This window comes from Amia ocellicauda, chromosome 10 (assembly GCF_036373705.1).
Source record: "Amia ocellicauda isolate fAmiCal2 chromosome 10, fAmiCal2.hap1, whole genome shotgun sequence".
NCBI classification, from domain to species: domain Eukaryota; kingdom Metazoa; phylum Chordata; class Actinopteri; order Amiiformes; family Amiidae; genus Amia; species Amia ocellicauda.
The window spans coordinates 14,792,107-14,934,058 of NC_089859.1; the positions used below are offsets into that span (position 1 = coordinate 14,792,107).

Consider the following 141,952-nt stretch of genomic DNA (forward strand, 5'->3'; position numbering starts at 1 on the left):
TTTCAATCATTTGTTTAAAGTTTCTACTTATAAATTAAATCAGAGTTTTAAAACCCTGGTTTACTCACAGCAGTGCATTGATAGAGTTATCAGTCCACAGTGAACTAGGACTGCTCTCTTGCGCCAACCTGTGGGAATAAATGGTACTTCAGTCAGCGTACTCTGAAGAATCTAGTTCCATACAGATTCTCAATCGACTTGAATTAAAAACCTAGAATATAGTTATGTGTGTGTATTTTCACTGCTATAATTGTTTTCAGATTAAAATGTAAGTGGTTCATGTTACAAGACTGAGAAAAAGACAGTAAAAGTTTTTCAGCTCCTGTCTTTGTGAAAGTTGAATGCACACACCAGTATTACTTGCATTCAGTTTTTTCTGTCAGACTTAAAGTTGCCCGGTGTAAAAAGGGAGAAGGTTTCCCATATGTGGTTGTCCTTCATCATTTTCAAAGGCTAATCCCACAATGCAGTGTCCTTTTGCTGTAGAGGCCCCAGCCTTGCCCTCCCGGCTGATGCTGCGGGTTGACAGTGTAGCCTACTATAAGCTTTTGCTTATGTTGTTGACGTCAGCCTGTGCGGAAGATCGCCGGAAAAAAATCCTTGCTTCTATTGTTGAAACGGAAATTTAAAGAGAAATTCGGAACAGCCTTTTAAAACTGCATTGTTCCCCTGACGACAGGTTTTATTGATAACTGGGTAATTACATGTAAGCGATAGTACTGCCTATTGGCACTGCCAGATAGCTAGTCTTACCTGGCTCCTTCTAATACAGATCAGGTTTTTCAAAACTGGGGCAAACACGCCTCTGTTTAACACCTTCAATGGCTCCAAAGTTACCTGTACTTTCTCACACCTACCTGAGAGACACCGTTGTTAAACCCCCATAAAATGTTAGTTTTCCCATGCTAATAGTGAAGTCTGCAATACCACAGGGGGAGCCTGTCTGAGTGAATGCCTGGGGATATCTTATCAGCCATGGGAATGAATGGTGACGTGCAGTAAAGTGTGGTAAGAACATTGTTGAATTATTTTACATGTAGTGTAGTAAAATGTTCACAAGCAAATTAAACATAATACAAAAAAGTTATGTATAGCACTTGTTAGATTGAAGAGGCAAAAACAGCTTAACAGTTTGAACTAATGACAGTGCATAAAATTGCTCAGAATTATTTAAATGTTTTTTTCTCACACAATTGTACAAAGGCACATACACACACACACACACACACACACACACACAAAATACACACACACTAACTTTCAAGGGCAACTATTTGCAAATATCTTGCATCCAGGGCAGACTCAATTCATGCAGTAGGCCTACATAACGTGGATTTGCTTTGTGTAGGTGACCCACTTCTAAAACTTCTACAAAGTCCCCTGGAAGGTATCTTTTATTTGTTGTTATCAATGTTTTTTCTCTCTCTTACTATAGTTTTATTTTCATATCTTTAATAAATTGTTTTTGTGTCATATTTAAAGAATAGAAAATATGTTTTTTCCAGAATTTCCAATGACTGGTTAAATTTCATATGAAACTAGAGTAGCATTTTTTCCTTTTTTCTTTCTGCACATTAGGCTACTGGGTGTGTATCCATTCATATAATCGTTTATTTTTTGTTGGAGTGTAATCTAAGACGTTATTTTTTCAGATTGGTGATTTCTCTGGACGCACACAATAAACCAGCAAAACAACGTGTCAGTGAGTGCCTGAATATTTGGTTACCGGTGCATTTCTATTGAATTGTCATTGCAAGTGGAGTAAATGATACCACCACAGGTATTATACAGTCACCCAGACCCTGTTATTCCCATTAACTGGACCACACCCTACGGAGGCAACATGAAATATAAGACTGGGATTTGCTGTGGCAGTTTGGACCAGACGCACTATGAAAGCTGGGCCCCATTTTTAGTATTGGCTTGGCATTTGGCGAGGGGACGGTGTGCGTAATGCGGGAATTAATATTAAACGTATTTAAATATCTTCATTTGTTATTAATCTGAACCGAAGGCTGCCTTTAGGCTAATGGACATCCTTTTCAAGTGTTTGACTAACCGCTGGGGTGTTGAAAGGACAGTAATTTCTCCTGATGTAATGTGCGAGATAAAAATCTTTTGTGAGGCGCGTTATAAATTAGCGCCGAAATGTGAGCGCATCGGGAGGAGAGAAAAAAGTGGTGCTGCTTGAATCCCAGTGTTGTTCGAGCTTCATACCTTTCAGCTTCATTAAACCAATTTCACGCTGAGGTGAACTAAGAGAGGAAGCACGGAGGCTCGGCAGTGGCAACAATGGCTTATTGAAGGGGACGGGGCGAAAGTAAATTAGGTACCACTTCAGAAATGGCAAATTAAAATCGGAAAGTTAGAAATGAAAAGTTCCGAGGAGATGATTATGTCATTATTGTGTTCCCTCTCGCACTTAAGGAAACTTCCCACTTTTTTTTTTCTTCCCTCTCCCCCTGTGTCCCCCCTCACCCTCCCCTCAAAAACCAATCCTCTCAAAAAAAAAAAAATCTATTTAAAGAGTGGTAATTGGTTTTCAAGATGCTCTTACAAATAACCACAGATTAAAAACGGCAAAAGCTACCCTTCATCCGCTCTAGTAATGATAAACTGCTCTCAGCTATTAAATCAAACAAACTGCTACCGCCACTCTTCAAGTTGATTTCTTGTGCTGCCAACTTTGTTTTCTGTTGTTGTTGTTGTTGTTGTTTGTTTTTGTCTGTTTGAAATCTGTTTTAAATAGACCTTATTGATAACACAGTGGTCAGCTTTTGAAAACTTTCAAAAGCATATTCCTTATTAATAGAGATACTTTATGTAAAAACGCATTTGCACTGAATGTGTTGGATTAAGTCTTATAGGAGGAAAAAACATTAATCATGTGAGCTTCCCTTTCAGTTTTACTGCATTATGTGAAGAATGCACAGACATTTCAGGTTATCTTGCAGTAGGGCAAATTTGGATTGTTTTTTTTGTTGTTTTTAAGTCTGTGCACCTGCAATCTGTATCTTATTTTTGGCCCTCTAAAATAAACTATAGTGTGACAGTTAAATATGTATTGTCTTGTGTTTTTGTGTGAAGTTTACAGTAAAAGTAACCAAAATCAAACCCTGAAGACAAGACCATCCTTTCCCTGTCTGCTGTGAATCGTGGTTAGAAAGTGAAGTCTGTGATGGAATTGAGGAACTGCGCAGTGAGAGAGAGGACTGTATTGGTGTAGCAGAGGCGTGGGATTGTGTGTGTGCAGCTTCCTTGCTTTCTGGCTAGCTGGGCCGCAGTGCACAACACCGGGGCATGCCAAGTGCACTGCCAGATGCTTGTGTTGATCTCCACTCCAAACTGCTCTGTGGGGGGTAGATGGATGGATCACCATAAACAGGGGGATCCTCAAGGGCTGCAGGGCCTTCTGGTTTTCATCCCACCCGAGCCCTAAATGACTTTAATGAACTCACTATTAGGTCACTTGGACTAGTGTAGCCCTACTATTCCCAGGTCTTAAACAGGTGGTGATTTGAAGGGAACCTGCACATCTAGTGTGGCTCTCAAAGCACCAAAGTTTAGGATTCTTGCCTTTAACAAATTTGCATAAACACAGAGGAGGTCAAACTCAGATGGGACCTCACCAATAGGTGGCACTGTGGAGGCTCCCATGATTAATGAACTGTGAGCTACTGGTAACCAGGGGCTCATACCAGGAATTCAAGGATACTTCAGCTGATGTCCTGGAAAAAGTTGATACCCATATGGGGGAGTCAGGATTTCCACAGGCATCCCTCTGTTCCTTTCTGTTGGGGGGAAAAAAAAGCAATCACTGTGATTGAAAGGGGATTGGGTATGGGAGGCAGGCAGTATTGAAAGCAGAGGGGTCGAGGACGGTACTGTAACAGAGCAACTGCAAAAGCATGGCAGTTCACAAGCAGGCTGGGGAGAGTTGATGAATAGAGGGGTTTTGAGCAGGTCCACACTGGGGCGTGCTGTAATGCCGGCAGCAGGCTCTGCCACTTGTTGCTCAGGGAGCTGCAGGCAGCAGCAGAACGGAAGTCCTGGCCTGACGGTGTGACAGATGTGTGCTGAATCTTCACTCCCCACTGTCAGCGCATCTGCCTGTAGCTCCTGGGGATTTGCATGACTCCCAGCAGTGTGAAGAAAAATTAATTATTGATTAATGAGTAGCACATATGCATATCCAGGAATTGCTTTATTTTTAAGAGTGAGGAATGACAATGGCCATTAAAACGCACCATTATAACCATAACAATATTAGTGTACAGATCTATCAAAACAAACATGCACTATACACACACCTAGCCTATAGATATAATATCATAATTATTAAAATGAGTTTCTGAATACACTAACTATTGAATGTCACTTACACTTATGTTGTTGTGTCCTTTTCCCACACACACACACACTCAAACACACACACACAATATCCAGTTATTTGCTTTTGGTGGATATTTGTTTAGTACTTTATATTTGCTTTATGTTTCAATGCCAATTTTACCCTACTTTTCTTTAATGAGGAAACATGTTGCTATTTTAATTCCCCAAAAAATTACACTGAACTAAAATAATGAACCTGTACATTATCCGTGTACAGCAGAGACATACCAGCTACACCAGCTAAGTTTTTTTTTCTTTTTATTTTTTTCCCTTGGATTGTAAATATGAAACTATGGGACCCTGTCTCTCCTACTCTCAATCTCTTCAAGCGAGATGGTTTATTTTAATTGAAAATTAGCAAAACAAAACAAGGGCAAGGAGATCCCTGAATGGGGCCCCTTTCTCCGTGCTCCTGTGCCGTTGAATAATGCATGTGGGAGAAAGTAAACAGCAGCAGCGGGTCTGAGCAGGGAACAATGGACGGCACACAGCTCGGCGAGGGCGCGTTATTTTATTACCGGGCTGTCAATCCCCGAGGCCTGGGAATCGTGGGACAGAGGCCAGGCGGCAGCTGCTGACCGCTCACACTGACCCGATGCCCCCCACCCCCTCTGCTCCCCAAGCCACTGGAATAACTCCAACACCCACTGCATCGCGGGGGCTACACATACCTTCACAGAGAACAGGCCACCACTTCCACCACTGGGATTTGCGATTCCCTCTTATATAATAATAATATAAGTTATGTAGCCTTTGTATAAAAATAAATAAATCTACAGGATATATATATATATATATATATATATATATATATATGTTTTTTGACAATAAGCAATAGTTAAGACTTCAAACCTTAAATCGGTTCTTTACTACCAGACTTGATGATCATGATTGAAAACTTTTTGTACTATTATGTGTAGCCTAATTTGAACAATTACTTATTTGTTCTTTTTAATTCTTCTTTTTCCATTTTTTTTCTTCTTTTCTTTCTTCTTAGAGTTCACACACTGAGATGCAGGTCTTCCTAAGGCCTACAACCTGTTCTGGTTGCCATGCCGACCAGTAAATTGGCTAGTGAAATGAGTGATGATGTGATTTTCCTGTAAGGTCCCCAACAAAGACCTTATTACAGTTGCCTCTTTTCATAACACACTATTGTAGTGAAGTGCTCCAGATATTAACCTGCTTCTATCGGAACATCATCCTGCCGCAGACAATGCCGTGAACAGATTGGCGCTGTTTCAGAGTGTTTCAGCGCGCCACGGAGAATCTGCAAAACCAAAGGCAGGGGGAACCTCACACTATCAGTAAAGAGAAAGGAGGCACTGTAAGTCTAGATTACCGCTAAACCTTCCAAGCTGTTTTCCCCTGGGAAAGCAAGATAGCCCCACTGTCTTAGATGATCACAGTTTTTGCCATTGTTTTTTTTTGTTTTCTTTTCTTTTAAAAGTAAAAGGCACAACCTTGTTTGAAGGAAACCAACAAATGTTTAATTTCCTCAAAATACAATGCATTCATTGTACTCAGTAATATGCATTTCTGCTTTTTTTTCTCTCTCTCTTTCTCTCCCTCTCTCCCTCTCTCCCCATTTTCCTTTTTCTGCATCTTGGAACATTGTTCTTGTTAATATCTGTTCAAAATGTTTTTGACCTTATGCTGACGCCAGGTAAGCAGATGTGAACTTGTATAAACCTGGCACAAAGAGCCCGGTTCAAGTACGCCACTTCAGAAGTCCTAATTAGGGGGAATAGGAGAGCAAGTATCTGCTGCAGACCGAGAAGTCTCTCCCATCTGCCGTTCTGCCTCGGCCCTGAGCGATCCTTTCCCCTCCGAGCTGATAAAGAAGGTGGAGGGGAGCAGGCTTGTGGGCCCCCTTGGCAAAGTGTGAAAACAGAGGCAGCAATAAAAACGAAAAAAACAAAAAAAAAAAAACAGCCTGCGTCTCCGTACTGAGTGACACTACAGGATGTTTGAATGTTTAATTTACTTTAACAACATCCTCTGCGCTGACACTGAGCGTGTAGATGTGGGAGAGATAGGAAACGCCAATGATCCTGTTCTTCACCTCTCCATTGTTCCTCTTATCTCCTCTCAGGCCTATCCAGTAAAGCCAGGGCTAATTGAGGAGAGATGGGGCTTCTGGTGGCCATCGATAATAAACCTCTTGTTTAATTGCAGGGCTGTGCAGTAATACTTGTAATTGGTAATCACACAGACACAGGGACACTGGTGATGGTGTAACTGAGATGACCATTTCTGCTATTCATGTCCAGTCACCTGTCACTGACCCCCTACCCCCACCCCCCATGCCCTTTGACCCATGAAAGCTCATCAATAACAGAATGTCTTCATGTAAATGTGTTTTTAGTATCAAAAAGACTTGGGATGGTCCTTCTAGCGTCTAAGTTCTGAAAGTGATAGAAGTGCTAACAATACATAAGTAATTATGTTTATTTTACTATTATAAATGATTTTTAGTATAGCTGAGATAGGTGTATTCCCACAGTCAAATAAATAGGACTGATTAATGTGGTCACAAATGGATATAAAATAATAGGGCTCCTTTTTCAAGTATACATGGATTTACTGTGGATTTTCTCCTCCTTGTCCTCTGGTCCAGGGTCCTGTTTCAAGCGTAGGCAGAGTGTCCTAGACTGTCCTGTGTTTCCCAGACTGGGGGGGCAGTGTGTCTCCTCTCAGGCTGTGGGAGAAGTCCCTTCTCTGTGCCACGTGGGTTATCTGTGCACCATCTCCCTGCTGTCCCCGGGGGGGGCAGCTCAGATCAGTGCTGGGAACTGCATTCATCACATGCATGGCACTGCTTTTCATCCCAGCTCAGGTAACGGGGAGGAGGGAGTGGAGTGGCGGGGGGGGGATCCGTTCAGGGGCTGCTCCCTGACAGAGGCTAGGCCTAGGGGGACAAAGCAGAGGAAGGAGGGGCAGGAGGAGAGTACCCCTGACCCCCAGAGAGAGGAGTGAAAGGTGAGCCACACTGCAGAACGAGAGCAACCCAATGCCACTCATGTCCCCAATGGAAACCGCAGGAATGTATCCCAAAGGGGTTTCTAGTCCATGAGCACTTCTTCCTGAGTTTTTAGGAGGAGAAAAAGCATTCAGAAGTCTTGAACATTGGGTTTGGATCAGAACCTTACTCCAACACCTACTGTCCATTGTGAACCCTCCTCTAGCTACCAAAGTATATCCCCTTTGGCACAGACTATAACTGCTATATCTGATTGTGCTTTAGACTGATAAATTGATAGGGTTATAGACTTCTGTGGAAATGTATCATTCTAATATTGAATTGGTGGGACAGGGCTTTAGGGGGTTTCCAGGATGATGTCACTATACAGCCTTGTATAAACCTGACATCCGGCACAGTGTTGGGTCTGGGTCATAAAGATGATAAAGTCTCTTTCTTCATTGCTGCTCCTGCTGCTCCTGCAGTAAAACTTTCCATTGTGCGCTGAAAGATGGTGTCCATTAAACCAGGGTGTTGTGTGTCTCTCTGGGGATGCTGCAGTCTTTGTGAGAGGGTTATCTCCCTCTAGGAGACGAGTGATGACCGTGTTATCACCAAGAAATCCCTTCCCAGTGACAAAGTCCGCTGTTAACGCAGGTCAAACTGGGAGTTGTGTTCACTGAGCAAATTTGTTAATCAGACGACCTGAACTACAGATCTCCATGTTAAAACACACCCAAGTGAAGCGATCGCAGTCTTTGTGATTAAGACAAGTGTTGACCTCTCACACTTGTCCTGGAAAAGAAACACCTCTGCTATCAGATCGCTAAATATAATTGATTTCAGTTTTCCCTCCGACACACAAAATCACAGTTGAGTAACTAATCAGGAACAATATACGCCCTCACTGAATAATATTTTCAGGAGTTCATGAGGAGTTCATGTAACAGCACAAAAAGTGATTTAATTTTTTTAATATTGTTTCTCAATCTAAAACAATACAGCTATACCAATACAAGTGCTAATAAGTAGTTAGAATTAAGATTGAAAAAGAGGATGTTCTGATACAGGTAAAAAAAAATAATACATGTCATGTGTTTGACTGCATTTGAGCCTTGTGGATACCTGTGGGGGTCACAGGGTCGTGTTTACCTGCGACAGGTATTTCCTCTGTGGGCTGATAAGGCTGAGGCAAGGAAGTGCTCGGTTCCAGGTGAGTGGAGAGAGCTCAGGAAATAGAGCAGCACAAAACACGGAGGGCCCAGGGCAGCTCACCCCCACAGCCCCAGCTCCCACACACCACGCAGCGAGAGGCTCCTCCACGACAGCTGAGCAGCGGGCCAAGCCTACACCGGAGAGCCCAGAGTTCAGTCCCTGTGGACCACTATGCCACAGGTATCTGTTTCACCCTGACTTCTGAAGTACACCTATACCCCGATATAATGCAATCCGATATAATGCGAATTCTGATATAACGCGGTAAAGCAAAGATGGTTTGGAAAGTCGAAACACAAAGCGGAGCTCATTTACAGCATTTTAAAACTTTCACTCCGATCTTTATTGCATAAGAAAGTCTTGTCTGCAAGTCTTTATTAAAGTTATAATGTTTACAGTTTAAATCCAATAATTACTTTACCTTTTTTAGCTTCATTTGAATATTTTCTAAAACTCCCATCTCCAAAATGTGTTCAAACTATTTCATAGTTAACAGTTCATATTACTCAACAATCTACTTATTTCATAGTTAGCAAAGTGACAAAGTGGCCCATGCTGCTATTTGCTATAATGTCAAAATTATTTTATACAACAATTTGTAAGGTTGTGCAATTAAAAGCGTTTTCTAATATTTTGCATTTTCCTAAGCATTAGCAACCGATTGATGTATGAAACCTGGCCCACATGGTTGCATTTTGAGTTTAGTACTGTACCTGTCTTGTTTATACACTGTATGGTTTAAGTAAGTTCATAAAATATGTGTTTTAACAAAAGAAAGGAGAAACTGTTGTGGAGCAGATTTATTTTATTGCATACAGTGTATTAGAGCTATCAAAAAATGTTTGCTTGAGGCCAAAGAGAGTTTGACATTACACGATTTCACTTGTAATGTGGTTAGATTGTTTTGGCTCATGAGGACCGCATTATATCGGGGTAGAGGTGTACTTAATTTAACTCATAATTAATTGATAACTGATCACAGTGGTCCAGCTTCACTCTCCATGCCAGGTGGTGGATTAAAAACATCCCCTGCTTTGTAGGATCAGTGCAGAGTCTGTTTTAATTGATCTTCTAGTTAACTGCATTAAATTGCAGCTTCTTCTCCTTTACTGAAGTATAATTATGAGGTATAATTAACTGTTGCTTTGATTTTGTTTTTCTTTTCTAAATGATATAGATCCATTGGGCAAAGCGGATACAAGAGTTTTAGATCCACTGCTGGAGCTGAAGGTGTGTATAGATTATTTCCACACAGGCAACTCTTTCTTCTTCAATTCATAAATGAGGTTTTGTTTAGAAGCTCCTGCAAGAAGAAATGATTTTCAAAGACAGTTTATTGACTTAATGGTGGACAGCAGCATCACATTTGGGATGTCATGGAGTAATGAATCATTTGAATTTGAAATGTGGACTAAGATTTAGGCTTATACTTGCATTTGTATTCAAATTCTCAATAAACCCAGACTTTGATGGTGTTAAGGTCACATTTTAAATGTTCTTTTGGTGTGGATTAATGTGTGCCATGAGTTTAAATTGTGCATGGGCTGAGGTTGGGGTTGAGTTGGTTATTTTGTGTAATGATGGGGTGGAGCTAAGTTTTTGATTGGTCTCTGTCATTATATTTCCTAACAGTTGACAATACTGTTCAGTTTAAGCAGGAATTATGGATGTAACGGCATTTAAAATGGTGCTGCAAAAAACAACAACAACAACACACAGTGTAGAACTAAACGTCAATTGTTTTAAGACATTTTCACATTAGGAAGGGGCTTGTTATTGTCCCCAAATAACAAACACATAAACCCCTGAGCATAGAGCACATTTGTGACAAGCAAGGCTTTCTTTAGGGAGGCCTAATGAAGAGTTTCTCATTATTTATTTTGTTCAGGAACACTCCCTGCAGGCTGGGCCCCCCCGCAGGCCCATGCAGCTGATGTTCCCTGTCCCAGCTTGTCGCTCCTCTGGGGGGAGCAGCACTCTCAGACCCACCACAGGAAGGGCCTCCAACCGGCCCCGTTGTTTGTTTTCACTCATCCTTCCTGTTCCTCGGGAGCCGGGACAACACAGTTTCCCTTTGGAAGCTGCGTGAGGAATCAATGAGCTAGAACATGTTAACAAGCTGTCCTGAAAACCAGCGTGCTGAAAGACACATAGACACACCGGAGAGGGCTGACAATGAGAGCGCACAAAGAATAACATGACTAAAAAGGGTCTGATTTGAGTACATAGGCAGTAGATTTATTAACAGATGGCCCTGTTTTGTTTTGGGGAGGGTGGGGGGGCTAAACTCTTCCTGTCAGTTGTGATCACTCAGGTGGGGTTTGGGCACTGCTTTGGGATCCGTGTTTCTTCGGCAGGCCATCCTCGCTCAGAGAGGGCAGGTGCAGTGGGCAGGGCACCTAAGGAGGCCAAGCGCCAGAAAACAAAGTTCCTGGTGAGTTCAGTATAGAACAGTCCTAGCTCTAAACCATTTTGTATTATTTTCCAGTTTTCTCTAAAACACTGAAGAAGAGAGAAATGGATATAAAAATAAGATTCGGGTTTTAGAGTTGGCACTAAAACTGACAATCAAGTTTATTGTTAATGTGGACACACAATAATGATAGGCTAGTAATAAGACTTTTTTTTTAATTAACACAATTTTCTAAATTTGAAACATGTTTTGAAAGCAGCGGCAAGTGCAGAGGGTGTTCGCAGACATTTTGGACAGGCATTATGATGGCTTACCTATTTTCTGTTTCACACTGTTTACCAGAAACAAAACATACTATCATCACAAACTGTAAGTATGTTTAACAAGCTCAGTGTCAGAAACTGAATTTATAGCTGTTTACTTTGGCTTTTTACCATGGAACTTTATTTATGGTTTGCATGCAATGTTGATCTGATTGTAAACATTCGTACCTCATACAGTCATATTTGGGAATTTACAGTTGTTTGGTGGGTGTGTTTGTCTCTTACAATGCCTCAGTCTTTAAATGCTACAGATTGCAGGATAAAAATACATTAATTTCATTTGGTGATTGTTAACTCTACTACCACCTAAATAAATCAACAGACCATTTAACTTTTGTCCCCCCCAACACATAAACATGCACACAAATATTTTATTTTCCCCAACATTATGAAGTAATGCAATAACACAAGACCATCTTCAAAAGCCATCTCCAAATTTCCTCACCAACTCTTATTTGACATGTGTCCATTACAATTACCAAACTATAAATCTGGGATATTTTCTGAGGGCACATTTCAGACAACAGAGGAGTCCATGAGCAGGAGACTTTGTGTAAAAGGGTGTGTATAGCAGTACGGGATTGTGTATCTGTGTGTGTGTGTGTGTGTGTATGTATGAGTGTGTGATTACGTACCAGTGTGTACAAGAGGATGTCAGAGTGTTTCCAGGGGAAGTTCTCCTCCTCCTCCTGCACAGAAAGGCCCATTATCCCAGAGCTGCCGAGGTACCACATGCCTTGCTTTGTGACCAATCCAAACACGAGCCCTTTTAATAAGAAGGAAATGCAGCACTACTTCAACTTAAAATCCCATTTCAGGGCCTGCAGCTGCCTGCTCCGCAAGAGCACTTAGCCATGTCATTCTATCCGGCTCTCCAGCCCGCCAAACAGGCCTGGTTTTGTGTAGCGCCGTCTCTGATATGACTCCAGGAATGGAAATGAGGCCATATATCTTCATTACGAGAGGCAGGTGTCCATAGAGCCAGCACAGGTGAAGGAGCGGGGAAGGCTGCTGTGACTCGTGGGCTAGCCACAGGCTCCAAACAGGGGGCTCTCGAATCCCCCCAGCACTCAATTGCCCATGTAATGAGCTGCTGCTAAATGGGATTACTTCTATGAAGCCACTCAAGAATCCTGTGCATTAGTCAACCTTCCTGCAATTTTAATCTCTTGGGAACACACATGAGTTGTCGCCTGTTTACTATACTGTCCATGTCCCTTCCTAATTGGCTACGATTGAATAATAATTAAAAAAACTTTTCCTTTTTCTTCGCTTTGGCTCTAATTGGTTCTTAAATAGTCTGTAATGCTTTTAAACCTGCAGACCAGATAAAGGCTTTTGCGATCCAAGAGAAGGACCAAAAAAAATGAAGCTTTGTAAATATTGACTGCATCTCTGTCTCTAGGAACACCTGTTTTCCCATGTCTCGCTTTGTGTCATCTTGACAGTTTGTCATTTGGTCACTATCCTCATAGTGACATGTATGATGTAAGTAACATTTTTTGCAAATGTTGAATGTTGTAAAGTACAGTGTAGAATTGATGGGGTTCGTCAAGGGATAGAATGGTTTTGTTAGACCCATGCGTTGTTGTTGTCATCGAATATCAGTGATGTTACGACAGTCACACATCTGAATATGAAGTTAATTAAATAGTGGGAAGGTGGAGGTTAGATGGAGACAGTGTATATTTGTGGAGAATGGGAGTACAGGGGTGGACTGGGTCCAATTTTACTAATGGATATTTGTAAATTCCCTTTTGTGCTATGGTTTCCCACACAAATATATTCACAGCCTTACAATTTTGAAAGCTGGGTAAGCCACCCTTCTCACGCTGTTTGCAGTAAAATATTAGCCCCCACAATCCCTCTGTGGGGTGGCTGACAAATAGCCCGTTGTTGTCTTCCTCTCTCTCAGGGCCGAGGTTAATGATTAGTGGTTCGGGAGGTTAATTCCAAGAGATAGCGCTTTCTTTAGCCTCAACAGATGTTGGTGGGACTTTAATGTGGTTATCAAACCTGCCTGCCCCCTGAGCCCTGCACTCCTATTGTCTAGGCCTGCATTCCTGGCCTTGCGCTATGGAGATGGACATGCCGAGGCACTGTTGGGCTGCTGTGGGGGTCACGGAGGCTCACTGAGACCGTGGTTGAGGAGGCAGCCTGCCTTCCTCTCATATGGACGCTGCAGCTGGGTAGAGGAGCTGAACCTACTTCTGAGTTGAAGCTGTGTGCGTCCGTTTGTTTGTTTTTGCTCCATGTCTGTTCAACGTAATCACACAAAGCTATTGAAATTGGTCTGTGGCTTTAAAGTCAACAAGTTGTTCAGGTTTCAAGGTTTGAGCTTCACTTTTAAGAATCTGCACAATGAAAATCATCAGTTTTCATTGGAGGAGGCCCATGGGCAACACAGTTGGGGCAACAGCAGTGAGTGGGAGTTCAAAGCCCTACAGGTGCTGGGTTGTGTTTTCAACAAGGTGGTTGATGAATACATACATTTACATCAAACCACAAAACATGTATGAGCAAGTCTAAAAGGCAGAACGCACGGGGTGGTGTGGGGAAGCAGTGACATTAGAAATCAAAACGGTTAGTGAGATCTGAGCATTAGAGGATGCCTGCTTACCATATTGATCTCATTTCCATTGATGTGCCAGGTACTTTTCTCTGTGAATGAGACTTCATTGTTGAAAGAAATGGCCCTTTCTCTATGAGATTACAGTACAGACCACCGCTTTTGAATACGACCCCCCGACTGAGGGTTCCCCTGTGTGTAGGGAGCAGTGAATGGGCAGTTAAGCCAGGCAAACATGGGGGAAAAACAAGTTGACTATCTGTCCCATATACCTGAGCCCGGGGATATCCTTTGCTGGGTGTCTGTGTGGCTGAACGCCCCGAGCCAGTATCACAGAGCTCGGGCCTGTGCATGTCTTTCTGATAGTTTCTTGTTTGCTTGTTGGTTTTGCAAAAGGTCTTGATGTTTTTGTTTGTTTCCTCCTCTGGTGTTTAATGTGATTAAGTGGTATCAGGTTGCTTTGCGTTTCTGAAAGCACTGCGAGTGAGAGAGCGAGAGAGAGACGGTTTCACTCTGAGCAGCAGTAAAGCCACCCCTTTCATTCTTTTGTCAAACCGCAGACAAGACTAATGCCTTTGCATTGGGATGGGAAAAGCTTTTAAACAACAGTGCTTAAAAACATTTAAGGGAGGGGAAACATAAAGCATGCAGCTGGACAGCCAGGGTTGTAGCAGAACCAAGAGGAACTGGGTGTATAAGAGCTTGTTTAACCAGTAGCTTTACACTCAGCTCTCATCTCTGGGACGCACAAACTCCCAGTCTTCAATTTATTTCAGTGACTTGAACTTCTGCAATCACATTGTTTCTCAGTCTTTTTAACATTTTTCTATTCTTCGATGAAGCAAAATATTATAACACACTTTCCAAATAATAAATAAACATATTTATTTTGATGTCCCATGCCTAAGGGTCTATATTCAATGCACGTTCATTTTAGTCCGGCAGTTTAAAGCCTCTTAAATGCAAGTGCTACTGTCTTCTCTGTGAACTGTGTTGTCCACCCCTCCCCCGGCTCTCCATCACTAAACTCAATCTTAAAGCCACACTGCCCCCTCAGGTCTCTGCTAGGCTTCAGCTTCAAGCAGAATTAAATAAATGCATACACAAAATAAAAACTGATTTATCAAACTTAACTTGACAGATGTATTGCTACAGTATTCTTCTTGCCTTTGTGATGTTTTATTTTTTGTTTTAAGTATTAATGGTGAATTTTGTTCGGTTTAGTTAAGTTTCATTTATTTATTTTAACCCTGATTATTCATATGCCAACATCAAGACACTTCAATGTGGTTCTAAAGCATTACAGACTGCACAACTTCTATGTATTTGTGGACAGACTTTTGCTACAGCATGTTACTGCCGGAACTGTCTAAAAATGTACTTTTTTACTTTCTTTGTTTTGATTCCCCTGCAGTACCAACAATTTAATCTGAGTTTCTTTTATTTAGAAGAGAAATATGTGGTCAGGTCTCAGGTTAGGAGAAAGCCAAATGTTGTGCTGTAATTAAAGTATTTTGTAACCCAGAGAAGTCTGGTGCCTCCAGCAAAGTAGTTACTCATTCCACTGCTGTAGTTGTTTGAAACTATATCCTTAAACCAGGCAAACACTGCAGTGAGAGAGTTCAGTTTTCTTGACTTTACATCAGTGATATCGAGGCCTGATACTTGTTTAATTTGGCAAACTGCTTCAAAGTCTTAAAAAATGTCAGAAAAAAAACAGGATAGAAGTATTTGAGGGGGGGGGGCAAGAATGAAATGGAATAAATTAGCAAGACTAATGCTCAAAGCTTTCTGATTCCCATTCATAGACATTGAGGTGAAAAATTCATTAAAAGCACGATTTTTGTCAAAGTCCTTTATTCACTGCGCAGTACAAAGAAGATGGATTGCTGACAATTAAATCCATTAAAAATCTCTGAGGGTGTAATTTATTCAAAATTAAAGATCACTAAAAAAATACGATTAATTACTGTGTTCCCCTATCTTCACAGAAGCACACCAAGAGATGCACAATATATCAGGGGGCTGAATTCCTACTGTGTTGAGTTATATTACAATTACATATTAACATCTTAAAGATATATTTTCGTGACTTCGCAATTAAATCATTTTGAAATTAACTGGCTGTCTTAAGAACTACCTGTGCATTATTGAGATATTTTCATTGCAAACATATATGTTTTTTTTAAATATCCTATTATAAATGGAGTCAAATTATCTGCGTTTATCAATTAAGTTCAGGCGCTTTGGAACCAATGCAATTATAAATGCAATTCGGAACACTTTGTTAAGTATTTTCAACAATTAAATAAGTTAGGTTAATTGTTCTATCAACTAACTTGGATTTACAATTGAAATGATCCAGTCTTGGATTTGTCATTGGAATTGTACTTTATTTTCTGTATTAGATTAATTTTTAGGAATTATGCCTGGGGGGACAGCCCTTTGATCTCTTCAGATTCACTTTCTAATCAACAAGTTTGCTATTCTCCACTTCATTCTACACAGTGGCCACCTTAAACAAATATTGTATTATCTTATATTATAAGTAGAATACAATATTTAATTTATAATTTACTTGTCGCATATCTTCGTAATATTTACTTTACTAAATAATGTTCTTCCATTGACGGTCTGTGTATGTCCCATTAGGCTATATGGAAGGTGCAGATTATTGTGCTGTTGCTCAAATAGTCGATAACCTGACTGCCACATAATTTGGAGGTAAATCCCGCACCCCTTTTTACGATTCCAAACCCCCTCTTGTCCCCTGCAGTTCTCTGCTCCGTTGCCGGGCAGTGTATCCGCACCTCTCGCACAATGGGGGCCTACAATAGAAGTGCTCAATTAACTGTATAACACTGTCATCAATTAGGCAATCATTTAGAAAGTTGATTGATGAGGCCAAATGATCCAATTCATTTTAGCCATCGAGCGGAAGAACAATCACACCATCAATATAGAAACCAGTTGATGAATGTTTTAAATATCTCGGAAATCTTTCGGTCTCATTAAAAGTGGGTTTTCACTTTCTTTATATAAGGGGAGCTTCTGTTACGCAATTGTTGTTGTGTGTGTTTGTGTGTGTTTTATTTATTTTTAATAAAATGCAGCAGAATATTTAATATCTACTTGTTGTTTGTTTTATTGTAGTAATTGTATTAATTGTATTGTTTTATTTTTACATTTGCGGTGTAGCTCTATAAACTGTGATGAATGGATACACTTTTGGTGTCTGTTATTGCCACTTTATAATAGCCAAGGTGCTTACTGTCCTTCTGTGATATTGTGTAAAAACACATGAAGAACATACAGGCATTTTAGCTAACTTAATTTTAATAGGAAAAGGACATTTAAAAAAAAATCTTCAGTATATTCAGATAAAACGATTCTGAATATATATAATAGGTCATTATAGCATAATACGATTTCATATAATAGATTCTATTTAAAATAATAGTCATCTTAATTGGGTATTTTTTCCTTGTCACTGAAAAGTGCACACATTTGAATTTAATGTAACCAGTTCTCAGTCACCTACAGCTACTTATCGAATATTATGAGTGTTTCTAATAATCCAGTTATTTTCACTCTTCTGAGTTAAATGTAGCAGATTTTTAATTAGCACGGTTAAATGTTTTCAGTAAACGTTTTTTTTTTTTTTTTTAATTAAGGGCAAGAGTAACGTTTAATTTACAGTCTGCATTATCGTCTGTAAAAATAAATTAGCAAGATTTTAATTAAATGTTTTTTCTTTCTTCCATATACTGCACCAAAACCTTGTATTTCTCAAAAAGGAGCCGTCCAGGTAGAATAGTTTTTAAATAGAAGTTATAGAAAAGCAGTGTCAAAGTAAGAAATCGTGCACTGACATTAGTTATGAATGTGACAAATTAGTACTAAAAAATGCCACTTAACAAATACTCATAATAATAATAATAATAATAATAATAATAATAATAAGCAATGAGAAAATACTGCGTGAACGTGCTTTACACATAGACGAAAAGCTCACTTTATTTCTCATTGATCTATTTCGAATAGGACTATTAGGCTTTAAGTCCCAGTAATATATCAACACTCAAACATTCACCTCCAAAACAGCAGAATTGTAAATGAAATGTGAAAATTGGAGTAGTGTCAGTCTGATCCACCTGCGTGTACCTAGGGCAGCCACTGTTTATCCTCACTTGACTGATATAGCCTACCTACTGTACAGTTAATTCTCGCCCCCGAACTTGCATGTCCCAACTTGTATACTGAAAAACATACTCCATCGCAGAGCACCAGAACAAGGCAAGCACCTGACAAGGCTTATTAAAAAAGAAAGAAAAGAAAAGAAAAAAGAGAATTAAAAAAGCAAAAAACAGGAAGGGAAAAAAAATGAAAAGAAGAAAAAGACGCTAAACAAACCACATCAAACTCATCTTTATATTTTAACTAATAATTGAGGATTTCACACCAAAGTTCCCTGTGAAAGTTATTTGCTGCTGTTTTATCTGCGGCCTGTGTCTTCTCTGGAGCTCTGTTTTGCTTAGCCTTTGGGGTTGGAAAGAGAAAGGCTCTGCGATTAAAACAGCCCAATAACCCTGTAATCATAGCCACTATTTTCCCTAAAAAGCCCATTTGTTCCAAATATCAGGTGCTCCTTCTATTCTTTACACTTTAAAGGGAATTAGTTTAAGTGCATTTGACAATCTCACAAACCAAGGTCCCATAATTAGATTTCATCCAATAACTTAATTGCTGCTGGGTATTTAATGCTCTCTTACTCTACCCATCAAAGTTGTGCCAGAATTACATCAATTCTTTACTTTTTTCCCATCAACAATTTGACAAATATCCCCCTCTCTCTCTCCTTTTTTTTAACACCCCTCATTTCATTCTGCCTGACTTTCCCCCTACTTTGAATTCAGTTATTGATTGCCTGTCTTGCTTCGGTTGGAAAAGGTTGATAAAAGGAGGTTTTCACTTTCTCAATTCGATGTGACAGCTCCCCGACATGAATAATGGAAACCTTCCATTCACAGGCAAATCAACCTAATTCAGCGTACCCCACCACTTTCAATGGAGAAGTCACAGTCCTTCCCAGCTCATTCCATCACAGTCTCCTCGCTTTAGAATCCTTCAAAGTTAGAAGAACACTTTCAAGAAACAAAAAGGCTCTTTGTCAGCCGTTTGCTTGAGATGGACAAATAAATAAATACATTCAGACAAACATACATGCTTACATCCTAGCATAAATATAAACACGAACATACATACATATACATGCATACATAAAAAAGGAAACTAAACTGTTTGTGGACTGTGAGTTTAGTGTTAGTTATAAGACCTGGGATGAATTTGTCTCTCTCCTCTGTCTAGCTGTGTAGGTGAATATGAGGTGTGATTCATTTTAAGAGTTACTGTTTCCTTTCCAATATGTGACTGCCCACTACCCTGCTAAGTTACTTGTCAGTGAAATATACTTATTTGATGAGTTATTATCTTTTCAGTCTGTTGAACGCCAATTTAGCCTGGAAACAAAATTAAAGATTAAATTTGACTTTTTTGAGTTCATGTGGGGATGTATACGTTTTTGCCTGCCCCTGCCATTGATTTTGTTGGTGGCCAAAGTGGGCACTATTCCAGAGTGTCTGATTATTTCAAGTCACCAGAAATGATCCCACTCAGGTGCCAAAATAAACTCAGGCAGCCTCACATGGTCTTTCTAGTCTGATAGGTTTAGCCCTGTTAACAATCACATGCATAAAACAAGCATTACTGATTAAAGCTGGTCTTTTAATATACACTTAATTTGCTTGTAAAAACTACACCTCCTACTAATGTAAAAGTTATTACATTCACACAGGGGTTTCATAGGAGAATATAATCTAATGCTATGGTATACAAAGTTCTTTCTAGGTATTCTCACGTACAGAAACACACTTAAGTTAAATGACTGTTTCTTATTATTTATTTTTACTAAATCTTCTAACTGAAAATGTTGGAAACGGCTTTCTGTTTAACGGAAGTGAATCTTTGTATGTCGGTTTTGCATGCCTCAGTGGCTTGGTGCTAAAGCTGTCCAATTCATGCCTAATGATGTTGGCTTTTCAGTAGTAATCCAGGACAGAGGTGGAGCTAAACCAGGTGGTTTTATGGTGCTAGAGGTCTAAAGTTTAGGTGTCTTGTTCTTTTCCAGCCAGGTGTTCCAACAGCTGTTCATGAGAGGTGAAAACAACCCTGTCTTAGTGATCAAATATGCAATGTAGAACGCTTTCTGTCAAGGGATTAAGGTATTAAAGGATGTACAGTCCTAATGCTGCAGCTTCCTTTAGGCATGTTCTAGGGAGGGCATTTCATCCTACCACTTTCATTGTTTGGTATTAGAAAAATATATGGGAAGGGATTTAACTTTTTTTGATCTTAACATTCGCTGTAAGTATCTGTTTAAACACAACAGGTTGCTTTTATGTTCTTGCAAATGGTGCCAGATCGACCGCTAGTACATCCTCCAGCTATCCCGGTACAGGTTAATTACTGATAATATATTCCCCCCAAAGTCCCACATATACTTTTCAACTCTGGACTAGATATAATGCAAGGTTTAGTGGATTACTTTAGTCTCCTCAAGGCAAGGCAATGACGGGTAAAGGTGGACATCTGTGAAGGAATGCCGTGTTTTACCCTAGAGATCGCAATCATGGAGGAGAGCATTTCCAATTCGGCCGTGTCTTATAAGCATGAGGAGAGAGCAGTCAGTTGATGACAGGGGATGCATTCAGAGTGGCTTTGGGACATAGCGGCCCTGTATTGAGTCTGTGATCACAAACAGAGACAGACAGACAGACAGCATTGATCTTGCATGGTCTTGCCCCTCTGAATCAGAATGAATGGCCAGGGGTTTTACTCTCTGGCATTTTCGCGAATCCTGTTTCACACAGACATTGATATTGCGTGATGTTTTTTTTTAATATTCCACTTTATAAGACTCCTACCCCCCCACCCCCTTCTCTCCCCTTCCCTCCATATCCTCTTCTGAATGTGCACTTGTTCCCGGTCCCTATTCACTATTCAGCCCCTACTAAGAGGACAAGTCCCCATCACAATATTGTCAAGGCTCTGTTGGTTTTCTGGTTCAAATCCTTGTTCACGCTGTTTGCTGAGTACTTATCCGCTGTGACAGCCTTCAGCTAAACAGAGAGCCCTGAAAGAGGTCTTCCAAAACCAGATCTTTCCTGCTGGGCAGCGGCTGAAATAGCCCTTTCAAACTCCGTCAAGTGAGCCCCGGCTATTGATCCGGCCCCGCGGACAACCTCACTGAGCCAGGCTCTGGTCCAGCACCGCTCTCCTCTGGTCTGGACCCCAAGAGCGTTCTCACAGGATACCTGCCTCCCAGATGCTGTGGAAGCGAGCATGAGGCAGGAGCCTTCAACAGGTTTGCATGGAGAGAGATGTGCGCCATAAACGAGGGTGACTCTTGTGTATGGATTCTGGTCTATCTACTGCTTAGCTGACCTGCTCTATTTTACACCAAGTGCCTGTTTAAAATATGGATGTCCAAAGTGTAGTATGAGTGAAGTAACTCCTACTATATATAAACCCTGGTAAGTGTTTTCCTGGTCATGCCTCAAAGTTGCTCCCAGTGATGAATGCTGATACTGAAACTCTCATCCCCCAGGTCTCTATATCAGTGGCTCTGCAGCAGAAGCAAAGTGACATCTTCAATTGTGAAGGGGAATCAGTGTAGCTGCTCTGTCTCTGAGCCAGTTTTTTTTTTCTTCTTTGCAGTACTTTCTTTTCTAAATCTCCATTGCACGCTGTGGAGAAATGGCAGCAATTAATCAGCATTCATGAACCGCTTACTTGAGCACTCTTTTGTTTGCTGTGTGGTTTAATCCAGACTGAGGAAGAGTTGTCCTTGGCACCAAAGAGCGCCTCTGTAGCCCATTGTGGGTGTAGTATCAACTAGTGCTCAGAGAGCATCTTCACGCAGCCTCTCTCTTCCTTTAGCCTTGTACACGGGCCTCGAGCAGGAAGAGACGTCTGTTAGGAGAGGAAATGGAACTTCGCTATTTTAATCGAAATCAGCGAAGAAGTGAGTAATCCCAAGATGTATGAAGACATCTGTTTTTTTATTTTTTTGATATCAAAGTCTATTTTGGTGCAAATGATCCCACCAAAGAGGCTCTTTTTTCCCCTTCTTCTGCTTCTTTTTTTCGGGGGATATCGTGACACAAGGCGTCTTCAGAATTTAGGCCTGATTCTCGATGCAAAAAAAAGAAGTGACTTTAATTGAGAACTGCATTTAGAGCCGTTCTGGTGCAATTATACAATTACGGGGTAATTGAGTTTCTGCGAGCTCCACCGTTTGCACCAATTTACTGCACTTTCACAGCAGTCAAACTCCAGTTGCCTTTCATCGGATGCAAATTTCTCTTATTTCATAAAAAATTAAATGTAATTACTCATATTCAACCATGCCGTTTTCAACAGGAGGTTCACGCTAGTTAGCTCACATTAAAACCTGAGATATTTTTTTTTTCATGTAAACCCATTTAAATACATGTGACAGCTGTACTATTACATGAAAGATGATTGATGCAGAACCAGCCTGCATGACTCGGGAACAACTATCTCTCAGTAGAAGTTTCTGTTTTTTATAGTGGATCAGTCCTGCCCATTGGTCTGTTGGCATACTGTCCAGTGGCTAAGGTGTGTGATTTGTGCAGACACTTGTTTGCTTCCAGTCGTGCTAACGTGGCAGTCCCTTTTGGGAAACTCATATGTATGAAACAACCCAGACTCATGAGGAAACTGACACACAGAGAATATCGTATTAGGTGTTCAAAGTCTAGCCTCAAGTTAGCTATAACACCTCAAAGACTTGAAGACAATTTGCCAACATAAATTGACCAAATTTCTCAGCGTTTTGCTACATCAAATCTTTTGCTTTATGACATCATAACGGGGGGAAGATCAATTCAGTTGATCTTTGTAAATGCAGAACTTTTTTTTTTACCAGACTCTTGCAGTGTCTTCACGGTACCAGGACCACGTCACCGGCACATCATTTTTATATCTTTCATTGGCCTGTAAATGATACGCATGCATTGTATGAAGAATACTTTTTCAGTCAGTCAATTCTACACTAACTCTGCTCCGCTGTGAGCCATTTCAAAGCAGAAGAGAGGGGCCAACGTGTAACCTTGCCGTTTGATCATCGGCATATCTAAGTTTCCCCCCCTTCTCTTCTGTAATGCAGAAAGCTGTAGAAGAGCTCATTACTGAACAGGCCTTTTCAGGGTGTGTGTCTGTAGTGTCTGAAGTGGGGGCCTGTGCCCAAAACAAACAATAGATTACAAGTTACTGTTTAAATTCATATCCGTTTTAGGGGGAAAACACTGCAAAACTTTTGCCTAGTGCTGCTTACAATTAAGAGCAACACGGCAGCCAGCACTACGAACTACAGCCCTTAAACAGGCTCTCCCTGACCCTGAACCATTGAATACAAAATAATACGGGAAAACAGAGGGAGAGAGCGACAGGGAGAGAGAGAGAGATTTTAAGCTACAGATAAGTAGTTGGAGACCTTTATAGAGTATGGCGCTATTATCTTAGCTGAATAAAAATAGGATTTAGTGGTTTTTCCACTTAATTTAAATCAAAAGAATCACCACCTTACATATTGCGGCGGTAATGTAATGGAGAGAAAATCACAAAAAAGGCTTTGTGGGGCTGACACCTCCTATAGTGGGGCTGTGTTGTCCTGCGAGCAAAAGGGAGAGAAAAGTTTTTTTCTTTTCCTCGCTATCTGCTAACACATTCTAATTGATGCCTTTGCATTCCTGTGCTCAGTGCATTCAAAGAATAACGAGCCCGGAGTTGAATGCCCATGAATTGGTGCCTTCCAAGCGAAGCAGTAAAATACTCCCCCCCCCCCCATCCCAGTCCCCCTACGCACCCCCCAACCACCACCAGCACAACTTTCCTCCCATCACTCCTTCCCCTAAGCCCCACTCTAGCTTACTGCACATTAATTCAGGACCATTGTGTAGAAATTCAGCCCACAAAAGCTGTCAATCCCTACAGCCCCTCTAACGCCTGGACTCACACAGGCTGGAGTGACAGCCTAAACCCCCCCTGGACCCCCCTTGCCAAACCAACCCCCTCTCCACACACCCCCTCTTGCCTCAGTGCACAAAGCATCAATCTGTCTTTCTGCAGAGGACCCCGAGTCCTTTGTCCCGGCTGCAGGTGCCCATCAAAGCACCCACGGCTGCCCCAACCCCTCCACATGCCACACCCAGGACCAGGGGAGGAACTGCTGACAAAGGGGCAGTGTGGGAAGGGGGCGGCACAAGGAGGGAGGGGGGCGGACAGATGGCTGGGGGAAGAGTTTTCCAACTTCACCAGGGCTGTTCCACACTCCAGGGGCACGGGGGGGTGGGGGGGCATGCCGCATCCTCAGAGACACAAAATACATTTTAAAAAGAACAGGGAAAAGAAATTAAGGAATGTGTCTCTAGTTCATCGATGAAATGAAGTGCAGCAGGAAAAATGCAAATCACCCCCTAGGCCGAACAACAGTCCCAAGTGTTTGTCATTTCTCCGTTTCTCAATGGAGCACAAGTTTGAGGGCTAACAATTGAGATCATGGAAACCTCTGGAGTTAATAAGCTAATTGCTTCCAAATATGTGTGCCTATTTATGTGCATCATAAGCACAATACACCCTTATGAAACTGAGAATTATTCCCCTGCTGCAATAAGGTCTTGACCGTTTGCTCCAACACAGCAGTCATTCTTTTGTACTCCATTCAACTCAGGCCTCGGTGACAACAATTGCATTGGGAAAAAACAAGTCCTTCAACAACAAGGGACATTTTTATTTTAATCGCACTATAGTGTGCTGTTCTACAGGGCACTTTTTAATGAAGGGGGAGTGCAATGTCAAGAAAATCATGGAACAAAACCAAACAAAGTTAAACAAAACAAACAGACAAACCACATGCCAGATAACCGGCCTGCATTTCTATGTTTACCTCCTCATAACTGTGTGCTCATTCATTTTATATTGTACCTTTACCAATTTTGTAATCCAAGTTGTAAAACAGGTACAGCCTGGTACCCTGCTCTCAGGTATAACAGCACACTAGTTGTCGAAATACAGCATAGTTGACCTTTGATGACCCAGTGCATTTGGTTTACACTGCCTTACCACAGAAGAGGAGCTCAGGTATGGACCCAGACCCTATCATTACCTACTGCCTGTGTGGCTCCATTATCTTAGGATTAGGACCTCCATCTGTTTAACGGAAAGTGCTCTTATTACTCTGTGTGGATCTGCAGTCCGCAGCTGAAAGCCCCCTCACTGCAGGTACTCTCAAACATAATTGCTGGTTTGGCTAAGCAGGGAAAAAATCGAAAGGACATTTTAGGCAATCGAGTTGAAGATACTTCCCAATTTTAGGAATCCACTGTCAGCTCATCATTGTGAAGAACTAAACCTGGAGGCAAGTTGTTTGCAAGTGTTCAAGACATCCACCACAAATAAATAGTTAATGGCATTGTGGCACAGAGGACAACAAAAATGGTTTTCATGAGGATTATTATTATTATTGCCAGCTTACTGGAAAGCAATCCGTTGCAATTGTATTTATCCATTATTGCGCTTGTATGTTGACTCCCTATCTTGAGTTCCTTCTGCTTCACCTTGTTTCATAAAACAGTAACGTTTTCAAATTGATCTGGTTTATTTTATTTCCCCTCATACAGCGGAGTTAAGCACTGCCTGCTGACAGCTGTGGTCGTGAAACCTTTCTGTCAGTAACATTTGCCCGTTTAGTTCTGCTATTTGGACAAGACAAAACCAAAACAAACTTTCTTCCAAACACTTGCTAATGTAATATTTGTAGTTTTGCTGCCACCTTCTGGAAATTATATGAATTACAGAACCTACGCGTCTATTTTTTATAGAGGGATATACACTCACCTAAAGGATTATTAGGAACACCTGTTCAATTTCTCATTAATGCAATTATCTAACCAACCAATCACATGGCAGTTGCTTCAATGCATTTAGGGGTGTGGTCCTGGTCAAGACAATCTCCTGAACTCCAAACTGAATGTCTGAATGGGAAAGAAAGGTGATTTAAGCAATTTTGAGCGTGGCATGGTTGTTGGTGCCAGACGGGCCGGTCTGAGTATTTCACAATCTGCTCAGTTACTGGGATTTTCACGCACAACCATTTCTAGGGTTTACAAAGAATGGTGTGAAAAGGGAAAAACATCCAGTATGCGCCAGTCCTGTGGGCGAAAATGCCTTGTTGATGCTAGAGGTCAGAGGAGAATGGGCCGACTGATTCAAGCTGATAGAAGAGCAACTTTGACTGAAATAACCACTCGTTACAACCAAGGTATGCAGCAAAGCATTTGTGAAGCCACAACACGTACAACCTTGAGGTGGATGGGCTACAACAGCAGAAGACCCCACCGGGTACCACTCATCTCCACTACAAATAGGAAAAAGAGGCTACAATTTGCACAAGCTCACCAAAATCGGACAGTTGAAGACTGGAAAAATGTTGCCTGGTCTGATGAGTCTCGATTTCTGTTGAGACATTCAGATGGTAGAGTCAGAATTTGGCGTAAACAGAATGAGAACATGGATCCATCATGCCTTGTTACCACTGTGCAGGCTGGTGGTGGTGGTGTAATGGTGTGGGGGATGTTTTCTTGGCACACTTTAGGCCCCTTAGTGCCAATTGGGCATCGTTTAAATGCCACGGCCTACCTGAGCATTGTTTCTGACCATGTCCATCCCTTTATGACCACCATGTACCCATCCTCTGATGGCTACTTCCAGCAGGATAATGCACCATGTCACAAAGGTCGAATCATTTCAAATTGGTTTCTTGAACATGACAATGAGTTCACTGTACTAAACTGGCCCCCACAGTCACCAGATCTCAACCCAATAGAGCATCTTTGGGATGTGGTGGAACGGGAGCTTCGTGCCCTGGATGTGCATCCCACAAATCTCCATCGACTGCAAGATGCTATCCTATCAGTATGGGCCAACATTTCTAAAGAATGCTTTCAGCACCTTGTTGAATCAATGCCATGTAGAATTAAGGCAGTTCTGAAGGCGAAAGGGGGTCAAACACAGTATTAGTATGGTGTTCCTAATAATCCTTTAGGTGAGTGTATTTGTCCATCAAGATAAAATAACCTTAAATATTTTATAATTGAGTTGTTTAGATGCAGTTTGTATTATTTAGCTTTTTTCTCCAGAAAAGCTGTGACTTCAATGGAGTGTCAGTCAAAATGTGACACAATGCTGTCTTCTCAGTTCAGTTAAGTGAAATCAAACATTTTCAAGAGCAGAGCTGGTAGTGAACTTTCCAGTTTATATATTTAAAATAATGTGCACAAATGCATAACGAATGAATGCACATATGCCACAGGATTAACACAGGAAAACCACTGGAATAATTATACAATGTCATAAAATGTATTGTTTATGATACCTAATATTATTATTGATAATATGAATATATAAGTCCAAAAAGAAAAGAAAGATGAAGAAAAAGAGTGTGGTATAAGGCAGACAAAAGGAGTCATATAGGGAGCAACAAATGTCATAAAGGATCAAAAAGTGTCATACAGGAGCAAAGAAAACTGCAGCAAAACATAACATGTGAGAACACAAATTGTCATATGGGAGCATACACCGATCAGCCATAACATTATGACCACCTGCCTAATATTGTGTAGGTCCCCCTTTTGCCGCCAAAACAGCCCTGACCCGTCGAGGCATGGACTCCACTAGACCTCTGAAGGTGTGCTGTGGTATCTGGCACCAAGACGTTAGCAGCAGATCCTTTAAGTCCTGTAAGTTGCGAGGTGGGGCCTCCATGGATCGGACTTGTTTGTCCAGCACATCCCACAGATGCTCGATTGGACTGAGATCTGGAGAATTTGGAGGCCAAGTCAACACCTTGAACTCGTGATTCATCAGACCAGGCCACCTTCTTCCATTGCTCCGTGGTCCAGTTCTGATGCTGACGTGCCCATTGTAGGCGCTTTCGGCAGTGGACAGGGGTCAGCATGGGCACCCTGACTGGTCTGCGGCTACGCAGCCCCATACGCAACAAACTGTGATGCACTGTGTGTTCTGACACCTTTCTATCAGAACCAGCATTTACTTTTTCAGCAATTTGAGCTACAGTAGCTCGTCTGTTGGATCGGACCACACGGGCCAGCCTTCGCTCCCCATGTGCATCATTGAGCCTTGGCCGCCATGACCGTGTCGCCGGTTCACCGCTTTTCCTTCCTTGGACCACTTTTGATAGGTACTGACCACTGCAGACCGGGAACACCCCACAAGAGCTGCAGTTTTGGAGATGCTCTGACCCAGTCGTCTAGCCATCACAATTTGGCCCTTGTCAAAGTCGCTCAGATCCTTACGCTTGCCCATTTTTCCTGCTTCTAACACATCGACTTTGAGGACAAAATGTTCACTTGCTGCCTAATATATCCCACCCACTGACAGGTGCCATGATAACGAGATTATCAGTGTAATTCACTTCACCTGTCAGTGGTCATAATGTCACGGCTGATCGGTGTATATTAGAATAACGGCAACATAAATTACAGCCTCTATGAACTAGGCATCTACCTTGTGTTCCTGCTGACCACGCTCAGTCATAGTACATTGTTAACCCCTAGACCAGTTCTATCACTAGTTGTTACCATGATTCAAGTGAAAATGCACAAGTCTGGTTAGGTTGTGCATCAGTGACAGTATATGACAATGCAGTCATAGGGTATTAGTAATAGAGTGTGTTCAGACATTACACATTCAGATATTAAAGTGTAGTAGAGGGCAATGGGGTGTTGTAGAGGACCAAAGTAATGCAGCTGTATCTTTGGCCCATATTGTCACACTGTCACTGAGGCATATACCACAACTCCTAACCTGAATGTTTTGACATTAATCACGGCAACAAGTAGCGACAGAACTGGCCCAGAGGTTGACAACTGGCTTCAACTGGACGTGGACAGCAAGAATACAGAGCCCATGCCTGTTTTACATATGTTGTAATATATGTTGCTGTTATTGTGTGACATTTCTTTGTCGCGAATGACACGTTTCAGTTGCATATTACACTTTTTGGCTACCTTGTACCAAACCATGTGTCTTTTCCTTATTGGACTGGCCTGGTAGGATATTTGCATATTATAAAGGGGTTGTGATGTAAAAACAGCTTAACAATAATAATAATAATAATAATAATAATTATTATTATTATTATTATTATTATTATTATTATTATTATGCTACATATACTAATTTACATAGTATCATAAACATGTATATACTTTATATGATACTAAAGCTAAGCTACTAGCCAACATACTTTTGCATAGTATTACTGATGCATAATACTCCTAATTTAATTATATTACTACGATTACAAACCACTGCATATTGCATGCACATATCATATCGAATAATATGTAGTCAGGTACAGACAAAGTATCTTCTGAAACTTTAATTATTTTTATTATTATTATTACGTTCGGACAATCACTGCTCCAACAATTTTTGCGATAGATATACGACATTTCGTACAGTAATTCTGCTTATTACACAATATTGCATTGCACCCAAACCCCCTACACACGTCCTGCAGTACCGAAAACAACCACATGTAGGCAGCATACGCAAAACCTACGTCATTGTAAATAGTTTGTGCGTATCGTTAGTTTTGCAAGGGAAGGTGAGAAATTAAAAGCCAGGTGAGTAAAAGCTAACATTTAAGCCATAGTTTTGCGTAACTCTTGACATGTGTGTATTTATCTACAGATTGGAAAACACTCAATAGTTATTTATATATATATGGACAATGTATCAGAAATTATGTTGAAAAGCTGCGTTATGTATGTATGCATGTATGTATTTTTAATTACATTTATTTTACTCTTATCTGTGGTATGTTACAAGCTACTGTGAGTGGATTACACGTCGCGTTCGTGTAGCGCAGATTTCCGCAGGTCTGCGCTGGTCTGCGCTGCTCCTCCAATGGGATCTGTGGGATTCTGCAGATCTGTGCAGAGCTGCGGCAATCTGCGCAACAAGAACCGACCACAGTTATCTGAAAGTGAGGCCATGTCAGGAGTGATGAAGATATAATACCACTAGATGGAGATAGAGCCGCACAGCAGAGACAATTGTAAAATGTATTAAAATGGAAGAAAAATGATAATTAAAGTTCCATGAATAGTGCTGTTCTACTGTGGGAAAGAGAATGACCAATTGTGTTATTGGATTAAACAGTTATGTAAATGTACCCAAGACGTTTGACCAAAGCATTCAGATTGCACATACCACTGAAAGACTGAAGGGTGTGCCAATGCCCGGCCTAGCCTAGCCTATACTATACAAACAGAGCCTGCGAGCTGCAGCCTGCTTCCTGAAGCACTGGAGAGCGTTGGATTTTCCCATTGCAGTGCTCTGCTTGTAAAACACCCAGGCTCTCCAAAAGCTCCACTGCTTGATTTGGTTACAGTCCTTTTTATATGTGTTCTGTAATTTATTTTGTCTCGTTTTTGCATTCTGATTAATTAACCACAGCTTGGTATGACGCTGAAGTAGATTAGGGCCTCATTTTGACGAAGCCCAGGGTAAACAAAAAACAACATCATATGTTGTGTTTGTGCTTTTCTTTGCTGCTTTCCTTCTGAGGTTGTTGTGAAAATCCACTGTTAGAGCCTTGAAAGGTGGTAGATATGTACTAATAAAATGGTGCTTTGCTTCAAATGTGAGTTCCACAGTTCAGAATATAGATTTTGAGTATTATTTAATTGTTAGGTTAATTAATTTGTATCCCTATATGAAGTGAAGTGATTTTGATGTTTAATGTAGGTTGGTAACTTATTGATGCAATAAAATGACAATAAATCATGCCTACTTGACATAAAACTACAACCTTTGTTGAATTATGCCAGGAACTTAACTAATTTAAATAAATTATATGTTTAATCAATATTCCTCTAAGGTTGTAATGTGTGAATTCCATGAATTCTGTGGCACACCTGCTCACATTCGATGGCACACTGGTGGGGAAACACTGCAGAGTAAATCTTCAGTTCCCATGATGCCCAGACCGTTCTTGGGGGCGGTTGTAGAGACAGTGGAAGTGGTTGCATTTGGGGGAGAGAGTAATAACATTGTTTGGGGTTTGAGGTTCATTCATTTGTATCCCTCTATATGAAGTGAAGTGATTTCAATGTTTAGTGTAGGCCAGTAATGTATTGATGCAATAAAATGGCAAAAGGCACACACACTTGACAACCTTTGTTTAACTATGACAGTAACTAATTTAAATAAATGATACGTTTAATCAATATCACTATTGTTCTAAAGCTGGGGTGGCCAACCCTGCAGGTTCTCCAGGTCTCTCTAAATCACCAATCACTGCATGTCTTGAACACAGGGACATTTTGCCTAATTAAGACGGCTCAATTAAGCAGTTAACGATCTGGATAGAACAAAAAACTGTAGGCCCCGTGGCTCCCCAGGACCAGTGTTGGCCACCCCCCTCTCTCTAATGTGCCACTTCTGATGGATTTGATGGCACACTGGTGGGGGCAACACTTCACAGTAAAACTACAGTTCCCATGATGCCCAGCGCGCACCTTCTCTGGGCGGGTCTAGAGAAAGTGGAAGTGGTTGCGTTTGGGGAAGAGAGAGAGAGGGAGTGATAAGATTGTTTGACAGGGAGAGAGGGGAGGAGGGGGAGGCGGCGGCGGCGGTGGTTGATGACCTGTATTGGACTCTCATTTGTGCAACTTACTTTTTAATGATTGTCCTTTTCAGCCGGCTGCTATGCCTGCGACTCTGATGCGGTGTGATGAGTCGCGCTGGAGCAGCAACAGGGCACAGCCGGAGGCGCCGCCGAGCCGAGTTTGACAGCCTGTGTGTCGGGAGAGCAGGACTGGCTAGTCCGCCACGCCAGCGCGGAAAATCCCAGTAATCACAAGGGTTAGGAGTCGGAATTCAAATATGATTATGGAAACAGTGTAGCACCGCTGCGGCATTGCAGTCACTGGGACAGCAGGGCAGGAGACCCAGTCAAACAGGAACAGAAGGACGCACTCACGATCAGAGACAAAGAAACTGCAGATTAGTGTCTTCATACCTAAAAACCCGAAGAGAGAGAGAGAGAACCTGCAATATGTTGCGAAGGAGGCTGAACCGATGGGTACGTATGAAAAACAGTACGCTGGCTGAAACGGCACTCCGGTCAGACTGCGGTGTGTCGGTTGAGTAACGCGGGCTGTGTTGCAATCAACCCCCCGAGGTGATCAGGATGGTTACTGTGTTGCTTTTGCGTTGGAATGTCGAATGTCCGAGTCGAATGTCCGAATCTGGCCGCAGAATCCCCAGTTCTCGGTCTCGGGATATTTTTGTATTTACGTAAACGATTCGCCCTTTTTTATGTATTATTAATGGAACTTCCTAGATCTGGAATCAGCCGTTAAGTCACACGTGTTGTGTTTCCTTAACGTGTCAGAGGGGCATTTCTGGTTGAGGTGCCGTAGCATGTGGACGTGGGCTGCGCATGTGATGACAGCAGAGGCATGCCAGTCGGGTGTGAAGTGTGCCAGGATCAGTGGGACCCCCTCTGCAATGAAACGCTGCCTCGTGATTGTGTCCGGGTTCAATATTCAATCAGCTAATGCCTATGAAGTTCAATTCACTCAGTATTGAATTGTCATTTGGGTTCATCATGCCCAATGCCGTTTGTGTCTTGTCTCCGTTGAAGCAATTGACTTGATTAATGCGTGCAGCCCCACGCTGAGTGGACTATTGGGTGTCTGTGCTTGTGCAGGGAGAGTGGCTGTTCATTTTCAGTGTCTGTTAATGAAGCGTCTGTGTATGTACCTTTTTCTTCTATAAGTAGCTACATTAAGCTCGTTTTAGCTGCTGCCAGTAAGTCAGTAATCCGGAAACAATCCGAGGCCATCGGTCAGACTAGCTCTTGCAGATCAGAAGTGTTCAGAGTTAGCTACCACACTAGTATAGCAACAAATCAGTGAGCAATTTATATTTTCACTTCAATACTGCATACTGACTCACTCATTTCTTTCTACAAGGATCTAATCTAATCTGCTGGGGTTTTGTTATTCCTAAACCATATTGTGGGTAACTGTATTAATTGATTAACTGATTTATTATGAGCCATGATCTAAACTGGGCACACACGCTATGGCAGTTTTCAGATCTCAAAAGCTGGGAAATTTAGTTGCCTATGATTAGATCTAAAAACCTCCAGTTTCACTTTCTTGAAATCTATCCCTGGTAATTAAATATTTGTCAGCACATTTTTATAGTGGGTTCCTAGGAAGATTGTTTCCCTGCAATGGTCTTCCTGCTTCAGTATTCCACATATCAGATCGCATGCATGATATTCAACTGTGAGAGAGAGAAAGAGAAAAAGGAGAAACAAACAAATCTTAATCTCACAGGCCCTTCCAGGTATTTTCCACTGCCTTTATATAACAACTCCCTTCTGAAAGTGCAGTTTTTAGAACCAACATTTTCTTTTTAAAGCCAGCAACACATGCTTTGTAAAGTTGCACCATATTTAAGTTTGTATTTATTTATGATTAAAGTCACCCATTGAAAGCAGTGAATAATCCCTTCATAAAAGAGCCCAGTTAAGCTGTGCTGCATATAAAAACATTGCAGAGTTTTGTGGCAATCTATTATAAATATTTGCTTTACTTACAAACATGTGCATTCCCTTAGGTTTAATTAAAGTTACTTTTATTACAAAAATATCTAGGATTAATGAACGTAATCCGCTTTGGTAGCAGATTTCCCAGGACTGTTGACGCAAAAGGCATAGTTTATTATGACTGCGGTAATATATTGATAGTTTGGTATGTTGTGGGCAGTTAAATGTTTTGTTGTGTTCCAACTCTACTAAAAGCAGTTTTCAGTAGGGAGTCATGACACCTTAACTGGCCCCAGGAATGATTTTGTGCTGCCGGCCCCTGAACGGTAGGACCCACAAACTGTACTGCAGAATTTGGGTCAGTTTATTTTGTTCACTTCCAATCCCATCTCAATATAATGTGGTTAACTCAAAACCTACCCATACATTTTTACCCATTCTACCCATTCCATTTAATCAGTCCTAATTCAGTACAATTTCTGAGACTTTTTGTTAAATATTACCTCTTTTCTTCTTAATTTATACATAATGTATAGAAGTATTTTTCTATATGTCTATAATATCTATATGTAATATATCCAATAATTATTTGGAAAAAAAAAACTCCAGATGTATAGAAGAATATTATGTGATGCCTAAAATTGTGAAAATGTCCAGGTCAGATTTACCTAAACTTTTTATAATTGAAATGAGTCCTTGAAAAATCATTATTAGTAGTCTTGGGGGAGACTTGCTTTCTATATGATTTCGTAAGGTCGTAAAAATAATCAAATAAAGCTCTCTAATAATTATGCAGCATAACTCTCTTGGTTTTTTTTAATGCACGGTCATCTTTTTTCAAGTCTTCCAGAGCTCGTGCTTCTATAAATTTCATAAGTCATAAATAACATTTCGGATGCGGTGGATTTGCTGTCGTCAGTAGAGTATATTATTATCATCTGAAATACACCTTGTGCCTCTTATTCACCACCTCGGCTTGCCAGCTGTGCTTGAAGGTGTAATGTTACATAGTGCCAAGTCAGGTGCATCCAGGCAACCATCTTAAAAGGGCGAAACTTTCACCATGTGATGAACCTTGCGGTGAGTTTCTGCAAGGAAAGTCATCGAAAGACTTTAAAACGGAGCAAGCTTGCAATTACTGCACCAAGTACATTACTGCAGAAAGGAAGGCTGTCTCTCTTTGTTTGCATTTATGTTCTTCTTATCAAAGCTTTAATCTTCTGCAGTCCACTCCAGTAAATATCTGGACACTGGGGGATTACATACTTACTAAAGCTGCTTTGTGTATACTCTATACAGCTCATTAAGAATTTAAAGAACTAAACAAATGATACATTTTTAATGGATTATGCAGGGTCACTTTATTTTCTGCCTCAATGCTTTTTTGTTTTCAGTTGGATTCCTGGTGTACAGATACTTATTGCAGACACTGCACTGTAAGTTTAGGTGTCCTACAAACATGACTTTCGTTTTTTCCATTTGTCTTCTCCTGGAAGCCAAATGGAAAAAACATATATTTTCCATTTCAGCCAATTTAATTGAGAGCACGTCTGTTTGGATCCCAAATCTTATCATCCTTAAATGTGCAGCTATCTGCAGTGGAGTCTCAAAGTGTGCAGTTGGACGTAAGCACTCCATTGGCATGCCATTCAAAGTTTATTTTATTGTATTTCTCCATTGGAAAATCTGTCACGTATTTTGACATCACCACCAATTACACGCTATGAGGTGTATTGACTGAAAGCGTTCATACCATATTTGGTGGTGATGTCAAAAGACACGAAAGATTTTCCATTGGAGAAATCAAAAACATTTAGAATGGATTAGATCAAGGCTGTTCCGGCTTCAGCTGCAATCTTCCTTGTAGGGCAGCTTTAAATCCATTTATTGGTCCCAGCACCTGCATAACAATGATTTGGAGATGAGTGGAAATGAGGTGTGAGGTTATTATCCTGTCCAGGCTCGGTTCCTGTTCTGCAGCCCCTATCCCAGGACCAGGGTTAGCCACCACTGCCCTATCCCCTGCCACACCTTGCCACACCTTGCCTATTGGCTTATTGGGGTTTTGTCCAGTGCCCAAACTGGTCTTTCAGAGATTACATCTCTTCCATCAGGGTGGTTGAAAAGGAGTGGCCTGTTTATTGTCAGCACCAGTTTTTGCCGAGTTCTCTTTGTCTGCTTAAAGCTAAAACCGAATATAATACATATGTACATGTGTTTTAATGAATTAATTATGTTCCAGAGGTTGAAATGTTCATTAAGGCACCTCCTTACTTCCTTAAAACATCTTCTCTCAAAATAATGTATAGTTTCTCCCACAATTCGCTGCTTTTATAAAGGCTTAATTATTATTCATTCTTGTAAATTGGTTTTGGTTTGGTCAAAGGGTGTTAAAGGTAAGAACATGTATGCTAACTGAAAATTAAAATTAAGAATACATCTTTGTGCTGTTAAATGCATGTGAGCCACTCTGGGTTATGGTCTTCACAGGGCATTGTGCAGTTTCTCTTCCTTTGAAGTCCATCCCTGAGGAGATCTAAAAATAGGATACCAGGATACACCGCGAGTGTGAACTGTGGTAGTTTTGCACCAGTAACGCATACGTTTGATGTCTGAGCGCGGTTTGAGCTGTAATTGTGTGCAGTCAGCCCAGTCTTTAATCCGCTGAATCTTGGTTATTTTTAGTCGTTCTTTTTTTTTTTTTTTCTTGAAGTGGTTTCTTAGCTACTCACGATTCAGTCCCGCTTTCGGTGTCTTCCCCTTTGTCTTTTTCCTGCTCCCAAGTTGACACACTGACTGCGCTGCTGCTGCTGTTTTAGGCATTGTGCTCAATTTTTGCTTCTTACTGCTGTGACCTAGCAGCTAATAAGCTCAGCTTTGCTGGCAGGGATTCAGTGTATTTTCTGGGGTGTGCAGGCGTGCATGTAAAACAGTCTCTAACAGCCATTTGCATTGCCTGTGTGCATCCATGACAGGGACTAGGTTTTTAAAATCATATGGGGCTTCCCTCTTTTGTTTATGTAATGAGCTACAGTGAATGAAGTTTACAGCAGCTTTTTTTTTTTTTTTGTATTTTGCATTCACGTCACCTGTGTTTGAATATGCCTTGATTTATGACCGTAAACACCCTCGGTGGAAAATAAATTGATTTGTTTTCTCCATTTGTAAGGGTAGGTAGTTGTAATTGAAACGAATTGCTTGTCCGTGTGGGTAACTTAACGGATCGCTACCCTGCTGCCGCCATCCTCCTTTGCAGCACTTAGGCCTGTACAGTACAGGGTTTCTACTTCCACCGAGGTCTCCGCATTTGGCCTTGGGGTTTGGACACGTGCTTTCCTTCTGTGGAAGTCTTGCACCAAATGTGGTCCTGCTTTCCGAGAAAAAGTGTGTCTGTCAGAGTCAGTCTTGAGCCATCTACCATAAATATCAGACTTTATTCACGGTGTCTGCTGCATGTCCATTTGAACCCACGTGTCCATTCTGACACCCCTTTGATCTCAGCTGGATGGAGATGGGGGTTGCCGGAGCTCTTCCCAGGAGCTTTTTGTGTATAGTAGGCAAACGACAAGAACTGTGATGTTTAGTACATTCAGTATTACTGTTCTGAGGGCTCCTGCCTCCTTGAGGACAGCTTAGCAGGCTGGAGTCATTATTAATAAAGTATCACTGCTGGAGTGATTGTTTTGTTTGGCAAGAAGCTGCCCACATTCAGCACCTGCAAATGTCCCCTTGATAAATATGACATTTATAAAGAGGCGGGGGGTTAAGAGCAACTGTATCTTTGAAATCAAATCAAATCATCTGATTGACTGCAGCAGTAGCACAGACACGCCGTAAGGAAAAGTGGTTGCCTTGCCCCAGAGAAATGGACCAAGTTGCCCGCGGGAAGGCTGGGTCTGGAGCTGGAGGTAGCGGTTCACTCTGTGCTACAGCCTAAAGCAGAGGCCTGTCCGGAAGCTTGATTTATATTGGTTCTTTCATCAGGGGGGCTGCATATTGATTAGAGCATTGCTCCGTTTTACAGCCATTTGTCTTGTCCCGAACTGGCTGTGGGACAGAAGTGCTTATTCACCATCTCTCCATCCTCCTCTCTCCCCTGCTCCCCTGCCCCTCAGTAATGAGATCTCAGCACCAGAGCTCATCTGCTTCGGTCAAAGGACAATAAATACATCGCGGGGAAATGAATAAGCGCTGACCATTGGAGCAGGCTCACAGACCTCAACGGCGGCAGGAGAGTATACTTCTCTAAACGGGGGGTACAAGCGACAAAATTATTCTTATTTTGAAAGGCCTCAGGAAAAAGAAATATTGAAGTAATAATATTCTAATCATTCTGCCTGATGTTTCTTTTAGTGTTACTGTTTTTTTCATTCTTGAAGGCAGGCTCAGTGTTTCCTGCACTTTGTACTCCTCTATTATTTAGCCTGTTCTTTTTCCGTTTATTACAAATCCTCTTCCTAGCTGTCTTTATACTCTGCTCTCTCTCCCTAGCCAGCCAGTTTGCAGAGTGGCTGAAAATGTATTTCTTTGGTTCAAATATTTATCAAGGCTTAATCCCCAAGACCCTCCTTCTTTGGCTGGAAATCCATGCCAGGGGATAAGAAAGAAAAATATGAATGTTTTATTGACTGTGTGGGAGACAGCATGTTTTCTGGTAAATACAAATTTAAGGGATTCCCAGTTTGCAACATCACTTTCTCCCACCAAGAGCTGATGAGAATTAAACTGCAACCTTACCAGCACTGCGTCAGTTTCCCGAGGGACAACGTCAGACTCCCGCTTGGCAGCCGCGGCTGAACAAACACATCCAGCGCCGACACGCACACACTGACAAACACTGCACTTTCCCAGTAAAGCAGCAGGGTTCTGCATTCAAAGATAAAATTAGGCTTTTAACTTGGTTCAGACATAATGAGGAAAGACACGGTGCATCTGGCGTAATTAAATAAATGCCAGGTTTAAATAGAGAGGAAGTAGGGAGTTTTTCTTTTTCTTTTTTTGATTTAAAATGAATTAAATAGAATTATAGTCTGCATCACTTTTTTGCATTATGAAAGATTCTGGCACCAGCAGCTTCTACATCCAAGATGCGAATTTCTAGATTTCCCTTCGGACAAGACAACCGTAGGAATCTTATTAATATCAAGAATCTCTCTTGCAACATTGTTGATCCACTTCCTCTCTCGGGGCATCGTGGAGATTTTTGCCAGTTTAAAAGTACATAATGCTTTCATAGGAAGGCAGATTAGTGTAATAGTTTCCATGTTTACCAGACATCTGGAATACAGGAGCGTTCTTTAATTGTGGTGCCCATATTTTTGTATACAGCACTCAGATCCAGTAGGTGGTCCTCCTGCTTGTGTTGTAAAATGGGATTCATTTTATTGGCTCCTCAGTTTTATTGACCCCAAAGCCAGAGCAGCCCTGTGATTTCTCTCACAAAGCATTGTGGGAGTTTACAACAAGCAACCCACACTTGTTTTGAAGCAGATCACCTGGGATCCTTCAAAGAAACTGCTCTGAGATCTTCCAGTCAATCAGCTACTAGCAACCAAGTAAAGATGATGTGTGGTATCATCTCTTACCTCTTTCCTTTCCTGTTTCCAGTTTTCTCCCCAGCCATTAATTACATATGTTACATAAGGAGTGACTGTCCAAATGTTTTTGAAATTGTTTTCAGCTGGAAAATGATACTTAAAATGTCAGTTGGCTACGATCTCTATATTAAGCAATGTAGAGATCATGGCCCGCATTACGGTCAGTAGTCCCATGCTGTAGCAGAAGAGAGCAGCTGTTCTTTAAGTACTGACACCCACCATTTTAAAGTAACATGTAACTAGGCTAAAGGACTTACAATTAGGGTAACAAAATGGTTTAATTTGCACTGTAAATTGCCTGGAATCTCCAAACAAATAATAATAATAATTAACAACAACAAATGGCAAAATTCTCGGTGTCACCTTTAGTTTTCCATCTATACCCATGTTATTTTTAGTTCTTTCCCTCACCCTCCCAAAGTGCTCCATTTGTTGGCAGGTATGTACAGGTACCTTGGTGCCCTGTATGGAATGATTGCATGGGCTTAGCTGTCCGAGGCACTTCTGAACATTGTGAGCTTCATGCTGAAGACAGGAGTGCAGCGTTCGGTGGTAGTGAGACTGCTCAGTTTAGTCAAGCGCTGTTGTTGATGGCAGATCTCATGGACTGAACCAGACTAACAGGTTTTTCTTCGTTTTTTTTCTGTCACTTCCTGTTTTTAACTAACATTAAGGAATATTTTGCTGCTTTATCTGAGGTAGGACCGATTATCAACACTCACCCTGTGTGCTACAACATGTCGTCTCTTGAAATCCCTTTATCTGACATTACTCTTTGATTTTACATTCTGACATATTTAGTCAGTTTTTAATCTTTGTTAACCCTGGATTAAATGTAATTGCCAATTCTGCCCCAAGGAGGGTGTGACATTTAGGTTACACATTGTACCAAAATCCTTCAAAGATCCTCTTTTGCAATGAGAAAATGATCTGCAATGAGAGCAACGACATAACGACGATTTTGAAACTGTGGGATTTGTTGTGGTTGTGGTGCCATAGATTTGACACAGTTTACTCCCTCAGTTGTAATATCAGCTTCCTCACAGGGAACTGTGTGAATGTGCAACACCGCAGCGTGCCGTTTGTTGATAAAACAATTGGGAAATTCCGTGTGATCCGAGAGCACCGAGATGTTATCTGCCATCTCTTCGAATGCTCCCATATCCTCCTCAAAAGCCAAAGACAAGGAGTGGATTTAATTGACTTCCTGTTTAGGCATTATGCTAGCTACTGTGTCATGTACTACTCTGTGGAAGAAAACTGTTAAATTTGTATGTTTTCCAATGAATGGTGTGAGATCATTATAATAATAATGGCCCCTCCAAAAACATTTAAAAATATGGCAAAATAAAATCAATATAATGTTTTTTTCCAAATACAGTCATCCCCATCATAATTGGTTTTTGAAACCAGCAACGTAAGTTGAAACAGAAGTGTCCCTAATCTATGCCATCATAACAATTCGGCAGTAAACCGTTACATTAACCTTAAAAAAAAAAAAAAAAAGTTAGTAGCAAGCAGAAAGATGATTTGAAGCACTGATTGCAATATGAAACTCTGGGGCCCCTCCCATGTGCCTACTTAGTGCAGTGTTGCTGGTGTAATTGCGGACCGACGTAAGTCATAATTCATGGGATGACTACCCAATAATGATAACTGTAGTGAGGTTTGGGATATTTGGAAAGAAATGGCAGGACAAGCAACGAATGTGAATAGCTGTATGTTGATTGGTGAGCTGAGAAGAATGAGAAGAATTTTTTTTTTTGCGGCCTGTGGCAGGGCATTGGGCCTTTAATTGAAATGTATTTTAAAGCGTGTGGTTGGCATAGAGAGCCACAGCCTGCTTCATGCTGAAGTAGTGAAGGCCATCAAGGTCATAAACAGTCTTTCGTCTACATCGTGTACGATCAGTAATAACGCTGAAGGAAAATCATTGTCCTTTTCCAAACATCGCTATTTATGCATCCAGAAATGCAGTGGTGTGCAAACTAGATCCCGGCTCTTCCATTCTGGTTCTATGTCTATTTAAACTGAAATAAAAATGTTTCCAGATTTGTCAGCGTGTGGTCATCTGTGACACCTGCCAAAACTGCAGGACCATAGCCTTCTGCGATCAGGGCTACCCCCTGCAGGTTCAGGGGAGTGTTTGTTGGCTCGCTTTTGTGTTCACCAAGGGACAAGGTATCACTGGCTTCCTAATATTAGACGGATGATAATGTGAAGACCTGGATGCATGTAGGTTGAGTGCATTTTGTGCATATTTATGTGCATCTGTGCTTCTTTTGAATGTGGTAGAAGATGAGCAGATCAAAGTGAGGTTCACACCTCCAGAATGTGAAATATCGGCCCGTCTGCGTTTTCGCACGGCAAGCCCACAGTGCTGCAAATTGGCATCAACGTCGCAACTGATCCACTTTTAGCTCGGCGTGCTCACAGACCCAGAGTTCACCCCAAGGGGTATCTTTTGCTCTGTTAGCAGTGGAAAACCCAGTCTGTCAATGATGTAGTCTATGGATTGCTATTTCAATTGGTGCATAATGCTTATTTCCTAGACCATGCGGACCTCAAAGTTAGATTGTGTTAATTGTATGAATCTTCCCCAGTCAGCCAGGCTGTTCCACATGATAGGTGTCAATGTTACCTTCAATATTGACTGTGTTGTATGACTGGGAAGGCATTTATGAATTATAACATGTATGCAAACAGTCTTGTCAGAGAATTGTCAAAGCTAAAAGGTGAAAGAAGAAAGGAAAGTGGGAGAGACTGAGTTTGATTGATACCATAGTGTTTTTTTCTAGCTCTGGGAAAAATGAGCCACATCAATCCGGATCATAGCCAGCTGCAGTCCTGGCAGACTTTATGACAGCTTTATCATGCTGTTCTCTGGGGGGCACTTCCATACTCGACTGCTGTTCCTTTTCCTGCCTTGACTCTCCTTCCCCTCCACCGAAGGCTGGTGATCTCTATCAGCTCGATTGTGGTCTCGTGCTGGGTTTCCACTGTCAGGAGCTGATATTGCCTGGCTTTTTTTAACTCGTGCCCAAAGGCTTGGAGATGTTTTACATGGCTTTCCCTAATTTCCATTTTAAGGTAACCCAAATTCTCCACCAATCAAATGGCATTGTAAAATAACCACTGATATGCCACTTTAATCTTAGAAAACTTTTATTTTTGAATCACAATCATTAATTAATCACGATTACATATTTATTCACATGTTAAAATCATATAAAACATTTATATGAGTAATTCTAATTAAAATAATGGGTGTAAAATAATTCCAAGGAAATCCCGAAATTGTACTTTAATAACAATTACAGCAATCCAGTCCAAAACATTATCCCCAAAAAGTCACAAAAATGTACTGAAAAAAAGTCCCCTGTAAATGCAGTTCGATCATCAGATTGAAAAAGTAAATAAACTTCAAAAAAAATCTGTACTGCATTTTATAGACTTTTAAAAGCATAGGCTCAATATAGGAACTAAAACCATAGTAGGTCACAGGTCACCTATTTCTTCTCACTGAACCAGCTGCTCAGACACACTAGTCCGTTCATATTTTCAGAAGATAATACTGCTCTCTTCTATTATAACTGACATTAAATTCACCTTCACAGAGATTACATATCACTTTGTTTTTGTCCGATGAACCAAAATAGAAAAAGACATTCATTAAGCGACCTTTCTTCTCCATCACAAACACTTCTGTTGCTCAACTACAGGTGCATAGAATGCTAAAGTAGAGAACCACGATGAAATAATTATCAACGTGTTATTTGAATGAATCACGTTAACGCTGACAGCCCTATTATTCATTGAGTTGGGTTAGGTTAGGTTGGGTTGTGTTAATGGCAGGGCATATCACCTCTACATTGTTTTGGCCAGTCCCTTGACTTGAGCCTCTCTAAACATGTGTGGGCTTTCCTGGCCTGATTCCTTGACAAACATCCCCCTTAACCCACTCTCTGGGACTCCCTCACACCCAGGCACCTGGCCTTTAACTGTTGAGTTGGATTTTAAATCTTCAGGCCCATCACACCTATACACCTAATCACAACAACATCCCTGCCTATGATTACACATTACAGTGTGAATGTAATGAATAATTAGTTATATAGACATATAATTAGAGGGCACTATCTCAATGAGGAAGCTTGTGGCAGACTGTTAATAATTATGTGACCATCCTTTATTCCACAGTTCGCAGAGTGTTCGTCTCTCTGCTGTTCATGGGATTGACCGCAAGTACATCCTTCTGCCCCCCTGCCCCCTACCCTTCCCTCTGGGTGAATGTGTAACTTTATGAATAGGTGTGTTGTAACCGTTCAAAGGGTGTATGGTTGTGTTTTAACAGGCATGAGCTGCTTGATCTTTTTGCTTCAGAGAAAGGAGCTCAGGTTTCCTGTAATCGATGGAACTAAACTGCATTAACCCTGTTCCGATTTGCATGCCCATCTATTTGTCTTTGACATTTTAGTTTTGAATTGCAAAACTCGACTGAGGTCCAGGAGGTGATGCGCTTGCAGACAGTGCAGTGTACTTTGGTGGTTACAGATGGGGGCCAGGCTTAGAGGCAGACATGATGTTTGAGCTGAGGACTGGGAGCCTTTGCATTTTTGGGTTTTAGAGGTAAAGAGTTTGTGAAAGACTGCAATCATGATGCCCTGTTTTTACATGAACTTTGCACCACACTGACCATCTTGTCAAGCCTTTTTTTCTCAATTGCAAAATATATATAAAAATAACAACGACCCTATTATAAACAAGCTCAGTCTGCTTTGTTATGAGCTGGAGTCCCTTGCTGCACTGTATCACTAGTACAGTGTGATGTGGAAACATATCAGAGTGGTCAGAGCAGGGGTGAGTGGAAGTCATGTGATGTGGGTAGACAGTGTGATCTGAGTTGTGACCTAGTCTGGCCCAGTATGTGTTGGGTAATTGTAAGGGGAATTGTCAAGAGTGTACTGTAGAAAGTGAGACGGCTAAGTAGGATCTTCTAGACCAGTGTATAAATGAGGGAAAAATTCCCAACCGAAAGTTCAAGTGTAAACTTTCATTTTCACTCTCATTGTAAATACTGCCATAAAAGTGTCTCACCCACGTTATTGACTAACTTAAATGATCCAACTGATGTTTTTTATAGTTGTTTTCAGTTTCTTTCCTGAATTTTGTTGCAGGTTGAACTGAGGTTTAAAACCAATCCCATCTTGTTTGCATGAAAACCCTGTTTCAAAAGCTGTAAGATATTTGCGTTCCTTTATTCTGCAGTTAAAACCTTCAATACGAGATTATCAAAATTGCAGAAGAAAATAAATAAATAAAGAATGGGGGGGGGTTGCAGGTTCCCAGGACACAGATCTGCAACCTTAGTCCTTAGTTCATGTTCAGGTCAAGCTTGGAAAGACTTTTGTAGGCAATTATGTAATTATTAAATTAAATAATTAAATGTTTTCAAGGTTTTGACTCTTTATCAGTTAGAGCAAACTATAATATATGCAGGACAGAAGGTTCCTAAAAAAAAACCAGACCTTGACACATTTCCCTGCTTTATTGTTTATTTTCAAAACAAGTGCATTGTCTCAGTGTGATGCAGATGCTTCCTGAAATGATTTTGTCACTCTTCAAAAAAGTTATTTGCAGCACAAACCCGTCAGCCCTAGCCTCAGCTAAGAGATGCAGCACTTCGACAATGGGCTAAAATTGAAATCTGCGTTTAAAAATAGCCCAGTGTCAAGACAGGCATTCTGAAGAACAGATGGCAGGAGCATATTGTACAGTGCCATACAATATAATGTGGTGCAGACGTGTGATATCAAGATAACTCCCTGTAGCATTCAGAGAAGTGTGTGTCAGTCAGTTTATCCAGGATTAGGTGCTCTGATCTGATCTATTGAGATGGTGACCGCCTTTGATTCTCCACATAGCAGTGTGAGCATTGGAAAATTAGATGGTTGGGTAGAAATACTGCCCAACAAACCTGCTGCATTATTGCGTTGTGCAGCTCAGTGCATCTGAGGTCAGCCTGAGAGAGCAGTTGTAGCGGATATTGTATCCCTTCATTATCTCACTGCCTGCAGTCCCTGGAAAAAGTGGGGGGTCATAATCATTCTGCTACCTGATGCATTGTTCCATACTTCCTGTAGTGCCAGTCCCAGACACTGCACACAATTTGGTTTCTACTATGGTTAAGGTTACATGTAAATATTGCACACCATTTAAAATCAACAGGTACTCAGACTAACCTAGTCACAGCCCCCAGACTGTGTACTTTGACTGTTTTCAGTTTAGTGTCATTAATATCTCTTGGTGGTGCTGGTATATTTATTTATTTATTTATTTACTCTTTTATTGAGACTGCTTATACACTGGTGAATTTGGAGCAGGCTGGCTTCAGTAGTGAACTCGGAGGATAACGTGTTTGCCATTGTATTCAGTCCGCTATCTAGAACGTCTGTTTGCACTTGTGGCCTCTGTGAGTGAATAGTTCACCTGAATGATAAAAAAAAAAAAAAAAAAAAATGGGGAGGGGGTGACACAAACACGCATACACCCACACACTGTGCAGTTCTCAAATGTCAGTTCAAAAGAATGATCTAGAAAAATAAAAGAGAGACTTTGCCGACAGAGAAATGTCATGTGGCAGTTTTAACAAACCTTTGTAATGCCAATAATGCCTATTTTCAAGTTCCGAGTTTTACAAACCCAGAACCAGTGTTTAACCAATACAAATATAGATTTCGTTGCTGCATATTTACACTAATCGTGTGTGTATTGTGCTGCTTCATTGCACATATCTTCAAGGTATCATTATGATTTTAGCAAATGTTGTGACTCCTGGAAGGAGTTATTTTCATTCTCAGACTCCACGTCAACTCTTGTTTTGCAGACATGGAAAACAATGGCAGCTGTAGCAAGGAGCTACTGAGAGGTTATTGTTACAGGGGGTGTGACTGCGCTGTGGGCTTCTGTTTCCTTCAAGAGGAACTGGTATGACTCCAAAGCGTGGTACCAATGCCCCTTTGTTTTTCAGTTTCCCACACAGACTCGCAGAGCTGCCAACTGCAGATGTAAACATGGTGCAGAAAATCGCCTTTTGTCATTTACTGCTGCCTCTAGCTGTGTTTTGGGGTTTTATTTGGAAATGTTTAGGCTATGTATGGAAAATGCTGAGTAGTGTTCATGTAGTGGTCCCAAATCACGAGACACAGGACGATTTGTTATTTTATTGCAGGATCCCTAGTCTCCTGCTCCCAGTGGCATTCCCAGGATGCACTGCACAAGTTTGGAGGCAGTTCTGTTATAGCTTGTTTTGTGATTATTGCTTGGGCATCTAGCAAGCATCAGTGTCTGTTGTTTACAATGCAATTATCATTTCTTTTCAGGCCAGTGCCACGTCCTGTTGTAATTAGCTTGATTGGTAGGATTTTATTGATCTGCTTCCAAAATGATCATTAGAAAATGCTGAACAAATGCCAATCTCTATAAAAAGGCAGCAGTGTGGACTATCGGTCAGGGCTCTGGACTCCTGAGCAGAAGGTTGTGGGTTCAGTCTTAGGTGTGGGAAACTGCTATTGTACCCTTGAGCAAGATACTGTACCTAGATTGCTCCAGTAGAAACCCTGGTCTGTTGAGGTCCCTTCCTTCACTAACCATGTCTATACCCACCGGATTTATGTGCTGAGGTGGAGGGCCACAAGAAACTTACTTTTTGTTATTCTAAATGCATTTTATTGCAAGGGAGCTCCACTAAGTCTTTCTGATCTAACTAACACCTTAAAATCAGCTGTATATCGGACCCTTGAGAGAGCTGCATGTAATACATGACGAAATATCTGGTTCATTTTAATTTAGCACTATCAACCAGAGCTGTGAGAAAGGATTATTCGATTATTTGCAGCAGGGTTAGAATGTCACCGACTCACTGAGGGGATTAATTTGTCGCCGGCCCTAATTGAATACAAAACTGTTTTTAATTAAAACTTGGTGTTTTTTCACTTGATTGCATAACTGGATTACTGACAATTTATACACGGGAAATTCTCTCCCGTGTCAATAATGCTGTACTCCTGCAAGTAAAGTGAATCCTTTTAATCGCATGATGGTCTCATGTAGCTTGATTGAGGCCTGTGAGTGTGAAGCAGAAGATGTTTTTTTTGTTGTTTGGGGTTGTCTTTGATAAGCACGTTGGGCCACTCAGTGTGGCTGGTTAGGTAATGCTGTAGCCTTCTCTCTAGAAATGCATACAAGGACACTGGACAAATTCGTGACAAATGTAAAATCTCCCCTTCAGCAGACATATTTGCGGTTCTAGCATGTCTGCTTTGCATGTCACAGTGTTGAGATTGAGGCCTTTCTCAGGGATGTGGCAGTGTGTATAAAGAACCACTAAATTACATTTGGGCAAATTCCCCACAGGAAACACCTTTTGAGTTAGTCAGCGCTGTGACAAATAGTCCTAAAGTTGATGGATAAAATAGGATTTCATTCCTAAACAAAATCTTAATCCTTTAACCTCCCTTGCCCAAAACCTCTCAGTTTCTCAATCACAGTTGACAATCATTTATTTAGCCAATCCCGTAAGCCCCACACCTCCCCACCATTACACACGTAGTTTCAATTCACACTGTGGAACGGCAATTACTGCTGCCTTAAAAGGCCCTGTGGCATCCAGCCGACACAGTGTATCAGCGCTGAAGCCTGGTTCCAGTCTGTGAAACGGAGGGAAAAGCGAGTGAACTCGACAGAACTGAGCTCTGCTTGTTGAAATTGATTGTCCCGCTTGAAAACCTCCAGGACTGTGCATTAGACTGGCGTATCCTCGCGCAAAGGTCTGAATTATTAACTGGGGCTGTAATAGCAGTGCATTTTGTACATTCTGGGAATACAGCACCAAAGGAAATGGGAAGCACTCTGGAGGTAAAGTGGGACTAGTCTGGCTCTCTCTCCTCGCTCTGTGCAGACATGACAGCAAAGTGCAAGCTTCCTCCAAGCCATATCACCTGAAAAGGCCTTGGACATTTGCTCATGGACCCAGCTGGCTAGATAAGGGGCTTCTACTCATGTGTACCCCCCTCCACATTCTTAACACAACAGAGAACTGGAGTATTTCCAGTTAACTGACCTTGACTGGTACTGTTGATTCATGATCTCTGTGTTCATCCACTATCTCTGGTTTATCTACATAGTTAGAGTGTAACTCATTCCCTTGAAAAGGAGAGGAGGGGTTTTAGTATTTTTTAACGTGACGACGCTAAATCAAACCCCAAAAGGTACTACTGGGATTTGAGATGCAGTTTTTATTTTTTGCCTGCCCAGACATTTTTGGCTTGTAATAGCCTGCTGTTCATTGAGCATAGATGACGTGCCTAACGAGCTAACGAGTAATAGAGAGCCTTCAAGGAGGCATAGCCAACCTGCATCACTTTGGTAGATATTGTTTAAAAAGTCAGCAGATTTACCCGAGAATTTGCACACCCAGTGTTTGATGTTGAGAAGATGCTAAAATAAGTCTTGTTTTGGCGGAGAATATCACACTGGGACAATATGACGTGCATCCCGATTTTTCAGTGCAGGATTGCAGCCATTGCCAGTCACTTAGCATCTTCATCTTCACCTAGAGAATAAGAACATAAGAAAGTTTACAAACGAGAGGAGACCCATCATGCTAGTTTCGTGTCTATTAATAACTAAGTGATCCAAGGATCCTATCAAGTCTATTTTTAAATGTTTCAAAATGTTCAGCTTCAACCACATCGCTGGGGAGTTTGTTCAGATTGAGACGACTCTCTGTGTGAAGAAGTGTCTCCTGTTTTCTATCTTGAATGCCTTGAAGCCCAATTTCCATTTGTGTCCCCGGGTGCGTGTGTCCCTGCTGATCTGGAAAAGCTCCTCTGGTTTGCTGTGGACGATGCCTTTCATGGTTTTGAAGACTTGAATCAAGTCCCCACGTAGTCTCCTCTGTTCCAGGTTGAAAAGGTTTAGTTCCCTCAGTCTCTCAGTAGGACATTCCCTTCAGACCTGGAATAAGTCTGGTTGCTCACATCTGAACTGCCTGCCTCTTGTTCGCAGTGTTAGTTTTATCTTCCTGCTGCATGATCACTCCATTGAGTGTGTTGGCCTTCTTTTCCATTTGTCTTCAGCAGACAGGGACCGAAAGGGTTAATGGTTTCCGACTGCTTTCATCCTAAGATAGGGGGTGAAAAATGGAAATGCTTTCCAAGATGTCCTTGCCATTGTAGATGTTCCTCTGGCATTAAGAAAGTCCAGCTGCTCTCAGTTGAAGTTATGAGTCTTTACTGAGTGGTCAGGGAATAGATATGAGAGGCTGCCACAGATATGGATTTATTTCCCTTTTCTCCTTTAATGTCCTAGGCTTTGTTTATCCCATTATTGCACAGCATATGTGACTGTTACTGTAAATCGCTGCAATTATCCACTTAGTGCTGGTTCATTATTTAATTCAGGCTGTAACAGGCACACTCACAATTCAGAGCTCTGTCCTCCTGACAGAATTATGAGGGATAAACATTGACGACTGAGCTAGGGCAGCTTCTGTGATCTTTAACCCATGTGATCTCTTCGTTGTTAACCTTTTTTTATTTTCTAGATAAACATTTGCTGTGGACACACATTACTGCAATGATGCTTTCCTCTTCACCTCAGTGGTGTCCAAGCCAAATCAATCTAAAATGCTTCGGTCGGGGTCGTTCTTAATTTTGTGTTTGGCGGGTATGCAAAGCGAAGCGAGACGTTTGCTAGTGTTTCAGATGTAATTCGATTGGATTCCTAGCACGACCTCTTTATGTCTGTCTGCACAGTTCAGCGGGGAAGAGAGGCGTGTGGACAGCAGGACGATCTACATTGGACACTGGCCGTGCCCTGGGACAGACACCTTCATCCCTCCCAAGTTCTGCGATAACAGGATTGTCTCCTCTAAGGTAAGACAAGGGAGTGTGTGGTCTGAAGCTACCAGTACTCCCTTTGAGTTCCTAAATCCAGTCCTGGTGACCCACTGCCCTGCTTGTTTTTGTTCCAACCGAGAGTTCAGTTCCTTAACTGAACTAATTGGATCCTAATTGGAGTACTAAAGTATATTAGGGACCTGAATTCTCTATCTTTTTGTAAGTTAGACCCTTTTAGGAGTCAAAAGGAAGCTAATTATTAGTGCAATCAAGGTTTCAGGATAGTGGGTAACCAGGAGCAGGATTGGAAACCGCAGAGTAAGTAGCAGAAGGTGCCCTGTTTTAAAGCTTTAAAGCGTTCAAGAAGCACTACATTTGTATACTTCATGGAGGCTTGTCTTATGCTGCTTGATTAATTCAACTATTTATTTCGCAGAGAATTATTGCTCATTTTGACATGAATTTCCTTCAGTTCGGGGCAATGTCCAAGGGTCCTGGGGCTTATGGGTCTAATTGCTAGCTGGAGGTCAGAGGTTGTGTTTGGCTCGCCCTCCGCTCTCACAGCTGGTCCTGACACCCTCCCGATCCCACAGGCGTGACAGACACATGCAGCATCAGAGACCCTGACCTCTCACAAGGTCACCTCTTCCCAGCGCTCCGATGTTTGTGCACTCCCAGCTCAATAACATCCTGAGCCCTCAACGTCCCCCGGGTCTGGACACTTGACCTCCCTGTCGCATTATTAAAAACCAACAGCAACAGTTTATTTGCTGCAAAACCTTTGAGGACAATCATCCTGAGTCTCTGGAAGAAACCAAAAACAACCCTTAGACAGCGGTAACCATTACAGGGTTCACAGTGCATGCAACCGTGTGAGACTTCAACAAATGCCACGATGTGTGCAGGAGCTGGCCCTGAATAGCATGTTACACAATCTTAAAATTAATTCTCAAATCCACAGGAGTCCGGGGCTGGGACTTCAAGATAGGCGTTTGCATGATAACAAGGATGCTCGACTGAGGGGAGCAGCCATCTGTGTGTTGTCTCTGCTTTGTAATCTAGGCCTCACCCTTCCTCTCCCCCTCACTACTCTCTGTGCCTGCTGGGGGCTGAATTTTCACAGATAAAGACAATTAAAAAAGTCAAACGAAAATGTTCTGAGCTTAGAAATTATAGGGACGCTATTAATGCGCTGCTGGAGCCTGTGATTAACTCAGTTAGAGCTCTCTTTAGCGCCCTTCCCCCTCCTCCCCCAGTGACAGGCCATTCTTATGGGGAGGTGGGGTGAGGAGGTTAGGGGGATTTATGGCGATCCTGCGGGAGAAAAGATAACCCTTCCGCCGATCTCCAATCAATGCCTCTCGTATGTGGCAGTGTAAACACAACTTAATTACTCTCAGGCAGTTCCCAAATGCAGGGGCGTTTTATTGCCTAGTCTAGGGCTTCTTGTCGCAGTGCTTTGCCATTCTCGCAGCTCTGCATTCCAGCACACTATTTCTAATGAAAATATTTTATTTGTCACTCTGCCATCTGATTTATAGTTAGTTCCAGTCCCTCTCCACTGATCTCTCTCTCTCTCTGTCTCTCTGTGTCGCACTACCTCTCTCACGACTCCATTGCGATCTCTGTCTCTCTTTGCCCTCCTTGATCTCTGTCTTTCTCTCCCACCCTCTCCCCCATTTCTCTCTTCCCTCTCTCTCTCCCTCCCTCCCTCTGTCTCTCTCTCTCTCCCTCTCCCTGTCCTCCATCTTTCTCTCTCTGCCGCACCTCTTTCGGTTTATCTGTACTGTCAGCTGCTTTCGGTTTTCATCTACCGTAACCTACAAGCTCCGAATCAGTCGAGCATCTGTAGGGTTTAGGAAACGATAAAATGCTTCCCTTCAGCTGATAGAGTGCCAGCAGTCACTTCCATAGCAAAACTGCAGTGAGCTAGATAATCAGCTTCCATTCAAGGCTACTTGAATTAAGTAGATAAACTTGTGATCAATTAAATATCCACACCCTTCAGTGCCGACTCCTGCTTAGGAACTCGAAGGCACAGGAGGAAAATGTGATGTGATGTAGTGATGTGGTCCCTTTTAATTGCCAGCTGCCCCTTGGGGTTTGTTCTCACTCATGAGGGTGTTTTGTGTTCTTGTTTCGGCAGTACACCGTCTGGAACTTTCTGCCTAAGAATCTGTTTGAGCAGTTCAGGCGCATCGCCAATTTCTACTTCCTCATCATATTCCTGGTTCAGGTGAGTTAAAATTTTCGTCTCTGTACTTGGGGTGGTACTTGAGCCCTTCAACAGAAGACCCGGAGAATAATGGTGGTATGAGGAACATGATTGGATTTTCCCGGACACCAGAAACATCAACATCAACCAATAGAAGTGGCAATTTGTTTTTTGTTTTGTGTGCAAATGCTTCATTCTTTTATTTCAGTGTCAAAGGTGTGCCTCTGATAGTTATGCGTACTGTGAAGGACAAAGATTACATCAAACTGGAACCGGTTAGGCCATTAGTTAGTGTGGGCCTGCAACAATGTTGGGCTGTCTTTCTGCATGTGTGTGCATGTACAATCTTGTATTTTACTGTGTGGGAGCAGTGAATATTGTGACTGTCGTTTACACAGACTTCAGACTCCAGGCTGTCCTTCTTCCAGATTTGGAAGTATTCCATGGTTTTTTACAGTTGCCCAGCTCTTAAGTTATTTGCCACGGAATCTGTGGAGTAGTTAGTGTAAACTTAACTGGAGATGGAGCAAGGAGATGCCAACACTGGGGGACTTGTCTTTCGGTCAGTTTACTGATCGTTATCAGTGCGGGATATTTGGTAGCCTCTCAGGGTGTTTTCATCCAAACTATGCAGCATGCCCGATACAAGTAACTGTAATTAGAGATAGTATTTGTACTTCTGTAGTACATATTCCTTCAAAATGGGCCAAACTGGAATCGGAAGTAAATACCGTCTGACTCTCTAGGATCCATAAAAATATGTCTGGCTATAATTGTGGGTATTAGGTTTAATAAATAAGATGGTCAAATTCCCTCTTTTTTTTTTTTGCCTCTTATGTTCCTGCAAGTGAACCTGAGTGACCGTGAAAGCCTTAGAGACACATTGAACTTTCTATGCGTTAAATGCAAACGCACAAAAAGGGAAAGAACTGTTCTCTTTTCCATATTTCCCAGGTGTCTAAACTGGAACTGAAAAGCACATCTGCAGCATTGCATGCATGATGACTTGAGCAAAGGAAACCTTTGTAGTTTTAAAGACAAAAATAGATGTCACTGAAAAGGAAGATCCCGAAATAGACCACTTTGCCTTCATAACTTTCCAGCAGATTAGATTTCAGAAGAATTTGACACTTTACACAAAACAAACAACAAAGACAATCTGGACTGATGCCATAGCAGTTTGACTTATATTTGGCATGGGGAAAAGTTGCTAACTGTATTTACCACCTTTCTCTGAGCTGGCAGAAACAGACTTCCTCTTTTAATGTATGTGGTTGACTGCGATGCGAGAGAGAGTACAGCTGACTGAGTTTTACTGTGGTTAGAGAACGCATGGTCTATTTTCTATACGCTCAAGAAGGGAAAACTCGAGAGTCATCACCCTTAAAAAGGAGAGGAGAGATGCTCCGCCCCAAGCCCAGCCGGACTCTGACCTCAGCACTTTTAGTTTCCAGTCACTGATCAGAATGTGCTCTTGAGTGCTCCTTCCACACGGGCTTTTATCATTGTATTAGATCGAAATGATGCTTCTGTCACGCACATCCATCAGCTCAGCTGTGCAAAGCATAAGCACTATTTGTGCTGAATAGTAGTCGCCGAGTCCGGCTAGAAGATGGGGTCAGGGCAGTCAGATGTGGGGGTAGGGCGTCTGATCTTTAATAAAACACTGCTCGCTCCTTGAGCTACGCACAAAAAGGGTTTCAGTCACTTAATCTCGGGAGTCACAGTGGCTTGACACTGAGCTGGTTTCACAGACCCTGATTAACACTAGTCTTAAACTACCCAATGTTCTCTAATCAAGGAATAGATCTAATCTAGGTCTGTGAAACTAACAGATCCAAACAAGCTTAGTCTGAAATAATAAAAAATAGAGGGGACAGTTACAGAAGACTGCCCCCTGGTGGGTGACGTGTTGCTTGCAGCTGGGTGTGTGGTTAACAAGCATCGTTTGTGGGTCACCCTAAATGCTGTACTGCACAGGTGGCCTTCTGATGTTACCGTGAGGAGAACATAAGGCAAGTGTGTCCCCTGGCACTTGTTAAGATTTTGAAGCTTTTGGGCTGACTTGAATCAAATCTCTGTTGCATGAAAACAATTAGAGGAGCATCGGAGGCTGTGAGAAAGGGACGTCTGCGGTGACTCTGGATGTGTGCCAGATGCTCACGGGGGAAAAATAAGATTCTGAGGGTAGTCATGCGATGCAGGTTGTGACAAGCCCTTAACAGAGTGAACTACAAGGACTTTGAATGTATTTGTCTAGTAATCTTAAGAGTGTGTAAGCATTGCTTTTGGGTAATAGGGTTGTACAGGGTGAATGATGTTAAGTATCGACCACAGATACAGGGGATCTCCCTCAGTGTTAACCTTCTGCCCTTGATATGCTAGGTGTTGGGGTTTTTTGGTTGCTTTGTTGTCTTTGAAAGGGGTTTTCTGTCTGCCTTAACTGAAACTATTAATGAAACTTCTTCTATGACTGCTTTACTCTGATTATACGCTAGCTTTCGATCATCTCATAGAATGGATTCCACTTTTTAAAGCTTAAGTGTTCTTCCTCTATCTAAACATCACTTTAGGTATCATGATGCCCAAAAGTGAACACCATATACCAAAGAGGGCCTTAGTAAAATGTTATACACATGGCACTTCCCTTGTTTTTAAATCCGTGGTGAGGAATGTTCTTCACAGTCAGCTGAGGTCGGACTCTGTGCTGGCAAGGGGACAGTGCGGGGGCTGTGGATAAAATCCGTCTGTGCATTTCCTTATGAAGAGGTTTACCGAAGGCTGGAGAAGGGGGGGAAAGAGAGTCAGAGAGAGGGAGAGGGGTGGGGGTTAGTCCTGCATATTTTTGACACAATTGAGAACGCACTTCTTGGCAGTTAAAGAGCCTGTGACCATGAACGTTACCTCCCCTCAGAACCGTTACTGTCGTTTTATTTTTTTAGTTTCCTTTTCACTCATCTTGTTTTTTTAGTTGTTTTTTTTTCTTCTCGCCAATGTACAGACTTTTATTTTTCACTCACTTTGGAAGCCAGCCGTCTGTCCCCGTTGAACAGAGCTAGTTCAGTTCTGAGTATCTGTGGTTTCAGTCTTACTGAGGCAGTTTTGGCAAGTGTGTTGCAATCTGAAATTAACCAGCCCTGACAGTGCTTCTAGATTTTGTGAGATATTTGTTTGAGACTACACACGTGCCTTCCTGTTTCAAGTGTTCCTTTTTTTTAATTCAGTATTCAATAACAGAATGAAAGTACATGCAGTATAGACATCCAAGCCAAATACAAGTGTAATAAGAAACCTTTATATTGTTTTAACTTTATTTTTTGCTTTTGCTCCCAATTTAAGTGTATTTTATGACTATGCAATTTGATGTTGTCATAGTTAAATCGAAATAATGCATTATACCTTTGTATATTGATTTACTCTCTCTCCCTCCCCCTCAGGTGATAGTGGACACTCCAACCAGCCCAGTGACGAGTGGTCTGCCTCTGTTCTTCGTCATCACTGTTACGGCCATCAAACAGGTGAGCCAAGCCCTACCCTCTCATGCCACCGGCCCTGCCCTCCCCTGGCAGCACTTCCAAAACAATTCAGTCTTTTCTCTCTCCTCTCTCTTGTTGTTGACATAATCTTTCTCTCCTCCACTGTCTCGCGTCTCTGCAATTCTTGTCAGTCATGTCACAGTTGGCTGTGGTTCTACAGCAGGCTGTAAGTCATGACATTAGGGTAATGAGTTCAGTGTGCGGTGAGGACAGGCGAGCACAGCCCTGAAGCCGTTAAAGTAATAGTTCTCTCTCTCTCTCTCTCTCTCTCTCTCTCTCTCTCTCTCTCTCTGTAGGGTTATGAAGACTGGCTGAGACACAAAGCTGACAACGAAGTGAATAAGTACTTGGTGAACGTGCTTGAAAATGGCGGGAGCGTGCGCAAGGAGAGCGAGAAGATCAAGGTGTGTGGAGGGTGGGGCTCAGCGATACCAATATGTTTCCTGTGTTTTCTTTCGGGTGTGTACAGTAATGGTTGAGACCTGAAGACGGACGGATAACAATGGCTGTTGTTTGTGTGTAGGTGGGGGACATTGTGGAGGTGTTGGAGGACGAGACATTCCCTTGTGACCTCATCCTGCTGCAGTCCAGCCGAGACGACGACACCTGCTTTGTCACCACCGCCAGCCTGGATGGGGAGTCCAACCACAAGGTACCTGCTCTGTGTGACTACTGACTATGTGTATTTTCAACGTGTAGTCCTAGTATTCGATGTTTAGTTTTATCCGTATGCCTCAATTTGGAAGCTAGTTGGTCTAGAGGCTGAGGTGAAGGGCTTGTTGCAATATCCCAATCAATGGGATAACATGGACCTGTACACATACCCTGGTGTCAGAGTTGTGTGCTGATAACTTATGTCATTGTGTTTGCATTGCCGTGTGTGCTGTGATGAGAACGGCAATACGATGAAAAGGGCTCTCTCTCTATCTCTCTCCCTCTCTCTCTCTCCAATATATCTGCAGACGCATTTCACAGTGCCAGACATTCAGAGGGACCTGGATTCCCTCAATGCCAATATTGAGTGTGAACAACCCCAGCCAGACCTCTACAAGTAGGGATGCATTGTGTTTGTGTGGGGTGTGTGTGGGGGGTGAGTGTGTCACAGGGCTGTACTGCTGAGTGTATCCAGATTCGTGTCCAGACCCGTGCATGTTTATGTGCCTCACGTGGGTGTTTTGACTTAGGGATAGTTTGTCCTTTGCCTCACATAGTTTATCTAAAAAGCTTTCTCTTACATTTTTATTCACTCTGGCTGTACATTTTCTTTTTTTTCCTTCCATTGTTGCGTAACTGGGAAGGCAAGTGTAGGATTATGAATGACTGTCCCAATAGGCCCGTTCATTATTAACCATTTGGCGCCCCCACATGCTCAGCGGATGAAACTACATTAAAATGATCCAGGTCACCCAGGCATTGTTTCACTTTTCTAATTAAGACTTCAGTTGGTTTAAAATTTAATTCAGTTAAATAATATGGTCTTATTAATGTCAAATGAGTGTCCTGTGTTACTGTGATGGAGATTTAAAAGGTTGTCTAAATCAAATATTGGGAGCAAGCAGTTGGCACATTTCATTAGTGATGCAGTATTTAAAATGAGATCGGAGGACTTATCTCAGCAGTAGGCTGCCTTTTCTCTCTGTGCCTCAGTAGCAGTGAAATGGAGTCAACAACTCCCTGAATTTCAGGAGGGTATACCACACAGAAAATGGTTCATGAAAACAATATTTGACTAGACTCTGGCATCGCTCGGTGAACAGATGCGATGGGCCGAATGTTCTGTTTCTGGCATGGACTGTTTCAGAATTTCTGTTTGAACTTTCCCATCTGCTCCATTGCTTCACAGGTTTGTTGGTCGAATGAATATCTATAAGGAGAATCAGGACTCTGCCGTAAGGTGAGCTCTTGTGTTTCCATACGCTGCCTTTATAATCTGCCGGGGCAGTGGATTTTTGTTCGTCTGGATGATTTAATATTATTGTTTTATTGATCCACATCTTACAAGTATTTTATACAAAAAATCTGCCTGGCAATGGAAAAATTGACTTTTAAAAATGGAAAATGCTGTAGCTCTCCCAATCAAGAGTATTTTAATATCCTTATAATGGTAACCTCTGCAATGGTCTTGACTTTAAGAAATGTAGTGGACTTCTTTATTCATATAATGGTGATTAAGGTAATCAAAAGTATGATTTAAAAAGCAAGTGTTTTTTATAGCTGCATGGATCAATGTAGAATACATTATATCATCACTTCGTCTTTGCATTTGTGTTTTAGGTCTTTAGGGCCAGAAAACCTGCTTCTAAAAGGCGCCACTTTAAAAAACACCAAGAAGGTTTATGGTAATTATGGTTTTAACAATTTGCAGTGGACCCAAGTACTCAGCACAGCTCTGTGAAGCTTAGCCCTCTTACTAGCTCTCATTTCTCTGGTCTGCAGCAGTTTTCTAGTTTCCTGATATTGGAAGCCACAATTAACTTTGGTCATATTATTCATGTACAAAAACTGCCACAACTGGCACTGTGCGAGACTGTTCTGGGAGAAGGGCGGTGCGTTGAGACTAATTGGTAAAGACACAAGAGGAATATGTGCGACTGACTAATTGTTTTGTGTCACAGTCCCTGTCTCTAGGCTTTTGCCATAATGTACAATTTTGCTGCTTAAATGGAGCAATTAATGGAAATCGCTGTATTGGGTTACGCTTGATGTTCCTGCCTTTAGACGTTTCATAAACAGTCCTGTTGGCGTCTCCCCTAATCTTTAGGTGTGGCTGTATACACCGGGATGGAGACCAAGATGGCTTTGAACTACCAGGGCAAGTCGCAGAAGCGCTCTGCTGTGGAGAAGTACGTGGGGGGGAAAGGTGGAGGAGGGTGGCGGTGGCAGTGTGGGGAACTTATTGTATAATTTAGATAATCAAAGGGAAAGGGCTCAACTGACCGGCGTTGTGCCTGTTCTCTCTGTCTGGCTGTGGGTGTCACTGGCAGATCCATCAATGCGTTCCTGATCGTGTACCTGTGCATCCTGATCAGCAAGGCTCTGGTCTGCACCACACTGAAGTACGTGTGGCAGAGCCATCCTGGCCACGATGAGCCCTGGTACAACCACAAGACGCAGAAGGAGAAGGACACCAACTTGGTAAACACCCCCCGTCACTGCGCCGCTCGCACCGTCTGGAGCAACAACGGTGCTAGGAGACTGTGTGTCCTAATGATTGGCCCTCAGGGACTGGTATCCAGGGAGCCAAGTGTCAGGAGTTGCGTGACTGAGCATCTGATGCTAAGAACAGCGGAACAGTGGTAGCCATGGGGAGGGTTTCCTCATCCTTTTGAAGCCTAAAGGCACACTGGATATGTCCTTTGTAGTCCGTCATCCGAAAAGTTGTGCGTTGAAGACATTGCACATTGGGTCCGTTAAATCCGCTCCAGTTGCACAGCCTGTCCCATTTCATGCGCAGGTGTGCGTTTCGCAAGTTAAGCAACTATTTCTGTACCTCCTCGACTTTGATGATGTGTTAAAAAATACACACACTACACCTCACCATAAAGACACAAAAGCAGAGCGCATGGTTCAACATTAAACAGTTTATTTGAAAGTGCAGATCTTTGTAAATTATGTAAGTCACTTTTGTGTTGTTTATCTGTGCTTAACCGCTTTCTAGGAGAATTCTAGCTACATCAATAGGTACCGTTCATGCCCAGCTCCTCCGCAATAGCTTGCCATATACTGTCAGTCTGTATTTGCCTTTTTTTGTTTTTTAAGATTCTCTGGCACACTTGTTCATGCCTGCCCTATGGACGTTGTGGGACTTCTCTGTATTCTCTGTTTTCACAGTACCTGAAGATGTTCACTGACTTCCTCTCGTTCATGGTCCTGTTCAACTTCATCATCCCCGTGTCCATGTATGTGACGGTGGAGATGCAGAAGTTCCTTGGCTCTTTCTTCATCTCCTGGGACAAGGACTTCTACGACCCAGAGATCAAGGAGGGGGCGCTGGTCAACACCTCTGACCTCAATGAGGAGCTGGGTCAGGTAGGGCACTGCCAGGGCTGTGTTAATGCATTGCTATTTAAAATGATGGTTGTGGAGCATTGATATCCAAAATCTCTCTGCCCGGTGGTTCCTGTGCTGATGTCCCCTCTGTGCCTGTAGGTGGAGTATGTGTTCACGGACAAGACCGGAACCCTGACCCAGAACAACATGGAATTCATCGAGTGCTGCATCGATGGCTTCCAGTACAACTACCGGGACTCCCGAACTGAGCTGGATGGGTTCTGTACCACCGATGGGCCCATCAGCAAGCTGCACGAGAAGGCGGGCAGGGTAAGGTCAAGGGCAAAGTACTACGGTTATTTGTTTCGTCATCCATGAGTAGAGAGATCCACGCACAGCCAGGTTTTCTAACCAGAGCATCTCTGCAGGCTGTAGATGGTGCTATTTCACCGCAGGTTGTTTCTGTCTTGTGACCTTGTTTGTTTGTGTGTGTGTGTGTGTGTGTCCAGGAGAAGGAGGAATTGTTTCTGCGAGCGCTGTGCCTGTGCCACACTGTGCAGGTGAAGGAGTCTTTGCAGGCTGATGGAGTGGACGAAGTGGATGGGGTGGATGGAGTGGACGGGAACCCTTCCTCCTCCCCCGAACAGTGCTGCTACATTGCCTCTTCCCCCGACGAGGTGGCGCTGGTCAAAGGAGCAATGAAGTAAGACAGAGAGACAGACCTTTTGGTTTACAGGTCAGTCACTGTTCTAATTTTGATTCGTTATTAACAAGAGTTTTTTTTTTTTGTGTGCAGGTATGGCTTTACATTTATGGGGATGGAAAGTAAAACTATGAAAATACAGAACAGGAGCGAAGAGATTGAGGAGTAAGTCGTATTGACTTGATTTTTAAGTGTTTTTGTTAGTGTGCCCCCCCATGGCTTGCTATGTGATTCCGATAACATCAGTTGTTCTGATTAATTGAAGTGATTTTATATTTAGACCCTACTTGGTTCCTCATTTGTCTTCTTTCCTTCCAGCATGTGCCCTAATTTTTGGAATATTGTTTTCAGGTATGAACTTCTCCATGTGTTGAACTTTGACCCCGTGCGAAGGCGAATGAGTGTGATCGTGAAAACGAAGAGAGGTTAGAGTGTGACATGCTAATGGCGAGTCTCTTGTGTTTGCAGCTCCCCAGTGCTGGCAGGGTTTCTCATACTTGTTTTGTTTTTGTTTGTTTTTAGGGGAAATCTTTCTGTTTTGTAAAGGTGCGGACTCGTCCATATTCCCACGTGTCCGGTTGGAGGAAGTGGAGAGGATACGGATGCATGTGGACCGCAATGCCATGGTGAGAGATGTCTTTTGTATCCAGACAGTACTCCCCTGTCTGCCAATGAAAACAATGATAATTTAGTGTGGTGCACCCTCTTTAACCCTCACTGTATTGATTCTGGTCCCACTTGTACAGAGAAGTACGTAAGCGTCAAACGTGATGCTGTTAATTTGCCTGCCAGTGTGTCTTCGTTGCGATTGAGGTTCTGTGCTCTCATGCAGGAGGGGTACCGGACATTGTGCGTAGCGTACAGGCAGCTGAGCCAAGAGGAGTACAAGAGGGCGAATGCAGGGTTGGTGGAGGCCAGACTAGCACTGCAGGACCGCGAGGAGAAGCTGGGGGCAGTGTACGATCAGGTGGAGAGGGACATGAAGCTCATCGGGGCAACTGCAGTGGAGGACAGGTCAGTGATTACCTCTCTGTGCTCCCTGATGGCTGACAATCTCTAGGTAATGGGGATGCTCATTGCAACCAGGGACTTGCAGTTCCATAAATTAAAGCTAGGAGGCAGTGTTTGTAGCTAACCTAGTCTGTGGCAGATTACGAGATAATTTATTAGAAGACCATTTTATTATTTATTAAAATTATTCAAATTATCTACTAAGCAACTGATGATGATGCCAAGAAGCCTATAAAACCTGCAACAAAGTGGTTGGGTTGTGACGAGGCTCTCTCCTCTGACAGGCTGCAGGAGGAGGCTGCGGAAACCATGGAGGCGCTGCATGGGGCTGGAATGAAGGTTTGGGTCCTCACTGGGGACAAGATGGAGACGGCCAAGTCCACCTGCTACGCCTGCCGGCTCTTTCAGAGGAACACAGAGCTGCTGGAGCTAACCGTGCGCACGCTGGAGGAGGGTGGGCGCAAGAGGGAGGAGCGGCTGCACGAGCTGCTGGTAGACTACCACAAGAGGGCAGTGCAGGACGTGCCCCGCGACAAAGATAACGTCACCAAGTGAGCTGCTGCAGGGGGCGCTGGGGTTCAGTGTGGAGAAATGCGTTACCTCACATTTTTCCAATTGTCCTCCATATTGGTCTTTACTCACTGACGCATATGTCATATCAGCGTCTGCAGGAGCTGGTCAACGGGGGTCCAGGAGTTTGGGTTCATCATTGATGGTGCCACCCTGTCACTGGTTCTGAACGCCCGCTCTGAGGCCAGCACCAGCCACTACAAGAGCATGTTCCTGCAGATCTGTCAGAACTGTACGGCCGTGCTGTGCTGTCGAATGGCGCCCTTGCAGAAAGCTCAGGTGAACAGAAGGCATAATAGCTCTCGACACACTCTTGTTCTGCTGTGCTTTTGTTTGTTTTCAGCTCCTACAACTTATGAATTGGAGTATATCTTCCAAGAAAGGGGATGGGGATGTGGATTCTGTAATGGTGTATGGACAGCTGACGGCAGTGCTCTCCCTCAGTGTCCTGGGTTATGTTTTCATGCCCGTCTCCTCCTCTCTGCAGATTGTGAAGCTGGTGAAGAATTCAAAAGGTAGCCCTATCACTCTGTCAATAGGTGATGGGGCCAACGATGTCAGTATGATTCTGGAGGCTCACGTTGGCATTGGTACGTGATGTATGGGTAGATTCCTTTTACTTACTCGGTTTCTCACCCATTTGCTGGGATAGTTACATTCTACGCAAATGTCTCTGCCAGGTGTGAAAGGCAAGGAGGGGCGGCAGGCAGTGCGGAACAGCGACTACGCCATCCCCAAACTCAAGCACCTTAAAAAGCTGCTGCTGGGTCACGGGCACCTCTATTACGTGAGGATCGCTAACCTGGTGCAGTACTTCTTCTACAAGGTGAGAACATCCTAATTCTGTCCCACCTTGGTTAGCCTCCTCCTATAGGATTATGGGATTGACTGCAGCCTAAAGTCTTTTGTAATGCAATTAAACCACAAATCGCCAGTGATGGGCAGTGCAGCCTGCTGGTTTGATCTAATAGACTAGAAAGGAGGGATATGTTCGTTTTTAGAGTGGGACTTAGAAGACCTAGTGAAAATGATAATTGTCTGCTTTAGAGTATGGGGATTGGATAGGTAAGAAGGAGCAGGAATTTGGATTCTACCATCATTCACCTCTAATAGTTTTCTCAATTCTGCTTCTCTTTGCAGAATCTTTGCTTCATTTTACCTCAGTTCCTGTACCAGTTTTTCTGTGGATATTCACAGCAAGTGAGTATTGGGGAAGCCCACCTGCAGTTCTGAGCAGAGTAAACCCTTGTCTTGACACTGATAGATACCCTTCAAGTGGGAATTCATCTCTGTTTCCATCCATCGAGCATCTGTGACCCAGTCCGAGCTGTGGGGTGCTTCTGGGCTTGTGCTGATTTCCTAAAAACCCAGTCCCAGCAATCGCTGCCCATCACACTCCAGCTCGGGGACTCGTAAAGTCTCTGATCTTAGAATGCCCAGGTGCGTAGGCCCCGGAATCAACATGATTCAGTCGCAAGTATTGGAGTCCACACTGTCCTTTTTGTGTTCTGTTTTTATCATGAGGTACAACTTCCAATATCTGTTGAAAAGTGCCAGCAAAAACCTAGGTGTCTTTGCTGCTGTTCTTATTTGGCCACAGAATAGTCTCATTGGGAAATACTATAATGCATGCAAAAGCAAACTAGCTAATATTTTGTGTACATACGTAGTGTTGTGGACTCAAATACTCGCCTGTCTCTGAATGGGGATTCCTTATTGATGGCGTCTATCCTTTCCTTTCTGGTTGACCTTCCCATTGTCTGGTTCTGGAGTGCTTAGCAACAGTTCTTGTTAGTAGTGCCGACTGATATATATACTCTATATAGTGGGCTGTAGACTGAGATGCTAAGATGATAAGCAGCTATCCAATTATTTTTTTGTAGTCAGTGAATCAGACCTGTAAGAGAAACCAGAGTTTATTATTTTTATTATGGTTCTAAAACAAAAGCAGGTCTGTTTTCAGGGTGTATGTCATATTGATGAAGAAGATCAGATATCTCAGTCTTCTGATCTGGGCCAACCTGGGCCTATATAGGATGTGTATATATCAAAGAGCAGTCTGAAGCTTGCCTGGTCATTTTGCACTGTTGCTCAGAGTAATACGTTTATAGGAATGCTGCAGACTTTGGGGGGGGCGGGGCAAAGAAGAAGCTACCCTCAAGTCAGAAGCACCGAGACTCATCTTTCTCCAGCATCAGAGCAAAGTGACGCAGTGGCTGCAGTAGTGGAGACTCCTGTTGCCCTAGAGCCATAGCCCCGCGTGTGTGTTCATGTCTGTGTGTAATTAACCCTCAGTGCCCCCCCTCCATCCCCCCCAGCCCCTGTACGACGCAGCCTACCTGACGATGTACAATATCTGCTTCACCTCTATGCCCATCCTGGCTTACAGCCTGCTGGAGCAGCACATCTGCATTGAGACCCTACTGGAGGTGGCACCACTCTACAGGTAGGGGGCATTAAAGAGCACAGGCTCCCCAGCACCGACTGGAGCGAGAGAGCAATGTGGAACATATTAATAGATGTTAATTTAAAGTCCTAATGGCAGGAATGTATTTTTTGGGGTCTGGCAGTACAGGGCTGAGTTCTAATACTGATACAAAAAAAATCAAGATAACAGCTGATTAGCACGTTCATGTCTCTCGCTCTATTTCTCTCCTCTCAGAGAGAATGCCAAGAACGCCATGCTGCGTTGGCACCCGTTCTTGTACTGGACAGTGCTGGGGATCTTCCAGGGGCTCGTCTTCTTTTTCGGGGTGCACCACCTCTTCAGCAACCCAGCCCTGCAGGACAACGGCCAGGTCAGTCAGTGCCATCTCATCACTAGGGCTGTTCAACATTTTTGCCCGAGCTGAGCTCGTCTTGTTACAGTTTCTCTCTTTTTAATTGCTTAATTGACCCTTAATTATGTAATTAAACTTCCTACAGAAGGTCACTTACATTCATAACAATTCATCCAATTCCAATCAATCAAGATATAAAAGTAACAGTCTGTTTTTTGTAATTCTTCAGGTTTTTGGAAACTGGACCTTTGGAACAATTGTTTTTACTGTCCTCGTCTTCACAGTAACACTGAAGGTACATTTTTGTATTGTTTTTCCTTCTTAACTAATATAAAATGGGTTACATACAGGATCTAATCATACTGTCTCTCTCCAGCTGCTTAATTGTCATATGTATAGCTTTGTCAGGGAGATGATGGAGGATACTCAGTTCTCAGTGGGAGAGAGTGCTGTATTGTTAAGGCTAACGGAGAGTGATGGACAGCATCTAGTCTCATCCACAGTTTTTCACAGTGATGTCTGGTTTCTGTGTTTTATGCCGACAGGTAGCAGTACATGTTGGGAAATGCGATGTTAATCACCTGATGATCTTTATGAACCTAAATCCTGGCTAAAAATAAGAAAATAAAGCCTTTATCTTTGTTTAACATTTGGGACATTTCTGTTCTGTAGTTCTCTGTATTCGCGCTGAAGCCATGTGTTTATTCAAGGTTATGTTCCAGACAGTGAATATTGGACACACCTCTCTCTCTCTCTCTCTCTCTCTCTACTTAGCTGGCTCTGGACACCAGACACTGGACCTGGATTAATCATTTTGTGATCTGGGGCTCCTTGGCCTTCTACGTCTTCTTCAGTTTCTTCTGGGGGGGAATCATATGGTGAGGAGAGCGCCAACTTGAAGGGCAGTGAGAGAGTATTCATGAGCTGTAACGGTGGTGGTGACCTGACTTTTCATCTCACCCAGGCCCTTCCTCAAACAGCAGCGGATGTATTTCGTCTTTGCCAACATGCTGAGCTCCGTGTCGGCCTGGCTCATCATCATCCTCCTCATCGTGATCAGCCTGCTCCCTGACATCCTGCTGGTTGTCATCCGCCATCCCCAGGGCCCCGCCCCTCGCCAGGTAATGGAGACCACATTACCATCGCGCCTCCCTGCTCAAACCCCTTCCCTCGCCCCTCTTCTCTACCCAACCCATGGTTCCTTTCTCAGAGTGACCTTAGACCAGGAGGTGTCTCCCCATTTTCAGTGATTCAGGTTAAAGACCTAAATTTTTCTCTGTTTCCTTCTTGCTGCTGCTGCAACATCTAGCACCATCAGGTAAGCATCAGGTCGAGAACGCTTCTTCACTGTCATTCTTCCCCCTCATCCCTTCGGCTCTGTCCTTCGATCCTGTCATGGATCACTCCTCCCTCTCTCGGTCTGCCCTGCTGTTTTATCATTGATCATCAGCACATTCGACATCTATTTTTCGTTTATTTTTTCCAACCTGCCTGCACCTGTACCTCTCGTACGTACTCCTGTGCTCCGGTCAGCCTTTTATTTTGTTTCATTGTAGAAACCCAAGAAGAAACTTATCCATTTAGCTAGATTATTTGAATTAATTCACACGTTTTCCCCAAGGCCGATCTATCGGAGCATTGTGCACGCTACATTAAGTTCTGGAAGAATCGTTAGTCAGTCCTCCCAAATGGGTACTGAATAATAATCCGCTGTAGCTGCCTAACCTTTTAATCCAAAGAGGGGTGAGGGCTGCCATTCACGAGTGGATTATTGTGACGATCTAAACTCGGAGGGATTTGCTTTACGGTTCGTACCACGAGGGGGCTGTTATTAATCTGGAGAGATTTCTATTCCTGTAGCAGATGACTTTTTCTTATTGTGCATGTGCTGTGTAATTCCGATTTTCTGTCCTTTCCTACTCTCTCTCTGTCTCTCTCTCTCGCGCTTTCTATACTTATCTTTCCCCTGTTTCGCCTCTCGTGCTGTAGATCAAACGGCGCCTGCCTTCTTCTGGGACATCCACAATCTTCATGCTGTCTCAGACTACCAGCAGTCACAACTTTTCGTGGAGTGATTGAGGTGTTTTTGTCTGTTTGTTGGGTTGTGTCAAGCTTGCAAGAACCCTTCCCGTCCTGCGCTGCCCCTGTCCCACCCACCCCTCCCTCCCCCCCTGACAAGGTTGCATCTCAGAAGTCGCTGCCAAACTCCTAGCCGACACCACACTCCCTGTGTTCGAAGAGGCAACTAATGAAACAGGAGAAGTGTGTAGCAGTTTCTAAAGAACGCCTGCAATTATGGCTGGTTGGTGTGGCACTTCTGAATCATGCAGTTTGTTTACGTTTTTTTTTTTTCCTAGTTGTGTATTGTGTTGCTTGTGTGTTCTTTTTATTTGTGTATTTGAATATTTGATATGCATGTGATCATCCGAGGGTTTCAGGTGCCTTGAAGACTGCTGAACAGGGGAGTAGAGTTATGTGAACTCTGCTTCACACTAAAACTGCCCTCCACTCTATCCCGCACCCCCAACCCCCTCCGCCAGGATAAATTAATTCTTCAGTGAAACGGAAAGCTGCTCTGTGGCTGTGCTTGTTTTGTGCATGCCTATGTAGAGGAATGCAGCACGAGTTCAGGTTTTTGTACAAAGTCAAAGTTTTACCTGCATGTTTGCATCGAATATTACACTGTCCCCACCGAAACAGTGGCAGAGGATTTTCCCTAGTAGAGTGAATGCGTGAGTGCGTGTATTTGTTGACTATGCTAAGCTAGGAATTTACCAGATTTAGCCAGCAAAACATCATGTGCTGCTATCACTGTTTCACTTATAGCTTCTTAAAGTGATTCTTGCGTTGTTAAATCTTAAATTGCTCATCTTAAATCAGCTGTGCAGAAATTGTTTAATTCTGCAGATGCACATGAGATTATTGCAACACAATGGCCAGCCATGGGCCAAACCAGAGAATGACACACAATAATCACGTATTTTATTTGATTGGTGACTGATTTAAGTAACAGTCTAGTATGTTGTTGTTGTGTTTTTCTTCTACCAAACTCTTTATTTCATTAATAATAAATGAGAGAGAACTCATGATTCGTTAATGCGAGCCCTGAGATGAAGGAGTTCCCTGATGTCACAGTCACGCAGTCTGGGATTCCAGTCTCGGCTCAGGTAGCCACGGCTTTGACCTTTCTTAGACATTGGTTGAGTGCTGCTTTCTGAACCCGTACCGTCCATCTCTCAAAGCTTGATGTTAACCTGGAATATGAAAATGCCGCTAGAGTTTGTATTTACCAGGAGAACAGAAAATGCAGAACAGAATACATTGGTTCGTTTCATTTATTTTCAGTCTAATTGTTTGGCAGGCCTTAGTTTATCACCTGACGTAAGACTCTTTAAATAATGAAATTGTGTGCCAGATGACGCCTGCACAAAGCAGGGCTTCATATCTTATCATTGCTATGACTTGGGTCCTTAGTGGTTCCCTTGATTTACCAGCTTAATGACAGAAGTATGGCACAGTAAAAGTGCGTAGAAATCACATAACCGTTTCTATCAAAAATGCTAAGACCAATGTGTAGATCTGCCATTGCTTTTTCACTAAAGTAGATGGCAAAGGTCGAATGAGCTTTTTCTCCTGCTTGTTGGGAAATGTTAAGTGCTGCAGACTGCAGAGAGGGGAGGGAGGGAGGTGGGCCAAGTGGGAACTCTATACGAGAGTGTGTTGGTGGAGGAGAATGTCCTACCATCTCTCCATGTGCCGCAGTGTCTGTCCGTCCCTCTGTCTGTCTGTCTCTGTGTGTGCGGAGCAGGTCTGAGTGGCGTGTCGGCTGGCTGCACTGGTGAGTGTCTAAGTGTCTCTTGCCTCACCATTTCAGAAGAAGCCCGGTCAGTCGAACGCGGGGGGGGTCCGGTCTCCCCGATCTTCAGCCAGACCCCTGCTCTTGAGAACCTTTTCAGAGGAGTACAATACTGTCCTTTGAACAGGTACCAGACCCCCACTGGCTCCGGGACTGTTGGCTCCAACCAATCAAAAACCAATCCACACGGCACTTGCCGGGGCACAAACATTCCTAGCATCCCTAGGGCAGCACAGGCTGGCACACTGTGGCCGCTGACTGGTTACCGTGTCTTTTGAGAGGCTTTGTGAGTAACGACAACAGGGCCCTGCAACTCCAAGCCCTGAAACTAGACACTTAATTAAAAATAATTATTTTGCTATTGAGGTGGTTTTACAGTTGGCTGATCTTCTTAAGGAGACATCCTATCTTGGAATACACTCCAGAGCTTTTTGTTGAGGACGTTCATGAACTGATCAATAACGTATAAATGAAACCTCCTCAGGATTTTGTATTATTGGCTGAAATGGAGGCTCATGCGTCACCTGTCCAATCAGTCTTTCCTTTCCCTTGCTGTGCATTATGAGCTCCTTGCCTTGCATTTGTACAGTGGATGGCTGAGACTCAACGGGGTCCTGGAAGCCTTACTAAAATCCAACAACCAAAAGCCCTCACGCTTGTTCTGCCAACAATGGGCCAATCTAGAACTTCTCCTCTCAGGCCTTTCACTGACCACTGCAGAAACAATCCGATCCCTTTGTGCCCCTGCAAGTGTCGTCTTTTAATTTGAGTTTATCGTTGGTTCCTTTATTTTAACTCAAAGGTGTACTGTAGGGTTATAGTTTGTCTGGGTTTCTTGGTGTTGCTGTTTTGTCTGTGTGTGTGTTTGCGTGCGTGTATGTGTGCACAAACAATCAAAGGTGCAATACTTCCGTTGGTTTTCTCTTTGGACAGTGGTTTATAGCCGCATGCTAGAGCAATCAATCAATCAATCAATCAATCAACCAGTTAGATCAAACAGCCTGAGTGTTTTGCGAGTATTGCACCTTTCAGCTCTAACAGTCTGGGGCTTAGCTCACTGCATGGGTTTCGTATGCTTGGTTCATTACTAATGTGGAATGCTGTTGGGGAGTCTGGATTTTGCAACTTGGTGACTAATCTGCACTTCGGGAATGCTGATCGACTTTGATTACTCCTGGGCCAGGTAGAAGTAAAGAAATGCAAACCTTAAAACCAGGATTAGTTATTTATAGCTCGGGCCACCAGTACAGATCGAAATCTACAAAAAACAAGATATATTAACATATTCTATAGGTCTGTATTACTAATGAGCTATAGGTCTTTTTATTGTGTTTTTTTTTTTTTAAAGAAACCTTAAAAAAAATATTGATTTGACATTTGTTTAATTAAGCAATATTTTGTTTCATATATTTAATCCAGGCAAGAAAGGGTTGCTTTAGTTTACTTCTGCCCACTGGAAACCAGGCCGTTTTGTTTTTCTTTTGGAATGACATGATATGTTTTCTATGATAGATTTTTTTGTGATCCGTAAAGCACTGACCCCTTCCCCCTCCCTGTTTGAGTTAACCCCAGTGTGAGTGCAGTGGGGCACGGGGCGCGGGCTGACAGGTGATGGTTGTGTTTTACCCCACAGGTGAGTGGGGTTGTGCCGCTGTCATACAGACACCTGAGGGAAGGGCAGTGAGGAATCTCTATGCCTGGACAAGTCATCAGTGTGACACTTTGCCGGACTCTCGGCAGTGCCCGTGTGGGTGTCTGTACATGGCACAGTCTGCGCTACCAGAGCCTGTGCCTCCAACATTGAACATATCGTTTAAAAACCCATCCTCTCGGCAACACCATACTACACACAAACATTGAGTCTGCATCTGCTCTCGAACCCGGCTCCCTCTCCCCATGGGTGCCAGCAGAAGAACGAATCGGACAGTCGCCCATCAGGTAGCCATTCGACAGGTTGGCAAACTTCAGCTATGTGGGATGGCACAGGGCAACCATGTGGTTTAATGTAGCATCCTTTTGAGACATTTGGTGACGGCCGCCATTTTACATTGGGTTACTGCCCACTTTGATTTAATTTTTTTATATAAAGGAGGAGGGTTTTTATTGATTTTATCTTATTGTTTATAATTTGTTTGAAGACTTAATGCAATAAAAGCTGGCAAGCCATGCCTGCCGGTAGCTCTGCGCTGTGCTGCAATGTGTTTCATATGCACCTCCCCGCTCCCCTGCCCTCCTAGACTTTTCCAGGCCAACAGCTGCATGACAGGAATATCCAATGGATGCCGTGTTTTGCTTTAGCTGAAGACGAAAACTTTTTTTTTTTTGTATGTGTATTTTTTTTTTTAACAATACTTGCCAACTGGACCAAAACCATGCCATCAGCTGAAACTGAGAACACAAGAGTCCTGCTGAGATTTTATGTTTTGAGTAGTCTGTGTCAATTGAAGCATGCTTTTTCCTCAGACTTGGACTGTTTTGTTTAATTTCTATGAGAAAAAAATAAGTGCTGGTACATTTGGCCAAGTGATGCTATTCTTTCCTTATTTCTTCTGTGATCCAAAGTCAATGGACGTGAGAATGCTGCATGTGCTGTACACAGATAGAAACGTGCAAATTGCGTGAATCAAGTGTGTCCTCCCTTTCACCAGGTACATCCCCACTCACTGTGAACACGGAAGGCAGTTTGCATAGGTCTACGCACAAATAAGACTAACCCAACACAGTGTATTTGATGAAAGGGATTCACATCTCCTTGCTGGACTGTATGGTAGTTCCCTTATGCTTTTCTTGAAAGGGTAATTTGAGTTTTGGGTTTAGAAGGGCCATCTATTTCCCCAGCCCCTTCCCAGCGACTCCAGAGTCAAAAGGCTGAATGCAGGCAGGTTGGCAAGCTCTCCCAAGTTGATGAGATTTCCACCAAACAGTTATAGGTCATATAACTATATTCTATATTGCCATAGAACGTGTCAGTTACTGTCTGTAGTATAGACGCTGCATGCCAAAATTGCTGGGGAGAGAGATCTGAACCCGATGCCAACAAAGCTGAAATCTCAAATAAGCCCTGAATAAAAGTGTACGCTAACTGACAAGATACTGTGTATAAATGCATTTGTAACATGGTACAGTATCAAGTGATGTATATGAGCCTGACTGAGAGTCAGAATGGATCTGTAACCTGTGTTAAACCCTGTGGCATGAAGAATAGAGAAACCTCTTCCTCTGCATAGTATACTTTGTCTCCCCCTCTCTCTCTCCCATAGATTTGCCCTTTAAGTCTGTGGTTCTCAAGCTTTTTATTTTACTGTAAACTAGAGTCAGCGCTCAGCTGATAAGTTCAACTCTGATAAATGTGCTAACTGCAGGGAACTTGTGTATATCAGGACTACATTTCAGTTGTATTTGATTGTGTATGGTAAGGAATGTAAAAAAAAAAAACAGTGTGTTTGTTCTTCAACTGAAAAGCTTTCAGGCTTTGGCGAGGACCACCTAAAATGTTTGTAAAGACCCCTTGGGTGCTTCTATGCTGGCACTCTTTGCTAGTTTGTTTCCTTGTGTCTGAAACAAAGTGCCACTACAGCCTCTGTCCTGTGGGCAGTTCCTCAGGCCACTGTGAGCTGGTGCATCATAAGCTTAGTCTCATGCTTTATACATTCCATTTGTGTACATCCCACAGTCACGTTAGATACTACAGAACGATTGATTCCATTTTTGTTTTGTACATAATTCTGAATTGACGTATTTATTGAAATGTCCGGTTGACCTGCAATCTTGTTCAAATGTTCTATTTTTTATTACCATTAATATTGTTTTATATTAAGTTCTATGATTTATCAGCTTCTACCAATTCAGCTTGCCAGTTTGAAGCTCTGGTTTGAGAGTTCTGATCAGTTGGTCTTGTTTCCGTTCTGTTTTTTCTCTGAAATTCCCCACCCTGCTCTCTTTGTAAAAGGCTGCCATGAAAATGACTGACTGCTAGCGGATTATTGATGTAGGGAGTGGGGATTGTGTAAGAGGGCCACACCCCTCAGTATGTGGAAATGCGCATGAATGGTACAAAATGGGGACACAACCGTAAAACACTTCAAGCCTCACGCGTTTAAAGTGTGCCATGAAGAGTGCATCTCAATCCATTAATGCTGCCTTACAATGTTGTCTTGGCCAGTGGTGTCATTAACATGGTTTGCAATAAAATTATAAGGTCCTTTTCCAAGTCACATTAATGATATACTTTCAGTACCTTTTGGAGTAATGTGATTTGATCAAGATTTCTCTACAATTGAAATTGGCCTACTTGCAGAATGCAAAGTGTTCGAATAAGTTGATCAAATTAATTTATATTATTATTATTTTTTTTTTGAAAGAACTAAATCCAACCCAAAGAGATGAACAAATAACTTTAAGTGAACCACTGGAGTTTAAATCTGACAACCAGTTTTGTGTCCTCCTGTGTGTGCTTTGAGCCAGTCACTCTAGACCGGGGATGGGGGTCGGGGGGCTCCTGTGCTGTAAAATAGTTTCAGTAACCACAGAGATGATTTTTAAACCCATAAATCCATCCTGGATCATCATCTTTGCCTGAATATACTGATGATGTCATTAACGTGTATTTTTAATGCAACCTTTTTCCAGCAATGTTTTGTAAGAAAAAAAAAACCTAAAAAACAAAGAGGAACTAATTGTACACCCGCTATGCTCTGAATGTGACGAGGGAGCGTTCTTTACAGTCTGTGGAGAGGTGGGCTGTTGTGCTGGCAGTGGGGGTCTCTCTCCCAGCAGCAGTGCCACTAATCCACACTGACCACATGCACTGCTTACTATGGACTGCTTCTGGACACGGACCTGGCGAGCAGTCTGCTCCAGACGGCTTCGACCTCTAACTTGAATGTATCTCTTGTATTCAGATCTGAAATCCTTTCAGTAATAATAAAAAAAAAAAAACATACAAAACACTGAAATGCTTGTCTATGGCCTTTTGTCTGTTTTTCTTTGTTTTAGTTTAACCCAGCTGTTTTTATACTGTTTTGAATTGTTTATCATCAGCATCCAGGACTGCATTTGTTCATGTTTATAAGAATTCTTATCCTTAAGGATAGTTTTTGGATTTCTCTTTATCCTTGCTTGGATATCCGTAATCCTTCACTGACCGTTGTGCATAATAACTACAAATGTTTGTTACCCCCTTTATAAAAATAACAGTGCTAGACACTGTATATTAAACTCTATCATTTTTAGTTTTTCTCATTTAGTATGTGTATATATATATATATTAAAACCTGGAATAGCATCATATAAGTGGGTCAAAGAGGTCAGCTGATGCAGAAGGGACCTGTAGCATAGTTGATGGAAAGATTTCCATATGCGAACAAATTGGGGTCTAAGAATAGATTATCACGTGAGTTATCCAGCTCTGTGTGGTACGGAAATATCCCTGTCCTTTGTGTGCGTATTTGCGTATGTGCATGTTTGTGTGTGTGTGTGTTTGTTTGTATATATGTATTTATTAATTAAAAAGACAGTTATATTTGCTGCAGGTTTTATTTGCTAGGTTTGTCACACTGGGTTTTGTGAAGAACAGGCAAGGTAGCTCTTGTATGTGAGTCTAGAATGAGAGCAGAGATGTTGGCAAAATTGTGTTAACTGGCAGTGTATTTGTGTGATGCTGGTTATTAAGAGCTTGGAAGGTGAGAATGGGAGCCCAACCCTGTTCCTTAAGTGTGTCTTTTAAAAATGAGTTGCAAAAAAATAAATGTTTTTAGTTTAGCTTACAAAAGGGCACATCTTGCAACATTATTTATTCCTTAAATGCTATTAATGCAGGAGGAAACTACTGAAATGCAAATAGACTTAAAAGGAAACCCTGCCTGTAGTAAAGACATGTTGTAATACTAGTTAAATACTCTCTTAGTTCAGGTATTTTACAGTTCCTTCCATCCATGCAGTAATGTTTAGTTTGGTTCATTCACTTTCATTGTTCACACTTCACTTTCCCCTAAACTTCGCAATCCCAACCCAGATTATGAAGAAAACCATCCCAACCAAAGCAAAGAACAAGCAACCTAAACTGAATCCAAAAGTAAACAGTTGCTACAGCTGCTGGCGATCTGTAGTCTCGGTGACTCAGGACAAAGTCTGATGCCAAAAGTTAGTTTGTTAAACTGCCAGTGCTGCTCTCAGCCTTGTTGCTTTAGCTCAGGGAACGTGAGAAAGATCTGTGCACTGGCCCGGCCCCCTCCTGGGAGATTGTATTCTCTCCTTGCTAACAGTAGCATTAGGAATCAGCAGGGAGTGACTAATCTAGCCACCCGCTGAGAGCTGCTGTACCCAGGCTGTCTTCCTGCTGCATGATTGGGAATGGTCACCTTGTGAGCTGGCAGACTGGAGACAGAGCTGTGAAGAGAAGAATGAGAGACTGCAGCTGGCTGAGTGGGCAGGCACTGTTTACAGTCTCTTCAGCGAAGCGCGTGTCGGTCTGTGTGTGTCAGCCAGCGAGTGAGGCAGAGAGGAAAGAGAGCGACGGCAGCCTTTGAAGGTGGTGTTGAATGACAAGGCAGGTCTGGAGCTCCAGTGTATCAGCACTGTTCGGGTCACAGGGGCTACAGAACGAGAGGAAGCAGGAGACGTTTGGGCCTCTTCTCTTCGAAAAGGAAAACCCTGGGAGGGAGTTGGCAGAGTTTCAAAAGCCTGTACCTCACACAGCTCGGAGCTGACGCACTGGAGAGCTGAGAGAGAGGGCTGAGGGGATCGCAGAGATAGCAGCCTTTGAGAGGACGGCGTATTTACTCACCTCCTTTAAATGGTTTGCTCATTTATTTAGCCACTTATTAATTCGTGTACCAGATTAAACGAATGGATAACCCAGTGTGCTGCTTTCCGAGTCCGGGAGCTGCTGCCGGCTGCGCTGCTGCAACATAACACTTGGCCCAGGGGGTGAGTTTTCCATTGATTTTTCTGGACAGAACTTCCCCTCCTCTGTGTGTCTCATGGTTATGGTATATTCATGTACTTTTGGCGGCTCTAGGTGACTTAAGCTAGCTGTTGGGAAACCGAAGAGTAAACAGCTGAAGGAGCAGCAGCAGTTTTCTGCTGTGAAGTAGTGGCTGAGAAGTTGCCCCTGTTGTTTGCAAAGCAGTCACCTTCCTCAGAACCAGCCTGGCGAATGAGGCAGGGCAGCAAGGATGTGATGCTCCCGTAGGGACTCCGGAGATCCATGGATCCCGATCCCAGCAATCTTGAGGTGCGGAGGCAGGATATGGGAACATCGCCACAGGAATTGAGGTGGATATCGGAGAGGGAAATGGAGAGTTACTACAGCCTCCTCCAGGCCGGCTCGGAGCTGGAGAGCACCTTGCAGCGTGAGTATCTCCCTCCCTGCTGGCAGGAGGCAGGCGGCCGCTTCCAGACAGCGAATCTTACTAAGTGCCCTCGCTCAGATTGAACTGCATTGCTACAAACACTATGCACTATGCAGCAAAACTGGAATGGCTCTCAGTCCTCTTTAATGTCATCTCCAGGAAGCAGGGTTCGTTTCAGCAATGTTTAGGATTATGCTCTCTGTTTTGTAAACCCACGCTAATAGCTTTATCCACATCAGGAGTCATGCCGGAGTTTTTTAACCCTTGTGCTGCGTGTGTTGTTTACATGCACGGAGGGGAGAAGTGTCAGTTTTGCTGCATCACTGAGGTGTCCGCTTGGGCAGCTCAGAAGTAGCAACTTGCTGTTGTCATCTCCCTGCTGGGGCTGTGGGGACACTGGGACAGACACCCATGCAGTAACCCCCACCTTCCCAGTCAATACTTTTGCAGAAAGAAAGAGTGATTGCAGGCAGCTGTCAATAGTGTCAATAGCAGACCTTAAAAAGCTTATAACTGTGACACACACTGCGAGTTGTCTCATGCAACTTTTTGTAGTTCATGTCTAGTTTTTGTGTTAATCGCTTTTTATATAGGCAGGAGAAAGTTGTACAGCGGGAGAATTAGTGCATGGCAAGCATTACATGAAAAATAGGTCTGGACACAGCAGGCTTCACTTTCCTTCCACTACTTTTTTCCCGTCCACAGGCTCTCTGTAGCTTTATTTGTACACCTTTGACTTCACCTTGCTTTTCAACCCCCTATGAATTTATTTATTTATGTATTTTAAAGAGAAATGGACACTAAAATAAAGGTCTGGCTGCATTCTATTTTTACATCAGTAGGCAGTTTTCAGTGGTTTAATGATTTGTGTGTAATGCAATCTACTCGTGCTTCTCTGGCCTGGGCCAGATTCGGTCTAACGGGGTGAGGAAGGAAGGGCAATGAGAGAGCTTCCGCTGTGATTTCCTATTACCTCAGAATATTCCTGCAATGGAAGGTCGACTGTTTGCATAAGTCACTAAAATCATTATTGTAACAGCCTAGCAACCGTCCTGTAGCCTTACATCAGCCTTAATTATCTGCACTCAGCACTACTGGCTGATAGATGATGCTTTCATTTTATATATATATACGTGTCCATTTTTTTCCCCGACTCATATCTCAGCCATCTTGTGTAGTTGTAGAGTTGCGATTTGTTTTGCTGTTGTTTTTTCTCCCCTATAAACCATATTATTTTGTTTAAACATTGGCCGTTGTTGCAGTCCTTCCACTGTTCCACGCTGGTCTTCTCTTCGTGTTTACAAGTAGTTTGTTTTCTCCGGCTAGGGCTGGAAATGTCACTGCACAGCTGCACGGCACACATTGCGCGTCAGGTGAACGATGAGGCCCGATTTAGACTGCCTGGAGTGCGCCCACGTGCTCTCGGTGTCACTTCATGAAGTGTAATGAATTTGCTCATGTATATGTATTGTGTAGGTTGTGTATTTATGGAAGGTAAAACATTGGGTTGATTTTATTTATTGATTTGTTCAAATCTGGAATGGAAAGACAGCTGCTACAGACCAGACAGGGATACAGAGAGAGGATGGGCTGGGAGCACCAAGGGTTATCTCTAAATATATGAGCAATCAAAAGCAGTTTACTTATGCATCTGTAGGGGCTGGCAGACATTTATATACAGCTCTGGAAAAAATGAAGGGACCACTTAACATTGATTTCTGAACTTGGAGTGGTCTCTTAATTTTTTTCAGGGCTGTAGATAAGATGCCTGTGTTATTTTTGTTTTTGGAGCCAGTTCCTGCATATCTGAAGGGGCTCCAATAAAGCAGGGGAACTTACAAGTAAAAGCATAAAATACACATATTAATATTGAAATAATATGACAGAAAGAATACATTTAGAGGGGCCTATTACATACACTGGAATCTGCCGGAGAATACATCCCCCCACCCCCTCAAGACAAAATTACAGTGCCAGTGTGTTTGAAATCTGAGAAGGTGCAATTGATTGTCAGGACATCAGCCCTGTTCCCTCATTAAGGAATATGAGCAGAGCTCTCTCTATTTCATAGCGGGTTTGTTTGCATATACCCACACAGATCCCAATGTCTTTTCTTTTGGTTGCCATGACAGTGTAATAAAGTTAAGCAGACTAGTGGCTCTACTGGTCAATCGAGGACAGCCTGCACTGGGGGGAGGCAATTACAACAGCAAAAGCCCACAACACCTACAGGAACAGAGACCATAATGTGTGGTCATTATAGACACTGGCTTGCTAAATGCTTTGATAGGCTACAAATGAAGGTGGCATCTTTCATTCACACTGCTTTGATAATTTGATGATTTTTTGGATAGCGCTTTTGCAGTGCAGCAGAGATGTGGGAGGCAGCATTGCTTTTCTCTGAGCCCTGTGATGTTAAATACATTATTTGTTAGAGGACCTGAACGATTCATTGTCTTTGTCTTCGTATTTCATACTGGTGTGCATGTAAAGAAATAATCCAATATGTCGGTTTTGCTACTAAAAGTGTAGCAGCTCTGTCTCAGACCCTGCTAACATCAAATGTCTAAGACTCCTGTGAAAAAGCAGTGAATATTTAACCTTACAGCACTAAGAGCATTAAATTAACCTCCTTAGCAGTTCAATCTTGTTTTGCAATCTCTGTTTACCTTGTCCTTAATGCCAGGCACACAGAAGCCTGCCTGAAACCCTACGTAATGTGTGTCTGCGAGTGTGTGTGTGTGTGTATACGTGTGCCTTGTGCTCCTCGGTCAGGTTAGGTAAGGACATCAGGGATGATGCTTTAAGACCTGTTTGTACCTCCCCAAAATAAACAAACTAACACAAAGCATAAAGCAGGCCCCCAACCACAGAAGGTAAGAGGGATGTTCAGCCCAGCCTGCCAGTCTGCCTACCTTTCCATGCCTAGGGCACCTCCAACTTGTTACTGTCCCTCCAGTGCTTAACAACAGCTGGCAAGCAGAGGAGCCAGATGATTTGCTAGCTAGTGTTTGCAAAAAAAATCTGCAGCAAATACATGTCTTTTAATAATTTCTATATAGCTGTAGATAATATGTAGGTGTCTGAGTGAACGACTGTGACCCCAATTTGTGAATGCATTTTGCAGCTTTATTAATTTAAAATGTGTCCTCCTGAATGTTTAAATAGAAGTGTGAGCTACAGATAGGAGGTTAGAGCTAATGTTATGGCCTTCTGCTGTAATATCTGTGAACACTGTTTGCTGTGTTGTTTTTAATCATCACTAAAATGGTTAACTGAAAGGATGAAGCTCTCGTGGGTTCCCAGGGTTTTTCTTGTTTGATCAGAGTAAACAAAACAGGACTGTTCCATTGGCCTGCTTTGGGGTTTACTGTACGGCTTATTGCTTGGTCAATAAGGATTTTGTTGCCCAGTTGTCTGTTATGATATTAAATCCCGGGTGTACTTGATTGTGTCTTATCAGTGTTGACTGTGTTTTAAGCCACCGGCACATTGTTTACAGATCATGAACCAATAGTTGTCTGTAAATGAACCAGAGTTCTTGTTTTGAATTCATTTTGAATGTGACCAGTGTAGAACTACATAGAAATTAATCCATCGACAATTCACTGTTGCATGGAAATTCTGTCGGTGCAGTGAGTTGCGGGTATGCTGCCTTTTAGGTACACAGAGAGACAGAAAACTGAAAACTGAAAACCTAATTAACGGTTTGCATTGCTAATAGTCTTATTGACTGGCTGCTCTAACGTCGATTGTTGGGCCCACGAATTCACTCGACACTGTGAACCCAGAGAGGTGAAATGGATGAGGATATATTGTTCTGGGTTCCCAATATGATGGATCAGTGCTAAATCCCCTGTTAGGAGAGATTTTACAATATGGAGGGCGAGATCTGAGCTAGGCCACAACAGCTTAAGAAAGGCTGAATACCATATAGGGGCATATGTTCCATCTTCCTCACAAAACTGAAGGCAATTTATTGATCCTACTGACTCATCTGGCTGTTGTGCAGGCTTCTAGACTCAGGATTGAAACATGGTTTCTACAGGACTATTTGTCCTTAAATGCTCCATGTAGCTTGCAAAGCCTAAGTAAATCAATTAATTAAACACCCCCATCTCCAATGTACATAATATCCAATCCAATTAAATACATATAAAGAGATGAACCTCAACTTTTATGAAAAGTGTGCTGGATTGTGGGATGACTTGGGTATATGGATAGCTGTCTTCACAAAGGGCACAGGACAGCGGTGGGCCACAGGCTGGTTTTAGTTCAACCTCAGGACTTAATTACTTAATTGAATTAATTTTAAGGATAAGACATAAAATCACCTGTTTATTGCAGGTCTGAATGACTTGCTGATGGAAAGGTCCCTAGAAAAACTACAGAAACCATACAGTAAAATTGCAGCCCTGGTATAGGCCTCTCTAGGGGCGTGTCTTCTGAGCGGGTCTGGTCACTGGCTGTGGTTTTGCCTTGTCTTCCACTGAGAGAGAGAAATGCTCTCAACCTTGTGGGGGGCTAGGGCGGTTCACTCATTAAACATTTACACCACTGGCAGTTGATCGACAGAGTTCATTAACTAAATGATGACAGGCTGCCATACTCTGTTACAGTGGAGCATGTGTGAGCCAAACTCCAGGTACACATGACTTTTTTTTCCTTTCCTATTTCAGGTTGTATTTATTTTTAATGGCCATTCTTTATTATTCATAAGGCAATGTATTCTCCAAAACTTTGCATGGTGAGTAGTAAACAAATCTCCAAAAGATGATAAAGGGTCTGTGTTTTGAATAAGCAGGTGTATCAGACATATGCCTTACGCCTTTAGTACCTCTTGTTCAGACTGAGTAGCGGTTGGTTATGGGCACATGCATAGCACTGACAAAATATGTTAATACTGTAGAGTGCCAAAGGGGTGCTTTTGCAGACATTGGCTCATACATTTCCTTTTAGGCAATCTATCTGCCAGGTTATTGGGTGTGAACCGCTATGTCTGCCTGATACATCTAATGGGGCCTGTGACTGTTTATGCCAATGGGCATCTCGCCAAAGCACTGTATATCTATATAAGGCTGAAGCCTGGAATGACTGTGCATTAACCCCATAGGACACTGTATGCTTCCAGAATCAACAGGTGTTCTTTCAAATGGGTGTGTTCTATGTCAGGTTTCTATATACATACTGCAAATAAATACATCATTAATTACAGTATCATGTGTGCTATTTCCGCCCCCAAAGAGTAGAGTGTTAGAGCAGGCGAGTGTTAGATCTTGCACATGTCCTCGCACCATGAGAAGAATTACAGCACTAATTCCCACTCTTGCAATGTGATCTTTAACGTATTGTGATCGGTAAGGAGGGAGATTAGGAGTCTTGAGTGAAACAGAGCCCAGGAGCAACAGCTGATTTGACCAAAGTTCAGCCTCGGTTGATTTTCCACGCTTGGGAGCAGTCTGTCTGAGAATAGTGCAGGGGATTATCAGGGAGCCACTGGGAGGTAAATCCAGACCCACACCCCTCACTTTACTGGTGTCACATGGTATCTCTTCCCCCATGGCCCATCCTCTCCATTTAATGCCCTTTTTTTCTCCAGGGAATTCCTTCACTTGTTAGATGACAGCACACACCCCATTAACAAATATATCAAAGTACAGAGGTATAGTTGTGTGAAATTTCATTGCAACAGCTGCATACTGCGAGAAAATCCTATCTGAGCAAGAGGTTCATTTGAAAGAGGGGAGCGACTCTGAGTGTCAGATTTAATAAACACCGACACTAACTGCCTCGTTCGTTGATATATTTACGTGTCTATTTAAATTAAGCATCCACGTCTGATCCCAGTCTGTTATTCTTGGCATATGTGTGGAATGTGGATGTCTTTGCTGGGTGTTAACACTGGGTGGCAGCATTACTGAGTTGACAGGCACCTGCAGAGATTTCTGAAGGTGTTGATTATGCAAAAGGCCTTTGTGTCTATGAGAATAAAAAGCTCCGGGTGGTATGAAGCTGTTTTTAAGATGCTGAATGTCCAGCATCTTTAAGCATGGAGTGGAGATCTTTGGATCAATGTGCAAGCAACTGGGGAATCCAAATGGTTTGCTGTTTAAAAGCCACTGTATAAAACAAGAACTGATTGATTACCATTCCAGATTCATTGTTCCATTAGGCCAACATGCATTTTACACTGCTTCTGAGTTCTGTAGCCACATCAGGCTAATGCAGTAGAACCCAATCTGGTTAAAAGCACTTTTCTTTTATAAATGTAATCTCTTGCATACAGTGAACACCAGGGAAGATCTAAGTGACAATATAACTTGTACTGCGGCAGCTGCACATGAATAGCTATTTTCTTCTTTCCCACTGTTTTGACAGAAACGTCAATCCCGCTGAGCTTGAAGGAGGTCAGTGAATACTTAGAAAAGCAGATTGCCTATCTCTCAGGTGAGCACATTTGATCTCTCCACATTCACACCTTTTTTAAGTAGCAGCTGTTTGAATTTTGTGACTATAGAAATGCAAATGTTAATTTATAATATCTGTATTAATCACAACAGCGCCCAACATTGGGAGGCTGCATCCGGACACCGATCAATACCTTGTTTTTTCGAGCATGACTAAATAAATAGTCAATTAAGTGGTACCGAAGTAGGGCTTTGTTTTCCCCCATGCTGTGGCCTTCAGAACTGCTTTGCAAAGCAAGCCTCTGCACAACAAGGTGCTCGATCTTTGTCTGGACTAGAATGAGAGAACAGCATTACGTCATTGTCTGGGTTATTGTGGTGTTCCTGTTCACAAAGATGGTGTCTTAATTAGTCACTAATCGGTAACAAACTATTTAGGATAGTTTCAATAAGTCTTAATATGTGTAAATATATTCAAATTTGTTTGAGTTTCAGTTATTGGAACAAAGGAAAATAATCTTCAAGGACTGTTGTGAATAATAAGGGTGGAAAGCAGTGCAAAATCCAAGCGATTTGTTTAATTTATCCTCATTCATATGCAATATAGCAAGGTAAAGATTTCTGTAGCATTTTCCATGGCAACCCAAACCTCACAAATGCATGCAGTCTAAATGATAAAATAAATTACATTTTTTTTTATTGAATCCACTTAGTGTTTAGCTATGATTTAAAGCATCCATTCAGTAGTTACACGGTTGAATTGCAATAGTGAATTTAAAACAGGAAAAACAGCTTCTAATTGTTCCACACCTTTGATGGTGTTATTCTTCTCCTTGCCAGGGGGTCGGGGGGAGCAGTCCAGCGTGATCATCACATTCCCAGAGTGCTCCTCCTTCAGTGAGGTTCCAGAGGGGGCCCTGACCAACATCCTCACATACCTCACCCTCATCCCACGGTACGTCCATCTCTATCTCTCCCTCTCTCCCCGCCTCTGCATTGCAGTGTCACTGTACTGCATCTGCATTCTCCACAGGACTACATGACAGCCTGCCAGGTCATACAAGGAGCAGAAAGGGGCCTACTCAGCTCTTCCCCTGCTGTTCTCAACACCTATCGCTGCCCTTTGTGCTCCAGGGTCCCACACACAGTATACTCCCGAAATGTCCCACGAAATGTCGCCCGTTTGTGATGTGATTTAGACAGCTCTTTGCTTATAATTTCGTGTTTACACAGGTGTTCAGAAGGCTCAGAGCTCTGGAAATCTGGCAGCACAGTGTGTTATGTTCCTGCTGAACCAGCGCCAGTCAGGCTCTGTTTAGTGGCCAGTAAATCTCTGATTGTCATGGAGAAAATAGGAGCTTTGATTTTATCTCACCGAGGTGAAGACAAGACAATAAATACCAATTTAGTTCTCACTTGAATCCTTTAATACTTCATCAAAATATGTTAGCCTGTGTTTGAGTATTGTAGCCAAGCAACTGATGTTTACATTTTTCTACATGTTCAATACAAAAAAGTATTGATTTATTTGTATTTAATTTTTTTAACTGCACATACAGTTCTAATTTTAACCCCATCATGGCTGTTTTGGAATGCTTATTTTTTTAAACATACTAACATTTGGTTGTCGTTCATTATGATGATGATAATGATGTATATTTTGTCTTCAGGAAGCGGCAGCCTGAAGTGAAGTTTATAGTGATCTTGGATCGGAGGCTGGACAGCTGGGTGTCCATTAAGACTGCTCTTGCCAGGATAGCAGTGAGTGCTACACTTCATTGCTGAACTCATAATGCAAATACAAACGGTTCCAACATCACACAACGTGTTTTTCTGAAAGCTGTCTTTTACCAGAAGTGAATGTGTTGCTAATATATAATATATACCAAGTGGCCTTGTTGGTGACAGTGACACTATTGTAGATTTCACACAGGACTTGTCCCAGAACTATATATGAACTATATAATCATTGTAATTGGTTTGTGCGATTCTGCTAATGTCCTGTTCTGTCAGTACGGTGTCAATTATACTGACATATCGTTTTTGCATGCAACTGAATTATGTATACTACTTGATCATAATTAAAGACAGAATTTATTCCCTTTATTGGCTAATATGTTTATCTAAGATTTGGCCTAGTCTATAACAATCCGATGAATGTAATTCCCCCCAGTATAGAACAGCTTATTACCTCATTACTGATAGTTAGACATTTTCTCCCAAATCATGCTGTTAACATCAGTGAAACGGGTAATATTACAAAATACGCAATATGCATATTTATTTTTAAACACGTTTCTTTTTTTTTCTTATATATGTATATTTTATTCCAGCTGAGACATCTTTATAGGTTGGTGTGAACTTTTCTGAGTCCTTTCCATCTGACAATTGAATATTTTGGAATCAAGTGAACAATCTCTTGTGAATTCTTCTATAGAAGAAAGTGTGAAGAAAGGAAACAAGTTTTGTCAAGGACATTTGTGCAAGGATACGTTTAATCCAAAATGAAATCTCTAGTCAGTTTCCAATTTAGTAATGTCACATTAACAGGAAAATCTGTGCTTCGAAACTTGATGGGCCCGTACATAAATGTTTTGTTTTGCGAAACAACAAGCTGTACAACGTGAAGGAAAGCGTACGATTTAGAAATTAAAAAATCCCAGACAGCAATTCAATACCGTGATAAGCAGCTAGGACTCTGTGTACGCTAGACTATAATGTGCTGGTATTTCAGAAGTACGCATGTTGTGTGTACAGCCTGTCTGCTGCTCGCATCCGACGGTGCTGTTAGACGTGGCTGCTGTCCATGGTGCTGATCACACGTCTGTTTAACTGTTTAATTTAACTTTTCCAGTGCGACTGTTTAATATGACATTTTTTCAAATTTATACGAAATGCACAACCTTTAATGTTTTAAAGCTTTGTTTTTAATATCAAAACAGCGTCCTGAAGGTATTTGTTTATTTATTGATATATTGAATGTATGATCTTCCCCTTTTACTTGACGCAATTGTGCGTGTATAAACCCTTTGGTTGTACTTATACTGAATCGTATTGTATAACAGACAGTTCAGACGATTATTTATTACATTAAACTGTCGTCCATGCATGCCTTATTATGATACCTATATAAACATTATTAATACTTGATGTTTACCATTTTAACCAGTTAGTTCTCCGAATTTATAAATTCCCCCAGTACACAAAATAGCCTAAATAACATCTGTAAATAACAGATTAGACACTTAATAGGCTAATTTCCTAAGACAATGTACAGTTTACATGCGTAGTATACACCAAAACGATACATGTATGTAAACATGTGTGTGTGTGTGTTTGTGACATTTCTTGTTCCACTTAAGATGCCTTCACACGTTGCCTTTTCCTTATTTGGGCTCGTATTTACTTATTATTAACGGGTTATGATGTAAAAACAACTAAATTATTATTGGGGTTATTTCTATTGTATTATCAATATTATTATTATTATTATTATTAATAATAATAATAATACATTATCTATTATATCACAGCTACCAACCTACTTACTTTTACATAGTATTACATACTACTACTAACCTAAATTATTACAATTTCCAATTACAACTTCACCCCCCCGACACACACACACACTGACTGACGGACTGACAGACAAACACATAGACACTGACATTGAATTGTGGGCCAATTCAAATGTTTCGATTTTAATTAATTTATATGTATTGATAGTATTATTAATAATAGTAATAATAATCTATTTATTTATTTTACATATATAACAAATCGCTTATAAGAAAGTTGTGATGCTTCTCATACCACCATCCCCAAAATGCAGATACTTTTCATTTTGGCACTATTACCTCTCACATAAAAAGAGGTATATTGTAGAAACGTCATCAGCGTGAGCAGCTGCAGACATATTCTGTCTGTAAGCATAAGAAAGTGTAAATACGTGGTGATCATTTATCATGTGGATCTGGAGAATGTTAAAAAAAGAAAAAGAAGAAGAAAAAAAGAGTAGCCTGGTACCGGCGTTTGCTACACAGTGCTGCCACCCTCCCCGCGGCCGCTGCATCGTCGACTTTGCGGCTGCCCGCTGTATCGGCCCCAGTCCCGCGGAGAGGCTGGGAGTAAGCGACAGAAGAGGGGAGATAATCCCTGTAACCCCCTCTTTGAGAAAATAACCCAAAATCTAAGACAATGGCCGAGGCGAACCCGCATAGAGGCATGCCGAGGATGCGGAGGAGCGCGGTAAGGTTTATTTTGTTCAATTTTCAAGTGCATTCCAGTGCATGCTACTTCTTCTCAAGTTCAAATACAGATGGAAAATGCTGCATAGCTCGATTGCTGCAAGCACCTCGGTAGACCGGCTGGCTTGTGCTCTGTGGGGCTGTAACTCTGACTGTGGTGCAGAGACAGAATATAGCTTAGTCATGCAATTCACCAGCGGGAGCTATGGCACATCTCGATTCGCGAAAACCGTTTTATCCCGACGATATCGTTGTGCTTTAAACATAAGGGCCTTAATTAAGCATGCGGATAGGTGGTATCCATAGATATAAGTGCATGACTGCGGGCCTCATGAATGTCAAAGTGTGCTGTGTAATATTGCTGCAGCACATCCAAAAATGCACGGGTGATTTCATTTATTTTCACTGTGTAAGTTACCCAACAGTAGTCAGTAAGTAGCCCCGATTGGCACACGCCACTGGAGACCTGATAAAGGTGGCAAGAGCAAGAACGGAGTTTAACCGTTTGTTGTACAACTTAGTTGTATGTCGCCTCTACTAAAATGTGTGTGTGTGTGTGAGCGAGGGAGAGAGAGCCAGCGTGTGTTAACAAAATATATGCATACATGTTCCTCTGTACCATTAACGACATGCTAATAAACGTGGGGTAGCAGAATAATGTTACTACATTTTAAAGCTGTTTTTATAAGAGTCGACTTTCCAAATATTCATCAATATCACGTATTTGTGTATTGGGATTTCTAACCTAAAGTTGTTTTCCGAAGCGGTCCATACCCATATATAAAATCTGTTTCAATTCGGCTTTATTTTTATTTTTAATTAAACTGCTTTCGGCTATCCGGTCTATATTGTAGCTTTGCGGGGTTGCAGTTCACTAACCCGAGGGGTAGGCTTAGTTCAGGTAATATTACAATTCCGTGCACCTCTTCTGATCCAAAGGGAAATGTGCATTAATCTCTCACCATCTTATTTTACCTTTTTTGTTTTGATTTGTTTTGATTTACCGGGATTTAAAGTGAATAACAAAAAACTTACTTATGTTACCCTTCGTCACAAATATATTCCAGAAATGTAATGCACAATGTTTTTAAATAGGTTTTGTTTTTGTAACGTTTTGCATTTGTTTTATACTTGTTAAAAAAAGAGTGCGGTTAACTTTCTATTCCCCTGGCTGCCAGATATGGTCCTTGACATCCTTACAACCAAATAAATGACAGTAAAGTTATTATTTCTATACATTCCTCAGGATGTAAGAATTGCTGTGCCACTATGTGTGCTGTGCAGGAGGAACAGTCTGGTCTGACTGACTGACTGAAGAAGAGTGACATGCTTTGTGGTCAGCTATGAGGCTGTGGAGATGTCAATCACTTTATTAACACCCTTTAATTGATGGAAGGACATTCCTTATGTATGCAGTAAAACCTAAACAGGAGTACTTTGTGTTAATCCAGCTGTTTCAGCAGAACTTTAAAAAGCTTTGCTGTTATCTTGAGCTTGTCCCTGCTAGGTGAATTAACTGCATTTGTAGTTACACGGTATAGACTAGTTTAAATCCACATTAATAATCTTCAGTTGGATGCTTAGCTGCTGCCTGTGCATCCATAGTGATAGACTGCACAAAATTAATGTATTCCTGTTCCACAACTCTGCAGTGAGACAGTGCAGCCTCTGCAGCAGCACAAGGTGTATAGCAGATATGTATAACAATATAATTAATTGGTGTTTGTCAGGGAAGACACTGCAGTGGCTGTTTTTCAGTTGTGGAGAGAGAGATAAAAAAATGTGACTAAAAACCCAGTAATAAGGATTTTCCTCTCTAGAAGCTTGAACCCTCCTCAGTTGTGAATCCAGGCTGGGCAGAACCAATAATCAGAGCAAAGATTAAAAATAGTCTTTCCAAGGCTGTGTGCCTGGCCGTGGGGACAGTGTGGTGACAGAGTTTTGTAATGTGTGGCCTCCATTCTCTCCTCTTCTCAGGCCTCCTTCCCAGGAAACCTCCACCTGGTGCTGGTGCTCCGGCCGACCAGTTTCTTCCAGCGCACTGTCACTGACATCGGCTTCCGCTTCAGCCAGGAGGATTTCATGCTCAAAATGCCCGTAAGAAAGACACTTCTGTAACCCCTTTGGATTAACAGGTCATCCTTACCCACCATACCAGTATCAGTTTAGTATGAAGTCTCTCAGCTTGTCACTGCAGTTCTGTATCACCATTCAGAATCTAGAGCCTGAATGTAATTAATGAATAATCTGTGAATTAATTTGAGTCAGAGTTGAAGAAACATGTCAAGATTAAAAAAAAAAGAAAAAGCAATATCTAATTTTCCAAACTGAGAACATTTTACAATGGAATGCATTAATTAGGGAGGTAGTTAAAGTTAGAAATGACCTTTTAGGCTGTTTTATTGAATATCATGTTGTGCTAGACTTTGCACTAAAAATGTTATATTATAGGGTCATATTTAGTCTAGGCTAGGACTGTAGGCTAATGAATTGTAATCCGTGATTGAATTGAAGCTTTGGATGTGTATGAAACAGCGCTGGTTTCCCTTTCTCTCTGTCAGGTGGTGATGCTGAGCTCCGTCACTGATCTCCTGCGCTATATCGATGAGAATCAGCTCACCCCAGAGTTTGGCGGCACTCTGGAGTACTGCCACAGTGATTGGATCGTCCTCCGCACGGTACCCTTCACCCGCTGACCACTGGTGGACAGCGCTGCCGTCCAAATCACCACCATTCTTTAAGCTTGAAGTGTGTGCCATCCATCCATAACTCACACAATGTGCCCAATCCATGTTTTGTGTTTAACCGCAGTAGTTTAAGTCGTTATCAAAAATGAACAGACGTGTTACTGCCCGGGGATGGCTGCTTTAACAAACTGGCCTACTTTTTTCCCCAGATTATTTAAAGTGCCCTACTCTAGTGAAGCTTGCCTCTTCGCCCCCATATCCCTGCATGTTGCCGTTGCTAGGAGACCATGGAATCTAGAATTCTCAATGTAGAATGTTATATTTGCCAAAAAAAAAAAAGTCATGAAAATGCTCTTTTACATAATTCCAACTAACAGGTATGTGCACTCCTTCTGTCTGTGCTGGAAGGCTGTGATATACATCTAATAGTGTCTCACACAGACAGGACAGCCTGCGTGAGTCCTTAAAACATGTCAGTGGAGGCACCCTGTGACCTTCTGTGTATCTTACTCCCCCTGCAGGCCATCGAGAGCTTTGCAGTGACAGTGAAGGAGATCGCACAGATGCTGCAGGCGTTCGGTACAGAACTGGCCGAGACGGAACTGCCCGATGAGGTTAACTCCATCGAGTATCTCCTGAGGTCCCACACCGACAAGTACAGACAGTTGAAGGTATGAGTGCGTGACACTGTGCTGAAGTTAAATGCCTTCGCCTGGACTTTTAAGGTGTCTGTTTTGTTTGGTGCATTCGGTTGACTTGAATGTTATATTTTGAAAAAGTCCTCATATAAGCTGATGGTACAGAGTATTTTGAGCATGGTAGTTCACCCTTCTTATGTAAATAAAAGATAGTAATACATTTAATTTGTGTGTTTGTTTGTGTGTGTGGGGGGGAGGAGCACATTGGATGGAATTGAGTGAGGGAGGCTCGGTATTAAGTTTATGTCTTGTTAAGGAGTCTTATGGCTATGTTTATTGTTTTTTATCTCTGATCTGGCTCCCCACCTCTCTCAGGATGATATCCGGTCAGTGATGAGGGAAGGGTGCCACCTGCTGTCCAGTCTGGAAGCATCTGGGACGGCTGAAGCAGATTCGGAACAGAAGTGGGATGTCAGTCAGGATTGGGAAACAGTGCAGAGGTGCAGGCCACTGAAGATTACTGAAGTGGAGATGATATTTGACTGTGCCAGTCCTTTCCCCCCACAACACTTATGCTTTTGGTGAACTGCAGCATGCTCCCTGACAGGAGGGCATCTTCACTTTTGTAGGGATCTGTTGTCATTTGAACTCTTCAGAATAATAGATATATAAGTCAATATATATAACCAGGTTACACTGAGTGAGTTTGAAGTCAACTCAGAGTTTGAAGTCAACTCAGAGTTTGATAATGTTATCTTTCTATCTCCTGTGCAGATCTTCTGATACGATTTTCTGATTTAAGAAATGACTGGACTTATATAAAAAGAATAATCAGTGGCAGTTACAGGCATTTAATAACAAATAAAATAAAATATGACGTATAAAGTAAGTGTAATAAAATGTCTGGTGTTGAGGGACTAAAGTGCCTGTCCCCTCTCCACAGACTCCTGGCACAGCTCCGCGATATGGAGACGGCGTTTGACGGCTTTTTCGAGAAGCACCACCTCAAACTGCAGCAGTACCTACAGCTCTGGAGTTATGAGAACAACTTCCATGAGGTAGAGTGGAGTCGGTGTCTGCATAGCTGACTGTGCTGTTTTGTTATAAATACACTACATTCTCCTCTGGGACACTTCGGTCAGCAGAATTTAGCAAACAGAAAATAAAAGACACTCATTTTTTTCTCAATTTTGGGACAGAAAGGTATTGAAAGAAAAAAGTGATTTGGTTTTTAAGCCTACCACATAAATAGCATTACATGCAAACAAGTCAATACAGATATTTACGTGCCTCGGTGATGCAATGCAAACTACTGTTAGGATGTGTTGCGTGTGTGTTTTCTGGGGCTCTTATCTTCCTCTCTCGCTCTGTACAGTTGGAGTCATCTCTGCAGCAGCTCACAGGCCAGGAGAGGGAAATCTCAGGTGCGGGGACCAGTGTGGCCCAGACCGAGCAGCTCATTAAAGACCTGGACACGTTGGAGGCCAGAGCACAGGTAGCTGTCCCCTTCCACTGTGAAACAAGATAGTCCTTACAGCACCTTCCATTTAACACAGAGCTCAGCCAGTGCATAACATCTTCAGACTTGGAGCTGTTGTTGCAAATATGTTGCTGTATTAGAATTAAAACTGATATGCATATGGGAGTCTTCGTATCTACAGAGAAAAAAAGTGCAGTAGATCAGGGTCAGGCACTGACAGGTATTCTACACCACCCTACAAGGCCACAGATGCTTCACAAAGCTGTGCAGATTTACCAGGATAAACTTTCATCAGGGTCCTTTCCCCCAAAAAATGTCGTCAGGAAGCATTTTTTGAATATGGAGCAGGGTGTGCTGGGATTGAATGTGGCCTTCCCTCTGGCCCACAGGACGAGATGGGCCGTGCACAGATCATCATTCTCCAGGGGCACCAGCTGGCTGCCAACCATCACTACGCTTTGGCACTAATCTGCCAGCGCTGCAATGAGCTGCGCCACTTCTGTGACATGCTCACTGCTGCCCTCAGAGCCAAGCGGGCATCTCTCATCCGGGCCCGAGAACTCCTTTCCCAGCTGGAGGAGGTACAGTATGGCACCATGGCAAAGATCCTAAAAATGCAAGTTAATTGTTCATTGGTGTCAAAAGCAGAGAAAAACAATAAAGCCTACCCAATATCTTATAAGCTATGGCACAATTAGTTACTGAAATGCTTGAAACACTTGCTTTCTCCTTCTCACTTGAGCAAGTCCAAATTTTGAGTGTTTGTGAACAGAGGTGTACATTTTTGGCTTGTTTTATCTGGCTACATTTTGAAGGTAGAGTAAACACAAAAAAATAAATCAAAAGACAAGCAAGATTAATGTATGCTAAATCAGAAGATACAAATTATTTTTAAAAAATGACTGGGAGGTGTTGAATATGCATGGGGAAACCAATCCAGCTTACAAAGTTTAAAAGTTAAAACGAAAATCAGGACATGTTTTCCCTGCTACCAATTTCTCTGGGGGGTTTTCAGCTCTCAAAATGTCAGTTTAACATTTATTTAATCTTGTATTTATTAGTCCTTGAGTCTCAACTTTCTGTCTTTCTGTTTGAAATTGAAACCTGGGAGTGGGGAATGGAAATCAGGGACCCACGTGTTTCCTCGTGGGTGTTGTGTAACAATGGAGCTGTTTCAATGTGTCTTTTTACAGCTGTGGTGCCAGATAAATAGAAATGGCAAGTGGCCCACACACAGCAGCCTCGATCCACACTGCACCAAAGTGGGGCATAAAACATGATATATGAATGTGCATATAAAAATAATTAACATGCATTTTTTATTTGTTAGGGGAAAAATAAATTATATAATGTTGTTTCCCAGTTTTCCTGCCTGTATTTGTCAGCAGTAGCAAAACAATATCAAACAAATTAAGATTGTGTCCCAGTCTGTGTTTTTGTCAAGGGTCCTGGCTTTCTATCCTGCTCCACCGCATGCAGTCTGTCTGCCCCTCTGTCTGACAGTCTGTCTTCTGCCCGTCCGCGTTGTCTATCTGGGTCAAGGTTCTCTCGGTGGCCCCTTATTCTCTTCTCAAGGTCTCAATGCAGCCTCGCATGTCAGTACGTCTGTCCCTGAGATTCCTGCTTGTCGGTGTGTCTGTCTGTCTGTCTCCGCCCCAGGCTCTGCGCTGGTGTGACGAGGGTGCCTACCTATTGGCCAATCAGCAGGTTGATAAGTTCCAGTCAAAGGAGGGGGCGCAGGCGGCCCTGAGAGACATCGAGAGGTTCCTGGAGGCCCCCCCGCCCCCCCTGAGTACTGGGCCTGAGGTTCTGACTCTGGAGTTTGAGTCTATTCTCACGCCCCAACTCCAGGTAAACCCATCCCCTCTCTCCACAAACACACAGTCACATGATAAATATCTCGCCCTTCCCCTGCTTTTTCAGCATCGTCATTCTAACCCCTGCATTGAGCTTCCAACAACCCCCCCACGCAGATAATCCACATGTCTGCAATCCTTTTTGCTGAGAAATGACACACTAGTTTCGTATTCCCCTACTCTTCCTGTTCATCCAAATTAGAAATCCTAAATTCTTGGACAAAAGAGTCCAGATGACCGGTCCTACTCTTTATCTTTTCTTTCTCTTTTTTCCCACTCTTCTGTAACTCCTGTTGGTAACATTCTCTTTCTCTCCAGTTCATTGCTAACTCGCTGTTATTCCGTCATTCATTGCAGGATAGGATCGCATTGTGAGGCCTGCCAACCGGATGTTGTGTACCTGTAGGAGCCCCGTGTTTTTGCGTGTCACTGTCCCGTTTGTGTCTGCATTACCCCCATTGTGTCACAGTGCAGGACCCTTCATCTGTGCCATAGTGCTTTAGTGATGCTCTCTCACTCTCTCTCTCTCAGACGCAAATCACTGTAACCCACGACAAGCTGGGCGCCGTGCGGGGGATGATCCAGAACCGCCAGGCCTGTCTGAGGAAGCTGGCAGACAAGCAAGTGAGGCCTGTTCAGCTGGTGGCCCCCCGCCCTGAGAATCCCCCACGCTCCAAATCGCCCCTCTTCTCCCCCAAACACGGTGAGAGCAGAGGCCTGTGCACGGCCTGGGCCCAAGTCGCACAGCCAGTCTTACCCAGCACGTGCAAACACACTCACACTCATGATCAGCCAATTCAAGACTACCAGAAGAGATTTGTCGTGCTGTGGCTCCTGTTAATTACCTGAGATGGGCAACTGGTTAGTAGAGGAGTACAGGGGAAGGACTGTCATATATTAATGCCCTGAGCTGAGGGTACTTATCTGCAAATTCCCATTTGGCTCATGGCACAGAGTCTGTGATCCTGATTGGCGTCAGTACACTTCCAAGAATCTCACATTTCCCCTGCCTGTATTATTAACTGTGCCCCATTTATATTTCATCAAGGCTCTCCCCCTTATTAATTAGTGGTGTGAAACAAGACCCCGCTGTGCCTTTTTGCCTCTATTCTCTCCAGGCAGCGAGAGCGCTTCTGGCCATGGTCTCATGTGCCAGGGTGCATTGTGTTCAGGCCATTATCTTAGCTAATGTAATACTAATGAAATACAAAGTTTGTGTATTTGCTCAGGGTGCAGTGAGAGTTAATGTGCATAGAGATCAATTCGTTTTTTTTCACCTCCCCAGGTGTGCAATTATGTCAACTAGATGGAAACCTTTTAAGTTCCATTTTACTGTAATCAGCCCCTGTGGATTTCTATCTGTTTAGAGAAAACAAATGTGTAAATGTGGTGTATATACATTTAAAATAGTAATTCTGTTTCTCAATTTATTTTAGAATTGGGGATGCTAATTTGCTCTTTCAAGGTTCACTTTCTGATTTTTTAACTGACTTTTGTGGTCCAGGGATTCATATGTGTGGCCTTTAAGGTGTCTGTACTACTGTGAAATCACTCTGTTTTGCTCCAACTTGTGCTCAGGTGTGGACTTCAACTCCAGCATAAAATTCTCCTTTGACCTGTCACTACCTGGCAAAAGAGCATCCAGGAAAAGTCCCAATTCAAGGAAGGTAAGCAGATTGGGATTGTGCCCCCTGCTGGCAAGGAGGCCACACTGTGACAAGTTTAAAGCTTAAACTGATATTTTATGGAAAATTAAACTGCAGTTTCCTCAGTAAATCATTCTTCTTTATCGCTATTTGGGATGTTTAGTGTACAGGGCTATCCGAACCTCAGGATAGAATGACTGTAAAGACACTCTAGAACTGACAGAATAGCACTTCCTGCTTCAGTGCTTTAGCCTCACAAGGACCATTCCACTGCCAGGGTCTCCCTTCTCTGTTTTTCAGATTGAGGTGATGCATGACTATCAGGAGAATCGGAGCTCGCTGTCCTTCAGCCTGGAGGGAGAGGACAGTCCAGACCTCCTTAAACGGTGAGAATCTCACTTTTCTGTCCGTCTGACTCGCCGTCTCGTCTGGCTCTTGGTTTGTGCTCACTGTCATCTTGTGTAATGAAGAGAGGGGCTCATTTGCTCTTTACACTCCCTCTCTCTCTCTCTCTCTCTCTCTCTCTCTCTCTCTCTCTCTCTCTCTCTCTCTCTCTCTCTCTCTCTCTGTTAGCCACGTGATGAAGGAGCTGATAGAGACGGAGCGGGTGTACGTGGATGAGCTGCTATCTGTGCTACTGGTGAGGAAGACTTGTTTTTACTGGTGCCCCTCCTCACTCCCAGTCTGTACAGGAGAGATAAGGGCAAGCCAAGTCACCCGACACAGGTGCACAGAGAGAGCAGAGTGCCTGAAACGTCCTACGTGGTGTATATTAAGAACTATTTGTATACGTTTCATGCACAAGAAGATCTTAAGCTTCGCATTGTCATGAGTTTGGTCTCTGTTACTGTGTTTTTCTCCCAGGGTTACCGGGATGAAATGGACAACCCTGCTCTGTGTAACCTCATGCCTCCAGTCCTGCGAAACAAGAAGGAGGTTCTCTTTGGAAACATGCCAGACATCTATAACTTCCACAGCAGGCAAGACCACCAAAAAACGATTTGTTGCCACCTCAAAGAAGTCTATTTTCATGACTTACTTACCATCATTACTTTAGTCATGCCCAGTCCTGGTACCCTTGACTGAGGTCTTTACTGCTCGAGCTTCTCAGGAGCTCAAATTGTCTTTTTCAAATAAGGGGTATATATTGTTCCAAACTCATTTTTCACTCGCAGAGGGAATAGTGATTCCTAATGGAACAATAAGCAGCCGATACTCAAGTGAACGTGCATGCTTTCTGCTAAGATTAACTGCTCTCTGTTTAAACAAAAACTCTCGACTGGGAGGGGATGTGCAGTGGCCTACATTTTCCCACATGAAAAATATGAGAGGAAAATAAGTGCAGGGACTGCTGATAAGGACTCTGTTTCCATCTCTAGGCAGGGACAGTCAAAGTAAATAGTACGTTAAGATTAAAAATGATGAAATGCCCTGAACAAACACTACTGCTGATTAAGCATGACTCTTGGAGCAGCCTATTACAACACACTGTACTTGTGATCTTGTAGAAGTGTATAAGCCGTGTTAAAACACACATACATGACTATCATCTGTGACAATGTAAGTCATGGTAAACACGTCAAGTCTAGTACAATTAAGAATGTAAACTGCGGAATTACCATGCAGATACAGACATTTTACATTTGTTTATTTGATTGCCTACCTTCTTTTTCTCTTCAACGTTGACCGGAACATGTTGAGTATGGTTACATTCAAACTTGGGGTCCTATTTCATTATTTCAAAAGCAATGTTTTCATCTCCCTTCCTTTGCGAATACACCTGCCCAGAATGCAGGATGCCCGCCTGGTGACAGCGTTGCTCCGATACAGTGAGGGCAAAAAAGTATTTGATCCCCTGCTGATTTTGTACGTTTGCCCACTGACAAAGAAATGATCAGTCTATAATTTTAATGGTAGGTGTATTTTAACAGTGAGAGACAGAATAACAACAGAAAAATCCAGAAAAACGCATTTAAAAAAAGTTATAAATTGATTTGCATGTTAATGAGGGAAATAAGTATTTGATCCCCTATCAATCAGCAAGATTTCTGGCTCCCAGGTGTCTTTTATACAGGTAACGAGCTGAGATTAGGAGCACTCTCTTAAAGGGAGTCCTCCTAATCTCAGCTCGTTACCTGTATAAAAGACACCTGTCCACAGAAGCAATCAATCAATCAGATTCCAAAATCTCCACCATGGCTAAGACCAAAGAGCTGTCCAAGGATGTCAGGGACAAGACTGTAGACCTACACAAGGCTGGAATGGGCTACAAGACCATCGCCAAGCAGCTTGGTGAGAAGGTGACAACAGTTGGTGCGATTATTCGCAAATGGAAGAAACACAAAATAACTGTCAGTCTCCCTCGGTCTGGGGCTCCATGCAAGATCTCACCTCGTGGAGTTTCAATGATCATGAGAACGGTGAGGAATCAGCCCAGAACTACACGGGAGGATCTTGTTAATGATCTCAAGGCAGCTGGGACCATAGTCACCAAAAAAACAATTGGTAACACACTACGCTGTGAAGGACTGAAATCCTGCAGCGCCCGCAAGGTCCCCCTGCTCAAGAAAGCACATGTACAGGCCCGTCTGAAGTTTGCCAATGAACATCTGAATGATTCAGAGGAGAAGTGTTGTGGTCAGATGAGACCAAAATCAAGCTCTTTGGCATCAACTCAACTCGCCGTGTTTGGAGGAGGAGGAATGACCCCAAGAACACCATCCCCACCGTCAAACATGGAGGTGGAAACATTATGCTTTGGGGGCTAAGGGGACAGGACAACTGCACCGCATCAAAGGGACGATGGACGGGGCCATGTACCGTCAAATCTTGGGTGAGAACCTCCTTCCCTCAGCCAGGGCATTGAAAATGGGTCGTGGATGGATATTCCAGCATGACAATGACCCAAAACACACAGCCAAGGCAACAAAGGAGTAGCTTAAGAAGAAGCACATTAAGGTCCTGGAGTGGCCTAGCCAGTCTCCAGACCTTAATCCCATAGAAAATCTGTGGAGGGAGCTGAAGGTTCGAGTTGCCAAACGCCAGCCTCGGAACCTTAATGACTTGGAGAGGATCTGCAAAGAGGAGTGGGACAAAATCCCTCCAGAGATGTGTGCAAACCTGGTGGCCAACTACAAGAAACGTCTGACCTCTGTGATTGCCAACAAGGGTTTTGCCAACAAGTACTAAGTCGAAGGGGTCAAATACTTATTTCTCTCATTAACATGCAAATCAATTTATAACTTTTTTGAAATGCGTTTTTCTGGATTTTTTTGTTGTTATTCTGTCTCTCACTGTTAAAATACACCTACCATTAAAATTATAGACTGATCATTTCTTTGTCAGTGGGCAAACGTACAAAATCAGCAGGGGATCAAATACTTTTTTCCCTCACTGTATGTGCCGGAGACTGCAGGAGTCTGGGCCTGTGACAGGGGCTATCGGTATGTTCCCACACTGTCCCTGTGCCTGACGCTGCCCTCTGATCCACAGGGTCTTCCTGCAGGAACTGGAGGGCTGCCTGGAGACCCCGGAGGGAGTAGGAGCTTGCTTCCTGGAGAGGGTGAGAGAATCAGGGGAGGAGACTTCTGGGTCTGTGTGGAGAAAGATGGTATTGTTTCAAGGGAAAATTTCACACTTGTTTCCTTTCCTTTAAATCAGATGTTCAAAGGTTTTGCTCATTGTGGGGCACAGATGTGACATAAATTGTAAAAACCTGCCACTGGGTTAAAATTTTGACTGCATCACAGCCCTAGATTTTAATTGAATGCTGCTGTGTTGCAGTGACTCACAGCTCTCTGTGTCTTTTCCAGAAGGAGAATTTCCAGATGTACGAGCAGTACTGTCAGAACAAGCCACGCTCCGAGTCCCTATGGAGAAAATGTTCTGACTGTGCCTTCTTCCAGGTACCCCCCCTCGCCTCCTCTCACTGCTCATCTTCTTCTTCTCAGGGGCTAGTGCCTTATTCAAGAGACTTACTGTTAATAACAAATACAGCAGGGTACTTCTGGGGTCTTGCCAATTACAAGTGTGTGGTGTTATTGTTTCCACACATTGAGTAAGCAGGTGCTACAGAACATGCTTTGTTGTGCTTTGTGCTCTTTGTTTTCTGGCTCTAGAGCTGTAATGCTTTGTTCTATACACCTGGCACAGCACAATAGTGCCACCTACTGGTGCCACCAGCATCTGTTCTAATTTTTGTATTAAAATGGGACATAGGCTGTTTTGATTTATTAGCAGACACCCTTATCCAGGGCAACGTACAATTGTTACAGTATATCACATTTTTTGGACATAAACTCTGCCTTCTTACTGGATCAGTTGCTCTCTACAGACTCTCGCTGTCTCCGTTTCTGTTTGAAGGAGTGCCAGAGGAGGCTGGAGCATAAACTGGGTCTGGATTCCTACCTATTGAAACCAGTGCAGCGGCTCACCAAATACCAGCTCCTCCTCAAGGTAGGGGGGGCCCATCCCCACGAGGCTGTGGGAACCAAGTGGGGCCACAGCTGGGCACCCTGATGCGTTCAGACAGACAGCACCCAGCAGACTTGCACTGAGGGGAGGCATTTGGTGGTGTTTTTTTCTGTAGGTGGGAGGGATGCTGATCTCATTTTGAGTAAATTCAATCTATAACATTGGCAAACCTGTTCAGCAGTATTACTTTATGAATCAGGACACTTCATATACAGAGCATCCGGAAAGTATTCACAGCGCTTCACTTTTTCCACATTTTGTTATGTTACAGCCTTATTCCAAACTTGATTAAATTCATTATTTTCCTCAAAATTCTACAAACAATACCCCATAATGACAACGTGAAAGAAGTTTGTTTGAAATCTTTGTAAATTTATTAAAAAAAAAAAAAACCATGTACATCAGTATTCACAGCCTTTGCTCAATACTTTGTTGAAGCACCTTTGGCACCAATTACAGCCTCAAGTCTTTTTGAGTATGATGCTACAAGCTTTGCACACCTATTTGTGGGCAGTTTCTCCCATTCTTCTTTGCAGGACCTCTCAAGCTTCATCAGGTTGGATGGGGAGCATCGGTGCACAGCCATTTTCAGATCTCTCCAGAGATGTTCAAATGGGTTCAAGTCTGGGCTCTGGCTGGGCCACTCAAGGACATTCACAAAGGAGTGGCTACAGGAAAACTCTTATCTTGGCTGTGTGCTTAGGGTTGTTGTCCTGTTGGAAGATGAATCTTCGCCCCAGTCTGAGGTCCAGAGCGCTCTGGAGCAGGTTTTCATCAAGGATGTCTCTGTACATTGCTGCATTCATCTTTCCCTCGATCCTGACTACACTCCCAGTTCCTGTCACTGAACAACATCCCCACAGCATGATGCTGCCACCACCATGCTTCACTGTAGGCATGGTATTGGCCAGGTGATTAGCGGTGCCTGGTTTCCTCCAGACATGACACTTGCCATTCAGGCCAAAGAGTTCAATCTTTGTTTGTCATGGTCGGAGAGTCCTTCAGGTGCCTTTTGGCAAACTCCAGGTGAGCTGTCATGTGCCTTTTACTGAGGAGTGGCTTCTGTCTGGCCACTCTACGATACAGGCCTGATTGGTGGAGTGCTGCAGAGATGGTTGTTCTTCTGGAAGGTTCTCCTCTCTCCACAGAGACACGCTGGAGCTCTGTCAGAGTGACCATCGGGTTCTTGGTCACCTCCCTGACTAAGGCCCTTCTCCCCCGATCGCTCAGTTTGGCCGGGCGGCCAGCTCTAGGAAGAGTCCTGGTGGTTCCAAACTTCTTCCATTTATGGATGATGGAGGCCACTGTGCTCATTGGGACCTTCAATGCTGCAGAAATGTTTCTGTACCCTTCCCCAGATACATGGCTCGATATAATCCTGTCTCGGAGGTCTACAGACAATTCCTTGGACTTCATGGCTTGGTTTGTGCTCTAACAAGAACTGTTAACTGTGGGACCTTATATAGACAGGTGTGTGCCTTTCCAAATCATGTCCAATCAACTGAATTTACCACAGGTGGACTCCAATCAAGTTGTAGAAACATCTGAAGGATGATCAGTGGAAACAGGATGCACCTGAATTTAATTTTGAGTGTCATGGCAAAGGCTGTGAATACTTATGTACATGTGCTTTTTTTGATTTTGATTTTTAATAAATTTGCAAAGATTTCAAACAAACTTCTTTCACGTTGTCATTATGGGGAATTGTTTGTAGAATTTTGTGGAAAATAATTAATTTAATCCATTTTGGAATAAGGCTGTAACATAACAAAATGTGGAAAAAGTGAAGCGCTGTGAATACTTTCCGGATGCACTGTAAGTGGCTACCAGATCCCTTCAGGTTAATGTAGATAATTCAGCATTTTATAGAGTTCTTTGACTTTATTCCAAAGCAACTTCGTGGTAGTAAGATGTCCAAGGAAGCACTTGAGAAATGCCTCGTCTCAAATGGACAGAGTTTGCAGCTGCTACTCTAACACTGTATAGTTTTCGTTCCATGTTTAAACAAAATTTTGCTTTCAGTCATCATACAAACATTTATTCCAAAGCATAAATGTCTTTTTAAAGGGAAAAGCTATTAATCAGTTTGACAGGTTTAAAATATAAGTCCAGGAACGACATTCTGCAGGAATTTCCACATTCCACCCACATAAACATTTACCCCAGCCTTGTTATGCTGTGTATCAAGCATTTTGCATGAATTGAATGGAAGCCGCCCAGGACTGACAGTGTGTCTCCTGACAGGAACTGCTGAAGTTCAGCGTGGGCTGCGAGGGAGTCTGTGAGCTGCAGGGGGCGCTATCTGCCATGCTGGACCTGCTCAAGTCTGTTAATGACTCCATGCACCAAATTGCCATTACTGGGTATGAGGTGAGTGGACATCAGTACTCTGTGATATTAACATGGCGATGTCACCAGTAGAGTCTATGTCACTGGTAAGCTGCACATTGTTGACAGACGGTTCGCTCTATATTCACACAGCAGTGGCCAAAGTGTTCTGTGTTATCGTGGCAGGCTGTGTGGACACTAGGCAGCACTGGAGTTTTGGTGCCTGATGCACCTTGTGTATCATGTCCAACAGGGCGATCTCTGTGACCTGGGCCGGGTGCTGATGCAGGGCTCCTTCAGTGTGTGGATTAGTCACAAGAAAGGCCCCACCAAGATGAAGGAGCTGGCCCGCTTCAAGCCCATGCAAAGACACCTGTTCCTCCACGAGAGGGCGCTGCTCTTCTGCAAGAGGAGAGAGGAGCACGGAGAGGGATACGACAAGACCCCTTCCTACAGCTTCAAGCACTGCCTCAAGGTCAGAGACGCCCCGGGGGGAGCTAGACACGCCCAGGGCAAAGACCTTGTCCATTGAGAACACACTAGCACCATCTTGAAGGGACTGGCTTGGACTGGGCTATTATTGTGCATGTGGTTATGTGTTATCTGGGTAACCTTTAACTGATAGGTTGAATTCCTGTATGCGTACTGTCGCATTCAACATGTTGAGAATACAGTGCTCAGGATGTGAGATGTGTTCCTGTTTCTTCCTCTTGTAGATGAGTGCTGTGGGGATCACAGAGAATGTCAAAGGAGACGTCAAGAAGTTTGAGATCTGGTACAGTGGCCGAGAGGAGGTGTACGTGGTTCAGGTGAGAGGAGCTCTGTGTGTTTAGTCCTTGCTTCACTACATGCAATTAGTATAAACCACGCAGTCTTGCCTTAGGTCTAACTGTACATGTGATCCCATTGTAACGTTTGCTTTCCCACTCTGCTGTCCGGTTCCCAGGCCCCCTCAGTTGAAGTGAAGATTGCCTGGCTCAATGAAATCCGGAAAGTCCTCACCAACCAGCAGAAACTCCTCAGAGGTTTAAACTTTTTTTCCCCATTTCATAGCTTTATTTCTGTAAATGTCTGTGTATAGTTCTATGATTATGCTTGCTTGAGTGCAGTCTGCAGTCAGCTGATTGAAAGCAGTAACGTGAAGCTTTTTTCAATGTCGTATGTACATCTGATGACCAAATGAGGTGTCTCGCTGTTTCAAGTGTGTTTCTCCTACTCACAAAGCAGGCAGTGTAATACCCCAAGGTCTGCCTGTCATTACTGCATGTTTTCCCTCCATCTCTCGCAGATGACTCTCTCAATCCCAATCCTGTCACGGACACGATCCATCTCTCCCCGCCTCTCTCGGACAGGTGAGACCGTGTGTGTACTCCGTGTTGGCGTGCTTGCTGCCGGAGACTCCCTGTTGTGCTTAGCAAAGGCATCTGTTTTATGCTGTCCTCTGTAGTTCCACTTTTAAAAAGCTGATGGCTAATATTTCTAACATATATTTATATATATATTTTAATCACAAAAACCAAGACCAAATACCCTTGCAATTGACATTACTTCTTTAAAAGTACAGTGTGATTTAAATGAGGCTGAATGGTGTGTTAGACGTGCAGAAGACCCATTCGCAGTGTCTTATTGCCTGTTCTGCAGGGTGGTACAGGCGACCAGGGCCATCAGTAAGAGTTGCTTGCCCAGACTTGATTATGCCGTCCTCTCTGCCGATGTGTTTCTCTGTCTGCGTCACAGAAGTCCCCAGCACCAGTGACGCTCAGTTCAAAATAAGTAGAAAACAGCTTCGCGCTCTGCTAATGGCTGTGGGATGTTACTCGGTGATGAATGGCGGCTGTGTTTGCATACTGACAGTCATTGCACCCCCTGGTTAAAGAAAAGCACTTTAATACACCATCAGAAAACCAATGCTGAAATCGTCACACCACTCCTCAGACATGGTATCAAGGATTTTTGCACTCATCTGTAATCCTTTGCATTGTTTATTATTATTTGTTTTGCATGCAAAGAAAATTATTATTATTTTATTCTTATAAGTTTGCCAAGAAAACATATTTAAGTTTGGGGCTCCCTTTTTGAGATTTGACATTAACCATTTGGGTGGCTTACAGTTAGGTCTTCCTTGCGCAATTATATGGTTTTAATAGCACTTTGATGCAAAGATCTTGATGAACGGAGACCATGTTTTCACACGCACGGTTGTACAGCACCTGGGCAAAAAATACTGAAGCGGGTTTTCTGAGGAGATCCTTTTCCTTTCTGTTTTATTTCTGAAAAAAGGGGTCTCATCAGAAGTTACTGTTCATGCTGTATTGTTCACAGTATTTTTTGCCATACTGCTGGACAGTTTGAATTGAAAAATGGGATCCTGTACGCCTCTCTCTGGCACCTCAGCCTGTTTCTGTGTCATTCCATCCAGTAAGCTGCAGAGGGCGTCCTTTAGTTCGGAAGAGAATGAGTCTGGCCGGACCAGCCCTGTCTTTCTGGAACCCATTGTATTCTCCCCTCAGCCCCAGCACCCCCGCCGCAGTAAGTCCAATACCCACGGCAATGATGGAAGGGCATTGAGAGCAATTAAATAGGAATCTATAGGTTTTAGGGTTGAATAAACTTTATTTATATTAAATATATTTACACTCCTCTAGAAATGTCTATGACAGTATTATATTTCTGAGGGAAGGGACACAGATGCTTCTCTTCATACCCTGCTCCTCTTATCTTCCTGTTCTCAGGCTGGCCTGGTGCCTCTCACTCAGTGGATATCTGCGAGGGGCTGGAGGACTGGTCTGGAACCAATGAGCTCTCCAACCCCTCAGACACCGAGGAGGAGGAGGGATTCCAGCTGGTGAGTGGGTCTTGCTGGTGTTCGGCAAAACGGCCTGGCTCTACAGATCCATTTGGGTAAAAGGCAAAATATAATCATTTTGATCGGACAAGATGCAAATCCCTTTGAAACCGTGCTGACCAGGTGTAACGTGTCTTGCCGTGATCCAGTACAGCAGGCTGTGCATTGTACTTCTCACTCAGACAATCCCACCATGGCTTAACTGGGGCACTAAGTAATATAAGCCGCTATATTTTAATTTATATTTTGGAGCCTTCATGTTATAATTAGAGGTCGACCGATAACAGCTTTTTGAAACTATCGGCAATCGGCAGGAATGAACAATGATAATGCACTGATAATTTCTCAAACTGTTGGCTACATTTTCTTTTTCAAATTACCATAAAATCCTTTGTGAGACTTCAGACAAAAAATATTTATTTGGTTTCACAGTCGCTATTATATTTATTCACCATTTTTTTTTTTTTTTTTAATTCTAACCATAGTTATGGTGCTTTAGTTTTCGCTGGAAGCTTTCGACTCCACAGTGATTCTCAGCACAGCAGCACTGCACACACTACTACCGTGGTAAAACCAAAAAAACACTCCCACTGAGAAACATAGGGCTCATAAACCAATAAAAATGTGTTTTACTAAAACCCTCATAACCAACAGAAAGTATATTTGAAAGATGTGCTGCATTTGAGTATCCATGGTTTTGGTTAGTGTTTATTTTCGTCATGACTGAAGATTACTGTATACTATGGCAGAGAGGCCCATTTTTAAGTAAATTAAATCATTTTTCAAAATTAATAATAGTAACTAAATTAAAGCAATTACAATGTTTGCTGAAGATGTTGATTGGAGAAATGTTTTGCTTGATGATATCCAAGTGGGCTGCGAGGGGAGCACAGATCACAGTAAACAAATCTAAAGAAAATTAGTGTAACACGCACTTCTCAGACAATGTTGGATAAAATTCCTACATCGTGTTTTGGCTGTGATTTGTATTGCAATACTTATACGCAGTAAATAAGTTACACTTTTGAGGGCATTTTTAAATACAGTTAAAAACAACAACAATAACAATGGAGCTCCCTGCTGGGAGAAAATGCAGAGAATCTGTGCTTCGTGCACTATAACCTGCCACTGTTTGATTGGCAGTGTTGAGCACTGAGGAGGTCTTGTGAACCTGAGGAGAACCTGACCTGTGTAAAATGCCTATAAAGCCTAAGCTAGTCCAGCCAGCACTTAACACTATCTTATTATTTACTCGATCTCTAGTAAGAATGTTCCTTTATGTCTGATGTCGATGTATTAAAAACTAATAATATATACAGCACCCCCTTTTATATATCGCTGGTGTTGGGGTCCAATATAAATACATGATATATTGAGGTCTGCGATACAGTGAGACATGGAGAAAAAAGTCACACGTTAAAAATAATAGAACTCATAACCTATTATTTCTATCCATCTACACAATTCTCCCTAAATAGTGCAACAGGCGTACTGTGCCCTCATGAACATTTCCTGTCACGTCTTGAAGATAGTATTTGAGATTAAACTTAGAGTGCCTCTTACCTGCCATCTGATGTATCTAGTTGGCTCTGCATTCCTTGGGAGAGCCCTGCTGGTCAGCCCTGTGTCGTTGCCCCGAGCCCATAGTGTCCTAATCGAGTGCCACTCCCCTCTCTCAGGCTCCTGGTAGGTACAGGGCCGTGGCAGACTGGCCACGGAGGCGTGGGCTGGATGACCTCATCATCAAGAGCAGCGACATCATCCAGCTGGTGCAGGAGGATAGCGAAGGGCAGTGGTGAGTCGGCACTTGACCGGGCACAGGACAGATGGGCAGAGGGGCACAGAGCCAAACCCTGAATGGGAGAATGAGAAATTCAGGAGGCTCACGGATGTATTTTATGGGGTGTTCTTACAAAGGTTCTCCTTGCAGCTTCTTCGACTGTATTGAATCACGGGCTGGTTGACCACCATGACTAATTTTATTCAGCACATGAAGGGATGGCACTAAGGCAGTTTGACAGTTTGTACCCCTGTTTGTTGCCCCTCACTTTCCCCTGTAGAACGGAGCCTGATTTTGGAGGGATCGTATGTGAGATAGCTTCACAATTTAGATTTCTCTCTCTCTCTCTCTCTCTCTCTCTGTTGGTTCCAGGTTAGTGAAAAATCTGAGCCGAAAGCAGGAAGGCAGGATCCCGGGCAGCAGCCTGCAGGAGGTCTTGGTAGAGAGCAGGGCACATTCAGGTAGACTTGCAGGTGAGGAGGCCATAACAGCAGCCTAAGAAAACGCAAACCACAGCACAATCTGTCACCATTCCAGCCTAATTTTCTCCTTGCGGTCTTTGATGTTTTTTCCAGACCCCGGGAACCTGAAAACAAGAAAACTCAGCTCTCCTTAAACAAGTACTGACCCTCCCTCCGCCCAGCCTGGAATGCAGTGACTGAGGACACTGCAAAGTTTCCTCTAACCCCCGGTGGTTTATTTGAACTCCTACAGCTCTTTAAATGCTTAATTGTAAAATACAGGGAACTTTGATTGGTCACAAGGGGTGCAACTGCCAATCAAGCAATTCAGAAACCAGAGTGAGGGATGGAGGTAGCTGTTACTCTGATTTTTTTAATTGATATTTTTTGTAAAGCCTAATTTCCATTCACACAATCAGATGCAGGGACTCTGAATATTCCACCGCAGAGAGGCGAGTTCCCAGAGTTCCCTCTGCTCAGGTTGCTTGTGTGAACTGGTCTCGTCAGCATGGAGAGCCTCCCAGGCATACTCCCCTGTACACCACGGCAGAAAGAAGCATAGACATCTATACTAGTGGATTTTGAAAGGTTAAATTGGAGCAAGACTTTGGTCAAGGACAGGGGGGAAGTGGACAGATGTTTTTTTTTTATGATGGACTGAACCCAGTGGAGATACATTTATGGGCCACACTCAAACCACAGCAGACAGCAGGGTGAGAATGAGCTCTGACAGTGCATCATGGGTAACAGACATTCCACCGGACTGATGGTAAGACCGTCTTTTAGGAGATAGTCAGCGGGGCCAAGGTTTGCTAATATCAGCATTTCGTGGGTCTAAATTACTGGATATAAATAGTGACCCCAGGGTGTCTGACCTAAATAAAATGACTTTGTAATGAACTCCTGAAGCAAACCATTTCCAAGACTGGCGATTTTTTTTAAATTTAGATTTATTTCAATCATTTCCACAGCTTTTGGGCAGATCTTACCTGCCGTTTGAGAGCTTGCATCGTGCGTTGGTGACTGTTGTTTTGGTGATGAATGAATGTATCACTACTGCATAAAGAAGAAGGTCTGTTAGGAGCATTGTTGCCAGGCAGAACATAGTCAGTGTGTCCTACTCAGCTTGTGGTGGGATGGACAATCTGCAGGACCAAGTCAGCCTTGGCAATGGGCCACTGTTATCACAGCATCTGTAGCACCAGAGGAACTGCAAGTTCCCGATTGCTGGTGGAATTATTCAGAGGGAAGGAACGCCTTTATGCTCTCCTTGAAATGATTAAGTACAGAAACCACTCTAATACCTTGTGGGCGTGTTTTCTATTTCAGTGCACTTTATAAAGCTCGAGGGCTGCTGTGAATAAGCAGCCAAACCAAATTCTCAAGTGGGTTCATGGAGAATCGAGAATGGAGAATGCAAAACTGAACAGAGGTTTTTTGTCAGAGTGGTTGTTGTTTCCCTTTGTCGGGGAAAATAAATCAATATCTAATTTATACAGTGGAAGTGTGAAGAAAAAAAGAAACCATGAAATTAATGTCAAGGAAAACAACAGAATTTCTCTGTGTTGCCAGTATTAACCGTGCAAATCCACATTGTCAGAAGAACAGTGCTTGTTCATCAACATATATACTGAACCACCTTCTCAGAATTGCAGGTTGTTCTCAATACCTTGCAACACGTCCTGTCAGGATGCTGATTTTTTTAAATTCAGGAAACCTATCTTTTAATCATGCATTCAAGTCGACGCAAGTCTTTTAATCGTGAGCTTCTTTTCTCAGAGACTGATGGACCTGCCTTTTTCATTGTACCTTATAGATCATTCAAATGTCCGTGTTACAAAGAAGAAAAAACTGAATAAAATGAATAGTGTATTTTATTTTCTTAACATGTAACTCCTTCTGTGGAGGGAGAACTGTATATAATTAAGAGTTTACATGCCAAAAACAATGCTGTGCCATAATGTCACTGTAAAATGTCTCTTTTGTTTGTTTTTATCTGAAAACTGGTATTTTCTCAGCAATATTGCAACAGAGTTGTGCACTGAATACCTGATTCCAGCTAGACCTCAGTTCTTGAACATTTTAAAAAGGCACTTTAAGAAGAAAAAATCTGGGCAGATAAATGTTTCCAAGCTTTTTACGGATACACTTATGCATGTGCAGTATTGTCTGAGAGCCCCTGTGTGTGTGTGAGGTTTTTTTCAGTTTATGTTTATTTCTGTGCTCTCCACAACTCCTCTCTAGCTCAGTGTTACTAAGGGGAAGAGGAGAACACAGTGATGCATTTCAGCTCTGAAACTGCTTTACATTTTGATACATTTTTCCAGGACCTTTAGATCAACATACTTTCAGTGCTGTGTATATAAATATTAGTGCTTGAAGTGATGTAGCCAAGTTGTATTTTGTAGAAAGGTAACAAAATGCGCCTGGCTGATTGGAGGTAGCCATGGATAAATATTCATGCCTGTATTCAAAATCTTCTCCCAGACGAGTTCCTCAGTTGGAATGAAGCACTTACTGTATATCCCCAAGCAACTCATTATTATTGTAAATGTGGAAACAAACCATTTGCATAGCCCGCATAGCCCTAGAAGAAAAAATACCACACACTATGATATTCCAAAGCTGTTGTTTTCCTTCTCTAATAGTATGATGCAAGACACATAAAGAGCAGGTTTGGTGCTCTAGACCTATCACTACAGACCTGAGTGTAAGGTCGTTGTTGAACAGGATCAGTCAAGAAACATGAATAACATCCTTAATGTCTAGCACTTAATTAAATATTGATTGAAGATTTATTTGGGATTTACGACATCAAATCAAAACACAGTTTGAGAGGACCCTTTGATTTTGTGCTTTTTGAAGTGGAAATTAGGATTTAAATCAGCAGTAACAGCTCTGACAGAGGAGCCCCCCCTCCCCAGTCTATGAAGTTGTTTCTGGCAGAATGAAATGGCTATTTGACTTCAGGCATTCATATTTATGTACAGGGAAAAAAAGAATGTTGTGTGATTGCAGTGCAATTCATACAGTGTTTATTACATATTTTTTAGGTTTCTGTTTTCCTTTCATACAAATCCTGCAGATTTTGCACTGAACTTAAAAATGTGTTTCTTTTCAATGCTTGAAATGCTGTGCAATGTGTCAGATGCTGTATGCTATGTTATATTTTTAAGGTTTCCATAGATGAAGCATGGCTGCAAGATGTTGAATGATGGATATAGTTCCCAGGTTGTTATTATAATTATTGTTATTGTCAATGATGCATTTTAGTTCTTATATAGCCTCTCTGTTGTATATACAGATAAAATAAAAAGTTTGTAAAAAAAAAACGTTTGTGTTTTCCTCCCCACATAATAACTGGTACAATGCATTCTTATGTCTCTCTTAGAGTAAGCTTAAATTATATTGTGAGTTTAAGGTCAAGTTCAGCTAAACTCTCTTCAGTTTCCTTTGTTCTAGCGCTGCAGGGCATTGGGCAAGTTGGGAATCTGTATCCAGGGTCTGAATATAGTGTAAAACCTACATATGTCCCATAAGGAAGAGAATTAATATGAATAACTAATGAAGATTGGGTGTATTTTTCAGATATAAGTCCCAGGTTCACAATTTAACTTGTTGCAGGAGGCCTGTTAAGATGAAAAGTCAGTAATTGATTCTGCCCTGACGGAACTAGCACTGGCATTGTGTTGGTTGAAGGCAAGTGTACAGTATATCCCCTTAATATCTAGTACTGTACACTGCTCTCCACTACCACCTGATGGAGCTATTCCACCTCAGACTCTTGGTTTTCAGTGTTGGTTCTGTTCTGCGCTGAATGAAGAATGAGAGGTGGTTTAATTATGCCAGTGATGGAGAGATCAGGTAGAGGGCACAGAGCTGCAACAATAACAACTGATATTAAACCAGGGGGAACTAGTGTTAAAATAAATAAATAAATAAACAGACAGTGATCTGCATTAATGCCTCAAATGCTTTCCAATCTGATTTACTGGGGGACAAAATAAAATAAGAAGCCTGCTCATCGGCAGTGAACTCTGTGTGTAATCCCAGTCCCTTCCTGCTCATGTAAGCCCCTTTACCAAAGCATTTTTCCTGGCACGCAGTTTGCCTCACTGCATATATTTCTGAATATTCCTGCTAATATTTTGGTTTTGCAATTTGGTCGTATTATACTTTCCTGTTCCACTGGTGCTGTAAATCGTTCCCTGTACCCCTGATTTGCTGCAGTTGTCAGCACTCCTGGTTGAGAGCAATGTAAAAAATGTTTTAAAAACGTTTTATTTTTATTTTTTTTCATTATTTTACATTTGATTAAAATTGATCTATAAGCAATAAAGAAAGGATTGGTTTAACATCAAACACAGGGGAATGTCTGCACAGCTACTGCAGATGTATATAGGATTCTGTTCTTTGGCTTTGGGAGTCCATATGTTTGATTGGGTTAAGATGTGAAATCAATTATTATAATAAGCCAAATCAGTGCAATAGTTTGTGCAAAATATGGGGTCTTATTCAATGATATACATTGATGAAGGCAATTCTCCGGTTTCTCCATTTAAGGGAGGAAATGAAAGACTTGATTAGAAAGAGCTGAGAAGAGAGTAACTTCAATAACTGTTTTGTATTTGCAATGCAATTACAATGTTAGCACTTTAAATGCAATGTTATTAGCCATCGATCCTGTAGATATGAAGAGGTTTCTCCTCCCATTGTTCTGTGAAATGTGTAATCTGACCAGAGTATTTCACTTAACATCCTACAGTTTTACAGGCCAAGGCAACTCTTTAACTGTGCCTAAGATATGCATAACAGCAATGGTGTATATTTATGTGCAGTGTAATTCCAGATGATTATCAAGGAACTGAAATAGGGCTTAAACACTGGAGGCCCCTACAGAGCTTTGGCTTAATGAATGGTTGCTCATTACGGTTCTGATCCACTTAGAGTACATTGACACGCGGGTGTAGATGCCGTACTTTCCTTCCATGGCACAGCCCTCCCCCCAGCTTACAATCCCCGTTAAGAAATAGGTGTCATGATATTTAGTGACATGGGGCCCCCCACTATCCCCCTGGCAGGAGTCCTTCCTCTCGTTGGAGTAGCCAGCGCAGAACATGAAGCGTGACACCTTGTCGGAGCTGCTTTCCTTGCAGAGTGACCGGTCCACGTACGGCACGCTCAGCTTCTGCAGCACCAAGGCCTGTGGGCCACCCTGCACCAGCCGGCCGAAGCCGCTCACTGTGGACTTTGCGTTTGAGCTTATCAGCATCTCAGTGAAATCCTTGGACCCCAGGCACACAGGCATCACGAACGCGCTGAAGACGATGGGCTCCTTGAGATGCAGCAGCGCGATGTCGTGGTTGTGCGGGCTTATGGCCTTGTCATATAGAGGGTGAATGTACAGCTCTTTGATGTGGTGCTTGCTCTCTGTGCCCTCATGCTTGGTCATGTCATTCTCACCTGGCAAGAGATCATGAAAGGGCACTTCAGAGACAGCAGGATGGCATGCCCAGGCACTAGTCACTTTCTCCATCCATGCTCAAAGTGTAATTAATGCTAACGACTACTGAATGTAATGTAATAGGCATATCAGCATGACATATATTCATGTAATTTCTCTTATTCAGCAAATACTTAAAGCGTAACAACCTATTAAATTCCTAAAATCACGGTTTTGTGTTTTGCTATAATGTGTAAATAAGATGTATACCACCCTTCAAGACAGATTATATCATATTTGCAACTTTTAAAATTTACCAAATAATGCTAGGTGTCAAAAACGACAAAATCAGCTGATTTCCGTATTCCTACTCCTTGACAGTAATTATAGTTTCCATAAACAACATGCAGTGTTGCTGTGTGCAAAAATGGTAAAGAGAGAGTTACTCATCTCCTTTTCAACAACGGGCGATTAACGCGCAGTGAAGATGGTTTGTGCAAATAATCCCATAATCCAAAAGGGGCAAAGATCTGTAATCTGCAAAGATCACTCGACTCACATAAAACCAAAAACAAACTTCCTGAAATGATGTGGTGATGTGGTGCTTTATACAGTATACCCACCCTTCTATTTTTGGAAAGACAACTGAGCATGTCAGCTCTCCTGGCAGTTTGTGAATGGAGTTGGGCACTATTTTTATTGCAGTGCATGTAAAGGTAATGTAGTGCAAAGTCAAATCCACTAAACTGAGAATGAATCAGATTATATGTATATGCATTAAGACAAAACCATGAAGATAAATATATATAGCAGTTTTTTTTTCAAACAAAAGGCAACCTGTGTGTTGTGAGCATTAGAGAGCTCCTTAGGTGCTGTAGTGTGTTTTCATTTCAGTTTGTATAAAACATGATAAGCAATAATTTTTGGCATTATGGATTTTTGTAGGTGGCACACTCACTTCATGAGTCTTGGGATGGCAATTATTTTTAAAATTACTCCTGTTATACAAAAGAAAAGTTTTCCTTGCAGACATTTGATTCAGAAAATAACACACTGTAACATACATTACTGTGTATTAAGCTAGTATTAAACCAGTGAAGGTGAGTGGTATGATTCTAGCGTTGTGACCAAATTTAGTTTCCCCCCTTTTTTCGAAGGACGGATCGTTTACTTGCACAAACCATGTCACTGCACATCAATGACTTGATAATAATGACTAGAGATGCCTGGGGGTTGCAGTTTTCCACTTTCCAGCAAGTTATGACTCAAAACATCCTGAAATACTGAAGGAGCGTATATGCTGTGTTTTGACATCCACCATTATTTGAGTTTTTTAAAGTACTTATATGCTAATATTACTTATACAGTATAGCAACACAAAAATGGCATAAAAACATAATTTTTGGTTACCATGCATGTTTCTCTTTAACATACAATCCCAACCAAACACTGCTTGTTTAATTTAAATTAGTTATACACAAAAACAACAGAACTGTCAAGCTGAATTTGATTTTATTGATGGGGCACAGGACTCACCCACTATGATGATGGGCAGCGCCTCTTTAAATCTGTCAAAGCAATGTGCTGCCGTCACCACCCAGTGCTCACTCAAGATGGAGCCTCCGCAGAACCACTGTTCACTGGTTTTATCAAGAATCACCACCTGGAGGGAGCCGGCACAGAGAGGCGTGACACCATGGACAGGTTAAGGCAGATGTCTTTCACAAGCACACGACTAGCATTCTCATGTATGACACATGCACTCACATACACACCTGCCAGGGGATCTCCCCAGGTTGACAGGTGTCCCCCCCCACGATGCGAGTGTCAAGTTTCGTCTCGGCATGGATGGAAAGTTTGCCCAGGGAGGGGTTGGTGGTGATGGTGGTGGGGGCCGTAGTGTTGAGGGTTTTAGTAGTGTTGGTGGCATTGTTGAGTGCCAAGGTCTCCGTCTCATTGGTATCCAGCGAGGACAGGACGACTGTACCGCGTTCGACTTTGGAGAGGCTGGGGCTTAGATTTTTCACCAACCTGCCACAGGGGAACGGGCCTGCCAGACCAGACACAGAGACAGGGTTCACCACACAGGGTTCCTCCCCTACACGACTTGCCCAAACCCCATATATTATGAAGCATAAAACTGAACACTTCCTATCCTTGCAAGAATAAGCCTATTTTATATACTTTACTGTGTTTCCTCCACTATAATGTGCCTTTACCATGGTATACTGCAGTCAATTTGTATAAGGATAAAAACAAGATTGTATTCAAACATTACGGTCAGGCTCGCAGGCTTTCCCATCCTTGCCCAGTCTGTATCCATCTGCACAGCTGCACACCACCTTGTTCGGAGCAGCTGGCGCACAGAAATGCACGCAGCCGCCATTATTAAGATTGCATCTCCTGATGAGTTCTGATGAGGAGAAAGACACCGCAGTTAAAAACCAAGACCTGTTGGGAATCGATGGAATCGTTTTGTTTGTTTTTGAAAAAGAAAGAAAAAATAAATCTTGGTACCATTTCACTGCATGTGCCACACTCGCATCCCTCTTTTTCAAAAGAACATAAGAAAGTTTACAAACGAGTGGAAGCCATTCGACCCATCGTGCTCGTTTGGTCTATTTATAAATGTTCCCAAATTTTCAGTTTCAACCACATCGCTGGGGAGTTTGTTCCAGATTGTGACACCTCTCTGTATGAAGAAGCATCTCCCGTTTTCTGTCTTGAATGCCTTTAAGCCCTAAAAGTATTCTCGATGTGGCTTCCCAAAGTCAAACTGATCTCCCCAGTTGTTAGTAAGATTCCTTGCCATGCGTTCTCACCTATCTCACAGTTCTTGCCATCATACCCAGGTTTGCACCAGCAGACATAGGATTTGATATCATCTTTACACTGGCCCCCATTCTGGCAGGGCGAGGACTTGCACTGGTCACCATCTGACAGACACGGGCACACAGCACACAGAGTTACAGTAGGGCAGCTGCTAGCATTAGATTTTATTATTATTGTTAAAACTGACTTTTAAATCTAAATCTTCATTCATCGTTGTTTGTCACTAATTGTACAGTTTACCATGCATATATGTCAACTAGGCATGTGCTGGTTTCTGTAAATCAATAATCATGTCAATAAAATACATGCTTACCAACATATGTGTAGTAAAACTCCATCTGAAAGTGAGAGACAACAAATTATAAACACATAGCTTACTTGTCACGGAGGGATTTAAAGCTGCCTTTACTACTACTACTACTACTACTACTACTACTACTACTATTTGCACCCCTTCTAAAACACAGTGTGTAGTGTAGTTTGTAGCATGACAAATATAGACCTGAAGTCAAAAAGAAAGTCCTGATTGCTGCTTACTTCTTGATGACACCCAAAAATACATGAATACATGAACCTTGGATGTCACAGAGAAGCTTTAGACATGTGAGAATAATTATTAAACATCATTGTGCTGTAGAGTTGAGTGGATCTCTGTGTGCTGGTGCTATATTTATAGAACCTGAAAATTGACAGTAACTTATCTGCAAGTAGAGAACACATCTTAAGAACAGAGCAAGAAAAACGTCAACCGTTTACTGTGCAAGAATAAACACAAATTGGTTAGGTTGTCAAATATGGAAATCAAAATTGCAGATAAGTTACTTGTACTTGTGGAAGTATTTGTCATTTGTACAACTCCACAGCTTCAGGCCATTATGCTGACTGGTTTCCAGCAAGAGTGGTAGTGCCAAGTAGTAGTGCTGGGTTTAAGTGCTGCACAGCTGAGCAGCTCGATGCCGTGCGATGAAGATGGACACCTAACTGCTTTCTCATTGTTTTCGAAGACCTCCCTGGCCTCCTCGAAGTTGCACTTCTCCTCGTAGCACTCCCTCTCCAGGTTATCCGGGCGCATCTCCTCGAACAGGCCATTGTTGAAGCGCCGCTCTCTCCGCAGCACAGAGGTGGCAGAGCGCTGAGAGATGAACACTGATCCTGGAACACGAGGGAGAGAGGGAGAGAGGGAGACCGGCGGGCAGAACATGAATGAGACAGAGAGAGAGAGATATAGAGAGAGAATTAAAAGAAATGTCTGCTAGTTGGAGGTAAGAGGCAAATCCCTGAAGGGCATGAACTGATAGAGACCTTTCCCCTCACAAAAGGAGTTTTCTTAAAGTTGCAATTTGACCTGCACCCTGAAGGGATTCATGTATTTAGTCGGATTTTTCTTTCTTGCTATGGACTGCTTGCGCATTTTATGTTTACAGTCAAGGCCTAGTTCAGGTGGGAGAAACTACAGCTGAGTTTGTTCCCGATCCACACATCACTGTTAAGAAAGATAAATATATGGAAATGGGAAAATAAATAAGTAAATAATCCCAGCCTACCTTGACAGCTCAGACTGCATTCCTGCAGGATGACAAAGATCACTAAAAGCGAAGAGAATTTTGCCATCATGCTCCAGTGAGAAAGTCTCTTGCTGTGAAGTTGAGGGAAAGAAGCCATCTGATCGATCCGGCGCTCCAAAGTACATCCGCCTGTTTACACAGCGGGGAAACAAAAGGTTACTTGGACCTCTGAGTGCATATGTGTGTTTGTGTGTGCGTGCGTGTTTGCGTGTTTGCTTGCCTGTGTGTGTGTGTGTGTGTGGGGGGGGGGTGCAAGTGGGTGGATGTGTTTATTTACGTGTCTATGCACATGTGCTTTATGAAGACCATATTGATAATATGGGGTGGTTGACCTTTGTGTCATTTCAACGAAAGCATTATTGCTGATGATGATGTTGATTTTTAAGATTGCATTCGTCAGCTCACTTTTCTAGTTTGTTACCACTCTGGGAAAAAAATGTAAGGGGTCCTTTACACTTCACTGTGATGTTTTCCAGACTGGCCTCACAATTGCAGCACTTAAACTCAGTCCACTGACAGCACAGAGCTCATGCAGATTGAGAAATCAGGGCCATCTTCTATAAATATTGACAATAGTTTAAAAACTCACGACACATGCACATGCTTTTTAGGCATTTATTAACCAGAATTGAAATGGAGGGGTGGTGGGGGATAGAACATCCCGGAAAGCAGGAATAGGAATCAAAATGAAAATAAATCTGCTGGTGTGTCCAGCCCCCTCGTCCACTTTGACCCTATTAAAGTATATGTAAATAATAATGACACTGGCTTCATGTATAATACAAACGCAAACTGCCTTCAAACGTTTTAGAACTGTTGGTGATATATAAGTGTGTTAGCTTTTAGTCAAAGTCCGGTAAGTCAAGGAACAGTCTGCGCAGGAATTAATCAATTTGGCCTTGCTGTAAAAATCACGGCCACTGCGAAATACACTCTGCCTAAAATGAGATGTCAAGACCAGCAGAGGGCACTTAAACTGCATGTAGGCTCCAAGGTCTAACGGTTTCGTCACAACCTTAAATAGATCTCTGTCTGAGGAACGCTTGTGTACCTTTCTGTTCACCTTCGGGTGATTTATGTGTGCAAAAGCTGCTTTCCAACAAGATGTTAAATTACAATACTGGTTTCTGACTGGCTCAAGCACTGAACAGCTGAACAGCTCAGCATAAAGTTTCTGAATATATTTTAGGCAATAGGCTAATTAATTGCCATATTTGTGTGAAATTACGGTTATTTCTGGGGGAAATATCTATTAAAAAAATGGAAAACCTGTAATTAGATTTCTTCAAGCTGAGATATAATTAGAGATACAGATGACGATAGAAATGGTCTAATGATTACATTTAGGATGTTTGGAGAGCATTATTTTGAGCAATTTGGTGAAATCCTCTATGAAAATAATGAAATTAGGATTATGTTTTGGTCCAACCTAGGGTTAGGGTTACAGTCCTCAGTAAACTTTGGCTTTTGTTAAGGCCAGAGTTACTTTCCTACTGAGTTAACTGAATTGCGTATATATTTATATGGGTTTAACTTGAAATATAGGTATTTGAGAGGGTTGGGGTGAAGGCTGCAGATATTGTTCCACAATAGACATTGCACTACAATATAGCAATTAATAATGACGGAGGAAGACATTTATTTTATGTGAAATTATTGAGATTGGAAAGAGAGGAAAAAAAATAAATCTGCAAAAATAATCCAGAATTATGACTTTGATTTCGATATTAGGTTATTGATTTTTTTGTCCTCCTGTATAAAGTGCTGATGTGATTTAATAATTCATAATGAGCCATAATTCAATCTAGTTAGCTGATTAATTGGCAAGATATGGAAATACCATTCACACACTCAGTGACATGAGGATTATGAGTTGATTTAATTAAATAGGGGTTCGTGATGGGGTTAGATTGCTCAGAAAGCGTAAACATCCATTTGAGTTTGCGTTTCAACTGGATACACAAGGATAACATAGAGGCCTTAGAGGATTATTTCCCATCAGTGGCATTTTCCTCATAGCGGCCTCCTCTTCAAAAACAGCACAACTTAATTTCCCCAGTTATGAGAAGAACAGGTTTCCAAACCTGAAGCTCAGAATAAAACATTGACATTTCACTAAACTCTTCTGATGAGAAAGTAAAGCAAAATACTTACAGCAGATTGGCTGAGAGAGTCACAGTGTAGGAGCCTGGGAGATATTTATAGCCTTCTTGACAGAGAGCAAGGAGGTGTATTTTTAAACCAGGCGCTGTGGTAATCATAAGGTTTGCTACCTGGGAGTTCAAAGTGAGGAATCTGCCAAAATCACTCAGCACATGCACAACTAAGTCAATTCCGTGCTGGCTGAGCACTGCATCAGACTTCATTTCCATATCAAAGTAGTGTAAGGAGAGGTGAGGTCTGGGAAGGCATTGATTGTTCTGTTGACGAAGAAAAGATTGCGAGAAGATTCTCAAGCATTGGAAAAACACTGGAAAATGTTGGGAATCAAACATGAGGTCATTTCATTCTCACACTTAAATATATGCACACTATAAAATGATACATGGTTGGCATCTCCATTTTCTAAGCACTCCAAGTCAAAGAGCATCAGTGTTAAACCGCTTTCCTACACTCTGATCACTGCAGCTCCACAGGGTCTTCTGTTTTTCATTACACCTAATTGGGTAATTGTTAATTGGGTAATTGAACACGTTTCACTTAACTGGACTGATTTCAAAATTTACTCATGTCAGAAGCATGTAACCAATGAAATAGGCCTATAAAATCGGCTTGGCTATACACAGAGAACCAGGGGTGAGAGATACTGGTATCAATTCCTAACCCAGGGAGCACTGCGGATGTAAATTGTCTGATTCAGATGTGAGGTGGATTTGTTAAATTTGTGGAATGACTTCAGGATGGCTGATTTGACAGTTTTCTTTGGCAGCTTTGAAAACACTAATCTGAAAGCAGTGTAGATGCAAGATAAATAGGGAGAGTGAGAGAGGCAGAGAGGGAGGAGAGAGATAAATAAAGGAGAATATCGGGGAAGACAGCTCCTGAGGTGTGTAATAACGCAAGACAATAATCTCCGTACTGACAAACACTCTGGTTGGGGAAGAGAAAAAATGATCTTAAGAGCACATTCTGTCATTGTTGGTCTCCACAATCAATTGAGACAGCAGAGGCAAGACTCTCAGCTTTCACCATCACAGTCAAGCTGAGAGTCACTTCAGTGGAAAGTATTAACCACTCTTTCCATTTATATTTCATGCAGTCATTAAACCTGAATAATTCATAATTTAATTAACGTTATACATACAGTATGTACAGTCATACTAGTAGATAATTATATTCTGACAATATGAAATTGAACCTTTTCAAAACTGAATACTGAAAGAAACATGATTATATATATATATATATATATATATATATATATATATATATATATATATATATATATATACATACGGGTGTCAAATTAAAGGAAAAACCAACATAAAGTGTCTCAGTAAGGTGTTGGGCACCACGAGCCACCAGAACAGCTTCATTGCTCTTGGCACAGATTCTACGAGTCTCTGGACTCTACTGGAGGGATGAACACCATTCATCCAAAAGATATTCCCTCATTTGATGTTTTGATGATGGTGGTGGAGAGCGCTGTCTAACACCTCCGTCCAAAATCTCCCATAGGTGTTCAATTGGGTTGAGATCTGGTGATTGTGAAGGCCATAGCATATGATTCACATCATTTTCATACTCATCAAACCATTCAGTGAGCCCTCGTGCCCTGTGGATCGGGACATTGTCATCCTGGAAGAGACCACTCCCATCAGGATAGAAATGTTTCACCATAAGATAAAGGTGATAACTGTGTAGTGATTTGCAGTGACCCTTCCCTCTAAGGGGACAAGTGGACCCAAACCATGCCAGGAAAATGCCCTCCACAGCATAACAGAGCCTCTGGACCCCCTCACCGTAGGGGTCAAGCAGTCAGGCCTGTACCGTTCTCTTGGTGTAGCCACACATGTACTCGCCCACTTGTCCAAAACACAAGCCAAGCTTAACACAAGCTTAATTGTATCATGCAGTACACCTGCATCTGCATTCATTATGTTACTCCACTCGTTTATTCAGGTTATTTATTTAATTTGTCACCTGTCTGTACATATATATCATTTATATATACATTATTGTTTTGTCATTTGAATCCCCAATAATAGTGTGGTGGAATGTGGGAGAAATGGGGATTTATTGTCCAAAAACAGCACAGAAGTCAGGATTAACTGGTTATATTGGCTTCCCATTTTCAAAATGCATCGACCAGCATTTGCATGATAATGATGTTTTAGATCGTTCAAAACTAGCAATCTCCTCATAATGCAGAAAGGTCTTCTGTGAATTATGCATAACTAACCTTTGTATGCAGCCACGAATGCATGTAAGGACCTTTGTTAAGGGAGCGCAAGGAGTCTGTAAGGCCTGGGGCATCTAGTGGCCCCAGCAGTTAATCAGTTCAAGTCTCAAATGTGTGCACAACAACAACTTCAAACTGTGGTTTTCAAACAAGATTTCAAAATCCTTAGATCATCGTGCCTCTGAGTCTGTTAGGGTGATGTTCTTGCCCTTTGGTTCCTTGTACAAATCCCCTTCATTTGGAGACTTTATTGGAGACAGGGCTTGTAACTGGTTTGGGCTGTGCAAGTCAGTGGGATACCTAAATCCATGATGCCACCTTGATAAGTCACATGTATTGCTGGGTAGGAGAGAGGCAGTCTGTATCCCGACAACTTAGCAAAGTAAGGAAATCTTCCAGGGAGGTTAAAATGAAAGGTCACACTACAGGTACTCGGCCGATGATGTAACAATCCATTATAGTCTGAAAGGCTTCCTGTCCTGTGGGATCCCAGTTTTTTCTTCTTCCCCTAAATGAATCTCACTGCTTCCAGTACCTCTGCCTCCGTTTGGAGCACGGCTGTTCATTCCTGGACCTAGAGAGCCACAGGGATTTCGGGATATAATTCCACCTGAGCTCCTAATGACGCCATTGAATCAGTTGGCTTCATTGCTGGAGATAAACCACTGTGCCTGCGTCTGGCTCAACGGGACCAGGAGTGAGGAGCACTGATTTAAAGCGTGCAACTCCATGCCCCACGGAAGGTCTATGAAGAGGAGAGGCAGACGTAGAGAGGGGATCTGACAGCAGCTGAGATGTACAGGCAGCTGTGATTGATTTGCACGAAACACGGTCTCCCACCTCGCCCGAGCCACGCACAGCAGAGAATATTTGCTACCTCCAATTAGATAAGCAGTTACAACGGGAAATCAAGACAGGCAAGGAGATAATAAAAATGCGATGGCTGTCAACATTATTGATTGCATTGCTTTGGTGGGGAGGGAGATAGTAGCCTGGGCTCCTGGCTAGTGGATGCTTGCTGCACGGCCAACTTGGTTTTCTTCAAGGATGAAAACAAAGCAGCAGCAGACTTAAAGATGTTTAGTAAGTGTGCTGTCTCTTGCCAGATGGTTTGAGCATCACTCAGACTAATGGATGACCATTTTGGGATTCTTTAAGGAGAGAACTGTTATTTAAACAACAGCATTCCAGTTCTGAAGGGTTTTACATCGCACAATAAGATTCTGGACATCTTCTCCAGGCTTGAGAGGGGTGAGGTTAGAGAAACGCAGTCTGTACAGAATGATTGTGTACTGCTGCAGCCATCACAATGGATGAACTGGGATAATAAACCTTTTAAAATGATTTAGATGTGCAAGGCCTAATTCAGAAATCACTTCCGTGCAAATTGCAATTGATAAAAACATTTGAAAAAGGCACAGAGCAATGACTGGCAGCTCTTCCACCCAGGGGCTCCCAGGCCATAGAGAGATTTCAAACCTGATATTCCTACAGTAGCTTGTTAGAAAAGACAGGCCCAGGTAGGTTCCTCTATGGACTGTGCATGTAACTGCTTTCACAGGGTATCTAAACCCATGGGCTGCTTGCCTCTCTCTCTTTCTCTCTCTCTCTCTCTCTCCAAGCCCAGGCATGTACAGCTTTCCAATTCTCTCTCCACTCTAGCAACTAGGCCAGACTGTTTTCCCTAGCTGTCTGCAGAAACCACTTGTATGCAGACTCTTTGCTAATATGAAACAGCTGTTTTGCACAATCCCTCAGCTCAGTCCTGTAGTTCGTGTGACTTCTTGCCTGTGGTCATACCTTTCAAGAATGGGCTGGCTGCAAGACCTCACCACCCACTACTGGGCAGATGAAAGATTTGGTGTTAAATACTAAATACATTTCTCCCTATACAAACAAAGGAATAGAGAATGTTTAATATTGATTTTAATTCCAAATCTACATTAGTTTACCATTGCATTACGCCTTTCTTACATACGAAACTCCCCGTTTTCCAGCTCACGAAAAGTATACATCTAATTGAGTAAAAAAGAAACATTTCAGCAACTTGTATTGATCAACAACTTAGAACAAATCTGACATATTTGAAATGTGTTCAGCTTTTCCGGCTTCGATAGGATGTACACTCACCTAAAGGATTATTAGGAACACCATACTAATACTGTGTTTGACCCCCTTTCGCCTTCAGAACTGCCTTAATTCTACGTGGCATTGATTCAACAAGGTGCTGAAAGCATTCTTTAGAAATGTTGGCCCATATTGATAGGATAGCATCTTGCAGTTGATGGAGATTTGTGGGATGCACATCCAGGGCACGAAGCTCCCGTTCCACCACATCCCAAAGATGCTCTATTGGGTTGAGATCTGGTGACTGTGGGGGCCTGTTTAGTACAGTGAACTCATTGTCATGTTCAAGAAACCAGTTTGAAATTATTCGACCATTGTGACATGGTGCATTATCCTGCTGGAAGTAGTCATCAGAGGATGGGTACATGGTGGTCATAAAGGGATGGACATGGTCAGAAACAATGCTCAGGTAGGCCGTGGCATTTAAACGATGCCCAATTGGCACTAAGGGGCCTAAATTGTGCCAAGAAAACATCCCCCACACCATTACACCACCACCACCAGCCTGCACAGTGGTAACAAGGCATGATGGATCCATGTTCTCATTCTGTTTACGCCAAATTCTGACTCTACCATCTGAATGTCTCAACAGAAATCGAGACTCATCAGACCAGGCAACATTTTTCCAGTCTTCAACTGTCCAATTTTGGTGAGCTTGTGCAAATTGTAGCCTCTTTTTCCTATTTGTAGTGGAGATGAGTGGTACCCGGTGGGGTCTTCTGCTGTTGTAGCCCATCCGCCTCAAGGTTGTACGTGTTGTGGCTTCACAAATGCTTTGCTGCATACCTCGGTTGTAACGAGTGGTTATTTCAGTCAAAGTTGCTCTTCTATCAGCTTGAATCAGTCGGCCCATTCTCCTCTGACCTCTAGCATCAACAAGGCATTTTCGCCCACAGGACTGCCGCATACTGGATGTTTTTCCCTTTTCACACCATTCTTTGTAAACCCTAGAAATGGTTGTGCGTGAAAATCCCAGTAACTGAGCAGATTGTGAAATACTCAGACCGGCCCGTCTGGCACCAACAACCATGCCACGCTCAAAATTGCTTAAATCACCTTTCTTTCCCATTCAGACATTCAGTTTGGAGTTCAGGAGATTGTGTTGACCAGGACCACACCCCTAAATGCATTGAAGCAACTGCCATGTGATTGGTTGGTTAGATAATTGCATTAATGAGAAATTGAACAGGTGTTCCTAATAATCCTTTAGGTGAGTGTATATACACTAGCCTTTGGGTCCTTTTCTTTAACGGTAATATCGCAAACAGTCACCAGGTGGCAGTGATGTATATACTCTGTGTGTGTTTGTGAGGAGGCTAGGGGTCTTCTCAACAACTCAGCAAGTCAGTCCTCTGCTTTAGACTAGGGCTCTGTGGGTGCCAAACTGTCTGCCTCAGATTCAAACTCGCAATGTCATTGCCATTTGAAGAGCAGACTAGATTCTTCACGAGAATCCCTTAGTGTCTAATGAGAGGTGTCTGACGAGCTGCTCAACTGAGCCAAACGTCTTATCTGCAAAGCCCTGTTTAATCTCTCACTTTGTCCAGCTCTGTAACCTTACATCTCCTTAAGCCTGATCCTGATCTAGCTCTCCTGTGGGCACCCCTGGTTCTCTTTAATCTGCTCAGTGTCTGTTAGGGCCGGCTTTTGTCTCCTTTCTTTTATTTTTTCCTTTTTTTTCTTCTTGTTTTTAGAGAATTCCCTCTCCGCCCTGCACAAATGCACACTGTAGGTGTTAGGGAAAGTAGATACAGTCATTATAAATGATATGTTCTTTTCACACCATCCATGTAACAGTATTTATGCCAATGGGCCATGTTGAATTTATAATGGCATTCCTGGCTGAATAGCAACAGGAACAAAAAAGGAAATGTATGATAGCTGGCAAGCTGAAAGCATGCCATGCCAAACTCCTTTCCCATTACTTAACTGCTCAATGTTCAAGTGCATCTCCACAAACCCACACAGCTGTCTGTGACATTTGATGGGGATTAGCTACCCTTTAATGTGATGTTTAATTAATATGTATAAATATGTATTATATATATATATATATATATATATATATATATATATATATATATATATATGTATATATATATATATGTATATATATATGTTTAGTGGACTTGCTTTATATTTATAGGGATCGGACCAACACCTTTTAGATGACAAAGACCAGTCCTACTGTGCTGGCCAGAGTCTAAGAACAATAATTAATTTGAGACAGATGTGTTACTGTTTTTGTGTCAAGATAGATGCCTAAAACCTAGTGTAGCTCAGATTTGTGGAGGGTGGCAGTTTGGGGGACAGCAATCATTTGCTTATAACTGAGTGAGTGACATCTGAGTTTTCAAAATAATGAGTCTGGCCCTCAGCAGTGACAGCTGTGTCACTGCTGTCCTGTGTTCCTCTCTCTTTCAGTTGCTTATCCGAAATGATAGTGCCCAGCTATACAATATTTCTGTCGCTTTGCTGCTAATATGCCAAAATGATTTAAATTAAATGGACCAAAAAACGAAAGAAGGGGTTCGCTATATTGGTACTAATGGCTTTTTGCTGTTCCAAAACATACTTAATGGAGCTGCTTATCAGTCAGCAGCCAATGGTCATGTGAAGCTGAAGTTGATGAAAACCCAGAGGAACCTTTAAATCTGCAGTACGTCCCCGTGGCCTAAGGACAATTTTGGAAGACTAGGCCAGAATCAGTCCCTGTGGGTTTCAATTTGCTGGAAATAATGAAGCCCGGGGTTATCCAGCTTTACTCTGAGAGTGTGAATGCGTCTGTCAGATCCAAGGAGGATGTTACAGGAGTATTGTAAGGGGAAGAGAGAGGTCCTGCATACAAATGTTGGGATTTAGTCATCATCCACATGTTCCCACAAACTACCACTGTTTCCTGAGCCTGACACTGTAGCTCTACTGCCCTAATGCTTTTTCCAGTTACATCTTAATCGATTACCCAGTGAACACTGCCAAACGGCCTTCACCAAGCACCGCTCCTCAGACAATAACCCGCAAAAGAATTGTGGGTTGATGTTTGCCCCTGCTATTAGGATGCCCCATTTTAATATCCCTTAATTTTCCATTTTAGACATCCTTACAACAAATTCTGTCATTCAGAAGTTTCTTTGAGTCTGTAAAGTCAGAATTTACGCATTGTGTAGCATTTTAATAAACATGGCAGGGTTCCAACGGCCAGTAAATTAAACACAACAATTTTTGGCAGTACTTGACTTATTTATAACATATTGATATGAGATTAGTTCTCAGATGATCAGAAGATTATTATTTGTTATGTAATTAACCTGAATTTCAAATACCCACGTCTATTAGGTTTATCTTTACGATGAGTCATGGATAAAAAAAAATTCTTTGAGGTGAACGATCTGTAGTATGAGGAACCTACTGGGACTGATATTTCTGTCTCCGAGCTGTGGGAGCGGGGGCTAATTCAACATTAAATTCTTCGACTCTTCACCAAGTAGTGATTTAATTGCTCTCTGGAGATGGAAGAATATGAAGTACAAGGTTAGTAATGGAAAAAAACAAAGTATAGGATTAAGAAACATAAATCATATTGGATTTGGAGAATGGAATACTTATGAGCAGTGTGAGACAAGGCCTGTGTCTCTACTGAGGGAGGAAAATACACAAAGTGAACACACGCTAAACTAATGACGGTGAGAATTACAGCGGAATTATTTTTTGCACCATTTTGACCTCTTCCCTAAGGCAGACAGACATATGTCCACTCCAGTTCCAGTCTTGTGCCGCTTGCACAAGATATTTTCAAACGACTCTCATCCAAGGATTGTCATCTTCAGTAGCTTGTATGTTTTTGCAGAATGGTCATGGAACCGGACAATATGTCTGATAATACCACTATGATTATAACACAGCAAGCCATGTTAAATATTTTAGATGAGGACTTGCTTGAAGAATGGGACAAATATGGGAGAGTTGGTGTTTTTAAAGTCAGTGGGTAACAGCCCTTTCTGTGCAGAGGGTTGGGGAGGTCATATCAGGTGTGAGGAGGCCGGGCAAGTTGGCAGTCTATCCCTACAGAATGTGAACCTCCCCACAGTGTTGTTCTGGGTCTCTCTGGCACCCAGCACCTCACGAGGTGATTTCCAGAGGGCGACTCCCAGCCGGCCAAGCTGCAGAGCGGAGCCGTCAGAGAGTTGGTCCTGAGAGGCCAGAATACCGGAGACATTAGCAGTGCTTTTCTTAGAAGAGCCAGGGCTGATCTGTCAGCTGTATTTAATCACTGTGACGCTGAGGTTGAGGATTAAGATGGGCGAATGGGAGCAGAGGAGGAATAGGAGCTGGAATTGCACGCTGGCAGGAAATGCTGGGTTTGCAGAAATCACTGGAGGCCCCTTTTGCTTCTGGAAACGCAGTTCCTTGGTTTAAGTTACTGGCAACACACTCTCTCTTAATGTGTTCCTGTCAGGCCCAGAGTGGCCCTCAGTACGATGCACTGTAGATGCCGCTAAATTCCAGGGGCTGAAATCAGACTCCGGCCACAGAGCAGTTTGATCCATTTCAGGTCTTTCAAGCTGCTGTGTTTTTGCACATTCACTAAAGAAATGGAAAAGCTAATATTTTTTCATTTGTTCTGATCCCATGTCGTATTATTCAAATATACTAAATATATCAAGTTACAAGAAATAAATAAGCCTGTAATTGGAGCTAGCTGAAATACTGCATTGTATACTGCAGTATATAATGGCTCAGCAGTTTATTTATTTTGAAAGGATAATACCATTAAAACATTGATATGTTACTACAAAGAGGCATCATATAGCATTTTTAGTCTCAGCTATTATCCAACACCAGTTAGTGTTCTAGATATTGGGAGCCTTGTTTCCAGGCATATATTTGCTCATTTATAAGGCGACAGAATAGCTGCAGTCTAGCTACTGTGTTTGTGGAGTTACTGCTGATGTTTTAATGAAATTATTTAAATTAGTATATGACTGTTCCCTTCGAGGGATTTCCTATTTACCATTCATTGCATTATGGCTCCATTAGCTTAGAGTTAGAGTTAGAGTTCAGAATCAAATTTAGCCCATTTTCAGTTCTATAATGAAAAGGCCAGTTAAAAATATAGGAAAAGGTGGAGAAGGTAAAAGTATTTTCAAGTGTCTTCCTATTTGCTTGTTTCATAATGTGATTTAACAGGGATGGCTGAACGTGGTCTTATATCCTTCTGTCATGAAGCTACAGCCACAAGTGCCATCTAAACTGTTGTTAATGATCAAGACACAAACACAGCCCTGGCAAATGTTCCAAGTCTGAAGATGAGAGGTTAAGAAAAAAACAAAAACTTAAAAGAACCTGAAACTTGCCAGCCATGATCCATTACTTTTATACACCAGATGCTCAGTGTTGTTTGTGTGAATGTTTTTCTGTGTGGCAGCCAGTGAAACTGCACGTACGTCATAGCTGCTCATTAGCTGCGGCTGTGGATTTCAGCACTCATACTCTGTTTCTCCATACTCGTGCTCTCTGGGCCCGTGGAGGGGGCTGGGATGAATTGGACAGAGTTGCTAATGTCCCATTCCTTCTCCTGATTGCTCTGCGTGGTAGATTGATGTAGAATTAGATAATTATTCTAGCTCTATAAATCCTGAGGACTTACAGTGTAGGTCACAATTCTTGTATTCTTTAATTAAATGCCTGTGCTTAATATAGGAAATCAATCGTGTTTCTGTGGGTTGTATGCCTTATTTTTAGCGCTGTCTGTGAATGTGAAGTGAACAGAAATTGCTTCCTCTTCAGGTGGGTTGTTGTTTGCCTTCCAGTTAGTCAGTTGTCTTTCACTGCCTGCCTTCCAGTGCGCACACCATTAAACTGGCACCCACGAGTCAGTCTCCACAACTTCTGACACCTTCACTGAGCTTGAAAGCCCTCTACTAAGCAGAGTTTATCCTAGATTTCTCACTTAGTCAATCAAATATGTGGCAGGGAGGATTTTCTCTACCTGCTGTGGAAGCTGTGGTGCACAGTCTTTCTCACCTTCATGTTAGTCATGATGCAATTGCTTCTGTTACAGACATCCCAGTCCTGGCAGCGATGAGTAAACTTCAGGATAAAGGGACCCAATCTCTACAGAACGCAAGTCTTGTGGAAAATGCTCATTGACATTACTGTGATATTTCAAATGGAGATCCCCGTTAATTAGTTCAGTTATTTGAATTACTGAAAAGGGTAATGTTTGGCATCCCCACCCATTTGACACCCTCTTTGCTGCCAAAACTAAGCTTTTGACATTTAAATAGTCTGCTTGATATTTGCTCAAAGGATGGAACACATTATTTTTTTGTATTTGTAATTATCACATTCAGTTTTGCTGTAGGTACTGGCATACTCACGATTTATTTCCTGCCATTAATGATATTATTCGAAGCTAATGGTGTCCATTATGTTTTTCGATGTTCCCTGATGTTTAACTGTGCATTTGTGGCACTGGAGAGAGTTTTGACCCTGCCTTACCTGGGACTCACACATTTAACTTCATATTGTGCAGAAACACAGATTCAGAAATTGTCATTTTCACCTAAAATAGGGTAATATTTACTAGTACTTTAAAAAGAGAATTTTATTTTAATGGTTCAAAAGTAAAAGCTTTAAACTGAAGTGAGGAACTAAGGACACCAAGAGACAGTAAATAGAGAATCTTTGTCTGTCAGGGTATATTTTATATTTTAAGTTCCATTTTAAAAAGCTTAACAAATCATATTTATATTGTGTATATATAAAGCATTTTGGTCTGAATTGAAGAAATCAGCATTTTAAAGCTGAATCTTAACACAAACAGCAGAATTAAAAAAAGAGAAATCTGTAACTGTATCTATAGTGTTTAAAATTTAATAACAAAGCAGATTAATTATACATATTAAAAGCATCCTCCTTGAAAAAGTTCAGGTAATGCATGTTTGCAGTGTTCCTTGGTGGCCTAGGTAGACATCTTACAGTTTGCGGTTGTCTCAGGTGGCTTGTCTGTGGAGACCAGAGAGAGTGCTGATTTGGACCAGGCAGCAGTATTGGGATAAAGGATGGCAAATGATATGGCTCTTGTCTGCCCGGTTCTCAGTTCAGCGTTACAAGATATCTTCCAGTGGGGTTTAATCGATTAAAGCTCAGCAGGCCTTGAGCCAGGGGGCACTTGGAACTGTCACAACACCAGTTCCTGACAGATACCTCCTGTGCTGTATTTGCTGCCCACAAAAGAAATAAAGAAAAGGATTAAACCAAATTTCCTGCTGCAAAGACAGATAGATGATGAATACTGGCTTTTGTCGATGGCTGCAGTGCAAAGCCAACCAAACGCATTCTCTGTTGTGACAGCTGTGCTGAAAACAACTGTTTTTGCTGCAGTTGGGTTTGGGGTACAGCGTCTGACTCAGCTAAAGTCCTTGTGGCACTGACCCCAGACTGTACTGCAGTATTTGAGATTGGGGGCTAGGACGATAATCATAGTCTTCTGTAACTTGTAACTCCCTTAAGATCACCAGTACCCTGAAGCCATTTTGCCAGATCTACAATGTCAGGTTTATCATTCCCCACTGACCGTTATAAGACTGCAGTTCAATAAATGATGCTGTTAACTTGATAGGAATCAACATTCTGGAGAAAAATCGCCTGGTGTGAAAACTGTAGGTAAGTAAGTTCTGTGTGGTTTTTGTCTCTTATAGTGATTGTATAGAGTTCCTCAAAACCCAGGCAGGAAGTACTGGCAAACTTTGGGCTTTGTGATTGACAGAAATAAAAGTTTTACCTGTGAGTTTGAAATGTTTACTTAAAAAACAAAGAAAACAGATGTCTTCAAATAAATGTGCACATAAAAACTGAAAATATTGCGAATGCCCCACAAATGCCCTTAAATTGGTTTGATTAATCCTTGTTTACACCTCCAAGCGGTGTCCCTCGTTCTTATGAGTCCTAGCCCACCTGCCTGGCTGGCACGCTGGGGGAGCTGACCTCTGATGTTCCTCTAAATGTTGGGACTCCTGGAGGCTGTGTGGCTGTGCGCCTGGCAGTGCAGCTGCAGTGACACACAGGACTGATGTCATCGTGCCCGCACAGCAACCGTTAACTACATCGGAGCTTGTACCTTCTGGATAGAACAGCCGGCAAAGCCTAATGTTTGCCTACTGAATGTCAGACAACAAGAATTGGCTTAAAGCTGTCTGAGAGAGAGAGAGAATGAAAGAGAAGTGGTTGAGGTGGTGGTGGGGGGGACGGGGTAGGGGGTTGGTATTGCTGCAGGCTAGCTACTCCTGTACATTTTATGCTCTGCAGTCAGCTCAGATGAACTCATTTGCCTAAAATAGCTCTCCTTTAATTTTCATTGTCATACCGGGCACCTGTGTCCAGTGCTGACCCCACGGGAACACAGAACCAAAGACTTAAGCAAACTGGTCTCTTACGCACTGCAGCTCTCTTCAAATCTTACAGTTCTTTTTGTGTTGTTTCTTAAAGCCCTGTTTTCTAGTTAGTTGTTCTCTAAAAGGAGCTTTACCCTTTTCCAATAAAGCTTATTTTCATACCTCCACTGTTGGCTTTTGTTGCAATTACTTCCTACACAGCTAAGCAGACCCCAGTATCTGGAATGTAATTTGGCTGATGCAATTGTACAAGGTGAGAGTCAACAGCACAATTGTGTTTTACAATTACAGGAGACTATTAAAAGTTACATCATGCAAAGGTTACACAGTGTTAAAAACAACAACAAAAACTGTAGAACATTGGCTTGGTGGAAGCCGGTTCTACCAAAAAGAAAAACATAATCGAGGAATTGGAATAAAAAACCCAAAGCAGTTAAACAGATTTCTGCTGCACAAAGTGATGAGAGAGGCAATACACAGCACTGCAGATCACCAACCTGTTTATTTTTCTGCATCAGAAGATAATGTGAGCATGTTTGCCCCCAAGCAAAACCTAATGATTTTATTTCCTTTCTTTTTTTTCTTTCTCAAGTTTGTCTGTGTATTTCCTGATAGACTTGCCCTGCATATTTTCACACACTATTCATAGAACCTAGGAGATTTTCAAACAATACAAGCCTTCCATATATGTTACACTTCTAGAAGGTAAATCTGTTTTGACGTTCATTCATGAAAATTGAAATATGGTTTTCAGCCTCACAGTATACTTAAACTAGTGCTTTATTTCATACTTTATATAAATCAGATTGGGTAAGATTTTGATAGTCTATGATAGTTTAGGCTCATCTAAGGTAAAGAATAATACTCATGATATCCTTATCCTTAAGTGTGGAACTTCAGTGCAGGCTTATATCTGACAAAATAGCAATGGGATAAAGTTTCACAGCGAAACTAAATGACATGGTGATAAAACAAAAGGAAACAATACGACGTGTGCTGTCTGAGTCATTTGAGAACAATTCACATATTATCCTTCTATCCAAGGTCCATGATTCACTCAAGTTTGGTCTGTGTGGGTGGCTCATGTAATGTAACAGGGGTGTGATGTCAAGGACTGTGACTTCAGCAGAGCCAACTGGCTAACCACATTGTGACCTCTGTGTTCTGTGGGCCACTGGAAGCTCAGAAGAGAGAGAGATGAAGAGTCCATCGTCTTCACATGTGCACGTGCTTCAAAGGTCCCATAATTGGACAAAACCAATGTCTGGCCTAGGTGCATCTTGGGATATGTCAGATATTAATCATGATGAGGTATGTTTTGTAATGGAGCCTTTTATATGGAAAAGACCCAATGACAGAATGGAGATACTATTCCAAAGCAAAATAACTAAAATGCTCCCCTTCTAGGAAGCAATTTTATCTTCTCAGGAGACAGGAACGCATAATTTCAATGTTAGCAACAATTATAATAACAAGAGATACTAATTGTTTCCCTTATCAGCCTCTCCCAGAGCTCCACAAACAATAGCTACTGACTGGGACGATCTTTGTGGAATGATCTTTCACCTCCTGGAGTCTTATCTCTCTCTTCCCCCCATCTCTCTTTGACTATATCTTCTGTTCTCAGTTTACCGGCATTCACAAAAACCTGCATTTGTCAGCCTTGAATTGGTAAGTGAAGCCGATGACCAAATAATCCAGGAGGCATTAATGTGAGCTTTTGCCTTCATTCTTCTTTTGTCTATCTATTCAGTTTCAACCAGATGGAAGAAACATTTCACCTCTTTGCTAGACCAACAAATAAATCATTCCAGACATTTTTATTAAGAACGTTTTTCACTTGACCTAGAAATTATTATTCCAGGAGTGATCGGTCACAATTTTAATATCATCTCGCTCAACCCCTTTCTTCAGGCACTGTGAGTAGTTTATAGGAAACCATAATTTCCTTTTAATCTGTATTTTTTTTAGTTTGAAATGCAGCCCTCGGGGGGGAATAACTCAGCAGACCTCTGAATCACGAACACCTTAAGAACTAGGAGAAGCTGTGGTCTAGGAAAGTCAATAACGCTGATCTCTCTGTGTATTTTTGGCTTGTACAGATTCTCATGAAGGGAGTTTTCTTTGCGTCCACTGAGCCAGATTTGAATCACCGCCTCCAGACCCACAAAGTAGAAGTCCTAAAGGGTTAATACATTTTCCACGCCACACTCCTGTCAGATTTCAATTGCAGGCTGCAGATCAAACTGAATGTCAGCTGACCTCACTTTGATAGGAAAGCTAATGGAAGTCACTTCACTTCACTGCAGTACTAAATGTGATCCCCTTTGACAGTAGTTGTGACCACCATATTAAAGTGAGTATGGTCACCAACAAACTCATGGAAATGATAGTGAACTAGTATAATGCCAACCAACACAGTAGTTATTATCTGCACCAGCGATTGATGTACATTATTCTGGCAGGTAGATGAAGCAGATTGTAAGTCACAGATGGTGGGATTTTCTATATGATCTGAAAGCTTACATCATGAATAGCTTGAGTTACCCTTATATGGCTATAACCATTATTTAATTGCTCTACAGGGTACTCAAAGTAGTGACCGTTTTAGTCGCCATGGAAACCATTTTTATGCTTGGGCAACTAAAAAGGTTATTTTATTTGCCTGCGGGTGACCACATTGTGTTTTTATTATACATGTGAGAGTATTCAGTATTGTTCTCTTGTAGGATCATTATTCTTATTCTTATTATTATTATTATCATTCCATTTCGACAATCGCTAACTCCTCCCACAGCTTTTGTGCAGACACAATAACGCAACAGACACATAAACATCCCCTGAGAAATTATGACTTTGGGTTTGTGTGTAGTAATTTTCTCAGAGTTGTAATTGGCACATTCGATGTAGTGTGCTGTACAGAACACAATAAAATGTAGTGCGGTACAGTGGTAAAATTGCAGTAAAATGTATTGTTGTGTACCCTGTTAAAAAAATCAAAAGGTTTGGTGTACCATGGTAAAATCATAGCATAGTGTAGTGTGATGTATTGTGGTATACTGTGGTAAAATCCCAGTAAAGTGTAGGGCAATGTACTGTGGTAGAAAACATGGTAAAGTGAAGTGTAGTGTACGGTGGTTAAACATTATAATTATGTGTAATTTGAATTCTCTACCTCTGATTCCTCTGAGTCTTCTGACACTAAACTACAACAAAACTAAATTAATGATTACAAATGTCTTTATTTTAAAATATAATGATATAACAATCATATGATATACATTATATACAGTCTATCTCTCTGTGGAAGCAATTTCCTGCAGTAGTGTGGCCTTTTGCAAACTGATTACACAGTGACAGCGTGACAGACAAGTGACAGTAATATGGACTAAGCCCTATTCTCACCTGCTATGTTGACTGGTTGGTGGAAGTCTGATAGTGTCTATTCGCAAAGATCCCAGCACATACACAAGACTGACAAACACATACGCAGACCAGATGTGTAGTTATATCTTAATAAGCATGTATAGTATATTGGCCAAAGATAAGGCTCCATCACTTTTGTCCCCTAAAACACGCCTGTGTCCCTTATTACATGCCCCTGTCTGCTACTACATTTTTTGGTCCCGTATGACATGCCCCAGCCCCAATACGACACTTCTTTTAATTTAGAGGCTTCAAACAAGGCTTGGCTGTTTATTGAGTGAACTTGGGGAAATGCTGGTTGGATTGTATCGATTTTTCTCGAGATATGTTGAGAAGTTCAGCAATGTTTAATTGTGTGTTGTGTGAGGGCATTGGTCCACCATTAAATGACTTAATACAGTAGCACTCATCCAACAGATAATGCCATTCTCAAGGTATGTTTTTGATCAGTCAGATTTACAGCTCACCTCTAAGCCAATGGAACAGGCCCAACTGGAATTCATAGGCCAGGGCAGCCATGGGATGCTCTCATGACTGGGAATGCAGCTTCGTGGGTAGGGGATCAAATAAAAGAGATAATGTTTAGCTGTTCTTTCCACAGCTCTGACCATGTGAGATATTCACTTGACAGCTGTTCTGAAGTGCAAATATAGAGTGGGCTTCGATGGGAAGGGTGTCAGGCTGTTGAGAGTATTATGCTTGACAAAAAAGAACTTTTCAAAAAATGAAGATCTCCATTCATAAAGGACTGAAATTCCACCATCATTCACAAGTAGCACTTCTCCCCCTCCACTAGCTGCACTTAAATGTGTCATAGCATATTCATATTAAATGCCACTCAGAGAAGCCTGATACCTCAGTCTGAGGAAAAAAGTTAGAATAATACAGCTATAGATGGCTGTAATGGCATAGCTGATGTTTACAGTCATTATAGTTCAACAGAATAGAAAACTGCCCATGGAGTTAAAAGCTCTCACAAGTTGACAAAAGTAGAACCACACAAGGGGAATGTAATACAGGCAAACATGTAAGATCAAGGTGTACAAAATGCAGTTATAATCATATACATTAAGGTAATTGCTAACTGTCATCATCTATATATTAGGAACAGAGAGTTTTAGCCATACACATTGGCTGAGACATATAAATGAACGGAAGGGCATTGCGCATTAGTGATGGATGACAATTTGAAATGGTCTTGATGTAGGCCCCCGCTGATTTAAGAATAGAGCTACCACCAACATCTGACGCCTGAAACGCTGGGAAATTAGGAGATTACAGCACACAAGCCATCTGCCAATAATTCATTCAGGGATGAAACCCAACAGCTCATTTTTCAAGTACAGTCCGTGACCTGGCCAACCCCTGGCTCCCGGCTGCGGTCACTTTATCAATTTAAATTGCACACATCTGTGTTTGCTTTTCGGAGCAGCCCACATGGCAGCATAATCACTATAAAACCCAAATCTCATTACTTCTTATATTGGATGTTATATCTCACTGCCAGGGTTATAACTCATCAATCCATAGATTCTTGCATTACAATCATATTTCTTCTCCACTCTTCCACTTTGCCTCCATTTCTCTTATTATTTTTCCAGGAATGGGATATCCACCATGTGCATCACAGGTGATTTGTCAGCTTTCTTCAAATTTCCTTCTTCGCCTCCAGTTGCCTTGCCTATCATCATGCAACCTGACTAATGTCCACTTCAGAACTACAGTGTGTATGAAATCCCACCGTAACTCCTTTATGTACTGACCAACCTGAAACTGGATGTTGCTGATCTTTCACAGACCCTAGGAAAGAGAGCACAATACCTACACCCTGCCTAGCTGCTTTACAGCAACAGTGAGTCATCAGTCTCGGACAAGTGTCAATTCTCCAAGCCTGTGGACTGACTGGAGCAGAGTCCCAGCCATGCCATTGCAATCAGGATTCATGCCATGCCGTTTCCAATCTCTATCTTGCAAAACCAACAAACAAGGTTTTAACTAGGCATGCCCCTGGGGAGATACAGGGACTTTAAAAGTTACCTTGGGTCTGTTTCCAAAATGCCATGTTGTAATTGATTTGACTTGTTGAAAAGTGTGCTAGCATTAAATAATTTAAACATCCTCTGCTGGCCATTTACATGCCGACTTCAGCAACTGCCTTTCGCTTATGATGTGCAGCTGTGTGGCATGTTGTGTATGTGGCAATACAATTCTCTGCACAGCGGAAGGTTGAGTAATACTACATGGATCTAATCATGAAATCTCTGCAGAAACCTTACTGACTGATAACATTGTGAAATGGCGTTTTGGACCAGAAAAGAGGTGGAAGCAGCAGATGGGATGAAAACAGGGGGAAGAAAATACAAACATGTTACCCAATCAGCTGAAGCAACGCTTGATGATGTAAAGGCTCTCTATTTGCTCTAAACATGCAGGTGGCTACACACTGGACATGCACATCATTCTTCTTATAATGTATTGTGTAAAACACAGCTTCAGCAACCATGGGTAGAAAAATAACCGTGTCTGGGGTTGTGACTTCTTCTGGAACACAGTAATGGTGGTGACAGTGAGAAAGGAAGGAAGTATAGGTTCAGCCGTACTAATGGTTGAGAGCTGTCACTCAGTAGCTCCTGTGTATCAGAGGCTTGCATTGTTACATGTTTTCCTCTGGGTTACGTCTCAGATATTTGTCGAAAGCAAAGAGTGTGCTGTACAATAGCACATCTGTTCCCTCTCAAGCGATGGAGCTATTGGCAATTAACCAAAAGGCAGATTGCAAGGTTTTCCATTTCCCATTATGTTTGTGTACTGCAAATAAGGTTGATTAGTATCTCCCTGTTCTCCATTTAACACCTGTGGCAATTTCATTTGCCGAAGCAGCCATACCAAAGTCAAAGGCTCTGGTCAAAATACAATGGTTAGCCTTATAATTGGGTAAGATCGGATACTTTTACATATAGACTTGACAACACAACAGTAGCAAGGGTGGTTTTAGGTGGCTTACACCCTTACAGTGAGGGGAAAAAGTATTTGATCCCCTGCTGATTTTGTAAGTTTGCCCACTGACAAAGAAATGATCAGTCTATAATTTTAATGGTAGGTGTATTTTAACAGTGAGAGACAGAATAACAACAAAAAAATCCAGAAAAAGGCATTTCAAAAAAGTTATAAATTGATTTGCATGTTAATGAGGGAAATAAGTATTTGATCCCCTATCAATCTGCAAGATTTCTGGCTCCCAGGTGTCTTTTATACAGACAACGAGCTGAGATTAGGAGCACTCTCTTAAAGGGAGTGCTCCTGATCTCAGCTCGTTACCTGTATAAAAGACACCTGTCCACAGAAGCAATCAATCAATCAGATCAAACTCTCCACCATGGCCAAGACCAAAGAGCTGTCCAAGGATGTCAGGGACAAGATTGTAGACCTACACAAGGCTGGAATGGACTACAAGACCATCGCCAAGCAGCTTGGTGAGAAGGTGACAACAGTTGGTGCGATTATTGGCAAATGGAAGAAACACAAAATAACTGTCAGTCTCCCTCGGTCTGGGGCTCCATGCAAGATCTCACCTCGTGGAGTTTCAATGATCATGAGAACGGTGAGGAATCAGCCCAGAACTACACGGGAGGATCTTGTTAATGATCTCAAGGCAGCTGGGACCATAGTCACCAAGAAAACAATTGGTAACACACTACGCTGTGAAAGACTGAAATCCTGCAGCGCCCGCATGGTCCCCCTGCTCAAGAAAGCACATGTACAGGCCCGTCTGAAGTTTGCCAATGAACATCTGAATGATTCAGAGGAGAACTGGGTGAAAGTGTTGTGGTCAGATGAGACCAAAATCGAGCTCTTTGGCATTAACTCAACTCGCCGTGTTTGGAGGAGGAGGAATGACCCCAAGAACACCATCCCCACCGTCAAACATGGAGGTGGAAACATTATGCTTTGGGGGCTAAGGGGACAGGACAACTGCACCGCATCAAAGGGACGATGGACGGGGCCATGTACCGTCAAATCTTGGGTGAGAACCTCCTTCCCTCAGCCAGGGCATTGAAAATGGGTCGTGGATGGGTATTCCAGCATGACAATGACCAAAAACACACAGCCAAGGCAACAAAGGAGTAGCTCAAGAAAAAGCACATTAAGGTCCTGGAGTGGCCTAGCCAGTCTCCAGACCTTAATCCCATAGAAAATCTGTGGAGGGAGCTGAAGGTTCGAGTTGCCAAACGTCAGCCTTGCAACCTTAATGACTTGGAGAGGATCTGCAAAGAGGAGTGGGACAAAATCCCTCCTGAGATGTGTGCAAACCTGGTGGTCAACTACATGAAACGTCTGACCTCTGTGATTGCCAACAAGGGTTTTGCCACCAAGTACTAAGTCGAAGGGGTCAAATACTTATTTCCCTCATTAACTTGCTAATCAATTTATAACTTTTTTGAAATGCATTTTCCCTCACTGTACGTATAGATTCATATGGTTATGTGTGGGTCTTGTATTAATATTACTGCTGTTGATTTTAGAAGCCTGATGGAGAAGTTTGCATTGCAGTCTACACATATATTTTGTCAAATAAATACAGCCAATATCATTTCATTACTCTCTTAATCAGACTAAAGAGCATTGGTTGGATGCATATGGCAATAAAAACATGTCATTTTACCAGACCTCAACTTTAATGTAAACATTTGACCAGATAAGGCTTTGCAGAGGAAGGAAGCACTGTGGGAATGTGGGTCATCTCAATCTAATAATATTCATGGGCGGCAAAGACTGTCTCTGATGTACTCTTGCTTGTGACAAGTTTAATTTCTTTCTGTTTTTCTTTTTTGAGACTATATTAAAGCAGGAAGGACTGTGAGCAATTATGCTGGATACATATCTCACCAGAATACCCCACATTAGTGGCGCATATGACAGAAAATGATCAATTTATTTACAGTTTGGCAGCAAGACAGACTCATGAATATGCTAATCTACCTCCACAGGAGGAATGGGATCTCAAGGCCAGGGTTCTTATTATGTTTCCAGAATGCTGCCTTTTGTCTATGCTGCCTCAGTGAGGTAGAAGCCCATGAAAAATTGTGAGTGAATATGTACAGTGTCACTGATGAGAAGATCATCACTTTGGTTTTTCACTGTACAATTTTTTGTATGTTAATGAAAAACAACAAAGGTCAAATGTGAATTTAAGTCGTGGCGAAGGCAGCATAACTGGTTGAACAGTTTTGCTTGTCGGCTATATTCTATAATCCTGTAGGTTTTGTATGCAAAAGGAATTTTTCACCAAATCATTGATTATGTACTGGGGGCTCATGATGGATCTCAGATAATCCCTCACTGTTTCAAACAGAAGGAAATTCAGAGGGCGTGTATTTTTCAGTACAGTACAGTCTGTGTTTAGTGGTCTCACAATGCAGTAAGATGAGATCATTTGTGTCTTGCTAGGTTAATATTCTGAATTGTTTTGTGTAGAAATTGTATTCAGACAAATACTTATGCAGCCAATTGATTACACTAATCGGACGGATTCTACATGCAAAAGGAGATTTTAAAACAAATTGTGGGAACATATTTTTATAATTATTATTATTAGTTGTAATACAGACTTTTGATTCATCTGTTTAAATTAGAAGGTCCTGCCTCTTTCAGCATCGCGCATGCGTCATTCGAGACGTTGAGTGACGCTGGACGCTTTACGTCGGCGTACTGTCTGGTTTGCGGTAGTTTAACTTTACGGCAAATATTGGGGAAATATTGTTTGGTTTATGGACATGCTGAACTCGAGAGAAAACAAGTGTGTGGGGGAAGTGAAGGGAATAATTATAGTATTTGGGGAAGAAACAACAACAATAAAACAAGACTGCTGGTGACGCCATCTTTTTAAAATGGCGGAAGCGAGCATGTGTGGTAGAGGATCGTATACTTTTAAAATAAAATAAAACCTCAGTGGATTCATGGCGTACGCGAATACTTTGCCACTTAAACGATGTTGCTACGTGTCATGCGGCGATGGAGTTACTGAGGTGAGTTGGGCCACACTTTTAAAACCTTGCTTCACCTAATTCAACCGTTTCCACTTTATTGATGTACTCTGCCCGCCGTTTCGACGTCCATCGGATGAGTCTGAAAACACCCCAAGCCAGTAAACAAATGCATGCCCTTCATCAGTTTCAAATGAGCAAGCACCACGAATCAGTAATACGATCAACCCAGCTTGTTACTGAAACTTGCACAGGGGGTAGAATCATTAAAAGCAAATGATGATAAGGGATTTGAGGTTTTTTTAGCTGATCAACGTGGTTACGTAAAGCAAGTTAAACAGCGTTAATGACGTACGCTTATCTGATGACGCGCCCGGCTCTTTAAAGGCTTTAGTCTGTGGGTATCTTTCTACAGCACTAAAGTCGTGTTTGCTTGTTTAACGACCTGGCTCAGTTGTAAGCTTTCCCTTTGCATGCAACCTCCCAACGTATAAATTTAATGCTTTCAACAACAACAAAACGGCTGCAGTAGCGCTTATAGTAACGCATCTGTGCGGGTCTGGGGTGACGTCACGGACATATACCGGTGCAGCGTCTTTAAGAAGTCAGGAGTTAAGTTCAGACATTTCATATTACTATTGTTATTGCTTGAATTTTTGTCAGAACATAAAATAACAGCAGGGATGGTTTGCTTCTACATTGCATTTCAAGTAGGTTTATTGTATGAATAAAAAGGACAAAGTATCTGCTATAGTTTCTTACACACATTACTTAAATAGCTGTTGGAGCTTCATCTTAATTAAACT

At 42.2% G+C, this 141,952-nt stretch overlaps 3 protein-coding genes across 7 annotated transcripts; 2 read left to right on the plus strand and 1 right to left on the minus strand.

The window, feature by feature from the left end:
• The first annotated feature begins 31,631 nt into the window (after positions 1–31,631).
• On the plus strand, positions 31,632–72,982 carry atp11c (ATPase phospholipid transporting 11C (ATP11C blood group)). 4 transcript variants are annotated; one of them, XR_010820136.1, is made up of 30 exons: positions 31,632–32,130; positions 50,024–50,143; positions 52,254–52,343; positions 55,760–55,840; positions 56,155–56,262; positions 56,382–56,510; positions 56,821–56,909; positions 57,702–57,752; positions 58,133–58,197; positions 58,620–58,701; positions 58,843–58,993; positions 59,690–59,887; positions 60,008–60,178; positions 60,358–60,551; positions 60,645–60,716; positions 60,903–60,976; positions 61,074–61,177; positions 61,384–61,565; positions 61,847–62,113; positions 62,225–62,411; positions 62,620–62,722; positions 62,813–62,958; positions 63,273–63,332; positions 64,451–64,578; positions 64,795–64,930; positions 65,142–65,207; positions 65,687–65,790; positions 65,877–66,033; positions 66,902–68,079; positions 68,787–68,866. XR_010820136.1 is itself a non-coding variant. In XM_066715158.1 (30 exons), the coding sequence occupies exons 1-29, from the start codon at positions 32,104–32,106 to the stop codon at positions 68,889–68,891; spliced, it is 3,447 nt and encodes a 1,148-aa protein (XP_066571255.1). In that variant the 5' UTR covers positions 31,632–32,103; the 3' UTR covers positions 68,892–68,895; positions 70,402–72,982. The 4 variants fall into 4 exon arrangements, 3 of the variants coding, with proteins under 3 accessions (XP_066571255.1, XP_066571256.1, XP_066571257.1); XM_066715158.1 differs by lacking the exon at positions 66,902–68,079 and adding an exon at positions 70,402–72,982 and having other exon boundaries at positions 68,787–68,895; XM_066715159.1 differs by lacking the exon at positions 66,902–68,079 and adding an exon at positions 70,402–72,982 and having other exon boundaries at positions 68,790–68,895.
• A 1,429-nt stretch (positions 72,983–74,411) lies between these two features.
• On the plus strand, positions 74,412–110,316 carry mcf2a (MCF.2 cell line derived transforming sequence a). 2 transcript variants are annotated; one of them, XM_066715162.1, is made up of 31 exons: positions 74,412–75,695; positions 75,787–76,120; positions 82,499–82,567; positions 83,368–83,482; positions 84,198–84,288; positions 88,755–88,874; positions 89,339–89,455; positions 89,986–90,135; positions 90,478–90,602; positions 91,046–91,160; positions 91,478–91,597; positions 91,972–92,163; positions 93,242–93,433; positions 93,970–94,141; positions 95,017–95,105; positions 95,385–95,470; positions 95,658–95,724; positions 95,949–96,064; positions 98,577–98,646; positions 98,897–98,989; positions 99,447–99,539; positions 101,802–101,927; positions 102,139–102,360; positions 102,602–102,694; positions 102,832–102,910; positions 103,174–103,237; positions 104,305–104,414; positions 104,618–104,730; positions 106,410–106,525; positions 106,883–106,983; positions 107,086–110,316. In XM_066715162.1, exons 2-31 carry the CDS (start codon positions 75,976–75,978, stop codon positions 107,124–107,126), a joined length of 3,402 nt encoding a protein of 1,133 aa, XP_066571259.1. In that variant the 5' UTR covers positions 74,412–75,695; positions 75,787–75,975; the 3' UTR covers positions 107,127–110,316. The 2 variants fall into 2 exon arrangements, with proteins under 2 accessions (XP_066571259.1, XP_066571258.1); XM_066715161.1 differs by having other exon boundaries at positions 74,412–76,120.
• Positions 110,317–111,234: 918 nt separating this feature from the next.
• Positions 111,235–116,932, minus strand: LOC136759977 (coagulation factor IX). Its single transcript, XM_066715163.1, has 8 exons — positions 116,791–116,932; positions 116,229–116,398; positions 115,560–115,584; positions 115,237–115,350; positions 114,693–114,827; positions 114,190–114,464; positions 113,951–114,077; positions 111,235–112,434 (listed from the first exon to the last, which is right to left on the minus strand). The coding sequence occupies exons 1-8, from the start codon at positions 116,906–116,908 to the stop codon at positions 111,848–111,850; spliced, it is 1,551 nt and encodes a 516-aa protein (XP_066571260.1). The 5' UTR covers positions 116,909–116,932; the 3' UTR covers positions 111,235–111,847.
• Positions 116,933–141,952: the final 25,020 nt, after the last annotated feature.

What these genes read in the sequence shown, in the direction of transcription:
- atp11c (XM_066715158.1), top strand. Translation starts at nt 32,104, where the DNA reads ATGTTGCGAAGGAGGCTGAACCGATGG. An exon ending in CTGTTACGGCCATCAAACAG is followed by an intron (nt 55,841 to 56,154) that starts GTGAGCCAAGCC and finishes CTCTCTCTGTAG; the next exon opens with GGTTATGAAGACTGGCTGAG. An exon ending in TCAATGAGGAGCTGGGTCAG is followed by an intron (nt 59,888 to 60,007) that starts GTAGGGCACTGC and finishes CTGTGCCTGTAG; the next exon opens with GTGGAGTATGTGTTCACGGA.
- mcf2a (XM_066715161.1), top strand. Translation starts at nt 75,976, where the DNA reads ATGGATCCCGATCCCAGCAATCTTGAGGTGCGGAGGCAGGATATGGGA. An exon ending in TTCTCACGCCCCAACTCCAG is followed by an intron (nt 93,434 to 93,969) that starts GTAAACCCATCC and finishes TCTCTCTCTCAG; the next exon opens with ACGCAAATCACTGTAACCCA. An exon ending in TTGCCATTACTGGGTATGAG is followed by an intron (nt 101,928 to 102,138) that starts GTGAGTGGACAT and finishes CATGTCCAACAG; the next exon opens with GGCGATCTCTGTGACCTGGG.
- LOC136759977 (XM_066715163.1), bottom strand. Translation starts at nt 116,908, where the DNA reads ATGGCTTCTTTCCCTCAACTTCACAGCAAGAGACTTTCTCACTGGAGC. An exon ending in TGGCAAGAACTGTGAGATAG is followed by an intron (nt 114,828 to 115,236) that starts GTGAGAACGCAT and finishes TCTCCTCATCAG; the next exon opens with AACTCATCAGGAGATGCAAT. An exon ending in GAAAGCCTGCGAGCCTGACC is followed by an intron (nt 114,465 to 114,692) that starts GTAATGTTTGAA and finishes CTGGTCTGGCAG; the next exon opens with GCCCGTTCCCCTGTGGCAGG.